Here is a 144179-nt window from a genome sequence, read left to right as displayed (position 1 = left end):
GTCCCTTTTGCTTGGATCGACCACCAGAGGACACAGGCAGCTCAGTAATAAGTAGCACCAAACACCACTACACTACACCCCCCGTCACTTATTAACCCCTTATTAACCCCTGATCACCCCCCTGTCATTGATCACCCCCCTGTAAGGCTCCATTCAGATGTCCGTATGTGTTTTACGGATCCACGGATCCATGGATCCATGGATCGGATCCGCAAAACACATACGGACATCTGAATGGAGCCTTACAGGGGGGTGATCAATGACAGGGTGGTGATCACCACATATAGACTCCCTGATCACCCCCTGTCATTGATCACCCCCCTGTAAGGCTCCATTCAGACGTCCGTATGTGTTTTGTGGATCGATGGATCGGATCCACAAAACACATACGGACGTCTGAATGGAGCCTTACAGGGGGGTGATCAGGGAGTCTATATGTCATTGATCACCCCCCTGTAAGGCTCCATTCAGACATTTTTTTGGCACAAGTTAGCGGTAATTGATTTATTTATTTCTTATAAAGTCTCATATTCCACTAACTTGTGTAAAAAAAAAAAATCTCAAATGAACTCACCATACCCCTCACGGAATCCAAATGCGTAAAATTTTTTAGACATTTATATTCCAGACTTCTTCTAACGCTTTAAGGCCCCTAAAATGCCACGGTAGTATAAATACCCCACATGTGACCCCATTTCGGAAAGAAGACACCCCAAGGTATTCCGTGAGGGGCATATTGAGTTCATGAAAGATTGAAATTTTTGTCCCAAGTTAGCGGAAAGGGAGACTTTGTGAGAAAAAAATAAATAAATAATCAATTTCCACTAACTTGTGCCCAAAAATTTGCTTTTCTATGAACTTGCCATGCCCCTCATTGAATACCTTGGGGTGTCTTCTTTCCAAAATGGGGTCACATGTGGGGTATTTATACTGCCCTGGCATTTTAGGAACCCTAAAGCGTGAGAAGAAGTCTGGGATGCAAATGTCTAAAAATGCCCTCCTAAAAGGAATTTGGGCCCCTTTGCGCATCTAGGCTGCAAAAAAGTGTCACACATGTGGTATTGCCGTACTCAGGAGAAGTTGGGCAATGTGTTTTGGGTGTCATTTTACATATACCCATGCTGGGTGAGATAAATATCTTGGTCAAATGCCAACTTTGTATAAAAAAATGGGAAAAGTTGTCTTTTGCCAAGATATTTCTCTCACCCAGCATGGGTATATGTAAAATGACACCCCAAAACACATTTCCCAACTTCTCCTGAGTACGGTAATACCACATGTGTGACACTTTTTTGCAGCCTAGGTGGGCAAAGGGGCCCACATTCCAAAGAGCACCTTTAGGATTTCACAGGCCATTTTTTACACATTTTGATTTCAAACTACTTTTCATGCATTAGGGCCCCTAAAATGCCAGGGCAGTATAACTACCCCACAAGTGACCCCATTTTGGAAAGAAGACACCCCAAGGTATTCCGTGAGGGGCATGGCGAGTTCCTAGAATTTTTTTTTTGTCACAAGTTAGCGGAAAATGATGATTTTTTTTTTCTTACAAAGTCTCATATTCCACTAACTTGTGACAAAAAAAGATGCAGCCGCATCCTCCTATCATATAGATGCCCCCTCCGCATGTTGATTGATAGGGATTATAAGAAGCCAAAAAAAAAAAAAAGAGTTTAGTGGGGTGACTGAAGCCCTTTAAGGTGAAAATGAGCCTGGTCCCTAAGGGGTTAAAATTCGAGATTCGAATATTGGCGCCCAACACTATTAATTACCACAGCTGCACCTGACAAGAGGTGTGGTCATTACCAAGCAACAACACTGAGAATCAAGAGACTCTCAGTTAACCCTACGTGCAGACATTCTCTAACCTCTGTCACAGGAGGTACAGTGACATCGCCCATCCTTATGAAGGTCTAATCGGGGGGATCATCTGAGCTCATGCTCCACTGCCATGACTGCTGGAGGGGGGTGGAGGGCAGGAGCAGCTCCAGCTCCATCAGTAGAAATTTTTATCTTGAGTCTCTGATGAGCACTTTTCTTCTCCCGCCTACTGGAGAAACCACCCAGCAGCAGGACATAGCACAGAACCTTAACCAGCAGGTGGTGGCATACTTGGACTGTACCCTGTCACCCCAGATCCAAGATCCCCTGGACTACTGGGCAGCCAAACTTGAATTGTGGCTGTAACTGGCCGTGTTCGCCCTTGTCCCGGCTAGTAGTGTGGGATCAGAGCGAGTGTTTAGTACGATAGGTGCTTATCCCAAAGAGAACTCACCTTTCAACACAAAATATATAGAGACTAACCTTTTATAAAGATAAATCATGCCTGGATCAACAAGGATTTCCAGACATCGGTGTTTGATGTAACAGACTAGATCATTCTGGCAGTATTGATTGGACTGTAGAGTGCTGCCACACTGGAACATTATAAGGGTAGCGAGGAAGCACTGAAAATCTATGAGGAAAAAAATAGAATATGTAAAAAACAAAAAAAAGCCACCAAACTGGAGACCATGAGATTAATTGCCAAAGAGAGCAAAACTAACCCTTAAATGTTCTTCAATTATATAAACGGTAACAAGTATAAATCTGAAGGTGTCGGCCCTCTACCTGTCATCTGTCTTACAGTCCACTATACTACAAAAGTCAACTTAGTTGTTTCTGACTCAACATGATAATATAATACCATTGGAATTTGATTTGACTGTGATTTCCCCTTCGTACAATATGGAACAAACAATAAGGCATGAAACAACATTATGGCTCTTATAGTCCTGGCACTTGATTGCAATACGATCAGTTTCTCCTTGCAATTCGACAGCAGTGGCGGCGGTTATCAGGACTTGATGTAGATCTTCAAACCGTAGCTCTAGGACTTTCCACCCGTCTCTTGTTTCACCACTACCTAATCTCCTGATTGTAAAGAATGAATCGCTTCTATACAGTCTGGATTCTAGGAAACAACTAAAACTTGGAAATACACATTAGACAATTCATTTGTGCAACAGACAACATAATTTTGGAAAACTACTATGCTGCATCTGGAACTATTGGGGAAATAGACACCTAATCCAGGAGCATTCCAAAAGAGTACTTCATAAGGACTTAGACATATCTTCCGGTTAGATGTGTACCGGATGGAGAAAAGCCCCAGGTACTCTCACCTCAGTCAGTATCTTTTAGCTGTAGCCTTTGCTACAGGCCAAATCTCCGAATATCCTGGAAAGAGATCAATACAGACACAGACATATTCACACTGTTCCACCTTTGTTCCGAATGTAGTCAATCCGCAGTCTCTGAAATGGGTAAGATGACCTGGGCATATGCCTTCCTGGAACTCCCATAGTTCTCCCATCATTATTACAGCATTCATCTTCAACTAACCTAGTGGCAGCATTGTTGAACCCAGGAGCCATCCACCACAGAACCCAATCACACCTTCTCTCTCTTGATTTGCCCACGTTCTAAATCCATCCTCTTTAGGTAGAGTGCCCTCTGAAGGAAAAGTTTATTGCCAACTCTCCAGAGTCCAATCATCACTTCTACCTTTATCCTTTGATGTTTCCTTTCAGCCTTTGTAAAAAAAAGGCAAACTTTTTGGAAGTCTTCAGACTTCAGGTAATAGCTTAGCCTCTACCTTCTCAGGCAGCATCAGGGCATCAAACATCTTTCATGCACTCAGCATTCATTATTGATGGGCTTACCCATGGATCAAACAAAATCTCTGCTTCACCAGATTAGACCATAATAATGAGGGATATCGAAGGCATACCTGGATGTTAGCAGTCTTACCCTCAGCCATCTTACCAACCTCAGTGAGTGTCTTCAGCTCGGTTTCCTGCACTAACATTGCTGGAGCGAGTGGTTCTTTCTTGACAACATCAGATTAAGTAGGAACAGCATATCCTGTCCGAGATGATCCATCTTCCAAGAACCTGAAATTATCTACCAGAAACTCAAAAATGTGGTTATTAATTGGAGACATTAAATTTGAATTTTTATTTACAGAGGTGGGAAAGTATTTTTATTTACTACTCCCAGAAGGCCCTACTACTACTACTACTACTACTCCCCCCTCCAGATGCAGCAGAATAGTTGGATCTAATTTTGCACACCCTTAAAACGGCAATTCATTGGTGAGAGGAGTAGGAATTGCATTAGTATATGCTCCTACACATGTAATACTACCCTTAGCCATGAGAGATCATGGAACATGTTTGCTATGAGTCAATGGAATTAAATTGTATATTGTATAGAATATTAAATCCAGTATTTGATTCTGGGTTGTTAATTCCCTATGGGCGTTTCATTTGAAGGGGCTGAACATTTGTAGCTCCTCCCATGGGCGAGGAAGTGGGCAAGTACATACAAAGTCTTCCTCCCCCCCTAGTGGGGAGGACTGATAGGCAGCCACACCCGCCTTAGGCCTTTGGTTGATTTAACTTTAACAAAATGGAGGGACAAAATGAACTTCTCTCAAGCCTAGCCAACACTAGACCTTTCTAGATGATTCTTAAAACCATCCACAAAGGCAGCACTTAGGGTTTTCTCATGCATATCTAAAGTAAGCTCAAAAATCCAAATCCACCCAACTTTCCTGGAGTCTAGTGAAAACTTTCTCCACACTCTATGTCCTGTCCTGATGACAATGTGACTGACTAATCACCTAAATGCTTCCTCCCAGACTCAATGATCTTCATTATGCATTAAATTCCCAGCTCTACATTGGACTCAATTTTTCAAATTTCACCAATAACATGAGAAAACTCTCCAATACTAATTTTCTATAAAGCAGCATAAGTAAGTTCTCTGAATTGGGAATTCTATTCATCATGGTAAAACTGATGTTACTGCTGGGTGTGGTAGATGTCATACATCATACAATGATGCAGATATCCCTACACTTTCACTCATATCTGAATAAGTACTAAGAATGGGTGCAACCTTAGATTGATAGGATTGGACACTTCCAATTGGCATCATGGGAATTATCTCTGCAGGCACATTTTAAACCATCGGAACATACAATTTGGAAAGGTTATTTTTGCAAACATCATTGGATCTAATCCAGTGCTGGGAACTATGATAGGAATTGTGTCCTGTCTTTGAGATCCACAAACAACACACTTTACTCATCTCAGCATTTTGGTATCTGCACACACGCTCCCATTCCCCATAAGGAGGGGGTTGGTGTTCTAAGGAAGCAGTTTTGGGGTATGGGGAAGGGATGGAGGGAGCAGAAGACACAGTGAGAGGTGCTGATAAGCACATTCCAGTACATGGTGTAGAGGAGGGGCTGACAGAAGAAGCAATAGTATTGTTTGATGAACCACAAGACCCAGGATTACTCTTTAAAGTTACAACAGATGTGGTGGGGGAAGGGATGCCACATGGCAGACTCTCCTGTTCTTTGTTCCCTACCACACTCAAATCCTCCATCTTACTATACCAATATTGTCCATTCTTCTCAATTTCTTTCAACTTTCTCTCAGTCACTTCCATAGACAATTTCCACCATAACTCAGCTTGCACCAGCCTATTATTATCTCTCAACCAACTTCTCTTTTCCTTCAATACACTTTCCACAGTCCTTTCATTTAATCTACTGGTTTCTGGCATATCAATTGCACACAAGAACGATTTTAACTTCATAACTGAAACTTTAGTTTTGATATGCAGCCTCTAGGGGGAACTCTTACACAATACTACGTATTTCCGGATAATACCGGAAATCTCTGCTACACAGTATGACAATGAATTCATCTTTTTAACTGAAACATTTGCTCTTTTTCTTGCATTTGCTGAGCTGCTGTTAACATCTCCTCACTATATCCTGTAACATTAGAATTTCCCATTATTGTGGTTACACAAAGATCAAACAATTGCTAATTATTATCGAGCCCGCTAACTTAAGCGTAGTTTCACAAAGATCAAACGATATCCGATTACTATAAGTAATTGCTTTCGAACCCACTAACTTAAGCGCAGTTACACGTAGATCAAACGATATATAATAGTATTGAGCCCACAATCTCTCTTGGTGAAGACCCCTAGTCAATTCACCGAGATACAAAATCTTAAAAACTGCCAATTGCCTGACAATTGGTGTTAACCCTTTCCTCAAGATTCTCGTCAGAACTTGGGTGGGATCCAATTCTACGTCACAGGATATCCGACTTAGCTGTCTAACAACTTCCGTTTAGTTCCAGCATGTTCTACCACACAAAGAAGGAATATTTCAACAGGTTCTTACGGACAGATCAGCTATAATTTGAACCCTTCTATCGCGATAACACCAATTCAACTCTTAAGAACCCACAAAAGCAGAAGTTTCAGAGGAGATTCGTAAGAAATAAAGCTTTCTTACCTTGCCGGCATATGATCTCGTCTGATGGTTCCGTTTAAGTCGCTGTCGTGACGTTTGAATCGGAAGTTAGGCAAGCTGTCTGTCCCTGTTCGGGCGCCAATTTGTAAGCGCAATTCATGCGCTTTCCTTCTTCTTTGTGTGGTGCCAAATCAATTAGAAGTATTAAGTATGTGTACACCATACTGCTTTATAATGAGACCAGACACACTAGATGGTTTCATGAAAGCATCTTCTGTCTTCCCTGAGCCATGGTAGAAGAGGCGCGCCCCTTTATTCACATTATATTGACTTAAATAGCAGACATGACATCACAAAAGGGGTGTTCCTTAAGAAGAGACTATTGGCTCCTTAACCTGATAGGAGTGGTTTCAACAACTTCAACTGTGTTCATAGGTATATTTGAAAACTGTAATGTAATCCCCTCTTCCCCCTCCCTTATTTACCTTAAACAAAAGAATGCACACATGGCTCAAACATCTGGCTTGCGGCCATCTTGTGGACAAAAATGTGTACTACAGAATAATGTTTCAAACCAGATACACGTCTCTCACACTGACCAATCCTAGCTCTCCTTCACATATATAAAAGACTCAGCCCCCTTCCCAGATGCCTCAGTGTCAAGGACCTTGTGTCCTGCTAAGGTTCCTGATATCTGCTTGTGTTCCTGGTTCATACTTGTATTCCTGGACTCTGCTAGCTGTTTGATCCCTGGCTGCTTGCCTTGACTCTCCTGTTGCCGATCCGGACTGCCTGACTTGTACCTTTGCTGCCTGCCCTGACCTATTGTCTGTCTGACTTCACTTCTGCCTTATCCTTCGGTCCTGCACTGTTGCGCCTGGTTACGACTTAGCCTGCTGTCAACACCTGTACCTCTGGTACCTTTCTCAGGTATCTCCTGATCCGCCGGACCAGCTGCCTCTTGTATCTATTTTCCTCAAGAGGTAGTGACCTGGTGTTCCTCTTGGAAAGTCTATCCCTACCATCAGGGGTACTGTAAAGATCGATGGGTTCACTTAGACAATGCCCTTAGATGAGGTAGGACACGTGGCACAGTGGGTTCACACCCGCTGGTTCATGACAGTACACTGAGGCCATGGACCCCGCTGATCACCCCAAGCCTGTCGTTCAGGAATTGTTACATGAAGTGAGGCGTCAGAGCGAATGTCAGGATGTCATGATGCAGTTCATGCAAAAAGTTGCTGCTCATCTGGGTGCCATCTCTTCTCCAGCTACTGCAGGGTCGCCAGTCGCTGCTACCCCTGCAATACCCACACCGGTGAATCCGGATTTGTGTGCTGCTGGTGTGCAACTCCCTCTGCCATGTTGCTATGGTGGAGATCCAAAAACCTGCTGTGGATTCCTGAACCAGTGCCTGATCCACTTTGAGTTGCATGGGCAAAGGTTTCCCACTGAGCGGTCCAAGGTTGCCTTCATTTTTGTCTCTGCTGTCTGATGAGGTCCTTGCTTGGGAAAATCCTATTTGGGAACATGGAGGTTCAGAGACCACTAATCTGCAGTCTTTCCTGGCTACCTTCCGGCTGGTCTTTGAAGAGCCCAGCCGCATGTCCTCCGCTTAATCAGCTCTGCTGCATATACTTCAGGATGCCTCATCTGTGGGTCAGTACGCCATCCAGTTTCGTACCCTGGCTGCTGAACTTGCATGGAACAATGAGGCACAAATGGCAGTGTTCTGGGAGGGCCTTTCTGATCGGATTAAGGTTGAATTAGCTGGTCGCGACCGTCCGTCTACTCTGAATGACCTGATCACCTTGGCCACAAGGATAGATATGCGTTTCAGGGAACATTCTAAGGAGGTCGCATGCACCAGAAGACCACCTCGTTTGGCTCCATCCTTCCAGAGGCTCTTCCTCTAGTGTGCACCCCATCTGAAGAGCCCATGCAAATAGAGCACCTTTGATTGTCTGACCAGGAACGTTTACGCTGCAAAGCAGGGAACCTGTGTCTGTATTGTGGAGGCAAGGCCAACTTTGTGTGTAATTGTCCACAGAAGTCGGGAAACGCCAATCTCTAGGATCAGTTGGAGAGGTGGTCCTAGACAAGGAGAAGTCCTCTCTGAAACTTTCAGTTCTGGTCACTCTATCTCACAAGGTAGTCACACTGTCTGTACCTGCATTCTTGGACTATGGGTCAGCTGGTAACTTCATTCAGTAAGCTCTGGTCCATCAGTACCAGCTCCCTACCATCCATCTAGAAATGCCTCTGTCAGTGGCTTCTGTAAACGTACTGCCACTTCCCAAACCTGTGATTTCTGTTACTATGCCCCTAAGTTGCAAATAGGGGTTCTGCATTCAGAGATGATCTCCTTCTATGTGCTGCCAGTGTCCGTGAATCCGGTTATCAATGGTCTTCCCTGGCTGTGTCAGCACACTCCAGTTGTGGAATGGCACTCCAGTCAGATTCTGTGTTGGGGATCATCCTGTCAGTCCAGCTGCTTAATGGAGGTCCGACCTGCTTCCTCGCCTACTGTACCTGTAGACCTGCCTGGACTTCCGCAGCAGTATGCCAGTTTTGCGGATGTCTTCAGTAAAAAAGAGGCCGAGACCCAGCCTCATCATCGTCCATATGATTGTCCAATTGACCTTTTCATGGTCGAGTCTACCCACTCTCACTTCCCGAGACCCAAGCGATGTCTGATTAAATCAAGGAGAATCTCAAGAGGGGGTTTATCTGGAAATCTACTTCACAGCCGGTGCCGGGTTCATCTTTGTGCAGAAAACATATGGATCCTTATGGCCCTGTATCGACTATCAAGGTCTGATGGTGGATGCCTGGTTGCAGATGGATCCTGAAAAAATGAATGCAGTAATGGACTGGCCCCGCCCACAGGGTCTTCGTGTTATACAGCGCTTTCTTGGATTTGCTCATTTCTATCGTTAGTTCATCCAAATTTTTCATCTCTTACATCTCCAATCTCCACTATTACTAAGAAAGGGGGAAATGCCAGAGACTGGACTCCTGAGGCAGAGGCCGCCTTCGTCCAATTAAAGAGGTAATTTGCTTCTGCACCTGTTCTGCGTCATCCCGATGTCTCCCGCCAATTCTTTCTAGACAGCTTAGTATCTGAACCCTCGCCAAGCCAGATGGGCACTCTTCTTCTCCCGTTTTGATTTTGAGCTTCGCTTTCACCCGGCCGAGAAGAACATCAAGGCAGATGCTCTATCTCGGTCATTTTGACTTCTCCGACCAGCAGGAGAAGCCCCAGTACATTGTAGATCCTGTTCGCTTGATCACAGTGGATCCTGTCCTGGCAAAAGACATCCGGGAAGACATTTGTGCCATCTGCCAAGAGAAAACATATTCTAGCTTGGGGGCATAACTCCAAACTGTTGGTCACCCAGGGATCTGCAAGACCTCAGAACTTTTGTCTCACCACTACTGGTGGCCCACACTGTCTAAGGATGTACGTGATTATGTGTCTGCCTGCACCGTCTGTGCTCAGAATAAAGTCTTCAGGACAAAACCACCCGGGCTGTTGTTACCTCTTCCTGTTCCTGATGCTCCATGGCAACACATTTCCATGGACTTTGTTACAGATCTGCTCTCTTCTGCCAGACGTACAGCTATCTGGGTGGTCATGGACCGCTTTTCCAAGATGGTGCACTTCGTTCCTTTAGCTGGACTGCCCTCGGCTGCTGAACTTGCTAAACTGTTCGTGAGACACATATTCTGCTTGCATGGTCTTCTTTGGCATATTGTTTCCGATCGTGGAGTCCAGTTTACCTCTAAACTCTGGAGAGCTCTTTGCCGGCTGCTTGAAATTGAGCTGGACTTCTCTTCCGGTTATCATCCCCAGACCAACGGGCAAGTAGAGCGGGTCAATCAAATATTAGAGAACCATCTCCGGCATTTTGTTTCAGCCCAATTCGACAACTGGGTACAATTGCTACCTTGGGCTAATTTCTCCTATAAAACCACTCTAGTGACTCTACTGGATCATCTCCATTCTTTGTCGTTTATGGACAACACCCTCGTACTCCTCTCCCTATTACTACAGTCATGTGAAAAAATTAGGACACCCTTTGAAAGCATGTGGTTTTTTGTAACATTTTTAATAAAAGGTTATTTCATCTCCGTTTCAACAATACAGAGAGATTAAAGTAATCCAACTAAACAAAGAAAACTGAAGAAAAGTCTTTTCAAGATCTTCTGTAAATGTCATTCTACAAAAATGCCTATTCTAACTGAGGAAAAAGATAGGACACCCTTGCCCCTAATAGCGAGTGTTACCTCCTTTGGCTGAAATAACTGCAGTGAGACGGTTCTTGTAGCCATCTACCAGTCTTCGACATCGGTCTGAGGAAATTTTACCCCACTCCTCAATGCAGAACTTTTTCAGCTGTGAGATGTTTGAGGGGTTTCTTGCACGTACAGCCCTTTTCAAGTCACCCCACAGCATCTCAATGGGATTCAAATCTGGACTTTGACTTGGCCATTCCAGGACTCTCCATTTCTTCTTTTTCAGCCAATCTTTGGTTGATTTACTAGTATGTTTTGGGTCATTGTCATGTTGCATGGTCCAGTTCCGCTTCAGCTTTAATTTTCTAACTGATGGTCTCACATGTTCTTCAAGCACCTTCTGATACACAGTAGAATTCATCGTGGATTCTATGATGGTGAGCTGACCAGGTCCTGCTGCAGCAAAGCAGCCCCAAACCATGACACTTCCACCTCCATGCTTCACAGTTGGTATGAGGTTCTTTTCTTGGAATGCTGTGTTTGGTTTACGCCAAACATGTCCTCTGCTGTTGTGTCCAAATAATTCAATTTTGGACTCATCTGTCCAAAGAACATTATTCCAGAAGTCCTGGTCTTTGTCAACTTTATCTCTGGCAAATGTCAGTCTGGCCTCGATGTTTCTCTTGGAAAGCAAAGGTTTCCTCCTTGCACACCTCCCATGCAAGTTAAACTTGTACAGTCTCTTTCTGATTGTAGAGGCATGTACTTCTACATCAACAGTAGCCAGAGCCTGCTGTAGTTCTCGAGATGACACTTTAGGGTTTTTGGAGACCTCTTTTAGCATCTTGCGGTCTGCTCTTGGGGTGAACTTGCTGGGGCGACCAGTCCTGGGCATGTTGGCAGTTGTTTTGAAAGCCCTCCACTTGTAGACTATCTTCCGGACAGTGGAATGGCTGATTTCAAAATCTTTTGAGATCTTTTTAAATCCCTTCCCAGACTCATAGGCTGCTACAATCTTTTTTCTGAAGTCCTCTGACAGCTCTTTTGCTCTCACCATGGTGCTCACTCTCACTTCAACAGTCAGGAGCACACCAAACTAAATGTCTGAGGTTTAAATAGGGCAAGCCTCATTCAACATGCAGAGTAACGATCTACTAATTATGTGCACCTGGTGTGATATACCTGTGTGAGATCTGAGCCAATTTAAGAGGGAATACATGTGAGGGTGTCCTATCTTTTTCCTCAGTTAGAATAGGCATTTTTGTAGAATGACATTTACAGAAGATCTTGAAAAGACTTTTCTTCAGTTTTCTTTGTTTAGTTGGATTACTTTAATCTCTCTGTATTGTTGAAACGGAGATGAAATAACCTTTTATTAAAAATGTTACAAAAAAACACATGCTTTCAAAGGGTGTCCTAATTTTTTCACATGACTGTACATCTTCTGGGGGTACCAGCTGCGGATTCCTCTTGTTGGGATTTTTTGAAGATTTGGCGTGACACCAAGGACTGCACCAACAAAGCAGTGACAAGCATGAAAGTGAATGCAGAAAAGAGAAGAAAACCGCCTCATTTCTCGTCTGGAGATAAGGTATGGCTTTCTTCTAAAAACATCTGCTTAAGGGTTCCCAGTTTCAAGTTTTCTCCTAGGTTCCTTGGACCCTTTGAAGTATTGAGGAGAATCAACGAAGTGACATATAAGTTATGTCTGCCTCTCTCTGTGTATTCCTAATGCTTTCCACATGTCTTTACTAAAACCAGTAGTCCTTAATCGCTTCTCGATGGCTTCTTCTACTCCAACTCCTGTATCTGAAGATTCTGACGAGATATTTGAGGTCAAAGACATCCTAGACATCAAGAAGCGTGGCAAGAAGACCTACTATCTTGTGGACTGAAAGGGTTTGGTTCCTGAGGAGAGGTCTTAGGAACCAGAAGAGAACATTCATGGTCAGAACTTGATAAAAAGGTTTCTGTCTCATCATGGACTCAAGAAGAGGAGGCTTAAGGGGGATGGGAGAGTACTGTAACAGCGGCTGCTATGAGCCGCTGTTCTCATTCTTACCTCAGTGGTCCTGGGAGCTGTGTTCAGTGGTGATCTGCTGCCAGTGATTCTCATTCAACTCTGAAGTCCTGGGCTCTGTCTGTTTAAGTTCTGTTGTTCTGGGATCCGCTCCACAGTTTCCTCTCAGCCCTGGCCAAAGCATGCTTGCTGCTTGTTACCTTAAGGGTCGGTCATGTAACATCTTCCTCTCAATCCTAGCCCTCCTGCACATACTGTATGTAACATCCCGGAGTGTGTTACAAAACACTTTTGCCCTCCTACAACCTGTTAAGTGTGTTTGCATTGTCATTGTAAGGCAATATGGACTCTTGCCTATTGTGTCCCTGACACAAGACCTTGGTAGTAAGCTTGGATTAAGCCTTGCACTGGTACCAGGAGGGTGAATAAGAATGAACTTTCTTTACATCCAATCATATGTTAGCATTTATTTCAACCTATAGTATGTATACACATGAGCTCTGCATTAACATAATAGATGACTCATAGTAAGAGCATTTGACCAATCAGTTATAGACACATAGGCTACTATGCATTTGAGCCATGATGACCCTATAAGGTAAAACTGTTCAAACTACAAACTTAAGGAATGTATGGGTATCTTGAAACCGCACAGGAAGTTTCTCACATTCCAAAGGGGGTAAGGGAGAAGGGAGATCTTGAAACAGTGTACTGGTCCGATGTAATCATAATGCACGATTGCTTAAAGAAGACAAAATGGAGTTACTTATATCCCATCAGTCATCCTGTGTAATTTACCATTACATGCTCACAAATGTGCATTGAAAGCCTTGTAAATCATACTGTGCTGTAATTTTCATGTTCACCAGCAGGTGGCAGCAATGTGTTTAGAGACAGTTTAGTATTGCTAGACTGGAATAGTTCGTTCCAGTTAGCTCCCCCCTCTTTGAGGAGATGTGGAATGTTCCCACATCCTGCCTCATGGGGAGGAGAAGGAAGTTTAGTTTAGTGTACCAGCTACCCCTGCTAGGGGAAGGCTGTGTTAGTAGGAGCTCCCAGAAACAGGGATCCCAAGACAGGATCGAGCTTCGGCTGAGACCAAGATCACTCTTCCCACCCTGAGCCATCAGCCTCAGCTGGTTGACAAAAAAAGCAGCCACCTCCAGCCTCCAGGAAGAAGCATCCCCTGTGAGCCAAGCTGTGAGTATATATCCAGAGACCAGGAGAAGCCAAATTCCTCCTCAGCTAGTCAGGCCCATTACAAGCAGAAGACAGACAGAGCAGAAGATAGATGCCAGATTCTCCAGGCACATAGTATAGCTGCCGAAGAGATATTGATCCCTGCCATACATTGCCTAAACCTGCTGGGACCTAAAGACTATTGCTGTAACTGGTATGGACTACTGCTGCTATCAAGTAAAGACAAGTTAGATTATATTTCAAGTCTGGATCTCATTTACTGCTACCAAAGTTCCTCAGTTAATCCTATTAACAACACTCAATTTATTGCAAGTGAGCCAGGATCCAGGAGTCCAGCCGTACCAAGGTAGGAGACACCGTTGACACTACCATACCTACTACACAGAGACATTATCCCCCTCTGGCATTCCTCACCTGGTACGTGAGCTATAACCTCTTAAAGAGCCCTGCTACAGTACCTGCGCAAGCTGCAATTGGCGTCACAAACAACTCATAGACTTATATACACATATCCTGACCCACTGCATCATTGGCCATTGGACCAGTGTCCTGCTCACTGCATAAGTGGCGTCACGAGAACAGGATCGGATTGAATTGTGTGCCACCCCTGAGAACTGGGTACGGATTGAATTGTGTGTCTATCCCTGTCCAACAGAACCGGATCCAATTCTGTGCAAAACGGATCAAAGTGCATGTTTTACAGTATTGCAAGAGCTGCAGATTGTGCAAAAATGTTGAAAATGGACTTTATTACTTTTATTGCTGGACCTGAAAACACTGCATTGTGCACGTCAGCACTGCAAGGGTTAATCAGCCATGTTTCCCTCATGGCACAGCATCATGACTTTCAAGAGCGCAAAATTATCGAATACGCCCCCCCAGAAGCGGGAAAATTCAGTAACTCCCCCTCAAGAGCGTGAAGTTGTCGAATACGCCCCCCTAGAAGCAGGAAAGCTAAAGGCTGCCCACCATGAACTTTGTATTGTGAACCAAGGGAGTGCAGACTTCTCCCATTGGGCTCCACCCTCACTTCCTGCATTTCCTGCACTGATCATGACAGAAGAGCCAAGGAAGATGGCGCTCCCTTCACCAAAATTGAACCAAATGGTTATTGGAGGAGAGCCCGTTTATGAAGACCACCCGCCAGAGATTCAAGTCTCTCAACTGGTGAAGAGAAGTGGTCCTTCCGTCTTTGCCGCAATCCCGGAGGCAATGGATCCCTCCGCGGCTGCCGACTCAGCAGACCAGACCGCTGCCAGCGCCGAAGACAAGACGGCCGCCAGCGTTAAGCCTGCTCCTGCGAATACCTCCGCTAGCCAAGCTGCTCAGGCCCGAACATACCTGCATCACTGACGGCATATGCAGCTTCGGAGACAGCCATGATGACGTCGCCTACCATGCAGGCTCCCACGCACCACCAGAAGGCACCGGAACCGGCCGCCCGCGACATCAGGTAGAAGCAGACGCGCTCCCTGAGGCCCAGGCCCGGCCTGAAGTTGCCCCTGTATCATGCCCAAGGGACTCTGATACCCCTGATAGGCCCAAGCCTGCTCCGCCATGCATACATACTGGTGTGGTGGAGGCGGACGGAACTTCCACCCCGCCGCCCAGAACCAACACCTCCAGAGCAGGATGCCTCAATCCTGAGGTCCCCATAGTGAGCCCTGAAATCCCTGTGGATCCAACTCTATAGGTGGGGCAAATAAATAACTCTGTCCTGACTTTCAATCCCAGAGTACAACCCTACATTCTGCCCTGGAAGCTGCCACAGGCACCCTCAGTTTGCCTACCAGAGCCCCTTCAGCCGGAGGTTTTGTCCACCTCTGCACCGGCTAGGGATCCCGGCTTGCAGCATATCACAGTTGCATTCACCAGGCTTACTGCTCAGCCAATTCCAAAAGACACCACAAGAGGGCAGTGGCATACTATTACAGCTGCTGAGAGCACCAGACAGTTTAAGGAAAGACTTTTGCATCCTCAAACATGGGATCCAGGAGGAAGATTTCCAGACTTTCCTGTGAGGAAAACTACCCACTATAAGAATTACCCACTACCTTGTGTGGATTGCAATTAACTTTATTGTTCTATTCGATTACAATTGACTATAATGATAATATCGATTGCATGGATATTTGCATAATGTTTTTGCACTAATTTTACCAGTTTAGCTGCTATGCAACGTTCAAGATAACATGCCCATTGTGTATATTCTCCTTCTAGGTGCCACAATGTGAATTTATGCACTAATTGTAACAATTGCACTTAACCATTGCACTTAACAAAAATGTAGCAACTTACTTAAAGTGTGCCTTTTTACAGCTCTTGTTCTCTCCCCTCTTTATATGGACTGTCTTCATAGGGATGTGAAAACTAATTGCCTACACCCGGTGATATATACCCATAGGTACCCAGGGTAGGACCAAGTGGTAAGTCCAGGCAGATCCAGTAACTACACAGGTACCCCTGCTGCTTCAGGAATCGTTAGAAGCCCTAGGCTGCTCCTTCCCACTTGTTATATGTTCAGGATTGTTCCCATTCTGAGGTGTCTCATTTCCAGGAGCACAACGGGATTAACCGCTTCCCGACCGCCGAACGCACGGATGCGTCCGGAAGGTGGTTGATTCATTCCTCCTGGACGCATCCGTGCGTCATCTCGCGAGACGCGAGATTTCGGTCAGAGCCGGCCCGCGCATGCGCATCGTGGGCCGGCAAAAGTTAAAGGAGTATTTCGTCAGACACCTGTCAGCCAATGATCGTCGCTGGCAGGTTGCTGATTTTTAAAAAATCAAATCAGAAGTCAGCTAACACATCATATTAGTAAATATGATGTGTAAAATGGCTTCCCTGTTCCTCTGCTGGTCCTTTTTGTCGGTTGGTCTCAGCAGAGGAGCAGGCTTCACAGTGAGTACACCAAACACTACACTTTAGCCCCAGATCACCCCCCTGCACCCCAATTAACCCCTTGATCACCCCTTCTTGCCCCTGTCAATCACTAGTGAAAGTGAAAAAAGTGATCAGTGTAAACTGTCACTTTTTTTTTTCACTGGTATTGACTGTTAGGTTTTAGGGATAGTTTATGCCCCTTGGTTAGGTAGTTTAGCGATCGGTTAGAGCCCAGCCCACCGCACCGCAGTCACTTATTCGCTGATTAGCGTATCGCTAATCAGCATTTGTACTTTTATAGTATCTGTAAGTGATCAAAACTGATCACAGTCAATATCTATAATAGTATTATTGGCACCGTAGTTTGCCCTCCACCCAAAACGCAGTGTTTACCCGATCAGGCCTGATCGGTCGCCCACACGTGCGTTCACCCACGCCCGCCCCGCCGCAGTGACAAAATTATTATTATTTTTGATCACTGCACATTCACTTTACAAGCGCTGCGGCGATAAAAAAAATCAGTTTTGATATTTTTTATCAACCGCAGCGGCCTCCGGTACTTCGCTAGCCTCCCATTTGGAAGACAGGCTTGCTTTTTTTCTTGGGTAGTCTCAGGGAATACCCCTAAATTTAGTTGCCCAAATGTCAAACAGGGGGTATTCTTCTGAAGAGGCCTACAGGCTTCTGACCCAGTTGGATGAGGAATGGGAACCCTCATCTGATGAATCTAGCGGGTCAGAATATGAACCTGTAGAAAGCAGTGGCAGTCTGACTCAAAGTTCGGACGAGGAGGTTGAGGTCCCTGATACCACCAGGCGTACCCGGCCCGTGTCGCTAGACAACAGGTTGCGCAGGATCTGCTTCAAGGGAGGCAGAGTGGGGCTGACGCTGTCGGATTACATGGTGAGGCATACACCAGCAGCGCAGCTCATCCTGGACCTAGTACCAGCACTGCCGTATAACATGGTGAAGTGGCGAGCACCAGAAGGGCAGTTGAAGCTGGTACGGTGGCACGTGCATTAGTTACCCCGTCGCAGCCACCGCAAAGACGGGCCCGTAGACCCCCTAGAATCCCTGAGGTGTTGGCAAACCCTGATTGGCAGTCCCCAACTTCAGCAGCACCTGTAGTTCCTCCTTTCACCGCCCAGTCTGGAGTTCGGGTTGAGACAGCTCAGATCGGTTCGGCCCTGGGATTTTTTGAGCTGTTCTTGACTGCGGAGCTCTGGGACTTAGTTGTGGCAGTAACAAATCGGTATGCCATACAATTTATAACCGCCAACCCGGGAAGCTTTTATGCCCAGCCTTTCCGATGGAAACCAGTCCAAGTTTCCGAAATAAATTTTTTTCGGGGCCTTCTCCTCAACATGGTTCTAACTAAAAAGCATGAATTGCGGTCATATTTGTCCACGAACCCGATTCATCACATGCCAATGTTCTCTGCTGCTATGTCCAGGACACGATTTGAGACCATCCTGCGTTTCCTGCGACAATAGCACCTCTCGTCCCAGAGGCCACCCAGCTTTTGACCGGCTCCACAAAATTCGTCCCCTCATAGACCACTTCAACCAGAAATTTGCAGATTTGTATACCCCAGAGCAAAACATCTGCGTAGACGAGTCCCTAATACATTTTACCGGGCGCCTTGGCTTCAAACAATACATCCCAAGCAAGCGCGCCCGGTATGGGGTCAAATTGTATAAGCTCTGTGAAAGGGCCACAGGCTATACCCACAAATTTTGTGTCTATGAGGGAAAAGATCAGACCCTGGAGCCGGTCGGTTGCCCTGACTACCTGGGGAGCAGTGGGAAGACAGTCTGGGACTTGGTGTCACCCTTATTTGGCAAGGGGTACCATCTTTATGTGGACAATTTCTACACATATGTGGCCCTCTTCAGGCATTTGTTTCTAGAACAGATTGGCTGCTGTGGCACCGCGCGAACTAGTCGCGCGGGCTTCCCCCAACGGCTCGTTACCACCCGTCTTGCAAGGGGGGAGAGGGCTGCCTTGTGTGACCAAGAACTGCTTGCGGTGAAATGGAGAGACAAGCGTGACGTTTACATGCTCTCCTCCATTCACGCAGACACGACAATACAAATTGAGCGAGCAACCCGTGTCATTGAAAAGCCCCTCTCAGTCCACGACTATAACCTTCACATGGGAGGGGTGGACTTCAATGACCAGATGTTGTCTCCGTATATAGTTTCCCGACGCACCAGACGATGGTATAAGAAGGTGTCTGTATATTTGATTCAATTGGCTCTGTATAATAGTTTTGTTCTCTACAGTAAGGCTGGGAGAACTGGATCCTTCCTCAAATTTCAGGAAGAGATCATCGAGAACCTCCTGTATCCAGGAGGTTCCATGGCCCCATCCACCAGTGTAGTTAGCCGTCTACACGAGCGACCTTTCCCCAATGTCGTTGCTGGTACCTCGACCCATCCGTCACCCCGAAAAAAATGTCGTGTCTGTAGCAGGAGTGGAATAAGGCGTGACACCCACTATTTCTGTCCTGACTGCCCTGACCACCCTGCCCTATGCTTAGGGGAGTGTTTCCGGAAGTACCACACACAGGTACACCTAGCATAGGGATCACATCTCACCAGGACAGGCACACAGGGCTATTAGGGCCCATTTACACACAGAGCTGCTGCACACCTCTCCTTTCACCTGGGACAAAGTGCATAATGTACTTTGCCACATCTTTGGGCGATTTGCGCTTTGCACATTGTCCTATAAAGGTAAAAAAAAAAAAACTACAAAAAAATCACCAGTAAGCAAAAAGGTTAACGTTCAGTTCAAAAAGTTAAAGTTTATATGTTCTGTTCAAAAGTTATTATAAAGTTAATAAAATTTATTGCATTGCGGCCTGTTTTTTTTTTTTACCTTCCAGGTGGACCAACCGATCGACTAGCTGCAGCACTGATGTGCATTCTGACAGAAGCATTGCGCTGCTGTCACATTACACACAAGTCGGTGTATGCGGCACTGCAAGACGAGATTTCTCCTCTGCAGTAAAACATACGTTTGCCGAGGCATATGAGCTGAGGAGGCGGCGGTGTTCATATGCTTTGGCAAACACTTTGTATATATAAAAAAAAAAATCCCGGCAATGATTTATTCATCCACATTGATTAATGTGAATGGAGAAATCGGGTTTGCCAGGGCATACGAGCTAAGTGGGTATGGATGTTGGGTGGAGCCTTTCCCCTCCTTTTTTTTTTTTTTGGGCAGGGATTTTTTCATCCACATTGATCGATGTGAATGAAGAAATCTGTGCCGTTCATTTTTTTCTTTCAGCCCAGAGGCTGAACGGAAAAAAAAAATCTCATTACCTGTATGCTCAATATAAGGAGAATAGCAGAAACTCCTAATGCTGGCCATACATGTAATGACTGCGGAGACCCTCAAATGCCAGGGCAGTACAAACACCCCACAAATGACCCCATTTTGGAAAGAAGACACCCCAAGGTATTCGCTGAGGGGCATATTGAGTCCATGAAAGATTGAAATTTTTGTACCAAGTTAGCGGAAAGTGAGACTTTGTGAGACAAAACAATAAAAAAATCAATTTCCGCTAACTTATGCCCAAAAACTAAAAATTCTATGAACTCGCCAGGCCCCTCGTTGAATACCTTGGGGTGTCTTCTTTCCAAAATGGGGTCACATGTGGGGCATTTATACTGCCCTGGCTTTTTAGGGGCCCTAAACCGTGAGAAGAAGTCTGGGATCCAAATGTCTAAAAATGCTCTCCTAAAAGGAATTTGGGCACCTTTGCGCATCTAGGCTGCAAAAAAGTGTCACACATCTGGTATCGACGTACTCAGGAGAAGTTGGGGAATGTGTTTTGGGGTGTCATTTTACATATACCCATGCTGGGTGAGAGAAATATCTTGGTCAAATGCCAACTTTGTATAAAAAAATGGGAAAAGTTGTCTTTTGCCGAGATATTTCTCTCACCCAGCATGGGTATATGTAAAAAGACACCCCAAAACACATTGCCCTACTTCTTCTGAGTACGGCGATGCCAGATGTGTGACACTTTTTTGCAGCCTAGGTGGGCAAAGGGGCCCACATTCCAAAGAGCACCTTTTGGATTTCACAGGCCATTTTTTACAGATTTTGATTTCAAACTACTTTGCACGCATTTGGGCCCCTAAAATGCCAGGGCAGTATAACTACCCCACAAGTGACCCCATTTTGGAAAGAAGACACCCCAAGGTATTTCATGATGGGCATAGTGAGTTCATGGAAGTTTTTATTTTTTGTCACAAGTTAGTGGAATATGAGACTTTGTAAGGAAAAAAATAAATAAAAAATAATCATAATTTTCCGCTAACTTGTTACAAAAAATAAAAAGTTCTATGAACTCACTATGCCCATCAGCGAATACCTTAGGGTGTCTACTTTCCTAAATGGGGTCATTTGTGGGGTTTTTCTACTGTCTGGGCATTGTAGAACCTCAGGAAACATGACAGGTGCTCAGAAAGTCAGAGCTGCTTTAAAAAGCGGAAATTCACATTTTTGTACCATAGTTTGTAAATGCTATAACTTTTACCCAAACCATTTTTTTTTACCCAAACATTTTTTTTTTATCAAAGACATGTAGAACAATAAATTTAGTGAAAAATGTATATATGGATGTCGTTTTTTTTTTTAAACATTTTACAACTGAAAGTGAAAAATGTCATTTTTTGGCAAAAATCTAGTTACATTTTGATTAATAACAAAAAAAGTAAAAATGTCAGCAGCAATGAAATACCACCAAATGAAAGCTCTATTAGTGAGAAGAAAAGGAGGTAAAATTCATTTGGGTGGTAAGTTGCATGACCGAGCAATAAACGGTGAAAGTAGAGTAGTGCAGAAATGTAAAAAGTGGCCTGGTCATTAAGGGTGTTTAAGCTAGGGGGGCTGAATTGGTTAAGGGGAGTGCCCTGGGCAACCAGGTGCAATAACTTGAACCAATTAACTCTCCAGGGCTAGCTCTTTCTGAGGCTTGCGCTACCAAGTGGCTTCTTATTAAGTGGAGTTAAAAAACAAGGCGTTCTAGTGCTGAGTGTGATTTTGTGGGAGTGATTGCAGGAGGCTGAGTGTGGATTAAAGCAGAGATCCTTGAAAGTTAAGTGTTTGCATTCTAGTACTGCCATTTAAAACATTTTTTTTTTCTCTGCTTGATTAAGGGGAGTGCCCTGGTCAACCAGATGCTATAACTTGAACCAATTAACTCTCCAGGGCTAGCTCTTCCTGAGGCTCTACTAAGTGTCTTCTTATTAAGTGGAGTTAAAAAAACAAGGAGTTTAAGAAATGGAGTTGGAAACTAAGGTGGGATATAATTTCCTTGTGTGTTGTTGGCTTAATTTTACGTAGTCCTTCAACTACAGCAGACAGGGTCTAATTCTAAATCATATATACTGTTTTACTGTTGTAATTCCCATTTAGTATGTGTTGCACAATTGACAACGCAGTCCAGTGCACATCTTGCATGATGTATGCAGTCCTGGAACTGCCGTTCCACAGTGTATATCTTTGTTCAAGATGTGAGAAAATTACCCGTTTGGAATCGCAAATCGAGTCTCTAAACGGGCAAGTTGCAACACTGAGAGGCATTGATAATTTGCAAAAGAGTTTGCTTCTCACCGAGCAAGCACTCTTTGGGGTAGATGAGGGGGAGGGTGACAGAGAGGAGGCTGAGGAAACTGAGGTAGCTAGCTGGGTAACAGTTAGAAAGCGGGGTAGAGGGAAGAGTGCCAGGGAGGCTAGCCCTGATCTAACACACCCCAACAAGTTTGCACATTTGGCAGATGAGGGCGATGTCAGTCCCGGGACGGCACTGACATCGCAGCCGGACACTTCCTCTGCCAGTAAGGGGAATGTCAGTTCCAGTAAGCAGGGAACCAGGAGAGCAGGGCAGGCCAGACAGGTGCTGGTAGTGGGAGACTTCATTATTAGGGGAACAGATAGGGAAATCTGTCACAAAGACTGTGATCGCCGAACAGTGTGCTGTCTTCCTGGCGCTAGAGTTCGACACATCACGGATCGGGTTGACAGATTACTGGGAGGGGCTGGAGATGATCCAGCGGTCATGGTCCATATCAGAACCAATGACAAAGTTAGAGGTAGGTGGAGAGTCCTTAAAAATGATTTCAGGGATTTAGGTCAAAAGCTGAGGGCAAGGACCTCTAAGGTAGTATTTTCCAAAATACTGCCTGTACCACGAGCCACACAAGAAAGGCAACTGGAGATTAGGGAGATTAACAAGTGGCTCAAGAACTGGTGTAGGAAGGAGGGGTTTGGGTTCCTGGAGAACTGGGCCGATTTTTCTATCGGCTACAGGCTCTATCGTAGGGACGGGCTACACCTCAATGGGGAAGGGGCAGCTGTGCTGGGGAGAAAGATGGCTAGAAGGTTGGAGGAGTGTTTAAACTAGGGACTGGGGGGAGGGAAATTAAACTATAGGCGGGGAAGATAGTGCAGATAGAGACCGAGGGCAAGGTAGTGGGACTGGGGGAGGAATGGAAGGAGGGACTAGAACAGTTCAGAAGGAAAGGTGTAGGGTACAAAATATACATAAACCTCTCAAATGTATGTATACTATGCCAGAAGCCTGACTAATAAAACTGGGGAGCTGGAATTACTGATGTGTGAGGAGAACTATGACATAGTGGGAATAACTGAGACATGGCTGGATGATAGCTACAGTCATGTGAAAAAATTAGGACACCCTTTGAAAGCATGTGTTTTTTTGTAACATTTTTAATAAAAGGTTATTTCATCTCCGTTTCAACAATACAGAGAGATTAAAGTAATCCAACTAAACAAAGAAAACTGAAGAAAAGTCTTTTCAAGATCTTCTGTAAATGTCATTCTACAAAAATGCCTATTCTAACTGAGGAAAAAGATAGGACACCCTCACATGTATTCCCTCTTAAATTGGCTCAGATCTCACACAGGTATATCACACCAGGTGCACATAATTAGTAGATCGTTACTCTGCATGTTGAATGAGGCTTGCCCTATTTAAACCTCAGACATTTAGTTTGGTGTGCTCCTGACTGTTGAAGTGAGAGTGAGCACCATGGTGAGAGCAAAAGAGCTGTCAGAGGACTTCAGAAAAAAGATTGTAGCAGCCTATGAGTCTGGGAAGGGATTTAAAAAGATCTCAAAAGATTTTGAAATCAGCCATTCCACTGTCCGGAAGATAGTCTACAAGTGGAGGGCTTTCAAAACAACTGCCAACATGCCCAGGACTGGTCGCCCCAGCAAGTTCACCCCAAGAGCAGACCGCAAGATGCTAAAAGAGGTCTCCAAAAACCCTAAAGTGTCATCTCGAGAACTACAGCAGGCTCTGGCTACTGTTGATGTAGAAGTACATGCCTCTACAATCAGAAAGAGACTGTACAAGTTTAACTTGCATGGGAGGTGTGCAAGGAGGAAACCTTTGCTTTCCAAGAGAAACATCGAGGCCAGACTGACATTTGCCAGAGATAAAGTTGACAAAGACCAGGACTTCTGGAATAATGTTCTTTGGACAGATGAGTCCAAAATTGAATTATTTGGACACAACAGCAGAGGACATGTTTGGCGTAAACCAAACACAGCATTCCAAGAAAAGAACCTCATACCAACTGTGAAGCATGGAGGTGGAAGTGTCATGGTTTGGGGCTGCTTTGCTGCAGCAGGACCTGGTCAGCTCACCATCATAGAATCCACGATGAATTCTACTGTGTATCAGAAGGTGCTTGAAGAACATGTGAGACCATCAGTTAGAAAATTAAAGCTGAAGCGGAACTGGACCATGCAACATGACAATGACCCAAAACATACTAGTAAATCAACCAAAGATTGGCTGAAAAAGAAGAAATGGAGAGTCCTGGAATGGCCAAGTCAAAGTCCAGATTTGAATCCCATTGAGATGCTGTGGGGTGACTTGAAAAGGGCTGTACGTGCAAGAAACCCCTCAAACATCTCACAGCTGAAAAAGTTCTGCATTGAGGAGTGGGGTAAAATTTCCTCAGACCGATGTCGAAGACTGGTAGATGGCTACAAGAACCGTCTCACTGCAGTTATTTCAGCCAAAGGAGGTAACACTCGCTATTAGGGGCAAGGGTGTCCTATCTTTTTCCTCAGTTAGAATAGGCATTTTTGTAGAATGACATTTACAGAAGATCTTGAAAAGACTTTTCTTCAGTTTTCTTTGTTTAGTTGGATTACTTTAATCTCTCTGTATTGTTGAAACGGAGATGAAATAACCTTTTATTAAAAATGTTACAAAAAACCACATGCTTTCAAAGGGTGTCCTAATTTTTTCACATGACTGTATGACTGGGCAGTTAATGTACAAGGTTACAGTCTGTTTAGAAAGGATCGTCAAAACCGGAGAGGGGGAGGGGTCTGCATTTATGTAAAGTCCGGTCTAAAGCCCACACTCCGTGAAGATATAAGTGAGGGACATGAACATGTGGAGTCACTGTGGGTAGAGATACAAGGCGCTAAAAACAATAATACATTACTAAGAGGAGTTTACCATAAACCACCTAATATACCAGAGTCCACAGAAAATCTACTACTAAATGAGATAGACGAGGCGGCAAATCATAATGAGGTGGTTATTATGGGGGACTTCAACTACCCAGATATAGACTGGGAAACTGAAACTTGTATATCTCATAAGGGAAATAGCTTCTTGGCAAAAACCAAAGACAATTACCTCTCCCAACTGGTTCAGGACCCGACTAGAGGGACGGCCATACTGTACTTAGTATTAACCAATAGGCCTGACAGAACAACAGACGTGCAGGTTGGGGGACACCTGGGAAATAGTGACCATTAAGTAATAACCTTCCAATTATCATTCAAAAGAGCGTTTCTACAGGGAGGAACAAAAATGCCAAACTTCAAAAAAGCTAAATTTAGCCAACTAAGAGAGGCCATAGGCCGAACTAACTGGGACAAAGTCCTCAAAAATAAAAATACAGCCACAAAATGGGATATCTTTAAAAACATCCTAAAATCTCATTGTGAGAAGTACATACCGTATGGGAATAAAAGGTTAAGGAACAAAAAGAAACCAATGTGGATAAATAGAACTGTAAAGAAAGCAATAAATGACAAAAAGAAAGCATATAATTCACTGAAACAGGAGGGTAGCACGGAAGCACTGAAAAACTATAAGGAAAAAAATAGAACATATAAAAAACTAATAAAAGCGGCCAAACTAGAGACCGAGAGATTAATTGCCAAAGAAAGTAAAACTAACCTTAAAATGTTCTTTAATTATATAAATGTTAAAAAGTATAAATCTGAAGGTGTCGGCCCTTTAAAGAGTAATGAGGGGGAAGTCGCAGAGCGCGATGAGGAGAAAGCAAAGCTGTTAAATATTTTTTTCTCCAATGTATTCACTGAGGAAAATAATTTATCAGATGACATGCAGAATGCAAAAATAAATTCCCCATTAAAAGTGTCCTGTCTGACCCAGGAAGAAGTACATCAGCAACTTAAAAATATTAAAATAGACAAATCGCCAGGACCGGATGGCATACACCCCGTATCCTAAAGGAATTAAGTAATGTCATAGCCAGACCCTTATTTCTGATATTTGCAGACTCTATACTGACAGGGAATGTCCCACAGGATTGGCGCATAGCAAATGTGGTGCCAATATTCAAAAAGGGTCCAAAAACAGAGCCTGGAAACTATAGGCCGGTAAGTTTAACATCTGTTGTGGGTAAACAGTTTGAAGGTTTTCTGAGAGATGCTATATTAGAGCATCTCAACGGAAATAAGCAAATAACGCCATATCAGCATGGCTTCGTGAGGGATCGATCATGTCAAACAAATTTAATCAGTTTCAATGAGGAGGTAAGTTCTAGACTTGACAGCGGTGAATCAATGGATGTCGTATATCTGGACTTCTCCAAAGCATTTGACACTGTACCACATAAAAGGTTAGTATATAAAATGAGAATGCTCGGACTGGGAGAAAACGTCTGTATGTGGGTAAGTAACTGGCTCAGTTATAGAAAACAGAGGGTGGTTATTAACGGTACACACTCAGATTGGGTCACTGTCACTAGTGGGGTACCTCAGGGGTCAGTATTGGGCCCTATTCTCTTCAATATATTTATTAATGATCTTGTAGAAGGCTTGCATAGTAAAGTATCAATTTTCGCAGATGACACTAAACTGTGTAAAGTAATTTACACTGATGAGGACAGTATACTACTACAGAGGGATCTGGATAGATTGGAGGCTTGGGCAGATAAGTGGCAGATGAGGTTTAACACTGATAAATGTTATGCACATGGGAAGGAAAAAGGCAAGTCACCCGTACATACTAAATGGTAAAACACTCGGTAACACTGACATGGAAAAGGATCTAGGAATTTTAATAAACAGCAAACTAAGCTGCAAAAACCAATGTCAGGCAGCTGCTGTCAAGGCCAATAGAAACATAGAAACATAGAATGTGTCGGCAGATAAGAACCATTTGGCCCATCTAGTCTGCCCAATATATCTGAATCCTATGAATAGTCCCTGGCCCTATCTTATATGAAGGACAGCCTTATGCCTATCCCATGCATGCTTAAACTCCTTCACTGTATTTGCCGCTACCACTTCTGCAGGAAGGCTATTCCATGCATCCACTACTCTCTCAGTAAAGTAATACTTCCTTATATTACTTTTAAACCTTTGCCCCTCTAATTTAAAACTGTGTCCTCTTGTGGTAGTTTTTCTTCTTTTAAATATGCTCTCCTCCTTTACCGAGTTGATTCCCTTTATGTATTTAAAAGTTTCTATCATATCCCCTCGGTCTCTTCTTTCTTCCAAGCTATACATATTAAGGTCTTTTAACCTTTCCTGGTAAGTTTTATCCTGCAATCCATGGACCAGTTTAGTAGCTCTTCTCTGAATTCTCTCTAGAGTATCTATATCCTTCTGGAGATATGGCCTCCAGTACTGCGCACAATACTCCAAGTGAGGTCTCACCAGTGATCTGTACAGCGGCATAAGCACTTCACTCTTTCTACTGCTTATACCTCTCCCTATACATCCAAGCATTCTGCTGGCATTTCGTGCTGCTTTATTACATTGTCTTCCCACCTTTAAGTCTTCTGAAATAATTACTCCTAAATCCCTTTCCTCAGATACTGAGGTCAGGACTGTGTCAAATATTCTATATTCTGCCCTTGGGTTTTTACGCCCCAGGTGCATTATCTTGCACTTATCCACATTAAATTTCAGTTGCCAGAGTTCTGACCATTCTTCTAGTTTTCCTAAATCCTTTTCCATTTGGCGTTTCCCTCCAGGAACATCAACCCTGTTACATATCTTTGTGTCATCAGCAAAAAGACAAACCTTACCATCGAGGCCTTTTGCAATATCACTTATGAAGATATTAAACAAAATTGGTCCCAGTACAGATCCCTGTGGAATCCCACTGGTAACATGACCTTGTTTTGAATGTTCTCCATTGACTACAACTCTCTGTTGTCTGTCACTCAGCCACTGCCTAATCCACTCAACAATATGGGAGTCCATGCTCAATGACTGCAGTTTATTGATAAGTCTTCTATGTGGGACAGTGTCAAAAGCCTTACTAAAATCTAGATATGCGATGTCTACTGCACCTCCACCGTCTATTATTTTAGTCACCCAGTCAAAAAAACACATAAGATTTGTTTGACATGATCTCCCTGAAGTAAACCCATGCTGTTTTTCATCTTGCAATCCATGGGATTTTAGATGTTCCACAATCCTATCCTTTAATAGGGTTTCCATTAATTTGCCTACTATTGATGTCAGACTCACTGGTCTATAGTTGCTCGATTCCTCCTTACTACCTTTCTTGTGAATGGGCACGACATTTGCCAATTTCCAATCTTCCGGGACGACTCCTGTTACTAATGATTGGTTAAATAAATCTGTTAACGGTTTTGCCAGCTCACCACTAAGCTCTTTTAATAATTTTGGGTGTATCTCATCAGGCCCCTGTGACTTATTTGTCTTCACTTTAGACAGCAAACTTAGAACATCTTCCTCTGTAAAGACACATAAGATAATGGGTTGCATCAGAAGGGGCATAGATGCCCGTGATAAGAACATAGTCCTACCACTTTACAAATCGCTAGTCAGACCACACATGGAGTACTGTGTACAGTTCTGGGCTCCTGTAAACAAGGCAGACATAGCAGAGCTGGAGAAGGTCCAGAGGAGGGCAACTAAAGTAATAACTGGAATGGGGCAACTACAGTACCCTGAAAGATTATTAAAATTAGGGCTATTCACTTTAGAAAAAAGACGACTGAGGGGAGATCTAATTAATATGTATAAATATATCAGGGGTCAGTACAGAGATCTATCCCATCAGCTATTTATCCCCAGGACTGTGACGAGGGGACATCCCCTGCATCTGGAGGAAAGAAGGTTTGTACACAAACATAGAAGAGGATTCTTTACGGTAAGAGCAGTGAGACTATGGAACTCTCTGCCTGAGGTGGTGATGGTGAGTACAATAAAGGAATTCAAGAGGGGCCTGGATGTATTTCTGGAGCGTAATAATATTACAGGATATAGCTACTGGAGAGAGATCGTTGATCCAGGGATTTATTCTGATTGCCTGATTGGAGTCGGGAAGGAATTTTTTATTCCCCTAAAGTGGGGAAAATTGGCTTCTACCTCACAGGTTTTTTTTTTGCCTTCCTCTGCATCAACTTGCAGGATAACAGGCCGAACTGGATGGACAAATGTCTTTTTTCGGCCTTATGTACTATGTTACTATGTATGGTCTTTATAAACCATTTTAACCCTGAGACCTAATTTAAATAGATTTTTCCCTTTCCCTTAAAAAAAAAACAATGTTTTTGGGACCTTGTAATGTTAAATCCTGTTTCTTTGGTAAAATGAATCTGAAGCTGGTTTGGGGCTGGGCAAATTAACATTTCAATGACTGGGTGGGTAGAAATTCTCCTGTACGGTTTCAGGTGAACCCTCCAAGACATTGATTTGTTAATTAAGTCCTATACAGTTGTATGTTTTCCAAAGGTTTTTTTTGTGTTTGAGGGTTGGTTTTGAGTTAACATTTACTTTTTATTGAATCTCAATGTATATAGCAAGACTTCCTGTAACAGAAGTTTTCTACGTTTTCTTTCACTAACCCATTTTTTTTTTTTTAGGTTTTCTTGTTTTAATCAAGTTTTTTCCTTTTTCATATTTTGTCATCTTTTTCGGTTTTATTTTCAGTTATTTTTGTTTAGGTATTTCTTTGATTAATTTATATTTACATTTTTCTGCAGTTCTATATTCAATCTTAACATTAACTTTTTTCCTTCTATTACTCTTTTCCAAGTGACTGTTCTACACACCAGGACTCTTCTCTCTTTAACAACCAGAGGTTAACCCCGTATTTGTTTTTACTTTATCAGCAGGAGATTGACTGGAGCAGCCACATTGAGCTGGAGAAAATTGGGTCTCGTTTATTAGCTAGCCGTTGCTGGCCAAACACAGGCATAGCTCAGCTGTGTGTATAGCTCTTTAGGAGGCATACTGGGATTCCAGCAAAAGGAGCTCTGGCTTAAAGGCCCTGTGGGAGTGGAAATAGCATTGAGAATAGGAATAGGCTACTCTCAGTGCACGAGATTTCTAGCTGTCCGACATAGGCTGTGTAAAAGTCGGGGTCGGACAGACGTACCGTAAGAATGAGTCGGGCGCAGTGGCGTACCTACAATAGAGGCAGACCACGCAGCTGCTATGGGGCCCGCGAAGGGGGGGGCCCGGAGTGGATGGAAGGCCCTGCCTCTAATTACACTAACATAGCTGCTGTGCTCCACTATCACTTCTCCTGTGCTCAGGGCCCCCCTCCCCTTACATATTTTATCAATCTTCCTGCCGGCTCCTGCAGTGACAGACAGTCCCCAGCCAGCCTATGACAGTGCGCTTCTCTCTGTCTGTCTGCCGGGTGTTGAACTGGCCAATCAGCATTTAGCAGCGTTAATAGCCTGCTGCTGATTGGCTAGCCTAGCTCAGTAGAGTAGACAGACACAGGACTGAGCGGGCGGGATGCTGGACTTGTCTTCACCGCACTGCCTGCCCGGCTCAGTGATTTATAACCACCCAGAGACGAACTCCAATCCCCACAGACTGATAATGTCTCCAGAGAGCGTGCCCTGCACAGTTACGGACAAAGTAAGTGCTGTGCAGCTGTGCACTGTCAAAAGTAAAAAAAGAAAAAGTTAATGGGGAAGGGGAAGGGGGCCACACTGCCCTCTACATAATCTTATCATATAGAGAACAGTGTGCCTCAAACAGTCCCCCCATGAACGCTGCTTGCTGTTGATGCTTATATAGACAACGATGCCCCAGCAGCCACCCCCCCAATGAACTCTGTTGCATTAGCATTAAGAAGACTTCATGGAGGGGGGGTGCTGTGCAGAGTGGTCATAAGCAGGAGGAACGATGCTATGTAAGCTCCTGCCCTGCGCTCCTTCAGCTCTGCTCTCATATAAATCACTCTTCCTGCCTGTTCCCACTGTTCCAGGCTTTAGCAGACAGGCAGGAAGAGTGATGTGTGCAGCCCTAGTGAATTCTGTACTTCTGTACACCACTGTCATATCAGCAGTGTACGAAAGTATGGGAGAAAGTAATCTTATGGCGCTTATAATAGGTTCTAATAAACTTTATTTAGTTTATGTGTACTTTAAGTTAGGGATGTCCAACCTGCGTTCCTACAGCTGTTGCATGATGGAAGTTGTAGTTTTGCAGTAGCTGGACGGCTGCAGGTTGGACATCCCTGCTTTAAAGGGTTATTCAGGTTCTTTCAAGTTATCCCCTATCCACGAAAATGGAGGCCCTGTACTCTCTGAAGCCTGAAATGAACTGAGGGGCCAGTTGCACATGTGCACGGCCGTTCTATAAATTTCTATGGGAATTCCGGAGATATTTGAGCAGTGTACACATCCTGTGGATAGGGAATAGTTTGAAACGAGAATACCCCTTTAAGGATTTATATTGTCAGTAGTAGGCTACATACGCATGGAACCATGTCTACTTCAAAATACGTTAATAATTTCCAGAGCAAAACCTTACGGGAAAATATTATTTTAGTTAGTTTTTAAGTTATTTATACCTAACGGTTTAATTAGTAGTGGAATAAGCCACAGGTGGGTAGTGGGTGGGGTTAGGGGGGCCCAATTCAGATTTTTGCTATGGGGCCCAATGATTTCTCTGTACGCCCCTGGTCGGGCGGTACCCTCCGTGTACGGTCAAAAGCGTGTCCCTAGACGCAGGCAACACTGGTAAGGCTTGGTTAGCCAAGGATGGGTTGTGGCAGATCCATTTTTGAGGGGAAAAAATAGTCCCCTTGTGGGGTCAGACGGCTGCTCTGGCCTGAGGGGTAAACTGAGTTTAGGGATCCGATGCAGGAAGCAGTGGAGGCTCTATCTGGGCTGATTTTTCTGAAACAGGCTAGATCCACTAAACCTGGGCCTACTGAAACAACCAGGACCCGAGGTAAGTGAGTCCCTAACTGTCACTTCCACCTCCACTACTGACAAGGTAACTCTCTCTCTCTCTCTCTCTCTCATCCCTCCCTCATCTCTCCATCTAACCTTGAGACGATAAATCATGTTTAATCCAGCTTCTCTTCGTCCTGGTTTTAAGGACGATGTGAAGGGGGGGAAAGTGGTGCAGAAAAAAACGATCTTCAAACTATTTACTAACCATTCTAACCTCTCAAATGTCAATCAATTTTCTAACATAGTAGGGAATTATGTTGAGAACCATCACAACTGCCATTTCTTTGACAGTACTTGGGTCAGATTTTTGCAAAGAAGGTAAAAATCACAGACGATCCATGACCTGAATGTTTCGCTATAACCCTTATTCCATCTGGGATGCCCCTAGGCAGCCCCATGGGTTATCACCCGATGTCCACCACCGGGTTCGGGAGTCTCTCCCGGACCCAGACTCAATAACCAATGTTCATTCTTGTCAACCAGGTGATTGGGTCGTGCTAAAGAAAGTCAAAGAATGAAGAGTATCACTTTTGTTTATTTGTTTAGTTTCATTTTTAGGGAGGGGAACGCACATCAAACTAGCCAGGGCCACAAGGAGACATTTGTTGATAACACTGGTTTTACATTCCTAGAGGTTAATATCAGCTAAAGGTTTAATAATAGCCCTGGCTCCTGCTCCTCGCTTGTTAATCCTGTATGAGTGTCTGGGCAGCTAGGCGACTCATAGATGTGGTAAAGGTCATAAGTTTGTGGGATCCTCCAGTTGTGAGGAAGGTATAACGGTCAACCTTACTAATGAAACCCCCGATCTCTTTAATAACACCAATAGACCAGATTATATCTGCTGGAAAGAAGGGTGTGACCTTCAGACTCAGGGAGCGATCCCTCAGTCTATTCAGTTATCACTGGAAGCCCGTGACCGTCAGAAGTTCTTGTGTGGAGTTGACGGGTCCATACTATTTCCTATGCAGGTTAGCCGCTTAAAAGGTAATTCCCCCTAATGCCAGAGGTTCATGTGTCCTGGTGAAGCTTGTCCCTGTATCTTACGTTGCAGCCGATTGGGAGAAACTGATGGTGTGGAAGGAGGTAAGAAGGGCAGGGAGAGCTGGAAGGGATTTGTTTTCTGGCTGGACGGGATGGGGAGTTGGACTTATGAAGCGATTGAACAATTTCTCGTCCATAGTGAATGAGATGTTCCAAGAAACCGTTGAGGCAGTGAGAGAGATCACAAAGAAACATCAGTAGAGCGTCCAGAGGAGGGTTTCTGTTTCAATGCCTGGCTAGAAGACCATTGACAAGGTTCAGGCCCATATTGACAGGAGCAGGGCAGAGGCGGAGCTATGACTAGTGAGGGTTGGAATCCTTTTTAAAGCTTTGGAAGGTCTTGGGGCTCACTGGTTTTCCATTGGATCCGGGCGAAAGGAAATAGGACATGTACTTATGTTTTTTTGTTTCCATTCCTTCTATACGCTGGAGTGAGATGTTACTGATGTCTAATCGACTGAGTTAACGAAGCCCGAACAGACAAGATGCCCTGAAAACCAAACCATGGACCAGATGCAGAGGATTCTAAGCCAGCCGGCGACCAGCGCGAAACACCACCTCCTGAGTCAGCTCCCGAAGAAAAGAATCTCAGAGTCAAGATTTGTTTTTGAGCTACGTGTCAAGATTGACTTTCTGTTTTCCATCATCATTTTTTTTTTTTTTTATGGATTCAGGACTTTTCGTAGACAAGACAGTTTTTTTTAAACAAGAAGATCGAGATTCGTCGAGGGACACTGGGGAGCATATGACAAAGAGGAGGGACTGTTGTGGAAAATTTATTAGGATGTGTTTCTAATATATTGTGTATTGTCATCATGTCTCTCAGTGTGAGGGTAATATCTTCCTGTGTATGTCCTGTTACAGCTGCTGGGTGCAGAGGTCTCTGTCGGCGAATGGTCCATGTGCTAAGCACTGGGCTGTGGGCCGGGGGAGACTGATGTGTTCAGCAGAGCAGTGTTTTGTTGGCTGATGTATGGATGCCGGCTAGGGCCCCCGCGCAAGACGCGGCTTTATTGGCTTGGCGTGGATGCATTTGTTAAGAGAACAATATGCAAAAGGAACGTGCGTTTGTTGTCTCTAGTGCGCCTGATCAGCCGCTGGAGATAATGATGTTGTCCTGTAAATAAACATGCATGAGGATCATAGTAACTTTATGTGGCATTGATCACTGAGCAAGGCTGAATAAAGTTAACAAGAAGAAAGACACAGTGGCGGCACAGTAACGTATACAGTCCAACTAAAACAATAGAGCATATGTAGTGGGCTGATCGGGATCTTCACACTAGCGGTGGTGCTCAGCTACAGGCAGTGAAGAGGTTGTCAAAATGAGATGAAAGAGAATGAATACGTAGCGGCACTCACCAGTGTGATGAAAGAAAACAGGTACTTTATTCCAGGTAGCAGGGGGCAGACAAATCTTATGTACGCATAGAGAGCGATGGCCGTTTCGCGCTAGCAAGTGCTTCCTCAGGCTATGCGTCGGCGCATGTATTGTGCGTCACCCTTTTAAATAGCGGCACTGGCGGTTATCAGTGCAGTCGACAACACAGCTGTGCCTTCATTAAAAGCAAATACAAAGGTACATACAACAAACAAAAAAACAAATAGCAAGCGGTGCAATGTTGCAATATATACAAAAGTAACTCTGGTGTTGCGTGGCTACAAAAAGGAACTTAAATCGTTCCTATCATTTAGATCCAGCTCACCCAGAGCCTGGGTCCGCAGGATCCACCTAGCTTCCCTCTGCAGGAGGAGTTGGTGTCTATCTCCCCCCTGCAGAGGTGTAGACACAGTTCCCAGTCCCGTGAAGGAGATACAATCAATACTGCCTCCATGTGCATTTCCAATATGTTCTATAAATCTCGAGCAACCTTTTCCCGTTTTAACAGAATTGAAGTGTTCTCTTAGGGCTGTTTCACACGAGCAGATGCCGGGCATGGCATCCGCTCCGTGACTGACAACCAAGACCCGATGCGGACTGCAGAAGCACAGAGCATTAACATGATTGATAATGCTCCGTGCCTCTCTGTGATCTCTTTACTACGAAATCACAGTGACAACTTTACCTCACTGTGATTTCGTAGTAAAGACTAAAGAGATCACAGAGAGGCACGGAGCATTATCAATCATGTTAATGCTCCGTGCTTCTGCAGTCCGCATCGGGTCTTGGCTGTCATTCACGGAGCGGATGTCACGCACGGCATCCGCTCGTGTGAAACAGCCCTTACTCTTTCGAACATACACCTGATTGTTTTCCCAACATAGAATCGCCCGCAGTCGCAGAGTAGTAAATAAACTACATAAGTGCTCCTGCAGTTAATAAAACTATTGATTCTATGTTGGGTACCACCAAACTGCACATACTTCTTTTGGGAGTTATATGAACGCAGAGAGCAGGTACCACATCGAAATTTTCCTAAGCCAATTACTATTTTTGATAGTCTGGAACCTGCTTCTTACAAGCCTGTCCTTAAGGTTCCATTCACACGTCCGTTGTTTCTTTCCTGATCTGTTCCGTTTTTTTCGGAACAGATCAGGACCAGTTCTGGACTCATTCATTTTCAATGGGTCCTGAAAAAAACACAATGTGTGCTGTCCGTTTCCGTTGTTCCGTTCCGCATGTCCGATTAAATATAAAACTTGTCCTATTCTTTTCCGCAAAAATCGGATCCTGGTACAATACAAAGTCAATTGTTCCGCAAAAAACGGATGACATTTGTATGTCCATGCGGAATCCGTTCCTGGAAATTAAATCCTGCCCACAGAAATCACTTATTAACTTTTTTGAAAATTTTTTTTTCAAAGAAATCCAAACAACTTTATTTGCTTTGTGAAATTTATACGAATGACATACGGATGACATACGGAAACATTTTCAGGAACAACGGATCAGCAAAAAACGGACCGAAATTCGGGATATAGAAAAATACTGACGTGTGAATGTAGCCTAATTGTGTGGCTTCTTCTGAAAGATATGATGGGCTTCTGCTCTGTGAGCTCATTCAAGGTTGTATCTCTCCCCAAAATATCCCAATTTTTATGTATAACTGAACGTATACGTTCTGCCATAGGGCTATATTTAAAGGAGAATCCAAACCTTGATTCCCCTCTTGTAGACCCGATCAGTTTTTTTCTTCCTCTTCTCTCTCTACCTCCATTGCTCCTTAATAAATCCTCCTGGGAGAAAGATTGCTCTACTCTCTTCATATCTTTATCGAGCAGGTCCTCTGGATAACCTCTGGCCAGTAGTCGGTGTCTCAAATCTGATGCTTGTTTTTGGTATCCACTATCTCTACTGTTAATTCGCCTGATGAGTCTGATGAACTGGCCGTATGGTACGGCCTTCTAAACATTCCATGGATGGAAGCTGTCGTAGTGGAGCAAGGAGTTGGTCGCCGTGGGCTTACGAAAGCCCTCCGTGATCAACTCATCGCCCTCAGCCACGACAGCCACATCCAGAAATTCTAGACTCTTGCCTCCAAAATTGAGGGTAAATGTCATTCCCATGTCATTTGTGTTGAGATATTTGACAAAATCAGTCGCATTGAGTTTCTGTACCCTCCCACACTATAAAGACATCATCCACAAAGCGTAGATACGCCTTCAACCTAGGTAAAAATGGATTAGTGGTGGAGTATATATACTTATCCTCCAACCTGGCTAGGTACATATTTGCGAACGTACAGGATACGGGGGTCCCCATAGCCGTACCCAGCCTTCGCCTGTACCATTCACCTCTAAACTGAAACGCATTGTTAGTTAAAATAAACTCAAGCGCCTCACCAATGAAATCACAAAAAATCGGAGTCTGGCCATATTTTTGACTGGAACGTAGGCAAAAAGTTCAGAAAACAGAAGAAAAGACCAATCCGTCTTTTCTTCTGAGTTGGTCACGGAGTAATTATTACTGGACTACGGATTCTGACTACAGCGTGTCAGACGAGACCAATCAAGCTATGGTGGGCACCGAAGGAGAGACAAGTGACCCTTTAGGAAAAAGATCAGACGGGGTCGCAGAAAGACCAAGAAGAAAAGGAGTCAGAAAGTCAGAGAGGGAGAAGAAGCAAGTGTCCTGGCGGAAGTAACCACCTGCCCACCGCCTGATGAGAACTTGGTCATTAACCTCACAGACCATGTACTACCTCCTGGGTGCATTAAGGTCCTTAGCAAAGGACTGGGTTATAGTTTAACTGAACAATTTGATGTTGTTCCATTCGAATTAGACCTGTTCAAGGCCACCCGCAAACTCCAGTTACATAAATTGTTTAGGGATACACCCCAAAAAGTTGTGCAAACACAGGGAGAGATCCCCCTAGTTCCCGACCCCCTAGGATTTCATATATCCACCAGATTTGATACAGACGAATTAGCCTGCCTCGAATTCCTCATGGGTAGTGACAATGCTCTAGATTCTACAGGTGATGCCCTCTTGGATCCTTTTAGAGGTGGAGTCAAATCCACCTTTTGCCCCCCTATGCCCGCCGGCAGCAGCATCGACATATATAAGCATCAAGTCATGAGAGATATTAGGGCTGTCATATATTCCTCAGCACAACCTAATATTAGTTCTAAGAAGAACAAAGCTCTTCAGTGGCTGAGCTCTAGAGGTGATGTGGTGGTGAAGCCGGCGGACAAGGGGGGCAATATAGTTCTCATGTCTAGAGATTATTATATAGGGGAAGCCCTAAGACAATTAGGGGATTCTCGAATTTACGAGAGGATGCGGGGGGACCCCATACCCAGTACCCAGCATTGCTTAGGTCCCTCGTCACTAAATACATAGAGGCAGATTTTCTCCCTAAGAACATGTTGGACAAGCTTGTCCCGTCATCTCCAGCTAGACCGTCCTGGCATTTTTTTTACCAAAGGTTCATAAGTCGCTGAGCCACCCCCCGGGACGCCCCATCGTCAAGGGGATTGGCTCAATGACTGAACCTTTATCCAAATATGTTGACTGGCTTTTGAGGCCAGCTTTGATAAGCGCTCCTGTTTACCTTAGAGATACCAATGATTTCTTACTGGCCCTTAAGGAATTACACTGGCAGGAAGGGTACCAGTTGGTATCTCTCGATGTGGAAAGCCTCTTCACCCGCATCCCACATTATGAAGGTGTAGAGGCGGTCCTTGACATCGTTGCCAACCTTGGAAAAAGTCAGATTTTTTGTGATTTCATTGGTGAGGCACTTGAGTTTATTTTAACTAACAATGCATTTCAGTTTGGAGGTGAATGGTACAGGCAAAGGCTGGGTACGGCTATGGGGACCCCCGTATCCTGTACGTTCGCAAATATGTACCTAGTCAGGTTGGAGGATAAGTATATATACTCCACCACTAATTTTTACCTATGTTGAAGGCGTATCTACGCTTTGTGGATGATGTCTTTATAGTGTGGGAGGGTACAGAAACTCAATGCGACGATTTTGTCAAATATCTCAACACAAATGACATGGGAATGACATTTACCCTAAATTTTGGAGGCAAGAGTCTAGAATTCCTGGATGTGGCTCTCGTGGCTGAGAGCGATGAGTTGGTCACGGAGGGCTTTTGTAAGCCCACGGCAACCAACTCCTTGCTCCACTACGACAGCTTCCATCCATGGAATGTTAAAAAGGCCGTACCATACGGCCAGTTCATCAGACTCATCAGGCGAATTAAAAGTAGGGATAGTGGATACCAAAAACAAGCATCAGATTTGAGACAGCGACTACTGGCCAGAGGTTATCCAGAGGATCTGCTCAATAAAGATATGAAGAGAGTAGAGCAATCTTTCTCCCAGGAGGATTTATTAAGGAGCAATGGAGGTAGAGAGAGAAGAGGAAGAAAAAAACTGATCGGGTCTACTAGAGGGGAATCAAGGTTTGCATTCTCCTTTAAATATAGCCCTATGACAGAACGTATACGTTCAGTTATACATAAAAATTGGGATATTTTGAAGAGAGATGCAACCTTGAATCAACTCACAGAGCAGAAGCCCATCATATCTTTCAGAAGAAGCCACACAAATAAGGACAGGCTTGTAAGAAGCAGGTTCCAGACTATCAAAAATAGTAATTAGCTTAGGAATAATATTCCTAAAGGCAATTTTCGATGTGGTACCTGCTCTCTGTGTTCATATAACTCCCAAAAGAAGTATGTGCAGTTTGGTGGTACCCAACATAGAATCAATAGTTTTATTAACTGCAGGAGCACTTATGTAGTTTATTTACTACTCTGCGACTGTGGGTGATTCTTTGTTGGGAAAACAATCAGGTGTATGTTCGAAAGAGTAAGAGAACACTTCAATTCTGTTAAAACAGGAAAAGGTTGCCCGAGATTGATAGAACATATTAGAAATGCACATGGAGGCAGTATTGATTGTATCTCCTTCACGGTGCTGGAAACTGTGTCTACCCCTCTGCAGGGGGGAGATAGACACAGTCTCCTCCTGCAGAGGGAAGCTAGGTGGATCCTACGGACCCAGGCTCTGGGTGAGCTGGATCTAAATGATAGGAACGATTTAAGTTCCTTTTTGTAGCCACGCAACACCAGAGTTACTTTTACTATATATTGCAACATTGCACCGCTTGATATTTGTTGTTTTTTTGTTGTATGTACCTTTGTATTTGCTTTTAATGAAGGCACAGCTGTGTTGTCGACTGCACTGACAACCGCCAGTGCCGCTATTTAAAAGGGTGACGTGCAATACATGCACCGACGCAGAGCCTGAGGAAGCGCTTGCTAGCGCGAAACGGCCGTTTCTCTCTATGCGTACATAAGATTTGTCTGCCCCCTGCTACCTGGAATAAAGTACCCGTTTTCTTTCATCACACTGGTGAGTGCCGCTACTTATTCATTCTCTTTCATCGCATTTTGAATAAAGTTAACTCCAGTGGTTATAGGATACATGTGTTTGTTAGCGGGCTACGTTATTCTAAATGATGGTGTCTTGACTTCCTGTATGCCATCACTTCCTGCATCCTTGTTACATGAAATAAGTGGTCGGGTAATGGGCCAGCCCCTTTTCTATTGTTACTGTGACTAAATAAAAGGTGGGCAGACTGTGGAGGAGGGGGAAATGCTCAGAAGAACTCAAAATGGTAACACCTGTGTCTGACTCTGACTGCGGTTGAGAGATGTGCCTGTACTTACACAAAGTTTGATGAGAGTGGATTTCTACTATTAAACTATCTAGATCACCCCCCAATAATGTGCCAATAACAAGTGCTCCCATAGGTGCCCCAATCATGTGCCAGTAACAAGTGCCCCCATAGATGCCCCCCAATCCTGTGCCAGTAACAAGTGCCCCCATAGATTCCCCCAATCCTGTGCCAGTACCATGTGCCCCCATAGATGCTCCCCAATCCTGTGCCAGTAACAGATGCCCCAATAGCTGCTCCCCAATCCTGTGCCAGTAACAGGTGCCCCAATAGCTGTCCCCCAATTATGTGCCAGTAACAGGTGCCCCCATAGATGCCACCCAATCATGTGCCAGTAGTAGTACCATATAAAAACACTTATACTTACCTTCATCAGGCAGGCGCTAGCAGCAATGAGATGTAGGCCTCTTCTGGCCTGTGTCCCGTGCTGTACGGCTCAGGCCTATCAGAGGAACGGGGAAGGAAGCCGCCCCCTACACTTTCATCTGTATCGCTGTCCTGAAGACAGTGATACAGATGACTATGGAGATGAGTGCTTCCACAATGGAAGCGCTCATCTCCCTGTGCCCTGTCACCAGTGGCCAGCGGGGCTCAAGAGGCAGCTGCCTTGGACCCCCCAGGAGCAACTGGGCCCGGGACAGCTGCCCCTTTTGCCCCGTGTTAGACGGCCCTGCTAACTTGCTAGAACTACAAATTTTTCCTCTCCAGAATTGATCAGGTACCAGAGGAAATAAATTGCAGCTACAGACGTGGACAAAATTGTTGGTACCCTTTGGTCAATGAAAGAAAAAGTCACAATGGTCACAGAAATAACTTTAATCTGACAAAAGTAATAATAAATTAAAATTCTATAAATGTTAACCAATGAAAGTCAGACATTGTTTTTCAACCATGCTTCAACAGAATTATGTAAAAAAATAAACTCATGAAACAGGCATGGACAAAAATGATGGTACCCCTAACTTAATATTTTGTTGCGCAACCTTTTGAGGCAATCACTGCAATCAAACGCTTCCTGTAACTGTCAATGAGACATCTGCACCTCTCAGCAGGTATTTTGGCCCACTCCTCATGAGCAAACTGCTCCAGTTGTGTCCGGTTTGAAGGGTGCCTTTTCCAGACTGCATGTTTCAGCTCCTTCCAAAGATGCTCAATAGGATTGAGGTCAGGGCTCATAGAAGGCCACTTTAGAATAGTCCAATTTTTTCCTCTTAGCCATTCTTGGGTGTTTTTAGCGGTGTGTTTTGGGTCATTGTCCTGTTGCAAGACCCATGACCTGCGACTGAGACCAAGCTTTCTGACACTGGCTAGTACATTTCTCTCTCGAATTCCTTGATAGTCTTGAGATTTCATTGTACCCTGCACAGATTCAAGACACCCTGTGCCAGACGCAGCAAAGCAGCCCCAGAACATAACAGAGCCTCCTCCATGTTTCACAGTAGGGACAGTGTTCTTTTCTTGATATGCTTCATTTTTTCGTCTGTGAACATACAGCTGATGTGCCTTGGCAAAAACTTCGATTTTTGTCTCATCTGTCCACAGGACATTCTCCCAGAAGCTTTGTGGCTTGTCAACATGTAGTTTGGCATATTCCAGTCTTGCTTTTTTATGATTCGTTTTCAACAATGGTGTCCTCCTTGGTCGTCTCCCATGTAGTCCACTTTGGCTCAAACAACGACGGATGGTGCGATCTGACACTGATGTTCCTTGAGCATGAAGTTCACCTTGAATCTCTTTAGAAGTCTTTCTAGGCTCTTTTGTTACCATTCGGATTATCCGTCTCTTAGATTTGTCATCAATTTTCCTCCTGCGGCCACGTCCAGGGAGGTTGGCTACAGTCCCATGGATCTTAAACTTATGAATAATATGTGCAACTGTACTCACAGGAACATCTAGTTGCTTGGAGATGGTCTTATAGCCTTTACCTTTAACATGCTTGTCTATAATTTTCTTTCTGATCTCTTGAGACAGCTCTTTCCTTTGCTTCCTCTGGTCCATGTCGAGTGTGGTACACACCATATCACCAAACAACACAGTGATTACCTGGAGCCATATATATAGGCCCAATGGCTGATTACAAGGTTGTAGACACCTGTGATGCTAATTAGTGGACACACCTTGAATTAACATGTCCCTTTGGTCACATTATGTTCTGTGTTTTCTAGGGGTACCATCATTTTTGTCCATGCCTGTTTCATGAGTTTATTTTTTTACATAATTCTGTTGAAGCATGGTTGAAAAACAATGTCTGACTTTCATTGGTTAACATTTATAGAATTTTAATTTATTATTACTTTTGTCAGATTAAAGTTATTTCTGTGACCATTGTGACTTTTTCTTTCATTGACCAAAGGGTACCAACAATTTTGTCCACGTCTGTATATAGTGGATAAGGCCTATTTCTCTCCTCCATACACTTGCTTTCCTCTCTACAATACACTACACTACACTCTACTACACTGGAATGCCCTGAGCTAGACACACCCCAAGCTATATAAATGAGTGGCGCCAGCACCACCTAGGGGCAAATGGGTGTAATGACATTGCCAGCCTGATAATAGGAAATACCATACATTGCAAGTAAATTAGATAAATAGGCAGATGTTTAAAGCGTCCCTTTTACACACATATGTGGGACACTGCACTATCTCTTTAAAAAAGAAAAAAACACCATTGACTCTGGGAGCCACGACATGGACTGATCCTGCACGGTGAGAGCCTGTTGGCCAGGTTTTCTTGTCGTTTTTATAGGTTGCAATTTACTAGCCTCACTCGTCTATTCATGTGCAGTAAGGACTTTCCCCAGTGGTCATTATCTCCAAGTTGTGCTCAACAGCGCCACCTAGCTTTATTCTCTTTTTCCCCCCTTTTCAGGTTGTTTGGGAGCCTGTTGCTAATGGTTCTCATGACCTGTGCTGCTACACTATTGCCCATGTGGATTACCAATGACTCTACTACCCATGTGGATTACAAATTACTTTGTGCCTTGTGGATTACAAATAACTTTATTACCTCATTTCCCTTGGAATTACAAGAACTTTTATTGCACTTAAAGTGACAGTGTAATGCGCTTTGTCTTCAAGATCAGAAGAGACTCTAATGTGATTATTTGCACTATTCAGTTATTGCACTATTTGCATTATTAAAAAAAAATGTTTTTACATTTTCAGCAATGTTCAAGAAATGTGCCTATTGTATGCATTCTTTTACAGGTGCCACAATATGTTTTATTCTGCACTTATGGTACAACTTATGCATTTATATTATTAGCCATGTGGTCAGCACCTTACTTCATTGCTCGCAATGGACTGCCTCTGAGTGCGGCTGGTACGTTCGAAGCAAGCACGTCCTATCTTTGATTACTCACAATTGTTTGCCTCTGAGTACAACTCAAACTATTGGCCTTAAACAAAATGGTATTGTGCTAAGCAAAGTAAGTACATGTAGAACTAATGGTCTTAAGCCAAGTGGTTATGTTCCAAGCAAACTTAACAACGTTAACCTGCTGCTATTATGTCTGTATGGAGTTGTAGGAGAAAATGTATCTCCTCCTAAATTACAGAATTATTGGAGTGTTTTAGGTTTTTCCAATCCTCTTAGTCCTATAAGGCCTAGTGCACCAGGCTTAGGAAACATTTTTTACTACCTGTTTCAATCATTAAGGTGACAAAGCGTAAAGCATAATTAGACCTTGTTGCCGGAAGTAAATACAGGATAAAGCCACCCTTCTGTTTGCAGGCGTTCTCATTGCATAGTGGTGGGATAACAGAATAAAGGCACCCCTGCGCTTCCTTTAATGTTCATGGCCAGGATACTTCAAAGTTGGTCTGTAATGATCGCTTAATGCACACTAATTTGGCTCTCTGGTTATACTTGAGAGGGAAACTGTTCTCGGACACCCTACTTATTCGGGCAGAGACCCTGTTGGTAGCCGTTGCCATATTGGATGGTAACATATGTCTTATATTGCAGCACTTTATATTTATGCGATACCCTGAGAGTATATACACACACACACAGTCAGGTCCATAAATATTGGGACATCGACACAATTCTAACATTTTTGGCTCTATACACCACCACAATGGATTTGAAATGAAACAAACAAGATGTGCTTTAACTGCCGACTGTCAGCTTTAATTTGAGGGTTTTTACATCCAAATCAGGTGAACGGTGTAGGAATTACAACAGTTTGCATATGTGCCTCCCACTTGTTAAGGAACCAAAAGTAATGGGACAATTGCCTTCTCAGCTGTTCCATTGCCAGGTGTGTGTTATTCCTTCATTATCCCAATTACAATGAGCTGATCAAAGGTCCAGAGTTCATTTCAAGTGTGCTATTTGCATTTGGAATCTTTTGCTGTCAAGTCTCAAGATGAGATCCAAAGAGCTGTCACTAACAGTGAAGCAAGCCATCATTAGGCTTAAAAAACAAAACAAACCCATCAGAGAGATAGAAAAAACATTAGGCACGGCCAAAACAACTATTTGGAACATTCTTAAAAAGAAGGAACGCATTGGTGAGCTCAGCAACGCCAAAAGACCTGGAAGACCACAGAAAACAACTGTGGTGAATGACCGAAGAATTCTTTCCTGGTGAAGAAAACACTCTTCACAACAGTTGGCCAGGTCAAGAACACTCTCCAGGAGGTAGGTGTATGTGTGTCAAAGTCAACAATCAAGAGAAGACTTCACCAGAGTGAATACAGAGGGTTCACCACAAGATGTAAACCATTGGTGAACCTCAAAAACAGGAAGGCCAGATTAGAGTTTGCCAAATGACATCTAAAAAAGCCTTCACAGTTCTGGAACAACATCCTATAGACAGATGAAAAAAAGATCAACTTGTACCAGAGTGATGGGAAGAGAAGAGTATGGAGAAGGAAAGGAACTGCTCATGATCCTAAGCATACCACCTCATCAGTAAAGCATAGTGGTGGTAGTGTCATGGCGTAGGCATGTATGGCTGCCAATGGAACTGGTTCTCTTGTATTTATTGATGATGTGAGTGCTGACAAAAGCAGCAGGATGAATTCTGAAGTGTTTCGGGCAATATTATCTTCTCATATTCAACCAAATGCTTCAGAACTCATTGGACGGCGCTTCACAGTGCAGATGAACAATGACCCAAAGCATACTGCAAAAGCAACCAAAGAGTTTTTTTAAGGGATAGAAGTGGTATGTTATGCAATGGCCAAGTCAATCACCTGACCTGAATTCGATTGAGCATGCCTTTCACTTGCTAAAGACAAAACTGAAGTGAAAATGCCCCAAGCACAAGCAGAAACTGAAGACAGTTGCAGTGGAGGACTGGCAGAGCATCACCAGGGATGAAACCCAGCGTCTTGTGATGTCTATGCGTTCCAGACTTCAGGCTGTAATTGACTGCAAAGGATTTGCAACCAAGTATTAAAAAGTGGAAGTTTGATTTATAATTAATATTCTGTCCCATTACTTTTGGTTCCTTAACAAGCGGGAGGCACATGTGCAAACAGTTGTAATTCCTACATCGTTCACCTGGTTTGGATGTAAATACCCTCAAATTAAAGCTGACAGTCTGCAGTTAAGCACATCTTGTTCATTTCATTTCAAATGCATTGTGATGGTGTATAGAGCCAAAAATGTTAGAATTGTGTCAATGTCCCAATATTTATGGACCTGACTGTATGTTGGTATTTATCTTTTGAATACCCCGAGCACAAGCCAAGGGTTGCTTGCCTGTTAAGTAAAGGGGAATGTAATGTGCTATTACCACTCCTTTTGCCACCTTGCTACTTTCTCCTATGTGCTAATTTATATCACCTAATGTGCTTCATGTCATCTTCTCATAATGTGCATATTTATGTTCATGAAACTGTTATGTTCATTTAATTGCCTGGTCTACCAGCAGATGGCCGCAACATTGGCAAGGTTAGTTTCCCTGGAGAGGAACCTCCTAGTTCCATTCCAGCCCTCTGTAGAGAGGGAGGAGTTTAGTTAGTGAGTAGGTCAGTCTACCCTACCCCCTCGTGGGGAGAGGTTGTGTGAGGAGTTTGTCTGACTTAACCCCAGCTAGGGGAAGGCAGCAGGCCTGGTCCTGTCTGGACGGGTTCTGTTAGTCCTACGCCAGCCTTATCACTGGAGGTTGTGAACACCCAAGCATAAGTGAGCTTGAGGTACTCCAAACAAGAAATTCTTAGGATTAAATAAAGAGACAGACTAAGTTCCAGCAGAAGAGGAAAGTTCCTATTTACTCCAGCTAGCATAGAAGAGCTAAGATTGTTGCAGAGAAGTATTTGCTTGCCAGATTAAGCCAATACCTACTGATGACCAAGATACAGTTTGGAAACTGTTTTGATTACTATTTATGCCAAGTAGAGCTGTGTTAAGCGTTACTATGAGTCTGGACTCCATTTATTCTACTTAGTCATTATCCAAGTTCAACTACCCCTTTTTGCACTGCTTCGGACCACTTCACTGAGATCATCTGGGATCCAACCATATCCAGGTAGGAACAATCATCTGGCAATCCTACCATGGGTACTAACATTACCATCCACAAAGGGGACTCCATGTCCTTTTTGCTTAACTGCAACTGGCGTCATGTTTACTTGCTCCAGAAGAGGGACATATTTAGTAGAAACCTCCCAAGGTGCATACCTTTATCAGGGTATTTAACCACAGAACCTAGGGCAGCATGACCTCTAACTAAGGCCCTGCTGCTGTCATGGATATTCCCGTGGCAGGTACCAGGAGATCAGAGAGACTGGCAACTTGTGGGTTAAATTGACAACTTCACTGTGGATCTTATTGTGTCTGTGTTTTGGTGAATGCCACACCCCTCGTTTCAGGTGTTGCTTGTTGGTAATTAACTTTTCCCATAAGTAGCGGCTTCTCACTCTTGGAGGTGTGGTTTATAGATTTTCTTCCTGCCTTCTAAGTAGCTGGTCGGTTGTACTCTATGGTGCTTCTGGAGTTGCCAGTTTTCTACTTTCAGATAAGTCTTGTCTTTTCTTATTGTTTTGTGTTTGTTACATTCCATGTTTATATCTATGCCTGAGACAGACTTCCATTCATCCATCTGGGGAGGAATGGGTCGTCTCTGGTCCTAACCTCATTCCAGGGCCTTATAGGGATATAAGGGCCTAGGTATCCAGCATATAAATATTCCTATCTTAAAGATCTATTCATATTGATAGGTAGTTAGGGCCCAGATTAGGGTTGTTTAGGAGGTGACATGTTCCTTCCCTAGTTTCCAGGCCCTCCTGTATTTAGTGTGGAGTTTTTCCCCCACACTAATCGTGACAGCTGCCAGGCAAACTCAGTCTAAGCTCCTCACTTCTCACTTCACAGCTTTCCCTATTTCCCAATTATTCTTATTTCTAGCCTTTCCCTTCACTGTCCCTGACACTAGATGAGAAGCTTGATTGCGACTGTCCACTGTCCCCAAAATCGGTTTCTGTCAGATATAGCATAGACCCATCCACACTCATTCACAGCTCAACACAGAATGACAATCTGCTCGTTCTGCTAGGACACCTCCTTGCCTGCTGAAGAACTGATTGGCTCACAGGTTGACAGCCTGGATGAGCCAATCATGGCAAGCCTCCCCACCCCCCCACTACCATTCAGGGTCAAGTGAGCATCTTTCTTGCTCCCTCATGCTTTTTCCAACCAACATGTTCAGTAAAATGGTGCTGCATGCTGTTTTACTGGATTTGTCCGAAGCGAACCTGAAAATCTTCAGGTTCGTCTGGCGGATGACATTTTGGAAAGATTATAATGAACCTGGTTTGTCAGACTGATTTGCTCATCTCTAGTCCTAATCATAAAAATTGGTTCTTTAAATTAATGGCAAAAATTAAAAGGCACGTGAAATGGAGATTTGCTTTATTATGTAGTGTGATTACACATCAGTATGTAGCGAAACAAGAGGCAAGTAACAATTATATATTTGATTATGACAAAACAGAAATGCTACATAATCAGAAACACCAGACTAGTGGAAATGAACCACACTGGATTCCATGACATGGAGAGGAATGATTCAGTGGTATGGCAGGGTAGGTGTATTCTGCAGTGTACATTCTGTAATCATCTTATGTGATTATATGGTATAATACTAGAGTTGAGCGGACACCTGGATGTTTGGATTCGAAGGGTTCGGCCGAACTTTGGAAAAAAGTTTGAGTTCGGGACCCGAACTTGACCCCGAACCCCATTGAAGTTAATAGGGTTCCGAACTTTTGAGCGCTGCAAATGGCGTCAAAATGTGGTTAACAGCATGGCAAGTGCTCTGCAAATAAATGTGGATAGGGAAGTGACGTTAAATAACATAAAATTCGTAAAAAAATTAATAAATTATCTTGATCTAGGAGGACCAGGTCCATATGGAGTAGGAGGTTGAGGAGGCGGTGGATGTGGCGGTGTAGGTGGAAGTGGCGGTGGAGGTAGCATACACTGCTTTTTGGTTTAAAAATTATTTTTTATTTTTTAAAATTATGGTACACCCCAAAACATTGGGAAATATAACCCCTCCAGTCGTGCTAAACACACGTTCAGACAATACACCGGCTGCAGGGCAGGCCAGAACCTCCAAGGCGTAAAGGGCAAGCTCAGGCCATGTGCCCAATTTGGAGACCCAGAAGTTGAAGGGAGCAGAACCGTCATTCAGTAAGTGTAGGCGTGTGCATACATACTGCTCCACCATGTTGGTGAAATGCTGCCTCCTGCTAAGACGTTCCATATCAGCTAGTGGTGCTGGTTGTTGTGGCGTGCTGACAAAGCTTTTCCACATTTCATGCTAACCCTGCCTTCTGAGGTGCTGGCGGTGCCCCAGCTGCGTTGGCGACCTCTTCCTCATCCTCTGCCTCCGCCTTGTACTTCCACTGTGCCCCCGCTGTCAGGTGGGAATGCCACCAGCAGCGCGTCTACCAGCGTGCGCTTGTACTCGCACATCTTACAATCACGCTCCAGTGATGGAATTAAGGACGGTACGTTGTCCTTGTAACGAGGATCCAGCAGCGTGGCCACCCAGTAATCAGCACAAGTTAGAATGTGGGCAACTCGGCGGTCGTTGCGGAGACACTGCAGCATGTAATCGCTCATGTGTGCCAGGCTGCCCAGAGGCAGCGAAAAGCTGTCCTCTGTGGGAGGTGTATCGTCTGTGTCCTCTGTATCCCCCCATCCACGCACCAGTGATGGCCATGAGCTGGTCTGGGTGCCACCCTGCTGTCAACATGGTTCCTCCTCCTCCTCCTCCATCTCCTCCTCCTCATCCTTCACCTCGTCATCCTCCAGAACTGTGCCCTGGCTGGACAATTGTGTACATTGGGTGTGTGGGTGCAGGAACCCACCCTTGGAGCCACTTGGGAATGACTGGCTGGAAACCATATGAAATGATCCCTCTTCCTCCTCCTCCTCCTCCTGTGCCACATCCTCTTCCATCATCGCCAGGCACGTTTTTTCAAGGAGGCATAGAAGTGGGATAGTAACACTGAGAACAGCGTTATCAGCACTGGCCATGTTGGTGGAGTACTGGAAACAGTGCAACAAGGAACACAGGTCTCGCATGGAGGCCCAGTCATTGGTGGTGAAGTGGTGCTGTTCCGCCAAGCGATTCACCCGTGCGTGCTGCAGCTGAAACTCCACTATCGCCTGCTGCTGCTCGCACAGTCTGGCCAGCATGTGCAAAGTTGAGTTCCACCTTGTGGGCACGTCGCATATGAGGCGGTGAGCGGGAAGGCCTAAGTTACGCTGCAGCACTGACAGGTGAGCAGCAGCAGGGTGAGAACGCCGAAAGCGCGCACAGACTGCCCGCACTTTATGCAGCAGCTCTGATATATCGGGGTAATTTTTAAGGAATCTCTGCACCACCAAATTCAGCACATGCACCAGGCAAGGCATGTGCATCAAACCGGCTAGTCCCAGAGCTGCTACGAGATTTTGCTCATTATCGCACACCACCAGGCCGGGCTTGAGGCTGACTGGCACAAACCACTCATTGGTCTTTTGTTCAAGGCCTGTCCAAAGCTCCTGCACGGTGTGGGGTTTGTCACCCAAAGAGATAAGTTTTAAAACTGCCTGCTGCCTCAGGCCCAGCTACCACTGCATTTACCCAGTGTGCTGTTATGGAGATATAACCATGCTTACTGGTCCACATATCCGTAGTCAGGTGCACCTTGCCATAGATGGCGTTGCGCAGTGCACACCAGATTTTTTCCCCTACTTGGTTGTGAAGGGAAGGGATGGCTCGCCTTGAAAAGTAGCGGCAGCTGGGCACGACGTACTGTGGGACAGCCACCGCCATAAGGCCTTTAAAACTATCCATCTCCATCAGACGGAATGACAGCATTACAAAGGCAAGTAATTTAGAAATGCTGGCATTCAGGGTTAGGGATCGCGGGTGGGTAGGGGGGTACTTCCTCTTTCTCTCCAGTGTTTGTGATATGGAGAGCTGAACGCTTCCGCGGGACATTGTGGAGATGCTTGGTGACCCAGGTGTTGGTGTTGCTGGCAGATCCTCTGTTTGCAGGGTGCTAGTTGGCACTGTCACTCCAGAGGTGGATGAAGAGGCCGCAACTGCAGCAGAAGAAGAAGCAGGAGGAGCCAGAGACCTTTCTTGGTTTTTGAGGTGTCTACTCCAATGCAGCTCGTGCTTTGCACTTAAATGCCTGGTCATGCAGGTTGTGCTCAGGTTGAGAACGTTTATGCCTCGCTTCAGGCTCTCATTGTACAGCGTGCAAACCACTTGTGTCTTGTCGTCAGCACATTGTCTGAAGAACTGCCACGCCAGGGAACTCCTTGGAGCTGGCTTTGGTGTGTTCAGTCCCTCGCTGCAGTAGGCAGTAAAAGGCGTACTGTCTAGAGGACGGCCGCTCTGCTTTTGCACCCTGCTCCCTCTTCTGCTGTGCTGGTGGCTCTGTACGACCACCGCCTCTTCCTCCGAACTACATAGGTCACTCGCATGACCTTGATTCCATGTGGGGTCGAGGACCTCATCGTCCTCCACATCATCTTCCACCCAGTCTTCACGCCTGCCTTCCTTGTCGGTCTGCACACTTTCAAAAGCCCCAGCAGTTGGCACCTGTGTTTCGTCATCATCCGAGACATGCTGCGATGGTCCTCCCATGTACTCATCTTGAAAGATAAGTGGTTGGGCATCGGTGCACTAAATCTCTTCCACTTCTGGGGCAGGGCTAGGTGGATGGCCCTGGGAAACCCTGCTAACAGAGTCATCAAAAAGCAGAAGAGACTGCTGCATGGCTCAGGCTGCTTGTCTATTTTGCAAGGGGGTTAGGTGAAAGACTGATAGACATCGGCTGCAGGTGCCAACTGTGGTGGGAGACAATGTGAAGGAACTGGATCCACTGTCAGCAACCCAATCTACTATCGCCTGTACTTGTTCAGGCCTCACCATTCGTAACGCAGCATTAGGCCCGACCAAATACCGCTGCAGGTTTTGTCGCCTACTCGCACCTGAGGAAGGGGTTTCACTTGTGCGTGTAGCTGGCACAGATCGACCACAACCTCTCCCTGCAACAGGAGCTCCACCAGCAGCACCACGACCTGGGCCAGGTCCCTTATTTGACGCTCTCCTCATATTTTTAAAATTTAGGATCTTGCCCTAAATGGGTGTTTAATTAATAGTAGAATAGAATGACAGTATGTAAAGGAAGTATCTCACATGGTCTGAACCACTGTGGGCCTGAAGTAAATATATCTTTGCACAAAATGGCTGTATTTCAAATGGCTGTATTTCAAATCCCTGAATGTAGAAGGAGTATCTCACATGGTCTGAACCACTGTAGGCCTGAAGTAAATATATCTTTGCCCAAAATGGCTGTATTTAAAATGGCTGTATTTCAAATCCCTGATTCAAACCCTTGTATGTAGAGGGGGTATCTCACAGGGCCTAAACCAGTGTAGGCCTGAAGTAAATATTTATTTGCACAAAATGGCTGCATTTCAAATGGCTGTATTTTAAATGCCTGATTCAAACCCCTGTATGTAGAGGGAGTATATCACAGGGCCTGAACCACTGTAGGCCTAAAGTAAATATATCTTTGCACAAAATGGCTGTATTTCAAATGGCTGTATTTCAAATGGCTGTATTTCAAATGCCTAATTCAAACCCCTGTATGTAGAGGGGGTATCTCACAGGGCCTGAACCAGTGTAGGCCTGAATTCAATATTGGTGCACCAAATGGCGGCATTTAAAATCTCTGAATGTAACCCAAATGTATTATGGGTGTATCTCACAATGACATCTGCATCAAAGGCTGCCAACTAAATTTTTTGTGCCCAAACGAGTGTTTGTTTAACAGCTGAATTTGACAGCAGTATATAAGCCTGTAATTTCACACGCGCTGATGCTGCAAGGCCTAAAATAGTGTTTTTTCTTAAAAAAAAAGTGCGTTTTTCAAACCCCAGAAAATGATAGGTGTATTTCTAGCTTAAATTGCACACTGACTAATCAAGATGTTGTAGATCATGGATGTCAAACTCATGGCCCTCCAGATGTTGCAAAACTACAACTCCCATCATTCCCTGATAGCTGTAGTATGCCCAGGCATGATGGGAGTTGTAGTTTTGCAACAGCTGGAGGGCCACGAGTTTGACATCCCTGTTGTAGATTACCAAAATTGTGTTTTTTTGCTAACAGAAATATGTATATATTACACTTGAATTTAACACATGCAGAACAGGAAAATACTGTTTTTTGAAACAAAATTGTGTGTTTTTAAAACCCCAGAAAATGATGGGTGTATTTCTACTTTAAATTGCACACTGACTAATCCAGATGTTTGCCCCCCAAAAATGGTGATTTGCAATGTCCCAAAAGCTCAGATGCAGTCCTGGTGCACTGAGCTTGCATAAAATGGCCACCGCCGCTGCCACCCACCTAACTAACAGAATTATAAAAGTTGTTTTTTTTTGGGTCAATGGCCTAAGGGCAGGGTAAAACGATTGTGTCCTGCACCCACACAACTATTTGTAGGTAGATCGCTGAGTTAGATTCTCTCCTATTCTCTCCCTGAAAGACCAGCAGCATCCTCTCCCTATACTTGTAACAGCAGTGAGAGTGACATGCATCGCTACGTGACTCAAGCTTATATAGAGCCTGGCCAATCACAGCCATGCCATTAGTAGGCATGGCTGTAATGGCCTCTTTGGGCAAGTAGTATGACGCTTTCAAAAGGCGCCAAGAAAGCGCCAAACACCGAACCTGAACCCGAACTTTTACAGAAATGTTCGGGTTCAGGTCTGGGGTCCAAAAATCCAAAAGTTCGGTACGAACCCGAACTTTACAGTTCGGGTTCGCTCAACCCTGTATAATACTAAACACAATGCTAAGGTTGGCACCAACATGCATATATCCCAGCCTTTAAAAAGAAAATTATAATCCAACTGCTTTCCCCTTACATTATATGATTTTACAACTATCCCTTAGATCAGTGGATTTTACCACTCTTTAGGCAATGATGATATCATCAGAAGGATTTGGTTTTATCAGAGCATCCTCGTTCTCATCAGTTTTCTGTAAAAGATAACACATGTATGAAACATTATTAACAGTATATCTAATGCATCAAAGAACAGTACAGAGATAAAGCTAATGACGTTTTTATACCTAGGCCTGTAATCATGACAAAACTGAGGGTCCTAATGCAAGAACAATTGGAGACATTTACAAACATTTTTACATTATTTTGTTGGCGTAAAAATGTTGCATGATCCCTTTTGTGACTATTTGAACACCAGTTTGACAATATTTTGTCAAGGGTATAGTGGGGGGCCTGCTGGGGGCCAGAACATTGGCCCTGACAAATTTGCCAACATTTACGCCTGGAAACAGGTGTAAATGTTGGAAAAAGACTACTCCAGCCAGGGCCTGGTCTAGGTTTTCTACCAGGCGCACAGACTGCTGAAGGCATGTGCCTTATCATAAATTGGGCACATCTTCCGCCAGCAAAGCCAACACAAAAGGGGAGTAAAAGATCTGAGTAAAAAGCTGGTCTTTGTAAAAGACCCCCACTCTCTCAGTGTAAAGGCCTCTTTACACTGCTAGATAGAGCAGATGATTGTTGGTTCCTTCCTGGCAAACACCTGCTTGCCAATGAAGTAGACTTTTTTATTTACATGCAGAGCTCTCCTCCACAGTATGGGAGGAACAATCGCTAATGATATCACTCATCCACATACAGAATCATTGAAGGCCGTGGCACTACTTGTTCTCAAACAGCTGATCAGATGCTGATGATCTATCCAAAGGATAGATCATCAGTAATCAAAAGGTATAGAACCACTTAAACTGTGCTGCAGGCACAACTTAATCAGGCAATCTGTGATGGCAGGCCTGGGAGCCTTCACAAAGTCAAGGCTGCTATAGCAACCAATCAGATCTCCACAATTTCACTGCAGGGGCTCCGATCAAAAGACAGAGGGAGCCCCCTCCCTCTAACACCTCAGAAGCTGTGGTCACAATTGATTGTGGCATCTGAGGGGTCAAATGACTGGGATTGGAGTAATCCTTGATCCCAGTCATTGCTGGCAGGTGTCTGTTGTATTATATAGTTATGGAGTGCGCTCAGCTTGTGAGTCATCTCCATACATCCCTTGCATTAAAATGGGTAAAGGAGTTGTCCAACCTTTTTTAACAATTTGCCACCTGCCATATGACTATATACTGTACGTTGTGGCGGCAGGTTAACTGTAACCAGATGTATTAAAACATCCATCCACTTCAATGGGGCTGATCTGAGCCTAAGGCCGTGTGACTGATGAACATAAAGACCAAGACCACCTAGACCGAACTAGGTGTCCTAGTACTGTATCACTATGATCACAATGCTGCCATACTGTGAAGATGACATGTAATATGTATATCATAAAGCTGCTCATAAAGGATTGATATTTGCATAACCCATTACTGAATCATCACCAGTAAGTTCTGTATTAATATGACATTCTGTCACTTACTTCTAATTTGCAAGAACAGCAAAATGACTTCACTCTCATGCCCACGCTTAGGATTGCCATGCAGAGACCCCAGATCATTATCACCAAGGTCATATATGTCAAGCATTTTATTAGAAACTGAAAATGAGAAAATATATATTCTTTTGAGACACATAAAAGGGGAAATGAACAATAGGATTTTACAGAAATATACATATAACAAAAAAAAAATGAAGTGTACTTTGTTCGTCATACATTGTCACTAGTGATGAGGGAAGGGAGCTTTGGATGTTACATCAATACTGTATGGAGATCCGTTTCCGTACCAGTCAGAACCAAAGCCAAGTTTGGTTTCAAGTCTTAAAGTGGTTTTCCACTTTAAAGGGTTTCTGTCACCAGAAATACCTAAATTAAACTGGCTGACATTAGCCTATTCCTAGTTTTATCCATGCCCCTGTTACTCCATAAATGTAACTTTTATAAATATGCAAATTGACCTCTATGAGCAAGGGGGGGGGGGGGGGAGCAATTGCCTCAGCTCCTATAGGCTCCGTTCTCCCACCTCTGTCACCTCCCTCCAAGTCTTGATTGACAGGGCCAGGCAGCGTTCGCATCCTCCTGCCGGCCCTAAATGCATGTTAAATCTCGCGCCTGCACCGTTCAGTATTCAGCACAGGGATAGTGAAGTAAGGAAACTTAGTAAGTGGCTGCTGACTTCCTTACTGTGCTGAATACTGAACGGCATGGCGCAGGCGCAAGATTTACCATGCGCTCAGGGCCGGCAGGAGGATGCGAACGCTGCCTGGCCCTGGCAATTAAAACTTGGAGGGAGGTGACAGAGGTGGGAGAACAGAGCCTATAGAAGCAGGAGCAATGCCCCCCCCCCCCCCGCTTCTAGAGGCTAATTTGCATATTATAAAAGTTACATTTATGGAGTAATGGGGGCATGGATAAAACTAGGAATAGGCTAGTTAGGTGCAGCTGACATCACATCGCTAATGTCAGCCAGTGTAATTTAGGTATTTTTGGTGACAGAAACCCTTTAAAAAAGAATTACCAAAGTTATTCAACAAAGTCACGTGCAACTTCACAAATAACTTACTTCAACCTGTAAGAAGGAACAAGGAGCCGTCATTGACGGAAGATACGTGTCACCGAGGTTCCTGGCCTCGGTGAGGTAAGAACCAGATTTTTTCCTGAAGTGTCAGTTCTGTAGTGCAGTCTGACACTTCGGGACGGTTTTTATTGGGAGCAGCCAAAGAGCAGGGTAGGTGGCTGTTCCCCACGGTTCCAGGCCGGGTTTTGGCTGGGATATAAAAACCCAGCCAGCATGTTCAGCTTTGTGGATTATCCTCCATCTGCTAGTGGAGTGCTGGCAGTCTGGGTGTTGCAGCTTGAGCATTTGGGCCTGGACTAGGCCTGCCACATTGTTTGTGGACAAAATCACATGGACTACTGCTTCCTTCAAGGACTTATGTGCTATAGCCTGGTGTGAACAAACACCAGACTCAAGGTGACTGTTTTTCTTGAAACTGTTATTTTGTCACTTTACGTCTGTGTGAATAAAACACTGCACTATTTAAGTTAAAGACGTTGTCATTGCCTCTGTACTGCGTCCGTGTAACGGTCAGCAGAGGAAGAGACCGTAGAGCAGGACTCAAGTACAGTGCAGCAGACAAGGAGGCTGAAGTAGAAACCGGCTTTATTAAAGGAGAACTCTAACTGCCGGGGAAGCAGATTTACAATATGAACAGCTTGAGAATGCACAACAAAGATAATGGAAATTTGCATAAAGAAAACAAATGAATCACAAACACAAGTACAGACAATAGCAGGCTACTCTCTTCTAGGTAGTCCTATCTGTCCCCGCTACCCGGGGTGCACCTCTACGGTGCACTAAACTAAATCCTATTCCACTATGTCCTAGCTCCGGTTAGCATCAGTGCACTCACAGTTCGGTGTCCGGCACATGCAGGCAGGTACAGTCTGGGTCCCGATCTGGTTGCTTGCTTGCTTCAGCGTGGCTCAGCTCTGGCCTCTCTTTGTAGTCTCTGTAACTCTGGTTAGAGATAATCAGCAGCTCTGGACGTGTAATCAGGCAGGGCCTGGAATTCACTCACAGTTCCTCTGGTAAGTGCCTCACACTACAGCAGTCTCTCTTCTGCACCAGGAAACATCAGCTCAGTCAGGGAGCAAACACACTCCAATGTCTCAGATACTGTGTCACAGCAGGTTGGCAGGGAGAAATCACTCTAATCTTCCCTGTGGATCTCCCTCTCAGTGCACAGCGTCCTTCTTCCTGTGTACTCAGACACCTGCACCCCAGGCTCTCTGCTCAGCCCGGGAAAAACACTTAACTCCTTGTCCTCTGGAAACAACTCCTCACACTGTCCTACTCAGCCACAGTGGCCTCTGGTGGCTGGAGGGAAACATGACAGTCTGCTATATATATATGTGTTGGAAATGTTGCTGGATGATCAGGGCTGCCTCTTACATGCCTCCCCACTTAAAGGTGGCCGTCCTCGGCCTTGCTATATAGTCCATAGAAATAATGGTTAATGTAACTTTTTATACAGCAGTACAACATTGTCCACAATACATACAGGTGGACCAAATTAACTCATCAGCAGCGTACCTGTTTGGTGGAACCCCTGCAGTAAGCCTACTGGATCTCCGGAGGTCCTGGCTATCTGTTACGACCTGACTCTCTCCACTAGGAACTGCCAGTCTGGATTCATCCACCACAATAGGAGGTTCGGGTGTGTCCGAGGGCCCCTCTCCATTACGGGCCGGCAATGGTTCTGTGACAGTGCCTTCATCACCTGTAACCTGGGAGGCTCCTTCAGTGTTGGGAGCAGTCCACCAATCTTCACCATAATCTCCATCAGAGATAACAAGTTCTGAGTATGGGGCAGGAGGAGGTGTCCTCTGAACAGGTGCGGGATCATATTCCTATGTAGAGTCCGTGAAGCAAATTCCTCATTCTCAACCTGCACTTCGTAGACCGGACCATTAGGGTACACTCTCTTGATCACTTTATACGGCTGTACTTCCCAACGCTCACTCAACTTGCCTCTGGGACGTTTCTCTCGTACCAGTACCCGATCCCCAGGCTGCAATGGAACCTCCTGAACTGGAGGACGGTCTGTATGAGCTCTCTCCTGTAACCGCTGACCTGCCAACCGGCGAATGGTCTGGAGACGCCGACGGTGTTCTTTCACCCATGAGGTGGTTGATCGCTCTATTAGGTCTTCTGGCTGTTCTAGGTTTAATTCCACGATCTCTCGACCAGCCCTACCGAACAGTAACATGTATGGGGTGTAACCGGTGGTGGTGTGGACACGATTATTGTAAGCCCAGACTAATTCTGGCAGGTAGTCAGGCCAGTGTGCCCTCTTGTCTTCCTCTAGTGTCCTCAGCATTTGCAGCAATGTGCGGTTAAAGCGCTCACAGGCTCCGTTTCCTTGGGGATGATAAGGAGTTGTCCTGGATTTTTCAATGCCGTACAGTCGATGTAGCTCTTCCATCACTTTTCCTTGAAAGCACGCCCCTTGATCTGAATGGATCCGCTTTGGACACCCATAGACCCGAATGAAGTCTTGACAAATGGCTCGTGCCGCGGACTCGGCCGTCTGGTCCCGAGTTGGGGTGACTACTGCAAACTTGGAGAAGTGGTCGATCATGACCAGGCAATACTGTGGACCTCTTGACGATTGTCCCACAAGAAGATAGTCTATCATCAACACTTCCAGCGGTTCTGTGGTCTGGATGGACTGTAGGGGTGCTCTCTGTTCTGTACTCTTCGTGAGTTCACACACTCGACACTGTCGGCAAACTTCTTCAACTGTGGCCTCCAGTCGCGGACAATACACATAACGCTGCAGCCACTGGTATGTCTTGACTGGCCCGAAGTGAGCTCCAAACTCATGAGCCTCTTTGGCTATCTCCCGTGCCATTCTTCTGGGTATCACTACCTGCCACCTCGCCTCTAGGTCGGCAGGCTGTTGCCACTTGCGGAACAAAACAGCTCCATGCACTTCCAGTCTGTCCCATTGATGTAGAACGGACTTCATCTCGGCATCCAGATCAGTCCTTTCTTCTTTGTTGGGTTTCCTGCACTGGGTTACCCAGCTTTTCATTTGCTGCAGTCCAATGTCTTCATCTTGCAATCTGCCCCATTCTTCATTAGTTCTCCCCAATGCTTTGGGTAGCTTACGGGCCTCCCCACTTGTCTGGGCCGCGACTGTTGGGGGAGCGAACTTGCGGAAGTCAGGAGTTTCATCTTCTTCCTTTTGTTCATCCATATCCCCTACTGGAGTTTCAAAAGTAACCCTTGAGAGACCATCAGCATTAGTGTTCTCTGTAGCGGAGCGGTAGCGAATTGAGAAGTCATACTTTGCGAGGCGAGCCGCCCAGCGTTGCTCCAGGGCTCCCAACTTGGCAGTACCCAGATGGGCCAGGGGATTGTTATCCGTCCGTACGAAGATCTTAGCTCCTGTCAGATATCCTGCAAATTTCTCCGTCATAGCCCACACCAGGGCAAGGAGTTCCAGCCGGAAGGAACTGTAGTTATGGGGGTTTCGCTCCGTATCTCGCAAGGATCTACTGGCATAAGCGATCACTCTCTCATGTCCATCTTGTACCTGCGACAGGACTGCCCCAAGTCCGTAGAGGCTGCCATCAGTAGCTAAGATGAATGGTTTATCAAAATCGGCATAAGCCAAGATGGGGGCCGATGTCAGGGCTTCTTTCAGGGCCTGGAAGGCCTCTTCCTGTTTCTGTCCCCAGGGAATACTTTGGCCCTTGGGTTGCCCAGCCGTTCCTCTCAACAACTCATTCAGAGGGCCCGCTATTTTTGCGTAGTCTTTGATGAACCGCCGGTAGTACCCAGTCAGTCCCAGGAAGGCCTTCAACTCACGCAGTGTTCTCGGCACTATCCATTGTCGTATTGCAGCCACTTTGTCTTGGGACGGTAGCACTCCATCTTGGGACACCCTATGGCCCAGGTACTCGATCTCCCTCTTGAAGAGATGACACTTCTTTGGCTTTACCTTCAGGCCATGGGATCGCAGTCGCTCGAGTACCTGCCCTAGCCGATTCAAGTGTTCTTGAAAAGTAGCAGAGTATACGATGATATCGTCTAGGTATATCAGAGTGGCTTCAAAATTCAGGTCTCCCAGGCATCTCTCCATCAGCCGCTGGAAGGTTCCAGGGGCATTAGTCAGTCCGAATGGCATCCTGTTGAATTCAAATAACCCCATGGGGAGTATGAATGCTGTCTTTGCCTTGTCCTGCTCAGCCACTGGTACTTGCCAGTACCCACTTGCTAGATCCAGGGTGGAGAAGTATTTGGCTCGTCCTAGAGCCGTCAGAGACTCCTCGATGCGTGGCAGAGGATATGAGTCTCGCGCAGTGCAAGCATTCAACCGCCGGTAATCCACACAAAATCGAATAGTGCCGTCCTTCTTCTTGACAAGCACCACTGGGGCTGCCCAAGGGCTCTGGCTTCCCCGCACCACTCCGGAATCTATCATCTGTTTCAATAGCGTCTTCACTTCCTGGTACAACTTGGGCGGAATCTGTCGATATCTCTCCCGAATTGGTGGAGTGTCCCCCGTCGGTATATCATGTGTGATAGCATTCGTGCAGCCAAAGTCATCGGCGTGGCGGGCAAACGCAGCCTGATTCTCCCACAGCATGGTTTCAACTGCTCGCTGTTGGTCTAAACTGAGAGCCTTAACATCTATCTCCATTTGATCCAAGATGGTTCCCCCATTCCATTCTGGGGTCGGCGCCTCTTCTGCACTGGCAGTAACTGCCAGAGTCCAACCAGCATCCCCTACCGGAGCTAGAGTCACTTCTCTCTGACTCAGGATTTCTCCCTGATGTAGGTACACACGAGCCAGTTCCACCCCTGGCGTCAAGGGAACTTCTAGATATCCCACATTCACAGCTCTTATGGGTACTCGTCCATTCTGGACCACTCCCAGTGTCCGGGCCACCAGGACGTCCTGACCCAGCTCTCCTAGGCCTGTTGGTTCAACGAACACCTCCATGCCTTCAAGATTACGGAAAGTTCCCACGGGTAACGTCAGCACGGTCTCCCGACCAGGGGGAAGGGTGAAGGTAGCCTTTCCTGGCGCTCGGATCGTTCCCACCGCCTGGTGTGCTGGTACACTTTTCTGTGTTCCACAAAAACGGATTAGCCGTTGAAATGCTTTCTGGGTAGGTTTGTGCGGGGTGGCTTGTTTCCAGTAACCCGGCCCCCGTTTGGTGAACATGATCTGATCCAATTCTCGCAGGATATTCATGCCCATTATCACCGGCACATCTTCTTTGAACGTTTCGGGGACCAACAAGATACCTTTCCGCCCCACTTTCTGTCCACATAGCCGTACATTCATCCACACGACCCCTGTGACAGGAATCTGTTGTTGGTTAGCCGCTGTAACCCGGACCAGTGTCTCTCGTTCTGGCTTGGCCAGCGCTTGAAAGTAACGGTAGAAGAATGACTCGGGCATAGTTGTCACTTGAGACCCAGTATCCACTAAGCAGTCGACAGGAACACCTTCGAACTCAGCTCGTATAGTGGGGCACCCTGCGACCAGGTGTTCGGAGCTTTGCTGGGTAACTTGGCTCTCCACCTCCCCTGCAGTACGCCCCACTACTGCAGGGGTCGGTAGTTTAACGGCGGCTCTTGGCGTCCAGCTGGATTATTCCGACACTCTCTGGCGAAATGTCCTAGATCTCCACACCGCCAACACTGTGCCCCTTGACGGCCCACTTTTTGCCTGCGAGTGGGAGGTGCCCTCAGAGCTTGGCTGGATGGCCCCACTGAAGGGTAATGAGGGGCTTGATGGTATGGTAAACTAGCATAAGGGCATTCGGGTGTAGGAACCCACGGAGTCGCCTGATAGGTTTGTTGTCGGGCTGGATAGGCAGCCTCAGTAGTATGGCGCGACTCTATCCGTTTCTCCAGGTGTGTCAACTTTTCGTGCATGGCACTCAGGGAGCTCTGCAAGTCTTGTACCACTCTGACCAGGGCTTCCTCATTTCTTGTAACCCCGGGGGGTGTAACGGTCTGGGTCCGTATTACTCCAGAAGCATAGCCGTCTTCTTTGTTTCGCGTCACGGCCTCTGCCAAAATTTGTCGAAAGGTTAGGGTAGGGTCTACTCTGACTCGTTCCCGCAGAGCCTGTTTCAGGGGATTGCTGTAGAGCCCCAGAATAAATTGTTCCCGCAGTATCCGGTCTATGGGTCCCATGCCAGTAACCCCATCTGCCTCTTTTTTTTGTACCTCGGCCAACACTTCCTGTAGGGCTGTAGCGTACTGAGAGACACCTTCGTCTTCCCGTTGAATCCGGTAAAAAAACTTCGCCCGGAGGTGCCCTGCACTGGCTGTTTCCCCATATATTTCTTCCAGGAATCTCACCATCTCTTGCAATGTATTGCGCGTGGCTTCTGGTTGTAGGAGAACATTTCTTCGGGCCTCACCCTGCTCGCAGCGCCACTTGTAACGGTCAGCAGAGGAAGAGACCGTAGAGCAGGACTCAAGTACAGTGCAGCAGACAAGGAGGCTGAAGTAGAAACCGGCTTTATTAAAGGAGAACTCTAACTGCCGGGGAAGCAGATTTACAATATGAACAGCTTGAGAATTCACAACAAAGATAATGGAAATTTGCATAAAGAAAACAAATGAATCACAAACACAAGTACAGACAATAGCAGGCTACTCTCTTCTAGGTAGTCCTATCTGTCCCCGCTACCCGGGGTGCACCTCTACGGTGCACTAAACTAAATCCTATTCCACTATGTCCTAGCTCCGGTTAGCATCAGTGCACTCACAGTTCGGTGTCCGGCACATGCAGGCAGGTACAGTCTGGGTCCCGATCTGGTTGCTTGCTTGCTTCAGCGTGGCTCAGCTCTGGCCTCTCTTTGTAGTCTCTGTAACTCTGGTTAGAGATAATCAGCAGCTCTGGACGTGTAATCAGGCAGGGCCTGGAATTCACTCACAGTTCCTCTGGTAAGTGCCTCACACTACAGCAGTCTCTCTTCTGCACCAGGAAACATCAGCTCAGTCAGGGAGCAAACACACTCCAATGTCTCAGATACTGTGTCACAGCAGGTTGGCAGGGAGAAATCACTCTAATCTTCCCTGTGGATCTCCCTCTCAGTGCACAGCGTCCTTCTTCCTGTGTACTCAGACACCTGCACCCCAGGCTCTCTGCTCAGCCCGGGAAAAACACTTAACTCCTTGTCCTCTGGAAACAACTCCTCACACTGTCCTACTCAGCCACAGTGGCCTCTGGTGGCTGGAGGGAAACATGACAGTCTGCTATATATATATGTGTTGGAAATGTTGCTGGATGATCAGGGCTGCCTCTTACATGCGCAAGCCTGTCTACCAGAGCAAATCCCCACAAGCCCCATGTACAAAAGACCTCAAATTTGACCTAGTCTATGCTTTAGGTAGAGAAATTAGACTGGGGCTGACGTGAACGGTCAATCTTTGTACAGCAAGGTAAGATATGTTGCGGCTATACAAGCAATAGGAAATACCGGTATATACAGGTCCTTCTAAAAAAGATTAGATTTATTACACACAACTGAAGTAGTTCAAGCCTTTTATTGTTTTAATATTGATGATTTTGGCATACAGCTCATGAAAACCCCAAATTCCTATCTAAAAAAATTAGCATATTTCATCCGACCAATAAAAGAAAAGTGTTTTTAATACAAAAAAAGTCAACCTTCAAATAATTATGTTCAGTTATGCACTCAATACTTGGTCGGGAATCCTTTTGCAGAAATGACTGCTTCAATGCGGCGTGGCATGGAGGCAATCGGCCTGTGGCACTGCTGAGGTGTTATGGAGGCCCAGGATGCTTCGATAGCGGCCTTAAGCTCATCCAGAGTGTTGGGTCTTGCGTCTCTCAACTTTCTCTTCCCAATATCCCACAGATTCTCTATGGGGTTCAGGTCAGGAGAGTTGGCAGGCCAATTGAGCACAGTAATACCATGGTCAGTAAACCATTTACCAGTGGTTTTGGCACTGTGAGGAGGTGCCAGGTCGTGCTGAAAAATGAAATCTTCATCTCCATAAAGCTTTTCAGCAGATGGAAGCATGAAGTGCTCCAAAATCTCCTAAAAGCTAGCTGCATTGACCCTGCCCTTGATAAAACACAGTGGACCAACACCAGCAGCTGACATGGCACCCCAGACCATCACTGACTGTGGGTACTTGACACTGGACTTCAGGCATTTTGGCATTTCCCTCTCCCCAGTCTTCCTCCAGACTCTGGCACCTTGATTTCCGAATGACATGCAAAATTTGCTTTCATCCGAAAAAAGTACTTTGGACCACTGAGCAACAGTCCAGTGCTGCTTCTCTGTAGCGCAGGTCAGGCGCTTCTGCCACTGTTTCTGGTTCAAAAGTAGCTTGACCTGGGGAATGCGGCACCTGTAGCCCATTTCCTGCACACGCCTGTACACGGTGGCTCTGGATGTTTCTACTCCAGACTCAGTCCACTGCTTCCGCAGGTCCCCCAAGGTCTGGAATCGGTCCTTCTCCACAATCTTCCTCAGGGTCCGGTCACCTCTTCTCGTTGTGCAGCGTTTTCTGCCACACTTTTTCCTTCCCACAGACTTCCCATTGAGGTGCCTTGATACAGCACTCTGGGAACAGCCTATTCGTTCAGAAATTTCTTTCTGTGTCTTACCCTCTTGCTTGAGGGTGTCAATGATGGCCTTCTGGACAGCAGTCAGGTCGGCAGTCTTACCCATGATTGCGGTTTTGAGTAATGAACCAGGCTGGGAGTTTTTAAAAGCCTCAGTAATCTTTTGCAGGTGTTTAGAGTTAATTAGTTGATTCAGATGATTAGGTTAATAGCTCGTTTAGAGAACCTTTTCATGATATGCTAATTTTTTTAGATAGGAATTTTGGGTTTTCATGAGCTGTATGCCAAAATCATCAATATTAAAACAATAAAAGGCTTGAACTACTTCAGTTGGTGTGTAATGAATCTAAAATATATGAAAGTCTAATGTTTATCAGTAGAGTTGAGCGAACACCTGGATGTTCGGGTTCGAGAAGTTCGGCCGAACATCCCGGAAATGTTCGGGTTCGGGATCCGAACCCGATCCGAACTTCGTCCCGAACCCGAACCCCATTGAAGTCAATGGGGACCCGAACTTTTCGGCACTAAAAAGGCTGTAAAACAGCCCAGGAAAGAGCTAGAGGGCTGCAAAAGGCAGCAACATGTAGGTAAATCCCCTGCAAACAAATGTGGATAGGGAAATGAATTAAAATAAAAATTAAATAAATAAAAATTAACCAAAATCAATTGGAGAGAGGTTCCATAGCAGAGAATCTGGCTTCCCGTCACCCACCACTGGAACAGTCCATTCTCAGATATTTAGGCCCCGGCACCCAGGCAGAGGAGAGAGGTCCCGTAACAGAGAATCTGTCTTCATGTCAGCAGAGAATTAGTCTGCATGTCATAGCAGAGAATGAGGCTTCACGTCAGCCACCACTGCAACAGTCCATTGGCATATATTTAGGCCCAGCACCCAGGCAGAGGAGGGAGGTCCCGTAACAGAGAATCTGGCTTCATGTCAGCAGAGAATTAGTCTGCATGTCATAGCAGAGAATGAGGCTTCACGTCAGCCACCACTGCAACAGTCCATTGGCATATATTTAGGCCCAGCACACACACAGGCAGAGGAGAGAGGTCCCGTAACAGAGAATCTGGCTTCATGTCAGCAGAGAATCAGTCTGCATGTCATAGCAGAGAATGAGGCTTCACGTCAGCCACCACTGCAACAGTCCATTGGCATATATTTAGGCCCAGCACACACACAGGCAGAGGAGAGAGGTCCCGTAACAGAGAATCTGGCTTCATGTCAGCAGAGAATCAGTCTGCATGTCATAGCAGAGAATGAGGCTTCACGTCACCCACCACTGCAACAGTCCATTGGCATATATTTAGGCCTAGCACACAGGCAGAGCAGAGAGGTCCCGTAACAGACAATCTGGCTTCATGACAGCAGAGAATCAGTCTGCATGTCATAGCAGAGAATGAGGCTTCACGTCACCCACCACTGCAACAGTCCATTGGCATATATTTAGGCCTAGCACACAGGCAGAGGAGAGAGGTCCCGTAACAGAGAATCTGTCTTCATGTCAGCAGAGAATTAGTCTGCATGTCATAGCAGAGAATGAGGCTTCACGTCAGCCACCACTGCAACAGTCCATTGGCATATATTTAGGCCCAGCACCCAGGCAGAGGAGGGAGGTCCCGTAACAGAGAATCTGTCTTCATGTCAGCAGAGAATTAGTCTGCATGTCATAGCAGAGAATGAGGCTTCACGTCAGCCACCACTGCAACAGTCCATTGGCATATATTTAGGCCCAGCACACACACAGGCAGAGGAGAGAGGTCCCGTAACAGACAATCTGGCTTCATGTCAGCAGAGAATTAGTCTGCATGTCATAGCAGAGAATGAGGCTTCACGTCAGCCACCACTGCAACAGTCCATTGGCATATATTTAGGCCTAGCACACAGGCAGAGGAGAGAGGTCCCGTAACAGACAATCTGGCTTCATGTCAGCAGAGAATTAGTCTGCATGTCATAGCAGAGAATGAGGCTTCACGTCAGCCACCACTGCAACAGTCCATTGGCATATATTTAGGCCTAGCACACAGGCAGAGGAGAGAGGTCCCGTAACAGACAATCTGGCTTCATGTCAGCAGAGAATCAGTCTGCATGTCATAGCAGAGAATGAGGCTTCACGTCAGCCACCACTGCAACAGTCCATTGGCATATATTTAGGCCTAGCACACACACAGGCAGAGGAGAGAGGTCCCGTAACAGAGAATCTGTCTTCATGTCAGCAGAGAATTAGTCTGCATGTCATAGCAGAGAATGAGGCTTCACGTCACCCACCACTGCAACAGTCCATTGGCATATATTTAGGCCTAGCACACAGGCAGAGCAGAGAGGTCCCGTAACAGACAATCTGGCTTCATGTCAGCAGAGAATTAGTCTGCATGTCATAGCAGAGAATGAGGCTTCACGTCAGCCACCACTGCAACAGTCCATTGGCATATATTTAGGCCTAGCACACAGGCAGAGGAGAGAGGTCCCGTAACAGACAATCTGGCTTCATGTCAGCAGAGAATTAGTCTGCATGTCATAGCAGAGAATGAGGCTTCACGTCAGCCACCACTGCAACAGTCCATTGGCATATATTTAGGCCTAGCACACAGGCAGAGGAGAGAGGTCCCATAACAGACAATCTGGCTTCATGTCAGCAGAGAATCAGTCTGCATGTCATAGCAGAGAATGAGGCTTCACGTCAGCCACCACTGCAACAGTCCATTGGCATATATTTAGGCCTAGCACACACACAGGCAGAGGAGAGAGGTCCCGTAACAGAGAATCTGTCTTCATGTCAGCAGAGAATTAGTCTGCATGTCATAGCAGAGAATGAGGCTTCACGTCACCCACCACTGCAACAGTCCATTGGCATATATTTAGGCCTAGCACACAGGCAGAGCAGAGAGGTCCCGTAACAGACAATCTGGCTTCATGTCAGCAGAGAATCAGTCTGCATGTCATAGCAGAGAATGAGGCTTCACGTCACCCACCACTGCAACAGTCCATTGGCATATATTTAGGCCTAGCACACAGGCAGAGCAGAGAGGTCCCGTAACAGAGAATCTGTCTTCATGTCAGCAGAGAATCAGTCTGCATGTCATAGCAGAGAATGAGGCTTCACGTCAGCCACCACTGCAACAGTCCATTGGCATATATTTAGGCCCAGCACACAGGCAGAGGAGAGAGGTCCCGTAACAGAGAATCTGTCTTCATGTCAGCAGAGAATTAGTCTGCATGTCATAGCAAAGAATGAGGCTTCACGTCAGCCACCACTGCAACAGTCCATTGGCATATATTTAGGCCCAGCACCCAGGCAGAGGAGAGAGGTCCCGTAACAGACAATCTGGCTTCATGTCAGCAGAGAATCATTCTGCATGTCATAGCAGAGAATCAGGCTTCACGTCACCCAACATTGGAACAGTCCATTGGCATATATTTAGGCCCCGGCACCCAGACACAGGATAGGTTCATTCAACTTTGGGTAGCCTCGCAATATAATGGTAAAATGAAAATAAAAATAGGATTGAATGAGGAAGTGCCCTGGAGTCCAATAATATAATGGTTAAGGGGAGATAGTTAATGTCTAATCTGGACAAGGGACGGACAGATCCTGTGGGATCCATGCCTGGTTCATTTTTATGAACGTCAGCTTGTCCACATTGGCTGTAGACAGGCGGCTGCGTTTGTCTGTAATGACGCCCCCTGCCGTGCTGAATACACGTTCAGACAAAACGCTGGCCGCCGGGCAGGCCAGCACCTCCAAGGCATAAAAGGCTAGCTCTGGCCACGTGGACAATTTAGAGACCCAGAAGTTGAATGGGGCCGAACCATCAGTCAGTACGTGGAGGGGTGTGCACACGTACTGTTCCACCATGTTAGTGAAATGTTGCCTCCTGCTAACACGTTGCGTATCAGGTGGTGGTGCAGTTAGCTGTGGCGTGTTGACAAAAGTTTTCCACATCTCTGCCATGCTAACCCTGCCCTCAGAGGAGCTGGCCGTGACACAGCTGCCTTGGCGACCTCTTGCTCCTCCTCTGCCTTGGCCTTGGGCTTCCACTTGTTCCCCTGTGACATTTGGGAATGCTCTCAGTAGCGCGTCTACCAACGTGCGCTTGTACTCGCGCATCTTCCTATCACGCTCCAGTGCAGGAAGTAAGGTGGGCACATTGTCTTTGTAGCGTGGATCCAGCAGGGTGGCAACCCAGTAGTCCGCACAGGTTAAAATGTGGGCAACTCTGCTGTCGTTGCGCAGGCACTGCAGCATGTAGTCGCTCATGTGTGCCAGGCTGCCCAGGGGTAAGGACAAGCTGTCCTCTGTGGGAGGCGTATCGTCATCGTCCTGCCTTTCCCCCCAGCCACGCACCAGTGATGGACCCGAGCTGCGTTGGGTGCCACCCCGCTGTGACCATGCTTCATCCTCATCCTCCTCCACCTCCTCCTCATCCTCGTCCTCCTCGTCCTCCAGTAGTGGGCCCTGGCTGGCCACATTTGTACCTGGCCTCTGCTGTTGCCAAAAACCTCCCTCTGAGTCACTTCGAAGAGACTGGCCTGAAAGTGCTAAAAATGACCCCTCTTCCTCCTCCTCCTCCTCCTCCTCCTGGGCCACCTCCTCTTCCATCATCGCCCTAAGTGTTTTCTCAAGGAGACATAGAAGTGGTATTGTAACGCTGATAACGGTGTCATCGCCACTGGCCATGTTGGTGGAGTACTCGAAACAGCGCAACAGGGCACACAGGTCTCGCATGGAGGCCCAGTCATTGGTGGTGAAGTGGTGCTGTTCTGTAGTGCGACTGACCCGTGCGTGCTGCAGCTGAAACTCCACTATGGCCTGCTGCTGCTCGCACAGTCTGTCCAGCATGTGCAAGGTGGAGTTCCACCTGGTGGGCACGTCGCATATGAGGCGGTGAGCGGGAAGGCCGAAGTTACGCTGTAGCGCAGACAGGCGAGCAGCAGCAGGATGTGAACGCCGGAAGCGCGAACAGACGGCCCGCACTTTATGCAGCAGCTCTGACATGTCGGGGTAGTTGTGAATGAACTTCTGCACCACCAAATTCAGCACATGCGCCAAGCAAGGGATGTGCGTCAAATTGGCTAGTCCCAGAGCTGCAACGAGATTTCGCCCATTATCGCACACCACCAGGCCGGGCTTGAGGCTCACCGGCAGTAACCACTCGTCGGTCTGTTGTTCAATACCCCGCCACAACTCCTGTGCGGTGTGGGGCCTGTCCCCCAAACATATGAGTTTCAGAATGGCCTGCTGACGTTTACCCCGGGCTGTGCTGAAGTTGGTGGTGAAGGTGTGTGGCTGACTGGATGAGCAGGTGGAAGAAGAGGAGGAGGAAGCCGAGAAGGAGGAGGTGGCAACAGGAGGCAAAGAATGTTGCCCTGCGATCCTTGGCGGCGGAAGGACGTGCGCCAAACAGCTCTCCGCCTGGGGCCCAGCTGCCACTACATTTACCCAGTGTGCAGTTAGGGAGATATAGCGTCCCTGGCCGTGCTTACTGGTCCACGTATCTGTGGTTAGGTGGACCTTGCCACAGATGGCGTTGCGCAGTGCACACTTGATTTTATCGGATACTTGGTTGTGCAGGGAAGGCACGGCTCTCTTGGAGAAGTAGTGGCGGCTGGGAACAACATACTGTGGGACAGCAAGCGACATGAGCTGTTTGAAGCTGTCTGTGTCCACCAGCCTAAATGACAGCATTTCATAGGCCAGTAGTTTAGAAATGCTGGCATTCAGGGCCAGGGATCGAGGGTGGCTAGGTGGGAATTTACGCTTTCTATCAAATGTTTGTGAGATGGAGAGCTGAACACTGGCGTGTGACATGGTTGAGACGCTTGGTGACGGAGGTGGTGGTGGTGGTGTTGGTGGTACATCCCCTGTTTGCTGGGCGGCAGGTGCCAACGTTCCTCCAGAGGCGGAGGAAGAGGCCGAGGCGGCAGCAGCAGAATAGGCCGAGGCGGCAGCAGCAGAAGAGGTAGCAGGGGGAGCCTGAGTGACTTCCTTGGTTTTAAGGTGTTTACTCCACTGCAGTTCATGCTTTGCATGCAGGTGCCTGGTCATGCAGGTTGTGCTCAGGTTCAGAACGTTAATGCCTCGCTTCAGGCTCTGATGGCACAGCGTGCAAACCACTCGGGTCTTGTCGTCAGCACATTGTTTGAAGAAGTGCCATGCCAGGGAACTCCTTGAAGCTGCCTTTGGGGTGCTCGGTCCCAGATGGCGGCGGTCAGTAGCAGGCGGAGTCTCTTGGCGGCGGGTGTTCTGCTTTTGCCCACTGCTCCCTCTTTTGCTACGCTGTTGGCTTGGTCTCACCACTGCCTCTTCCTCCGAACTGTGAAAGTCAGTGGCACGACCTTCATTCCATGTGGGGTCTAGGACCTCATCGTCCCCTGCATCGTCTTCCACCCAGTCTTGATCCCTGACCTCCTGTTCAGTCTGCACACTGCAGAAAGACGCAGCAGTTGGCACCTGTGTTTCGTCATCATCAGAGACATGCTGAGGTGGTATTCCCATGTCCTCATCATCAGGAAACATAAGTGGTTGTGCGTCAGGGCATTCTATGTCTTTCACCGCTGGGGAAGGGCTAGGTGGATGCCCTTGGGAAACCCTGCCAGCGGAGTCTTCAAACAGCATAAGAGACTGCTGCATAACTTGAGGCTGAGACAGTTTCCCTGGTATGCATGGGGGTGATGTGACAGACTGATGGGGTTGGTTTTCAGGCGCCATCTGTGCGCTTTCTGCAGAAGACTGGGTGGGAGATAATGTGAACGTGCTGGATCCACTGTCGGCCACCCAATTGACTAATGCCTGTACCTGCTCAGGCCTTACCATCCTTAGAACGGCATTGGGCCCCACCATATATCGCTGTAAATTCTGGCGGCTACTGGGACCTGAGGTAGTTGGTACACTAGGACGTGTGGATGTGGCAGAACGGCCACGTCCTCTCCCAGCACCAGAGGGTCCACTAACACCACCACGACCATGTCCACGTCCGCGTCCCTTACTAGATGTTTTTCTCATTGTTATGGTTCACCACAACAACAAATATATTATTTGGCCCAATGTATTGTATTCAAATTCAGCGGGATATAAATTTGAGGCCTAGTATTTAGGCGCTGGGTGACAGGTATGGGTTTAGTGACAGAATTAGACTTGGAAATACACAGTAGCGGGTGTGTGTGAAGTTATTCTGAATGACCCAATGTGCACCTTGAATATTATATACCCTTTTAGGGATAGATTTCAAATAGCTCTGATATAGCAGAAACCACTAAATTATGAAATTGCTAAATTGGGAATTGTATTTCAACCCAGAACAAGAAATGTGCTTGAACGGACACTAAATAACTCGCCCAGCTACAGCACTAACGAGAGATTTAGCAGGATATAAATTTGAGGCCTAGTATTTAGGCGCTGGGTGACAGGTATGGGTTTAGTGACAGAATTAGACTTAGAAATACACAGTAGCGGGTGTGTGTGAAGTTATTCTGAATGACCCAATGTGCACCTTGAATATTATATACCCTTTTAGGGATAGATTTCAAATAGCACTGATATAGCAGAAACCACTAAATTATGAAATTGCTAAATTGGGAATTGTATTTCAACCCAGAACAAAAAATGTGCTTGAACGGACACTAAATAACTCGCCCAGCTACAGCACTAACGAGAGATTTAGCAGGATATAAATTTGAGGCCTAGTATTTAGGCACTGGGTGACAGGTATGGGTTTAGTGACAGAATTAGACTTGGAAATACACCGTAGCGGGTGTGTGTGAAGTTATTCTGAATGACCCAATGTGCACCTTGAATATTATATACCCTTTTAGGGATAGATTTCAAATAGCTCTGATATAGCAGAAACCACTAAATTATGAAATTGCTAAATTGGGAATTGTATTTCAACCCAGAACAAAAAATGTGCTTTGACGGACACTAAATAACTTTCCCAGCCACAACAGGACAGCGTTAACGAGAGATTTAGCAGGATATAAATTTGAGGCCTAGTATTTAGGCGCTGGGTGACAGGTATGGGTTTAGTGACAGAATTAGACTTGGAAATACACAGTAGCGGGTGTGTGTGAAGTTATTCTGAATGACCCAATGTGCACCTTGAATATTATATACCCTTTTAGGGATAGATTTCAAATAGCTCTGATATAGCAGAAACCACTAAATTATGAAATTGCTAAATTGGGAATTGTATTTCAACCCAGAACAAGAAATGTGCTTGAACGGACACTAAATAACTCGCCCAGCTACAGCACTAACGAGAGATTTAGCAGGATATAAATTTGAGGCCTAGTATTTAGGCGCTGGGTGACAGGTATGGGTTTAGTGACAGAATTAGACTTAGAAATACACAGTAGCGGGTGTGTGTGAAGTTATTCTGAATGACCCAATGTGCACCTTGAATATTATATACCCTTTTAGGGATAGATTTCAAATAGCTCTGATATAGCAGAAACCACTAAATTATGAAATTGCTAAATTGGGAATTGTATTTCAACCCAGAACAAAAAATGTGCTTGAACGGACACTAAATAACTCGCCCAGCTACAGCACTAACGAGAGATTTAGCAGGATATAAATTTGAGGCCTAGTATTTAGGCACTGGGTGACAGGTATGGGTTTAGTGACCGAATTAGACTTGCAAATACACCGTAGCGGGTGTGTGTGAAGTTATTCTGAATGACCCAATGTGCACCTTGAATATTATATACCCTTTTAGGGATAGATTTCAAATAGCTCTGATATAGCAGAAACCACTAAATTATGAAATTGCTAAATTGGGAATTGTATTTCAACCCAGAACAAAAAATGTGCTTGAACGGACACTAAATAACTCGCCCAGCTACAGCACTAACGAGAGATTTAGCAGGATATAAATTTGAGGCCTAGTATTTAGGCACTGGGTGACAGGTATGGGTTTAGTGACAGAATTAGACTTAGAAATACACAGTAGCGGGTGTGTGTGAAGTTATTCTGAATGACCCAATGTGCACCTTGAATATTATATACCCTTTTAGGGATAGATTTCAAATAGCTCTGATATAGCAGAAACCACTAAATTATGAAATTGCTAAATTGGGAATTGTATTTCAACCCAGAACAAAAAATGTGCTTTGACGGGCACTAAATAACTTTCCCAGCCACAACAGGACAGCGGTAACGAGAGATTTAGCGGGATATAAATTTGAGGCCTAGTATTTAGGCGCTGGGTGACCGGTATGGATTTAGTGACAGAATTAGACTGGGATATGGCCAAAAAATAACCACACTATTGCTGGTTAAATGCACTTGGTGATGGGCGCAGCTTGCCCCTGATGTAGTATATGGCCAAAAAATGAACAGACTATTGCTGGTTAAATGCACTTGGTGTCACAGCTTGACCAACCACACTACTGAGGGTTAAATGCACTTGGTGACGGGCGCAGCTTGCCCCTGATTTAGTATATGGCCAAAAAATGAACAGACTATTGCTGGTTAAATGCACTTGGTGTGATAGCTTGACCAACCACACTACTGAGGGTTAAATGCACTTGGTGTGACAGCTTCACCCTGATGTAGGCTTTAGCCAAAAAACAACCACACCATTGAGGGTTAAATGCACTTGGTCGCAGCTTGTGCTGGCGCACCACAAGACACAAAATGGCCGCCGATCACCCCAGAAAAATGTGACTGACAAACGGTCTGGGCAGCCTAAAAACAGTGAGCAATTGAGGATCAGCAGCTCAATGATCCACAGCTGCAGATCGATCAGTTAATCAAGTCCTTTGGAGGAGTTAATCTGCCTAATCTCGCCCTACTGTCGCAGCCGCAACCTCTCCCTACGCTAATCAGAGCAGAGTGACGGGCGGCGCTATGTGACTCCAGCCCAGCTTAAATAGAGGCTGGGTCACATGGTGCTCTGGCCAATCACAGCCATGCCAATAGTAGGCATGGCTGTGATGGCCTCTTGGGGCAAGTAGTATGACGCTTGTTGATTGGCTGCTTTGCAGCCTTTCAAAAAGCGCCAAGAAAGCGTCACAAAAGCGCGAAGAAAGCGACGAACACCGAACCCGAACCCGGACTTTTACGAAAATGTCCGGGTTCGGGTCCGTGTCACGGACACCCCAAAATTCGGTACGAACCCGAACTATACAGTTCGAGTTCGCTCATCCCTATTTATCAGTACATTACAGAAAATAATGAACTTTATCACAATATGCAAATTTTTTTAGAAGGACCTGTAGATAATATTCACTCCTTTTAATTTTTTTTACCTTTGGGTCTGAAATTCATCGTATGAAAAGATATATGTAGCAAACCAATATCAATTTACATTTCTAAGAAGGAATATTACAGGATATTATAACAATGAAAGTAGAAGTGGTAACCTTGTATTTGCGGATTCCATCTAGGCATCTCTGCACCTCATAATCATTGTAGCCGCTTGTTGCTCTGTAATATCCACGTCCATTAACAAGATTATAACAGGCTTGTTCTCTAGGTTCCATCCAGTAGTAAAGTTGAGTATCATCAACTGTAAATACCAGTCCCCCAATAGACACACCAAAGTTGACTAAAAGGGAAATGAAGGCAAGTGTCCTCTATGTGGGTAAATTAGAAAAGAGAAAGAAGTAAGTATTACAGAACACACAATAAGGTACCGATAACCTTACTAATACAATATACAGGCCTCAACTAAACCCCCTAATTATAAGCTCCTTTGGGGTTATTTATCAAACTGGTGTAAAGTAGAACTAGCTTAGTTGCCCATAGCAACCAATCAGATTCCACCTTTCATTTTCTAAAGGAGCTGTCCAAAATGAAAAGTGGAATCTGATTGGTTGCTATGGGCAACTAAACCAGTTCTACTTTACGCCAGTTTGATAAATGACCCCCTTTATCTCTATTTCCTCACATTTGTGTTCTTAAGCAGTAATGCAGCACTAACTCTGGATACCTACTTTGTAAAGAAAGGCCAACACTTACCCACCATATGTTTGGGAACCTGTAAGCTACAAGATTCAGTAGTCCAGACACAAGGAACTATGAAGAAATAAGCCATAAATAAAATAATGAGGTTTTCAGTAACATGACAGTAGGAGAAAAAAAAGCTGGTGAATGAATTCTGTCTCATGTGTACGGTGCTGTGTTAATGGTTTATCCATCCAGCAATAAGTACAATGACCACATCCTGGTCGCCAGGGTATGTCCTATAACACTGATGTCCATGTTATATACTATATATATATATATATATATATATATACATACATACCACCCTCATAATTTCACCCAGGCAGTCCCCCTGATGTTAGCAGCCTCCGGCTGACAGCCCTAAGGAGAGCTCGGTTCGTCACCGGAACTCCAGAAAATGCCTTTGTCCTGCGCGATACAGCTCAGGGCAAAGGAGAGCATCAGAGCATGAACTGCTTCAATGCTCAAGTCAGGGGGGCGGCCTGGGTGAAAATGGGGATATGTCCGGAATCAGCTCTGAACCTGGACAACCCCTTTAAGTGCAATGCATTGTTCACTGAGGGCATATAATTGGCATAGTAAAGATAAAATCAGTAGGTTATGACATTTTTGGACCCAGAAGGTGGTCCCTTAAAGGGACTGTAACCTAAAGACAATCCTTGTCTATGTTTACTAATATGGCCGTCATAGAGAAGGGTCCATTAGAGCAGGTCCTGCACCAGGAGACTTGTCTATACAGTAGTTGTGAAGTCTTTCCTAGTCATCTAAAATTAAGAACAGAGGAACATAGAACTCTACCAAGTTATAACAGATAATCTGCAAAGTTCTGTGTAACCTGGAGGGTCAGTGTAAGGAAGTTGGGCTACAAAAACAACGTTAGCAACCCTAATTAGGTAACTGACCGAGAGATACAGGGATAGAGGAACATAGTTTAGCGATACTTACCGGAAAGCCTACCCAGAAGTGGACCCCTGAATAGAAGATTCTCAAGTCCGGCTGTGTAATGCTGAAAATAATGGCCAACATGACAGACACCAAACCCAGGGAAATATAGGCAACCTAGATAAAAGGGAGCACATATAATTATGTAAAGTATGCACTATGAAAATTAGTCTCCTGATGACTTGAGCTGGGTTCACTTTAGTCCCCAAAAGAACTAACCCTTCAGCAAATAAGGCAACTACAATTCTACAGAGCTACAAGTTAAGTTCAGGCCCCTCACACATTGGGCCATCTAAGGCTACTTTCACATCAGCGGTTTTTTTATTCAGGTTATGAGATCCTACACAGGATCTCAAAACCTGAATAAAACACATCAGTTTCATTTAATACATCCAGATGCATCCGTTTTGTCCTGATCCAGTTGTATTAAATAGAAAGGGAACAAACCGGATCCGGCATGAAAATCAATAAGTCAGATCGGACAGCTTGCAGTGGTTTTGTGTCCGGTCAAAACACTGAAAAAAAAAACGGAACGGAATGCATCCTGATCTGGTTTGTTCTGTTTTGACCCATTGACAATGAATGGGGACAAAACAGTGTTTGTCCAGATTTGAGATCCTCTGCCGGAAACGCATAAGTGAAAGTAGCCTCGACTGGTTATATATTCTGTGTTTTAAAGGGAACATTTCATCAGAAAATGACCTACTGTTTAAATCATGTTTTTATGCTTAACATATTTTAAAGAATTTTGGTTTTATTTTTAATTTTCCATGTCAATGTCTATTTAAAAATAAAAATAAATTCCTGCAGTTTCCACATTGTCCACTAAGCTTAATAATGGGCGCCACTTCTTAGTCTGCTCACTTTACTCTACACCAGGGGTAGGCAACCTCCAGCACTCCGGCTGTTGCGAAACTACAACTCCCACTTGCTCTGTTCTTCTAAGAACTATCATAGAAATGAATGGAGCATGCTGGGTATTGTAGTTTCACAACAGCTGGAGTGCCGAAGGTTTATGATCCCTGCTCTACACTTTGACTACTTTCACACTGGCGTTCGGTGCGGATCTGTCTTGGCTTACATTAAAAGTCAATGTGGGACGGATACGTTTTCAATTGCACCATATTGTGTCAGTGAAAACGGATCCGTCCCCATTGACTTACATTGTAAGTCAGGACGGATCATTTTGGCTCCTCATCATCAGGCGCATCATCAATAGAGTAACAGAGACCAAACTCAGCCAAACTGATGCATTCTGAACAGATCCTTATCCATTCAGAATGCATTGGGGCTGAACTGATCCGTTTTGAGCCGCTTGTGAGAGCCCTGAACGGATCTCACAAGTGGACGCAGAAACGGCAGTGTGAAAGTAGCCTAATATAGATTTAGATAACACTGCTCCAACATTAACAATAATTGATATCACAACTTATCTTCTCCCTCCTGAACGCTGCACAGGTCAAAGAGCATGCTGAGAAAACTCTCCCACAGAAGTCAATGAGTCAGCTGTCCATTAGTTGGGGGCCGCACCAAATGGTATCGAGGGCCACATTTGGCCCCTGGGCTGCAGTTTATGCACCCCTGCTGTAGAGGTTAGCTCCCAAACCTGAGCCAAGGAACTGACTAGATTTTTTTCTTGCCTCCACTTGTAATCTTTTTAGGCACTGATGAGCAGTTCGCCTAGTATGGCCTATTATCATGAAGCTTCTTTATTACTGGCCATTTAGTACATAATATTGATGGAAAGAAATAGTATAATGAACTTGTTAGACCAAGAACTCTGAAGGACCTCATGAGTTCTGCAGAACTTACAAGATACTTCTACTTGGTCTCTGCATTTACAAAAATTTTCTGAATATAAAAGATAATTGGTCACTGATAGTAAAAAGTGGGGAAAAAAACCTTACCCCAAACCCTAAGTGGGCTGCAGAACTAGACATACGGGAGGGTTTGGTCTTTTGCCCACTTTTCTTCATGTCCCGGAAGAAACGGAAGGTATCCAACAAACAATCCAAGGCAGAACGCTGGTTAATAGTAACGTTTACCACAGTTCCCTCTGGAGTCTCACAGGAGACTTTGCCATTTTCAGTCATTATGGAGCTGAGATCCATTGTGTCAAGCTTAAAGAGAGATGAAGATGAGAAAAGGAATGTATCAAAGAGGCTGACAAGGATTTTGACATTAACACCCCATGCACACGGCCGTTGTTCACGGCCGTGTGCGGGCCGTGGAACCGCGGCCTGGATCCCTCCTGAGAGCAGGAGCGCACGGCGTCACTGGTTGCTATGACGCCGTGCGCTCCCTGCTGCCGGCACAGTACAGTAATACACTGGTATGATCTATACCAGTGTGTTACTGTATTGCGGCGGCAGCAGGGAGCGCACAGCGTCATAGCAACCAGTGACGCCGTGCGCTCCTGCTCTCAGGAGGGATCCAGGCCGCGGTTCCACGGCCCGCACACGGCCGTGAACAACGGCCGTGTGCATGGGGCCTAAAGGAGTTATCCCATAATTCATGTAAAAAATGAAAATCAGACATCATACAGTACATGACATGGCAATCATACAGCATATATGTCCCATACACACCACACATTCAAAATATATACATTAGTATAAATAAAACATAAGACAAGAGAGTGGAGATAAACCAATGGTCAAGGCCTGTTTATTAACTCACGGGATCCAGGTTTCACGGGATGGTGCGGACAAAAGGCAAGCCAGCCCGCAGAGCCAGGACAATTATAGCCCCACTTCTGAACCACACCACCAATCAGGCACCTGTTGCCAGGGTCCGGGTATCTCTATCCGAAACCCTGCAACAAGACAGGCCCTCAACATCAGCCAATTGCGGCCATCACTGGGCAGAATAACCACTCTGCCCAGTGACCACCACAAAAACGGTGGGAAATTTTCCCTCCAAAACCCACTCTAAAAATAGTATCACAATCACTGGGCAGAAATCAACCTCTGCCCAGTGAATAAAATAACCTTAGCATGGGACAATGCTGATATAGCCATGTGGAACCCTCCTTTATGTCCAGGATCCGGCAAATCTCCAACAAAGCTAGAACCATCCCTGTACCTCACATGTTACCAGAGATCTCCACATTTATTGCCCTAGTTGTTCTGCTAGATTCCCCTTAGGCTGGCAGATCAGTGGGTGTGTTCTATCTGCTGCAGCTCTTTCCTTGGACTGCCGAGAAAACTGAACCTACCCCCCAACCCATCTTATTGCAGCTGACATAAAAAAACACGCAACACCTTCTTTGTTGGGTGAGAGTCGGTCACAGCTTTTATTTGACTATTGATTTCTTCCAACACCAACTTTTTTCAATTCAAACTTATACCAAACTCTGAGTCATAAGAAGCAGTATGCCCCACGGAATCCCTCCGTGGGCAAGTCCGCCTTCTTCTCCATCTCCATTAATTTCACCGACCTCAGCTATGACTTCTGTTATGAATGATCTGCAACGATATGACATTGAAAAAATAAAAAACAACAACAGGGAGGGGGGGGGGGGGGGGGGGGGAGGTGGGAAGCTGCACAGGTGCCAGGAGAAAGAGGCAGGGTGGACTCCTGCCGCCCATTACGTAACCTCAGGCAGAACCACCACAAAAGCCAATCAGATAACGGGGGGCGGATAATAGGGTGAATACAGCTCCTATAACCTTTTATTTTAACCTAGATGCCATACACCCCTTGCGGGTTATACCACTCTCTTTAGCTGCTCCATACATTATCCCCTGCTCCTCTTGCTTCTCTGCAGTCCAAGATGCCGTCGATTATCCTCGGCGTTGGCTATAACGGCCACAGCTTCTAACAGAAGATATGGCTGGTGACAGCTGAAGCATTAAACTGAGCGCGTTCGACCAGCTCAGTGATGTGGACAAGAAAGAAGGAAAATAACAAACAGCAGGTGGCGCTATACAGATAGATTTTATTGAATAGCTCCTGGCTATGCAAATGTTTAATTATTTGCAATTACAAAAATATTTATATCCAGGAACTTGTTTGAAAAATGTAGAAACCCTTTAATGTGAAAAACACCAATTACCTGGTAATAATCCCATATGTAATAATCTGCATCCGCATGCATAACAAAAGATATACAATCTATAGAGAAACCAACATGCTGGACAAAATTCCATGCAGACATTTATTTTTAGGCCTCATGCACAGAACATTATCCATTTTGTGGTCTGCAAAGGCCCCTTTCACACAAATGACACAGATTGTGTCAGGACGCGTTCAGGATGGGTTAAATGAAACTCGCACCATTTTACAAGCAAGCTCAGTTTTGTCTGCAATTGCGTTTACAAACAACATCTCCTAGCAACCATCAGTGAAAAATGCATTACATCTGGATGGAATGCATTTTTCACTGAAGCCCTATTCACTTCTATGGGGCCAGTATCCTGTATCTGGATATGAATACAGATCCATTGAAATGAATGGGTCAAGATTCAGTGCAGGTGCTATGCGTTCACCTCACACATCACACCTGCACGGAAAACTCGCTCTTGTGAAAGGGGCCTTAGGGACTGTATTATGTACTAATTATGATTTATTGTATTATAAACTGCAATATTAGGCTATTATTAGACATCCTATTACATCCTGCCACAGGCAACATGACAGACATGGGGGCCTTCAGAAAGCCTCTCAGCTGCCTTGACAACTACTTGGCAGCCCACATTTGGATTAACAGGGTGCTGATTGCGCCAGCGAGAGCAGGATGCCAGCTGAATAATAATAGGCAGTGCAGCTGATGGCACGGTCTAAGCTCCTACGTCTGCACCATCACAGCATGGTACTATTATGGCGCTGAATTTTTACCTAGTTCTTACAGTGACCTAATAGTACGGTGCTAAACGGGAAAGGGTAATTAATACATATACAGAACCATTTATATAAAAAACAGAAACTCATAGGAGTCCACTCAGAAGATGAAAAAGACAAATGGGACACCTAGTGGGCAAAAACAGTTACTCCCATACACTGCTGACAGAACCCTAATCCAGCAATCATCCTTTCCTTACGGTCAGCTACTAATGGAAAATATATGAATCTGTGTTCCTGAGGCTCAGGCAAGAAAGGGATGCAAATGAGCTCTTAACAAGCTCTGCCTCTAATGCCACCAGATGTAAGGCAGTTGTCCTACAAGTCAGTGTTCAATCCTTTAAATAGGCTTTGAGACATGACTTGGATAATAAAGAAGCCAGCACCTCATCTGCAGACAGCTGTTTCAGGGTGTCTCTCATTAGTGCAGAGCAGAGAGTACTGGCTTAACTGCGTGAGAGGCCTAAATCCGGATTTGGGGGTTACTATCTCTCCTTGGGGCGGGAGCGCCTTAATTGGCATGAGGAGGCTTATACGCCATATATGCGCCTCTGGAATTCTAGGTAGAAAGGGATGCAAATTAGCTCTGGTGGCATTAGAGTCAATAAATATGTGTGCTGTTCGTGGAGATGTGAGAAAGAGGCCTTCATATGATCAAAATTAGCACTGTAGAGGGCAGAAAAACTCTTAGGGCTCATGCACCACATCACGGATGTGGACCCATTCACTTGAATGGGTCCGCAATCCTGAAGGTCCAGTGTGGAACAGAGGCACGGAAGCACTACGGTGTGCTTCATGGGCTTTCTCTCCATGCTTCCGCACCGCAAAGAAATAGAACATGTTCTATTATATTTGCAATGCGGAAAGATCATGGACCCATTCAAATTGAATTGATCTGGATCCGTCTGTGGAATCCGCAAATTGCGGTCCCCAATGCATGTAACGGCCGAGCAACGGAGACCTTAGGGCTCATGCACACGGCCGTTGTTATCTGATGCCAGTATTGCGGTCTGCAAACAGCGGGTCCGCAATATACGGGCACCAGCCATGTGCACACCATATCATAGATGTGGACCCATTCACTATGGAGTGCTTCCGGAGTGCATGCACTATGTTTTTGCAGTGCAGACCACATCCGCAAATGGTGGCCACATGGTCGATGACTGTGGAAATCTCCTGAGCCCTAATGTAAAATACATTGGTCATTTACTCAGAGCCTCTCGCCTAAACCTCTAGTTTTCCCCAACCCCAGCCTTCCAAATAAACACTGTTTGGATTAAAATCGGCCACAGCAGCCGTTTTTATTAATAAAAATAAATACATAACATAAATGAAACAACATTAACCCTGACAAGGGAGATCGTAGAAGCCCCAAAATGTAATATCCATAAAAACCCAACATGGCAATTCTTGCCTCCAGTCATAGAACACCAGCACGGAGACACCAACTGATGGATGCCTCTCCGAACCAACCAAGTGCCTCAACTATGAGAGTCCAGCCCCACCATTGAGGCCCTCCCCGTTTCCAATTCTGTACTATACCACCAGCAGGATCTTCCACCGCCAACAACACACAGCTTGACCCCTACCTCCCTCAAGCCTGCACGTTCCTCCACAACCGTAACGCCCTTTCAATACCTCCTTGCAAATCCAAAGACCAAAAATCAGTACCCACCGCGTTCAAGTGGACACCATCCGCCCTCCAAAATCCTCCACTCTCCTACTCCAAATCAGGATGCATGAGCTTCAAGAGGTAGTCACCTGAAATGGTCTTCCAACAGTCTTGAAGGAGTTCCCAGAGATGCTTAGCACTTGTTGGCCCTTTTGCCTTCACTCTGCGGTCCAGCTCACCCCAAACCATCTCAAATGGGTTCAGGTCCGGTGACTGTGGAGGCCAGGTCATCTGGCGCAGCACCCCATCACTCTCCTTCATGGTCAAATAGCCCTTACACAGCCTGGAGGTGTGTTTGGGGTCATTGTCCTGTTTAACCACTTCAGCCCCGCTAGGTGAAACCCCCTTCATGACCAGAGCACTTTTTACACTTCGGCACTACACTCCTTTCACCGTTTATCGCTCGGTCATGCAACTTACCACCCAAATGAATTTTACCTCCTTTTCTTCTCACTAATGGAGCTTTCATTTGGTGGTATTTTATTGCTGCTGACATTTTTACTTTTTTTGTTATTAATCAAAATGTAACGATTTTTTTGCAAAAAAATGACATTTTTCACTTTCAGCTGTAAAATTTTGCAAAAAAAACGACATCCATATATAAATTTTTCACCAAATTTATTGTTCTACATGTCTTTGATAAAAAAAAAATGTTTGGGCAAAAAAAAAATGGTTTGGGTAAAAGTTATAGCATTTACAAACTATGGTACAAAAATGTGAATTTCCGCTTTTTGAAACAGCTCTGACTTTCTGAGCACCTGTCATGATTCCTGAGGTTCTACAATGCCCAAACAGTAGAAAACCCCCACAAATGACCCCATTTCGGAAAGTAGACACCCTAAGGTATTCGCTGATGGGCATAGTGAGTTCATAGAACTTTTTATTTTTTGTCACAAGTTAGCGGAAAATGATGATGATTTTTATTTTTTTTATTTTTCTTACAAAGTCTCATATTCCACTAACTTGCGACAAAAAATAAAAAATTCTAGGAACTCGCCATGCCCCTCACGGAATACCTTGGGGTGTCTTCTTTCCAAAATGGGGTCACTTGTGGCGTAGTTATACTGCCCTGGCAATTTAGGGGCCCAAATGTGTGAGAAGAACTTTGCAATCAAAATGTGTAAAAAATGACCGGTGAAATCCAAAAGGTGCACTTTGGAATATGTGCCCCTTTGCCCACCTTGGCAGCAAAAAAGTGTCACACATCTGGTATCGCCGTACTCAGGAGAAGTTGGGGAATGTGTTTTGGGGTGTCATTTTACATATACCCATGCTGGGTGAGAAAAATATCTTGGTCAAATGCCAACTTTGTATAAAAAAATGGGAAAAGTTGTCTTTTGCCAAGATATTTCTCTCATCCAGCATGGGTATATGTAAAATGACACCCCAAAACACATTCCCCAACTTCTCCTGAGTACGGCGATACCAGATGTGTCACACTTTTTTGCTGCCAAGGTGGGCAAAGGGGCACATATTCCAAAGTGCACCTTTCAGATTTTGCAGGCCATTTTTTACACATTTTGATTGCAAGGTACTTCTCACACATTTGGGCCCCTAAATTGCCAGGGCAGTATAACTACGCCACAAGTGACCCCATTTTGGAAAGAAGACACCCCAAGGTATTCCGTGAGGGGCATGGCGAGTTCCTAGAATTTTTTATTTTTTGTCACAAGTTAGCGGAAAATGATGATTTTTTTTTTTTCTCTTTTTTTCTTACAAAGTCTCATATTTCACTAACTTGCGACAAAAAATAAAAAATTCTAGGAACTCGCCATGCCCCTCACGGAATACCTTGGGGTGTCTTCTTTCCAAAATGGGGTCACTTGTGGCGTAGTTATACTGCCCTGGCAATTTAGGGGCCCAAATGTGTGAGAAGAACTTTGCAATCAAAATCTGTAAAAAATGGCCTGCAAAATCTGAAAGGTGCACTTTGGAATATGTGCCCCTTTGCCCACCTTGGCAGCAAAAAAGTGTGACACATCTGGTATCGCCGTACTCAGGAGAAGTTGGGGAATGTGTTTTGGGGTGTCATTTTACATATACCCATGCTGGATGAGAGAAATATCTTGGCAAAAGACAACTTTTCCCATTTTTTTTATACAAAGTTGGCATTTGACCAAGATATTTTTCTCACCCAGCATGGGTATATGTAAAATGACACACCAAAACACATTCCCCAACTTCTCCTGAGTACGGCGATACCAGATGTGTGACACTTTTTTGCTGCCAAGGTGGGCAAAGGGGCACATATTCCAAAGTGCACCTTTCGGATTTCACCGGTCATTTTTTACACATTTTGATTGCAAAGTTCTTCTCACACATTTGGGCCCCTAAATTGCCAGGGCAGTATAACTACGCCACAAGTGACCCCATTTTGGAAAGAAGACACCCCAAGGTATTCCGTGAGGGGCATGGCGAGTTCCTAGAATTTTTTTTTTTTTGTCGCAAGTTAGTGGAATATGAGACTTTGTAAGGAAAAAAGAAAAAAAAAAGAAAAATCATCATTTTCCGCTAACTTGTGACAAAAAATAAAAAATTCTAGGAACTCGCCATGCCCCTCACGGAATACCTTGGGGTGTCTTCTTTCCAAAATGGGGTCACTTGTGGCGTAGTTATACTGCCCTGGCAATTTAGGGGCCCAAATGTGTAAAAAGTACCTTGCAATCAAAATCTGTAAAAAATGGCCTGTGAAATCCGAAAGGTGCACTTTGGAATGTGTGCCCCTTTGCCCACCTTGGCTGCAAAAAAGTGTCACACATCTGGTATCGCCGTACTCAGGAGAAGTTGGGCAATGTGTTTTGGGGTGTCATTTTACATATAACCATGCTGGGTGAGAGAAATATCTTGGCAAAAGACAACTTTTCCTATTTTTTTATACAAAGTTGGCATTTGACCAAGATATTTCTCTCACCCAGCATGGGTATATGTAAAATGACACCCCAAAACACATTCCCCAACTTCTCCTGAGTACGGCGATACCAGATGTGTGACACTTGTTTGCAGCCTAGATGCGCAAAGGGGCCCAAATTCCTTTTAGGAGGGCATTTTTAGACATTTGGATCCCAGACTTCTTCTCACACTTTCGGGCCCCTAAAAAGCCAGGGCAGTATAAATACCCCACATGTGACCCCACTTTGGAAAGAAGACACCCCAAGGTATTCAATGAGGGGCCTGGCGAGTTCCTAGAAATTTTTTATTTTTTGCATAAGTTAGCGGAAATGGATTTTTTTTGTTTTTTTCTCACAAAGTCTCACTTTCCGCTAACTTAGGACAAAAATTTCAATCTTTCATGGACTCAATATGCCCCTCAGCGAATACCTTGGGGTGTCTTCTTTCCGAAATGGGGTCACATGTGGGGTATTTATACTGCCCTGGCTTTTTAGGGGCCCTAAAGCGTGAGAAGAAGTCTGGAATATAAATGTCTAAAAATGTTTACGCATTTGGATTCCGTGAGGGGTATGGTGAGTTCATGGGAGATTTTATTTTTTGACACAAGTTAGTAGAATATGAGACTTTGTAAGAAAGAAAAAAAACAAAAAAAAAATTTCCGCTAACTTGTGCCAAAAAAAATGTCTGAATGGAGCCTTACAGGGGGGGTGATCAATGACAGGGGGGGTGATCAATGACAGGGGGGTGATCAATGACAGGGGGGTAATCACCCATATAGACTCCCGGATCACCCCCCTGTCATTGATCACCCCCCCTGTAAGGCTCCATTCAGACATCCGCATGATTTTTTACGGATCCATGGATACATGGATCGGATCCACAAAAAACATGCGGACGTCTGAATGGAGCCTTACAGGGGGGTTATCAATGACAGGGGGTGATCAGGGTGATCACCCCCCTGTCACTGATCACCCCCCCTGTAAGGCTCCATTCAGACATCCGCATGATTTTTTACGGATCCATGGATACATGGATCGGATCCACAAAAAACATGCGGACGTCTGAATGGAGCCTTACAGGGGGGTTATCAATGACAGGGGGTGATCATGGTGATCACCCCCCCTATAAGGCTCCATTCAGACATCCGCATGATTTTTTACGGATCCATGGATACATGGATCGGATCCACAAAAAACATGCGGACGTCTGAATGGAGCCTTACAGGGGGGTTATCAATGACAGGGGGTGATCAGGGTGATCACCCCCCTGTCACTGATCACCCCCCCTGTAAGGCTCCATTCAGACATCCGCATGATTTTTTACGGATCCATGGATACATGGATCGGATCCACAAAAAACATGCGGACGTCTGAATGGAGCCTTACAGGGGGGTTATCAATGACAGGGGGTGATCAGGGTGATCACCCCCCTGTCACTGATCACCCCCCCTGTAAGGCTCCATTCAGACATCCGCATGATTTTTTACGGATCCATGGATACATGGATCGGATCCACAAAAAACATGCGGACGTCTGAATGGAGCCTTACAGGGGGGTTATCAATGACAGGGGGTGATCAGGGTGATCACCCCCCTGTCACTGATCACCCCCCCTGTAAGGCTCCATTCAGACATCCGCATGATTTTTTACGGATCCATGGATACATGGATCGGATCCACAAAAAACATGCGGACGTCTGAATGGAGCCTTACAGGGGGGTTATCAATGACAGGGGGTGATCGGGGTGATCAGGGTGATCACCCCCCTGTCACTGATCACCCCCCCTGTAAGGCTCCATTCAGACATCCGCATGATTTTTTATGGATCCATGGATACATGGATCGGATCCACAAAAAACATGCGGACGTCTGAATGGAGCCTTACAGGGGGGTTATCAATGACAGGGGGTGATCAGGGTGATCACCCCCCTGTCACTGATCACCCCCCCTGTAAGGCTCCATTCAGACATCCGCATGATTTTTTACGGATACATGGATACATGGATCGGATCCACAAAAAACATGCGGACGTCTGAATGGAGCCTTACAGGGGGGTTATCAATGACAGGGGGTGATCAGGGTGAACAGCCCCCTGTCACTGATCACCCCCCCTGTAAGGCTCCATTCAGACATCCGCATGATTTTTTACGGATCCATGGATACATGGATCGGATCCACAAAAAACATGCGGACGTCTGAATGGAGCCTTACAGGGGTGTGATCAATGACAGGGGGGTGATCAGGGAGTGTATATGGGTGATCACCCCCCTGTAAGGCTCCATTCAGACGTCCGCATGTGTTTTGCGGATCCGATCCATGTATCCATGGATCCGTAAAAATCATGCGGACGTCTGAATTGAGCCTTACAGGGGGGTGATCAATGACAGGGGGGTGATCAATGACAGGGGGTGATCAGGGAGTGTATATGGGTGATCACCCGCCTGTCATTGGTCACCCCCCTGTAAGGCTCCATTCAGACGTCCGTATGCGTTTTGCGGATCCGATCCATGTATCCGTGGATCCGTAAAAATCATACGGACGTCTGACCGGAGCCTGACAGGGGGGTGATCAATGACAGGGCGGTGATCAATGACAGGGGGGTGATCAGGGAGTTTATATGGGGTGATCATGGGTGATCAGGGGTTTATAAGGGGTTAATAAGTGACGGGGGGGGGGGGGGGTGTAGTGTAGTGTGGTGTTTAGTGTGACTGTACTGACCTACCTGAGTCCTCTGGTGGTCGATCCTAACAAAAGGGACCACCAGAGGACCAGGTAGGAGGTATATTAGACGCTGTTATGAAAACAGCGTCTAATATACCTGTTAGGGGTTAAAAAATTCGGATCTCCAGCCTGCCAGCGAACGATCGCCGCTGGCATGCTGGAGATCCACTCGCTTACCTTCCGTTCCTGTGAGCGCGCGCGCCTGTGTGCGCGCGTTCACAGGAAATCTCGCGTATCGCGAGATGACGCGTATATGCGTGACTGTGCGCCAGCCTGCCACCTCCGGAACGCACATGTGCGTTAGGCGGTCCGGAGGTGGTTAAAAATAAATTATGGTCCAACTAAACGCAAACCGGATGGAATAGCATGCCGCTGCAAGATGCTGTGGTAGCCATGCTGGTTCAGTATGCCTTCAATTTTGAATAAATCCCCAACAGTGTCACCAGCAAAGCACCCCCACACCATCACACCTCCTCCTCCATGCTTCACAGTGGGAACCAGGCATGTAGAGTCCATCCGTTCACCTTTTCTGTGTTGCACAAAGACACAGTGGTTGGAACCAAAGATCTCAAATTTGGACTCATCAGACCAAAGCACAGATTTCCACTGGTCTAATGTCCATTCCTTGTGTTCTTTAGCCCAAACAAGTCTCTTCTGCTTGTTGCCTGTCCTTAGCAGTGGTTTCCTAGCAGAAATTCTACCACGAAGGCCTGATTCACACAGTCTCCTCTTAACAGTTGTTCTAGAGATGTGTCTGCTGCTAGAACTCTGTGTGGCATTGACCTGGTCTCTAATCTGAGCTGCTGTTAACCTGCGATTTCTGAGGCTGGTGACTTGGATGAACTTATCCTCCGCAGCAGAGGTGACTCTTGGTCTTCCTTTCCTGGGGCAGTCCGCATGTGAGACAGTTTCTTTGTAGCGCTTGATGGTTTTTGTGACTGCACTTGGGGACACTTTCAAAGTTTTCCCAATTTTTCGGACTGACTGACCATAATTTCTTAAAGTAATGATGGCCACTCGTTTTTCTTTACCTAGCTGCTTTTTTCTTGCCATAATACAAATTCTAGCAGTCTATTCAGTAGGACTATCAGCTGTGTATCCACCTGACTTCTCCACAACACAACTGATAGTCCCAACCCCATTTATAAGGCAAGAAATCCCACTTATTAAACCTGACAGGGCACACCTGTGAAGTGAAAACCATTTCAGGCGACTACCTCTTGAAGCTCATCAAGAGAATGCCAAGAGTGTGCAAAGCAGTAATCAAAGCAAAAGGTGGCTACTTTGAAGAACCTAGAATATCACATATTTTCAGTTGTTTCACACTTTTTTGTTATGTATATAATTCCACATGTGTTAATTCATAGTTTTGATGCCTTCAGTGTGAATCTACAATTTTCATAGTCATGAAAATAAAGAAAACTCTTTGAAAGAGAAGGTGTGTCCAAACTTTTGGTCTGTACTGTACCTCTGCACCCGAACCACCGTATTACTGCGACATCCCTACCGAAACCTAACTGCCGCCCGTTCGGTCGCAGGTCCGCACGCAGGCCCCCCCCCCCAAAAAAAAAGGAGTGCCCGAGAATCCAAACCAAATCCGCAGTACCTGCTACAAAAAAAAAAAAAATGGAAAAAAAAAAACAACACCAAATTAATAATAGCGCCAACAGTCAATGCCTATATTCAAAGTCCCTTTTAGAGACCCTCGGGATATTATTTGCAAATACTGAAATGGTCTGTAGGACCAAGAATCCCTTTAGGGGTCCCTAACTGATATTTAAAATCATATCTTTATTAATTAATTTCAAGACAAACACACGAAAAAGGGGAAACAAGTAAAATTATCAGTACTCAGTGAAGTATGAGGTAATTCTTGTTACTACTAGTTGCTGCCGGCAACCTACTTTTTACTCCTAGATGTCTTTGGGATGCATAGAGAAGAGTGTTTTCCAATTGGAATTGTAGTGGTCTGTTCACATTTGTTCTGTGAGGGCCTCTAGTTGGTTTATGTCGTCCAACTTAATTAATTGGGATAATAATCACTCTATTTGCTATGATGTTAATGGTGCATACAGGTATTCTCTTATTCAGGGCTCCTCCACCTGTGTAATAGTTGTGTCAAACTAAGAGAGCCTCCCCTATCTGACCCCTGTACAGAGGGTTTAAATTGGCTTCGTCAGGGGATGTGGGGTATACGCGCGCTCGCCGAGACCTCCCTTTATGCATTGCGAGGTACCACCCTCCTATCGCTCACGGCCAATCACAGACCACTTCCTCCATTCAGTGTATGATAATCGCAAACAGGATGCGTCCTCTGACGTATATCCTGTGCGCTCCCTTGCTCCGACCTCGTCGCAAGTGCTGACAGGTAATCGAATGCTGATTCACATGCGTAATACTCGTATCAATATGTCAATAGTGAGTGTGGTTCAAAATAGTGCCCGCCCCCTCTGGATGACGTTCAACTTCTTTCATCACCGATTATTAACCCGTTCACGCCGGTCAGCCGGGATGCCCTGTATATACCCTCAGGGGGTTGCCATACAGGTTTAGTATCAATGGTCATATTCTGTCCTTTGATATTAGTCCAGGTTAGATTACTAACGTGTGTAGACATAGGGGTGAATTTAATAAGTCTATTCCAATTTAGTATAGTTGTCCTGTTATATACATGTCACTACTGTTCCGATTCAGTGATATCATTCAGACAATGTATATTATAGTCAGTCAAATGACATGTATAACCTCCCAATCTTCAGCTGTCACTTGGGGTGGCCGGGCTTCCTATTGTCCATTTCACCTGTAAACTATCTATATAGCCATTTGGACTCCAAAATGACTAAAATGTATTTCAATAAAGCAACTAATTTAACCAAATTCACTACTCACAAATTGTCAGTGACATGTTATTTTGGTTCATAGAGGTTGTGCTGTGAATTGTCAGATCCATTTTCTATTCAGGTAGTTATCTACCTTTTATTTGATGGGTTATACTACCTCGCATATATACTGGGGTCTACTAACGTGTTTTTCTCTTTTTTGTCTGCTTTTCTGCCACATTTTTCTGTTTATGCATTCTGTTGTTTTTCTATGTTAAACAAAGGCCGTATAGGAAAAACCTTCATTGAGGCCTCTTGGACTCAGGGTCTGCAGTTTATGTATCCATCTGGCCTCTTCCTGCAGAACTTTCAGATCTAAATTGCCACTTTTTGGTCCCAGAGTCTTCTTCGTCAATCCCCAAAATTTTAGGACTTCGAGATTGCCCCCATGGGCATATGTAATGTGCCTATAGAGTGACGTGTCTTTGCCTGTATTTATAGCACTGATATGTCCAGATATACTCTGCCTCAGCTCCTGTGTGGTTTTACCCACATACAACTTAGGACAATTGCAAGAGGCGATGTAGATAATGCCACTACTGCGACTATAGGATTTTTGAATTTTTTAACTCTGGGTAGATATTTGCAAAAGGTGCAATTACCGCAGGGAAAAGAGCCAATGATGCTAGATTTTAACCAATTTGTATTTATTGTCTCTTTTTTAGGAAGGAAGCTATGAACAAGCTTGTCCTTCAGGTTTTGTCCCCTCCTATATGTAACACTGGGATACGGTGGTTACACGGTCCTCAATTCTTCGTCACTGATGAGTACCTTCCAATGTTTTTGAGAATTTTCATTACCTGTTGGTTATTGCAATCGTAGGTACCTATGCATCTAATCCTTTTTTCCTCCTTTCTCTGATCTTTGCAATAGTTTTGAGATATTAGATCTTTTTGAGATATTAGAACAAATGTGAACAGGCCACTACAATTCCAATCGGAATACACTCCTCTCTATGCATCCCAAAGACATCTAGGAGTAAAAAGTAGGTTGCCGGCAGAAACCAGTAGTAACAAGAAATACCTCTTACTTCATTGAGTACTGATAATTTTAATTGTTTCCCCTTTTTCGTGTGTTCGTCTTCAAATTAATTAATAAAGATATGATTTTAAATATCAGTTAGGGACCCCTAAAGGTATTCGTTGTCCTACAGACCATTTCAGTATTTACCAGTCAATGCCCACCCAACCAAACATAGGACTTAAAACATGAAGATTCCCACCTCCCAATTCTCTTAATCACCTCCACGCTCATGCCCAACCTGGCTGCCTCCGTTGCCACACCAATCCAGAAGGAATGATCTGTAAAATCCCTAGAGTCCATTCCCAACGCTATTAAGCATTTCCTAAAAACTGCCACAAACTGGAAACTCGAAAGGAACGACCCGTCCTCGTACCTCAAAAGGGGTCCAGCCCCCCAAAAGTCACGTACGACCTGTATTCTCTCAAACAGCGGACCGGACATAAAAACCAGCGAACCTCAAACAATGTCACACTACAACCCAAACATAAAAAATCATGGAGATAATGGATAAGGAAAGAACATCCCGACATCCTCCACCACCCATTCCAGGAAGGAACTAGACGTTTTGAAGTATGCACAGGACACCGAGCACCCCATCGGTAAACACCTATCAACAAAATATCCACCATCCCAGAAACAACCCAACAAATGCAAACTGTCTGGGTGAACGGGCAAAAGACGAAACGCTGTCTTAATGTCAGTTTTCGCCAATAAGGTCCCCGGGCCCAATTTTTTTATTCAATCCACAGCTGCATCAAAGGAGGTATAGACCACCGAACTAAGCTCAGGATCAATACCCTCATTGACCGACGCCCCTTTTGGAAACTATAAATGATGAATAAGCCGAAACTTGTTCGGCTCCTTCTTCAGCACCACACCCACTGGGGAAACCCTCAAAATAACTAACAGTAACTCCATAAAGGGCCCATACATCCTACCCAACGCAACCTCCTTGGCAAATTTGACCAACACCACCTCCGGGTGTTCTAACGTCGAACACAGATTTTTTGTAACCGCAATTCCTGACTCCCCCGGGCGAGATGGAATACCAAAACCCTCTGTAAAACCCCTCCTTAAAAAATTCTGCCGCACCACGGTCTGGGTATCTATCTAGATACCACGCCATCCCATTCACCTGCATCGGCGTCCAACCCGTCTGCAGCAGCTGGCTTCTCCTCTATGTGGTCCTGGTATCTTTTCTCTGCTTCAGACAATTGCTGGTTTGATGCACCGGCCCATAAGACTAGGTTTTAGAGGAGGATAATATGAATTTTATTTTTTCCATTGCACCTCAGGTTAGACCAGCAATCAGACGCCCAGTGTTAATCAGACCTCAGATCAGACCCCCAGTGCCTCAGATCAGACCGCCATGTCAGCCATCAGCCCCCATGTCAGCCATCAGCCCCCCCATGTCAGCCATCATGCCCCTATCCATCAGCCATCGAGCCCCCCCCCAGTGTCAGCCATCAGCGCATATAAAATAAAATAACTTACCTCTCCTGCTCCTGGACGCCGCCGCTCCTCACCACCAGTACTCTCGTTCTTCTTCCTGGTTCTCGGCTGTCAGCTGTGAAGGCTGTTCACAGTGAGGTCACATGGTGCACAGCCCTTTACAGCAGACAGCCGAGCGGAGGACCAGGAAGTGGGGAGTATAGATCCTGCACTGCTTCCCGTTCCTCTGGTACTAATGAAGCGCTTCCAAAATGGAAGCACTTCATTAGTATTCGCCCCATAAGGCCCAGGGGCAAAAAATGCAGGGTATTAAAAAAAGAAATCAAGTTTCATTTTTCCGCCCCCACCCCCGTCTCTGCACCCTAAGGCAGCCGCTTAGTCTGCAGGCCCTGTCATTATGGTCCCACCACATGCTAGGGCGGACCGCCTTCCTCTGACAAAACTGTCCGTCATACCTAAGCCACCCAGAACCCCCATAAACTCTATACACCTCCCCAATAGTATCTAAATAACAAAAAATTCTTCACAGTCCCTTTAGGGAACCTCGGGATATAGATACAAAATACTTCCTTAGTCACTGAGACCAAAACAAATCCCTTTAGGGGTCCCTATTAACAGTTAAAATATAATTTTTATTGACAATAGTATGGACTCACAACATAAATTGAAGAAAGAACAAAAAATTTTTATTTTAAAACTCTCAGTTGTAATGAGGTATGAGGTACGGTTGGATAAACCAGGTTGCCTATTTATTGCAACCTTTTGTTGCTATGTCTTTATTATGTAGCAAAATAATACCTATTTAGTCATATTTAGTCATAGCGTAGAGGCTGCTTATGTACAGCAGACAGGCCTTAAGATGTATTTGGAATTTGTTTTATCACTTATGCTGTGGGCTTGTTTGTATTATTTATTTATTATTTAAGATGCCCTGCAGGGAGCCTTTGTTTCAGGCCTCCCTGACATAGTTGTTGTTGAACTCTAAGTATTCCAGTACAAAACCTGTTTGCCTAGTTGGTGACAATGCTTCTACTAAGCGGATAGGCTACAATGTTGCCCCTATTTATGTCATAAGGGTCAATGTAGCCGTATTCCTGCATTCATTCGATTTTTTAGCGTTCCTCTCCCTGCTAAGCAGGATATCTACCACTAGAGGTTGCTTATCACATGTGTCGCTACCTTCCTAGACCTCGCTATGGTTCCCTAACAACTCGGTATCGCTACATTAAATGTCCTCTCAATACAGACTGCCTAAAACAGGATCGCATTCTCTACACCCCTCCCGACATGTTTCGCCGCTGTTGCGGCTTCGTCAGGGGATGCGGGGTATGTACGCGCGCGCTTCTTATGACCTCCCTTTATGCATTCCATATACCCGCCCCTCTAGGTACGTCAACCAATGGGATTAGTGCACGTGACTTCTGGCCCGATGTCAGTTTGGTGACGTCTATACCCAGCGTTAGGCCTTCACAGTCTCATGTTGATGACGTCTATTACAGGCGCGTCCTTCACAGTCTCAAATTAATGACGTCCGGTCTCGCCTCACTGACGTCAAGCGATGTTTACATAGTAACAGTCAGCATAATAAGAGTGAGGATTTGACACTTACCTCACTCAGCCATAACGATGTAAGTTTCTTCTATGCAGACAGGATCTAAAAAGTTCCACTGTGTATGCTGGTGAAGGTGCAGACGGTAATTGATTATTCTAGTTAGTGATTATAGATCGGATGATTATAACCCCCATGATCCATCTAATTATTTTGAGGTAAAGCAAAATATCAGTAATCGATTTTTATATGTTCATTATTTCACTACATACAGTCTCTCTTTTATGAGTATAATGTCATTCTCTCTTATTCTAATTACATTAATTTTGTTTAATGTTTTAAATAGTTATTGGTATTCCTTATCTGTTTACACTCATATAGATGGATTAGGTAGATATGACATCCAACCACTAATGGGAATAAAAATAGATATGGAATGGGCCAAAATATCCATTGGTGGGGGTGGGTTGATTATTCTGGAGATCTCAGGAGGGGGGGGTCATTATTTCTTTGTTTCTTCTTCTATTTCATTATTAATTTTTGTTTAGAAATCATTATTTTTATTACTTAAAGTGCTAATCGCATCAGATGAAGGCTGTATAAGAAAAGCCTTCATTCAGGCCTCCTGGACTCAGGGTCTGTAATCTTTGAATCCACCTGGCTTCTTCTTGTAAAAGTTTAATGTCCAGGTTTCCGCTCCTGGGTCCCAGGGTCTTTTTTGTCAGTCCCCAAAATTTGAGCACTTCAGTGTTTCCCCCATGGGCGTATATAATATGCCTATATAAGGACGTGTCCTTTCCTGTATTTATTGCACTCATGTGTCCGGATATTCTTCGCCTAAATTCCTGTGTGGTTTTGCCAACATACAGTTTAGGGCAATTACACGATGCAATATAGATGATTCCACTACTACGGCAATTAAAATGTTCTCTAATTGTATATTCACGTCCGTCTGAGGGGTTTCTGAATTTTTTTACTCTTGGTAAATACTTACAAAATGTACAATTCCCACATGGGAAGGAGCCAACAATATTGGATTTTAACCAGGTTTTATTTGTTATTTCATTTGCAGGTAGGAAGCTATGAACCAATTTATCCTTTAGATTTGGTCCCCTTCTGTACGTAATACTGGGATATGATGATAACACTGGTCTTAATTCATCATCGCTGGTAAGTATCCTCCAGTGTTTTTTCAAAATTTTCATTATTTGTTGATTATTGCAGTCATATGTACCAATACATCTTATCTTCTTCTCCTCATTTTCCTTCTTATGAACCTGGACAAGAAGGTCTTCCCTCTTGATATTCTTTACACGATTAAAGGCCCTTTTCAGGCATTTCCCAGGATAGCCCCTACTTCTAAATCGGTTATAGAGTTCATTGGCCTCCTTATTGAAGGATTCCTCAGTTGTGCAGTTTCTTTTAGCTCTTAAATATTGCCCTACCGGTATTCCTCTCTTTAAGGCTGGTGGATGCCAACTCGTCCAATGGAGGAGGCTATTAGTCGAAGTAGGTTTTCTAAAAATATCAGTCAGGATTTGGCCTTCCAGGTTTTTTTGGATTTTTAAGTCCAGGAAACATATTTGACTCGGATGTATCTCAAAGGTAAAATGCATACCTATTTTATTATGGTTCAAGATCCCAACAAAAGTGTGAAATAATTCTTCTTCTCCCTCCCAGAATAACAGAACATCATCGATGAATCTCCCCCAAAATAAAATGTGATCAGTGAATTTTTCCATTTTGTCTGTGAATACTATAGTGTCCTCCCACCATCCCAAAAACAAATTAGCGAAAGTCGGTGCACACGGTGTCCCCATAGCGGTACCCTTCATCTGCTGATAAAAGGTACCACTACAGAGAAAATAATTGTGACTTAGAGTGAATTTAAGCAGGTCCAATATAAATTCATTGTGTTCAAGAAAATTAATACTTTTTGTGTCTAGGAAGTATTTTATAGCCTCTAGGCCCAAAGTGTGGTCAATATTACTGTAGAGAGCTTCTACATCCAAGCTTGCCAAGTATGTGGACGAAGATAGAGAGATACCCCTAATTTTTGCTAGGACATCAGTCGTATCTTTTATGTATGACGGTAAAGATGATACAAATGGTCTCAATATTTCGTCCACATACTCGCTAGCCGGTTGGCTAAGAGAGTCATTGCCGGACACTATAGGGCGCCCTGGTATTGGATTTTTTCCTTTGTGCACCTTGGGTAGTGCATAAAAGGTCGGAATTGTGGGATTTTTGTTATAAAGAAAGTCAAATTCATCTTTTGATATGAGACCATTATCTTTAGCTGATTTCAAAATCTCTTTAAGGTCTTCCAAATATTTCCTAGTAGGATTTTCATGTAGGACTTGATAAGTGTCCTTATCTCCTAACAACCTATCTACCATTTCTTCATATTCCTTTCTATTCTGGATTACTATATTTCCTCCCTTATCACTAGGTTTAATAACTAGATCTTTATTAGTTCTCAGTTCGTTCAATGCAATGATTTCCTCCTCTGATAAATTATCAGGATTTGCATCTTTGTTTATTTTTAACCTATTTATATCCTGTGATACTAGATGTACAAAAGTATCAATTTTTTGGAATTGCGAGAAGGGAGGTGTCCATTTTGATCTTGGTTTCAGGTCTGTTAATGGAAGAGTGATATCAACATTATAACCCTCACTTTCCAGATGTAAACTCTCCAATATTTCTAAGGCTTGTTGTTCCTTTTGAATGAGTTTTCCAGTTGCATTATTTATATTAGAAAACTGCTTGTGCAGTGCCATTTTTCGTGCAAAAAGGTTTATATCTTTAATCCAATTGAATTTATTAAATTCAGGTACTGGTGTGAATGTCAGACCTTTTTTAAGTAAAGTGACTTGTGCTACTGTCAGAGACTGTGTAGAGAGATTCACGATTTGAGTGGAGTTATCATTTTCCTTCCAAATTACTTGTTGCTGAATCCCCACTTTTCCCTGTCCCTCGGTTGGGCACTGCTGTGTCCTAAAAAAAGGGGGGCTATCGGTGGAGCAGCAAAAATATTGGATTGTGTTGTCGCAATTTGGCTCTGATTTTGCTGTATTCCAGGATTTATACCACTTGTAGTCATTTGTCCAGATATTGTGGATGCTGTATCCTGCGGGATCAAGGTGTCCAAAGATGTTTTGGGCCTTACTGAAGTTCCCATAGTCATCTTGTTCTGACTTCCCATGTTCATATTTGAGAAGGCAAAGCCACCCAAAAAGGATGATGCTCCATTTGATTGTAGTTGCGGACATTCTGATGTTTTTTCTTTGGGATTACCAGTTTTTTTCTGATCTCTAAACCTATTGTATCTCACCTTTCTTTTTGTACCGCCCCTGTTTCTTGGGTCCAGGTTATTTACACTTTCGGTACCAGATGTATCAGATTCAGAGAAATCTGTGTATCTCGTATTTCTCAACTGGTAATTCTGTTTAATTTTCCAATTATATATGCGATTATTATCGAAATCCAACTTATCACGGATATATTTTCTATGTTTTCTTTCTTTTATTTCCTCTTTTAGGATTTCAAGGCTCTTCTGTAGTCTGGATTCCTGATTTTTAAAGTCTGGATGTTGTTCAAAGGTAAGTATCTCTCTCACTTCCTGATTGAGTTGTTCCACTGTCCGTTCAAAACTACGCTTCTCATATTCAACCATATATCTCATGAGTCTCAAAGAGCTCTCAGTCTGTATCTCATCCCAACCCTTGACATATTCCAAATCTTCGGTATGGATGTTTGGTCTCAGGGTGTTTCTCAGACCCCTATATACAATTTTTTGGGATAGATATGTTTCAAGACTAGCTATTTCCCACCAGGATCGGTAATACTGTTTGTATGTTTTACTGAGGTTTTTGAAACCCGTCGAAATGTCCGTACTATTTAGGGGAATCGCCTGCTGCGAAAAAACCTGATTAGCTTCCAGATTAAATGTATCTTTACTTATGCCCTGTGCCAGAAAGCCTGCCATAGCACATATAATATATATGTGGAATATAATTTTCCACGTAGGGCTCACACATTGGGGGGTAACCCCTCTCGTCTAAATAATTCTTCACAGTCCCTTTAGGGAACCTCGGGATATAGATACAAAATACTTCCTTAGTCACTGAGACCAAAACAAATCCCTTTAGGGGTCCCTATTAACAGTTAAAATATAATTTTTATTGACAATAGTATGGACTCACAACATAAATTGAAGAAAGAACAAAAAATTTTTATTTTAAAACTCTCAGTTGTAATGAGGTATGAGGTACGGTTGGATAAACCAGGTTGCCTATTTGTTGCAACCTTTTGTTGCTATGTCTTTATTATGTAGCAAAATAATACCTATTTAGTCATATTTAGTCATAGCGTAGAGGCTGCTTATGTACAGCAGACAGGCCTTAAGATGTATTTGGAATTTGTTTTATCACTTATGCTGTGGGCTTGTTTGTATTATTTATTTATTATTTAAGATGCCCTGCAGGGAGCCTTTGTTTCAGGCCTCCCTGACATAGTTGTTGTTGAACTCTAAGTATTCCAGTACAAAACCTGTTTGCCTAGTTGGTGACAATGCTTCTACTAAGCGGATAGGCTACAATGTTGCCCCTATTTATGTCATAAGGGTCAATGTAGCCGTATTCCTGCATTCATTCGATTTTTTAGCGTTCCTCTCCCTGCTAAGCAGGATATCTACCACTAGAGGTTGCTTATCACATGTGTCGCTACCTTCCTAGACCTCGCTATGGTTCCCTAACAACTCGGTATCGCTACATTAAATGTCCTCTCAATACAGACTGCCTAAAACAGGATCGCATTCTCTACACCCCTCCCGACATGTTTCGCCGCTGTTGCGGCTTCGTCAGGGGATGCGGGGTATGTACGCGCGCGCTTCTTATGACCTCCCTTTATGCATTCCATATACCCGCCCCTCTAGGTACGTCAACCAATGGGATTAGTGCACGTGACTTCTGGCCCGATGTCAGTTTGGTGACGTCTATACCCAGCGTTAGGCCTTCACAGTCTCATGTTGATGACGTCTATTACAGGCGCGTCCTTCACAGTCTCAAATTAATGACGTCCGGTCTCGCCTCACTGACGTCAAGCGATGTTTACATAGTAACAGTCAGCATAATAAGAGTGAGGATTTGACACTTACCTCACTCAGCCATAACGATGTAAGTTTCTTCTATGCAGACAGGATCTAAAAAGTTCCACTGTGTATGCTGGTGAAGGTGCAGACGGTAATTGATTATTCTAGTTAGTGATTATAGATCGGATGATTATAACCCCCATGATCCATCTAATTATTTTGAGGTAAAGCAAAATATCAGTAATCGATTTTTATATGTTCATTATTTCACTACATACACACTTTTGTTGGGATCTTGAACCATAATAAAATAGGTATGCATTTTACCTTTGAGATACATCCGAGTCAAATATGTTTCCTGGACTTAAAAATCCAAAAAAACCTGGAAGGCCAAATCCTGACTGATATTTTTAGAAAACCTACTTCGACTAATAGCCTCCTCCATTGGACGAGTTGGCATCCACCAGCCTTAAAGAGAGGAATACCGGTAGGGCAATATTTAAGAGCTAAAAGAAACTGCACAACTGAGGAATCCTTCAATAAGGAGGCCAATGAACTCTATAACCGATTTAGAAGTAGGGGCTATCCTGGGAAATGCCTGAAAAGGGCCTTTAATCGTGTAAAGAATATCAAGAGGGAAGACCTTCTTGTCCAGGTTCATAAGAAGGAAAATGAGGAGAAGAAGATAAGATGTATTGGTACATATGACTGCAATAATCAACAAATAATGAAAATTTTGAAAAAACACTGGAGGATACTTACCAGCGATGATGAATTAAGACCAGTGTTATCATCATATCCCAGTATTACGTACAGAAGGGGACCAAATCTAAAGGATAAATTGGTTCATAGCTTCCTACCTGCAAATGAAATAACAAATAAAACCTGGTTAAAATCCAATATTGTTGGCTCCTTCCCATGTGGGAATTGTACATTTTGTAAGTATTTACCAAGAGTAAAAAAATTCAGAAACCCCTCAGACGGACGTGAATATACAATTAGAGAACATTTTAATTGCCGTAGTAGTGGAATCATCTATATTGCATCGTGTAATTGCCCTAAACTGTATGTTGGCAAAACCACACAGGAATTTAGGCGAAGAATATCCGGACACATGAGTGCAATAAATACAGGAAAGGACACGTCCTTATATAGGCATATTATATACGCCCATGGGGGAAACACTGAAGTGCTCAAATTTTGGGGACTGACAAAAAAGACCCTGGGACCCAGGAGCGGAAACCTGGACATTAAACTTTTACAAGAAGAAGCCAGGTGGATTCAAAGACTACAGACCCTGAGCCCAGGAGGCCTGAATGAAGGCTTTTCTTATACAGCCTTCATCTGATGCGATTAGCACTTTAAGTAATAAAAATAATGATTTCTAAACAAAAATTAATAATGAAATAGAAGAAGAAACAAAGAAATAATGACCCCCCCCCTCCTGAGATCTCCAGAATAATCAACCCACCCCCACCAATGGATATTTTGGCCCATTCCATATCTATTTTTATTCCCATTAGTGGTTGGATGTCATATCTACCTAATCCATCTATATGAGTGTAAACAGATAAGGAATACCAATAACTATTTAAAACATTAAACAAAATTAATGTAATTAGAATAAGAGAGAATGACATTATACTCATAAAAGAGAGACTGTATGTAGTGAAATAATGAACATATAAAAATCGATTACTGATATTTTGCTTTACCTCAAAATAATTAGATGGATCATGGGGGTTATAATCATCCGATCTATAATCACTAACTAGAATAATCAATTACCGTCTGCACCTTCACCAGCATACACAGTGGAACTTTTTAGATCCTGTCTGCATAGAAGAAACTTACATCGTTATGGCTGAGTGAGGTAAGTGTCAAATCCTCACTCTTATTATGCTGACTGTTACTATGTAAACATCGCTTGACGTCAGTGAGGCGAGACCGGACGTCATTAATTTGAGACTGTGAAGGACGCGCCTGTAATAGACGTCATCAACATGAGACTGTGAAGGCCTAACGCTGGGTATAGACGTCACCAAACTGACATCGGGCCAGAAGTCACGTGCACTAATCCCATTGGTTGACGTACCTAGAGGGGCGGGTATATGGAATGCATAAAGGGAGGTCATAAGAAGCGCGCGCGTACATACCCCGCATCCCCTGACGAAGCCGCAACAGCGGCGAAACATGTCGGGAGGGGTGTAGAGAATGCGATCCTGTTTTAGGCAGTCTGTATTGAGAGGACATTTAATGTAGCGATACCGAGTTGTTAGGGAACCATAGCGAGGTCTAGGAAGGTAGCGACACATGTGATAAGCAACCTCTAGTGGTAGATATCCTGCTTAGCAGGGAGAGGAACGCTAAAAAATCGAATGAATGCAGGAATACGGCTACATTGACCCTTATGACATAAATAGGGGCAACATTGTAGCCTATCCGCTTAGTAGAAGCATTGTCACCAACTAGGCAAACAGGTTTTGTACTGGAATACTTAGAGTTCAACAACAACTATGTCAGGGAGGCCTGAAACAAAGGCTCCCTGCAGGGCATCTTAAATAATAAATAAATAATACAAACAAGCCCACAGCATAAGTGATAAAACAAATTCCAAATACATCTTAAGGCCTGTCTGCTGTACATAAGCAGCCTCTACGCTATGACTAAATATGACTAAATAGGTATTATTTTGCTACATAATAAAGACATAGCAACAAAAGGTTGCAATAAATAGGCAACCTGGTTTATCCAACCGTACCTCATACCTCATTACAACTGAGAGTTTTAAAATAAAAATTTTTTGTTCTTTCTTCAATTTATGTTGTGAGTCCATACTATTGTCAATAAAAATTATATTTTAACTGTTAATAGGGACCCCTAAAGGGATTTGTTTTGGTCTCAGTGACTAAGGAAGTATTTTGTAAATAACAAAAAAGAACAACTGTCCGGCGCTCTCACCCCAGTCACACTCGCTAGAATGACGAACGCCTGAAGCCAATTTGCAAAAGTGCAAGGTATCAGACGATACCAACGCTTTTTCTCTTCCTCTTTCTGAACCCCATCCCTCTTACCAGTAAAGTCCAATTTAAAACGCTCCAAGGGGAGAAGGGAAAAAATTTCGACGTACTCCCCCTTACCATATCCTCTTTCTCACCTCCTGCTTCAAGTGTGCCCCAAGGGGGCCCTCAAAGCACACATACACCTCCCCAAAGCACACATACTGGTCCCCCCGCCCTGCACTGGATCTTGCCAACATGCCGGATTCCTCCCACTCCAGGAGGACCTCGAAGGAGCTGAAACGCTGGCCTCCTGGTGCGGAGGGTCCCTTGAGGGGCTCCAAACTCTGCGCCGGATCCTGGGGGTGTCCTCCGGGCTCAGGCGCACCAGTGGCCGTTCCCGCAGCGGCCGTCTAGCGCTCTGCAGAGGGCTTGCTGTACCCACCGCCTCCCCCTGCAACAAGCTGGCTACCTGTTCCTGCAGCCAGTTCGGGCCCCTTGCCTCCGTTGCCATGCTCAATTGCTGCAACACTTCCTCGACCGAGTGGGACATCTCGCCGGTAAGTGTTCTCAGTTCCTCTCTCTAACCAAAATGGCGCCTGCTCCTACACATCCCCTACCTTTTTAACCCTAAAACCCACCTCCTTTCCTAACCCCTCTCCTCCTAACAGCTTAAGGACCGAGCTCATTTTCACCTTCAGGACCAGGCCATTTTTTGCAAATCTGACCAGTGTCACTTTATGTGGTGACACTGTTTTTTTTTTCCCATCACATATTGTACTTCATGACACTGGTAAAATGGAGTCAAAAAAAATCTTTTTTATTTATAAAAAAAATACCAAATTTGCCCAATCAATTTCTCTACTTCTATAATACATATTAATACCTACAAAAATAGTTATTACTTTACATTTCCCATATATCTACTTCATGTTAGGATCTTTTTGGGAATGATATTTTATTTTTAGGGGACGTTACAAGTAAATCTTGAAATTTCTCAGAAATTTTCAAAAAACAACCTTTTAAGGACCAGTTCAGGTCTGAAGTCACTTTGTGACTCAAAAATGATCCCATTCTAGAAACTACACCCCTTAACGTATTCAAAACTGATTTTACAAACGTCATTAACCCATTAGGTGTTCCACAAGAATTAATGGAATATAGAGATACAATTTCAAAATTTCACTTTTTTGGCAGATTTTCCATTTTAATATTTTTTTTCCAGTTACAAAGCAAGGGTTAACAGCCAAACAAAACTCAATATTTATGGCCCTGATTCTGTAGTTTTTTTTTTCCCCATTCATAGTATACTTTATTCTTTTCTTTTCATTTAAAACATATAATCTTTCATCACATCAATGACATAATATAAACTGTTCCACTATTCCATATTACTACAATAATAAATATTATTAATTATCCCCCTGACACCCACCCACCACCCCTGGGGAAAAAAGGGAAAGGAGAGGAACGGGACCAAAAAATAAAAAAATAAAAAAAATAAACTCAACCTAATATGGCCATTTATTCCAAATCTCATTGAATCCCACTGAATTTTTGGTGTAGCACCCAGAAAACCGTTGGATTTTAATAAGGTTAACTATTGCTTCCCGCCACTGTCCCACTGTGGGCGGATCTTCTTTTATCCAGTTTCTAAGTATAAGGAGTCTAGCTTGTAATAATATTTTACCCAAAACCAGCCATACTTCCTTCTTTAATTTCAAATGTTCAGTTGCTCTCAGTATACAGACTACTGGATCTTCAAACACCTGAACTTCCAAAAATACCAATACAATCTCTGCTATCTCCTTCCAATATCTGAAAAGTCTGGGACACCTCCAAAAACAGTGAATAAAATCTGCCTCCTTTTCCCTACATTTTGGGCAATTATCCGACGTTCTAACCCCCATTTTCTTTAAGATCTTAGAGATCGATGTAACCTATGTACTATAAAGAACTGTGATATTTTATGTGATCCCCTGTCTGACACTATTGGATAACTTCTAAGAGCATCTTTCCATTTCTTATCAGAAAAGAATGTCTGAAGTTCTTTTTCCCATTTTTTTTAACTAGTATTGTAATCCGTTCTTTGTTTCCTTCCATCAGTATCCCATATCTTTTTTTGTTGTACCTCTTTTCTCCCCTCCATCGGTGAATTTATATATTAGATCTGATTGTTCCTTTCTATATTTGTCTAGTTTTACCCCTAACCTCAAAGCATTCCTAACTTGGCAGTATTTATAGATATCCTTTTGGGGGATCCCAAACTCCCTAGTAAGTGTATTAAAATCCTTCAATTTATCATCTTCAAATAGTTGGGCTAAATATTTTATCCCCTTTTTTTCCCAGTCAATATATCTCCTGATTGTTTGGAGTTCCTTCAAGTTTAAGTTTTTCCAAATGGGTGTATATTGTAAAAAACCTTTTATCCCCAATTTTTTTTTAATCTGCCCCCAAATGTGATCCATTGCATACATAATTCTATTTGCAGTATTATTTTTATGAAGTGAACCCAATTCCATTATCTCTAAGTGATTAAGCTATCTCTTATCTGACTATATTGTGTTATCAAGTAATACATAAACCAGTTAGGAACCGCCAAACCACCCTCTTTTACTGGGAGCTGCAACACTTCTTTTTTTATCCTAGGGATAGAACCTTTCCATATGAATTCCCCCATTATGCGATCTAATAATCTAAATGTCTTCTGCGGAAGTCTTATTGGGGCGTTTTGTAACACATAGAGTACCTGAAAAATCATTTTTATTAGATTTACCCTACCTTGAATAGAAAGTGGTAATCTTTTCCATATATGTATTTTAGTTCTAAGTTCTTTTATTACAGGAAGTACATTTAATTTTTCGTAGTCTTTCATATTACCGGAAATTTGTATGCCAAGATATTTAAAGCTCTCGTGTTTCTCAAGTACATGGACCCTTAAATCCCTCCCTAGCTGCCCATCACCCAATACCATCATATGGGACTTCGCGTTAATATTTAATCCAGAAAAAAAACCGAACGTATCTATTTTCTCTAATACTCTACTAAACTGCTCCCCTGTATTGTGCATAAATAACAAGATATCATCGGCATACATTAATAATTTTTCATCTCCTTCCGAAAATTGAAAACCTTTTATCTCCCTATCGTTTCGTATTATATTTGCGAGAGGCTCAATTGCTATAGCAAATAATAGGGGAGAGAGAGGGCATCCCTGCCTGGTGCCCCTCTGAAGGGCAAGAGGCAGGGGCAAGCTCCCATCCACCATCACTCTAGCCCTTGGGTTGGAATATATAAGCTGAATCCATTTTACGAACGCCTCGCCTATACCAACCCTTTTTAAGACTGCCCATAAATACTCCCATTCAATACAAATCGAATGCTTTTTTAGCATCCAATGAAAGTATTGCTTTATCACCTGATTCTGTTCTATTAGCCTCAATATTAAGGTACAACCTTCTTATATTTGAGTATATATTTCTACCGGGTATAAAACCGGTCTGATCTTCTTGAACTATACCTTTAATCACTTTGGAGAGCCTCCCTGCCAAGACCTTTGCCAGGATCTTAACATCCGTGTTCAACAAAGATATTGGTCTATAAGATCCAGGGGCTAGTTGTTCTTTACCTTTTTTTGGAATTAATGTAATAATTGCCTCTTTCATAGAGTCTGGTAGATCCCCTATCCTTTGCGCCTCCTTCAATGTTGTTACTAATTCGGGTATCAAGACCCGGGCAAAGGTCCTATATATCTCAAAGGGCAGGCCGTCACACCCTGGTGTTTTTGCGGGTTTTACTTTACCCAAAACTTCATTAATTTCATCAACTGATATTTCTCTATCCAAATATTCTTTTTGGGCCTGAGATATCTTTCTCCAAGCGACTTAATCTAGATATACATCCAACTCCAATCCTGAATATCGTACCCTAGTTTTATAAAGTTCCTGGAAGTAATCCCTGAAAACCTTCCTAACTCCTTCCGGTGAACTAATTGTTTTATCCTTGTTATCTCTAATTACCCCCAACCACAATTTACCTCTTAGATTTTTTACAATACCTGCCAAAATTTGTCCAACTTTTTCTCCCTCTGAAGCCAGTCGGAATCCTTGGAAGAGCAATTCTTTCCTACTTTTCTCGAGCTGATGTAATTTTAGTTTTTCCTGTTCTTCCTCCCATTCCTTCCTGTTTTGTTCAGTAGGATTAATCATACATCCCTGCTTACTTCTTGTAATTTCCTTTCCAATAGATTATCACTTTCCTTATTACTTTTTTTCCAATAGTTTACTTTTTTGAACAAAAGTCCTCTCAAAACTGCCTTGGCTGTATCCCAGACTATCAGTCTATTGGCAGAGTTGTTGTTCTCCTGGAAAAAAAAAATTATTTCCTCGATTATACTGTCTATATCTGAGATGAATGACAACTTAAACAGTGGTAAATTGTTCTTCCTATTCAGCTCTAGTTCCATTACCACTGCACTATGGTCCGAAAGGACTATACGTGCATACTTTATCCTAATCCTACTTTGAACCATTAAATTTCTGTTCCCCAGCACCATATCGATTCTTGACCAGGTTTGATGGGTTTTAGAGTAGCAGGAATACATCGTTTCCTCCGGATTCTGATAGCGCCACACATCTATCCAGCTAAATTCCACCTCCCCCTCCCTTAAATAGCCCCCCCAACCGCTCTGCAGCAGTTGAGGCGACTCCATTACTTTGCATAATACTCCTTATCCCCCCTCCCAACCTACCCTCAAAGACCCAGCCCGTCCGCCCATTCACTAGCCTCCAATGGCGACTGAAAAAATTCCAACTTTCCTTTATACTCGACCCTTAATTTTGCCGGAAAAAATAAACTATACTTCAGGCCTGCCTCCCTTAGTCTCTTTTTAACATTTATATATTCTTTTCGACGGGCATTCGTATCGGCTGAGTAATCCGGAAAGAGTCTTATCTTTTCACCATGTATCTGGTATTTTTCGGAATTTCGAGCGTCCGCCAAAATTCTGTCCCGGTCCTTGGCCAATAAACATTTGAACAACATATGTCTAGGGTGTCCCCCTGGTGGCCCTTTTTTAGAGGGAACCCGATGTGCTCTTTCAATAGCAAAAAAAGGGGAGAGAATACCCTCTCTAGAGTTATCCTTTATCCATCTCTCTATAAATTCAATACAATTATCACCTTCTACCTGTTCTGGGATCCCAACACATCTTATATTCATTCTCCTTGCTCTATCTTCTTGATTTATAAGTTTTTGTTCCATCTTACTATTCGTTTGTTTTAGTTGGATTTAAGAGGGGCATACAACCTAGTCAGGGTCAGGGAAGGGGACAAATGGAAGACGGCTTTCAATACCCCTGAGGGTCATTTCGAGAATTTGGTTATGCCTTTTGGTTTGATGAATGCTCTGGCCGTCTTCCAACATTTTGTGAACAGCATTTTTCATCATTTAATGGGGAAATTTGTACTGGTGTATCTGGATGATATTTAGATTTTTTTGTCCTGATTTCAAGACTTATCGAGACCACCTACGTCAGGTCTTGCTGATTCTGTGGGATAATAAATTGTACGCTAAACTGGAAAAATGTGTGTTCGCGGTTCCGGAGATTCAATTTCTTGGTTTTCTTCTCTCCGCTTGGACCCTGAGAAGGTCCGTGCTGTGCTTGATTGGGAGCTTCCTGAGAATCAGAAGGCGCTGATGCGGTTTTTGGGTTTTGCCAATTATTACAGAAAGTTAATTTTTAATTATTCCTCTGTTGTTAAGCCACTCACTGATATGACTAAAAAGGGGGTAGATTTTTCTTCGTGGTCGGTAGATGCTCTTAAAGTCTTTTCTAGTATCAAAGAGAGTTTTGCTTCTGCTCCCATTTTAGTACAACCTTATGTCTCTCTACCTTTTATTGTTGAGGTGGACGCTTCTGAGGTGGGTGTGGGTGCGGTCTTATCTCAGGGTCCCTCTCCTGCCAAATGGCGACCGTGTGCCTTTTTCTCAAGGAAACTCTCCTCTGCAGAGAGAAATTATGATGTGGGAGATAGGGAGTTGTTGGCCATCATAGGAATGGCGCCATTGGTTAGAGGGAGCCAGACACCCTATTACCGTGTTTACCGACCATAAGAATCTGGGATACTTGGAATCGGCCAAGCGTCTGAACCCAAGACAGGCCAGATGGTCTTTGTTCTTTTCTAGGTTTAATTTTGTTGTTACGTTCCGCCCTGGGGTTAAAAATGTGAAGGCGGATGCCCTGTCACGTTGTTTTCCGGGAGGGGGGAACTTTGAAGACCCGGGTCCCATTTTGGCTGAAGGGGTGGTCGTCTCTGCTCTTTATCCCGAATTGGAGGCAGAAGTTCAGGCAGCCCAGGCAGAGGCTCCTGATCTTTGTACCCCTGGGGGGTTGCTTGTGCCTCTCTCTTTACGACACAAGGTTTTTAAGGAGCACCACGATACTGTCCTTGCTGGGCACCCAGGGAGCAAAGCCACAATGGATCTCATTGCTCGGAGATTCTGGTGGCCGGCTCTTCGTAAGACGGTTGAGGGTTTTGTGGTAGCCTGCGAGACCTGCGCTCGTGCCAAGGTCCCTCATTCACGGCATCGGGTTCTCTCCTCCCGTTACCCATTCCTTCCCGTCCTTGGACGCATCTGTCCATGGACTTCATTACGGACCTGCCTCGTTCCTCGGGGAAGACTGTGATTCTAGTAGTAGTGGACTGTTTTAGCAAAATGGTGCATTTTATTCCCTTTCCTGGGTAACCCAATGCTAAGACACTGGCACAAGCGTTAGTTGATCACATTGTTAAATTGCATGGCATTCCTTCAGACATCGTTTCTGATAGGGGCACGCAATTTGTTTCCAGATTCTGGAAGGCCTTCTGTTCTCGCTTGGGGGTTTGGTTGTCGTTCTCTTCTGCTTTTCACCCGCAGTCGAATGGTCAGACCGAACGCGTCAATCAGAATCTGGAGACATATCTGCGCTGTTTTGTGGCAGAGAATCAGGAGGATTGGTGTTCTTTTTTGTCCCTTGCTGAGTTTGCTTTGAATAACCGTCGCCAGGAGTCCTCTGATAAGTCACAATTTTTTGCTGCATATGGGTTTCATCCGCAGTTTGGGACATTCTCTGGAGAGGGGTCTTCTGGTTTACCTGATGAAGAGAGATTTTCCTCATCTTTGTCATTTATTTGGCAAAAGATTCAGGGTAATCTGAAGAGGATGAGTGAGAGATATAAGCGTGTGGCGGATAAGAGACGTGTGCCTGGTCCGGACCTGAATGTGATCTGGTGTGGTTGTCTACAAAGAATATCAAACTGAAGGTTCCCTCCTGGAAGTTGGGTCCTAAGTTTATTGGGCCTTACAAGATCTTGTCCGTCATCAATCCCATTGCCTTCCGTCTTGATCTTCCTTAGACTTGGAAGAGCCATAATGTTTTTCACAGGTCCCTATTAAAACCTTATGTCCAACCCACTGTACCCTCCTCTTTGCCTCCTCCTTCAATTGTTGTTGATGGTAATCTTGAATTTCATGTCTCTAGGATTGTGGATTCTTGCATTATCCGCTGTTCTCTCCAGTACCTCGTTCATTGGGAGGGTTATGGTCCTGAGGAGAGGATGTGGGTCCCAGTGGCGGACAGTAAGGCCACTCGTCTTATCAGGGTTTTCCATAGGTCTCATCCTGAGAAAATGGGCTCTGAGTGTCAGGAGTCCACCCGTAGAGGGAGGGGTACTGTCACCGCCTCTTCTGTGAGAAGGTCTGTTAGATGTTCTTCTCTACTTGCATGACGTTCTTTGTTTTGGTTTCACTTTGTCATCTCCTTTTCTTCTCCCAGCTGTCACCTATTTACACTAATTGTCTCCCTTTATATTCCCTCCCATACTGCCTCACTTTGCAGTTTATACTTCTTCCTGGATTGTGTTCACTGCTGGAGGCTGCTTCTGCTAATTCCTCAGATAAGTCTGTTTCCTTTATTTGTGTTTCCTTGCTGGCTTGATTCTAGGTGACCCTGACTCGGTCCGTATTAAGTCCAGGGAGCCGGTGGTCGTGTCCCCTCACTATTATAGGGTTTTCAGGTGTCACATAGTATTAGGTACGTGGACATGCAATCGTCTACCATAAAGACCTTTGCATGGGCATAGCAATCAGGGAGAGCTCTAGGGTTTTATAATGGTCACCTATATGCTCCTTTGTTTGGGATCAAGCCAGTCGGATATTTATTCATAAGTTCCAGCTTTCTGCAACACCATCCGTGATATACATCTATCTAACCGTGCTGCCAAAGACATAGTATTCTCCAATGTATCCGGGTACTCATGAAAAGCAAGGGCATCTTTCAATCTCTCAGATAACCCCTGACAAAACTGACTATGTAACGCGGGGTCATTCCACTCTGACTCAGTGGCCCATCTCCTAAACTCAATGCAGTAAGCCTCTGCAGTATGTTCACCTTGTAATAAATTACGCAATTTAGATTCTGCCATCAAGACCCGATCTGGATCATCATATTTTAATCCAAAGGCTTTAAAAAATTCTTCCACCGACCGGAGGGCCAGAGAACCGGATGGCAGAGAAAAGGCCCAGGATTGCACGTCCCCTTTAAGCAGGGATATGATTATCCCTACCCTCTGACTCTCATCACCAGACAAAGATGGACGCAGCCGAAAATACAGCTTGCATGACTCTTTAAAGTGGATAAAGTCATCCACACCCCCTGCAAATCTATCAGGGAGAGCGACTTTAGGCTCCCCATAAATTTGACTTCCTACTATTGCACCTGATGCCAGAGCATTCTGACACCGTGTGACCGAATTACGCAGATCAGCAACCTCTAGGGATAATCCCTGCATGCGATCAACAAGCGCATCAATTGACTCCATCTCAAAAACAGCTAAGAAACGGCAGTCCAAGTATTGGCGCGTTATAATGTCACGCTGGACAGGAGACAAGATACACAGAATACGACCAAACAAGTGTCTAGGCGAGAAGATGGGGATGAAGGTCACCTCCTGACAAATCCCTACCAGCTCTCCCTAGACTTCTATGCCCACGTTCAGACCTTGAAGGTGGGAATGAACGTGTCCCTGTGCCTAGGCTGAAGATTCCCTAAAATCTCTAAGATGGTGAAAGGGGGAAAGAGGCAGCCTGCTTCCTCAGACCTGGAGGGGGCAGGCGTCTCTCTAACAGCCTAGACAGACAATAATAAGAAAAACAAAAAACAACTTATCTTGTACTGAGCAGGAACAGAAAATCCTTCCTTCCTCTGAGCAAAACAGAAGCTATAACCCGCACAGGACACTGGGAGTGGGCGTAATTTAAACTCATACCAACGACCCCACCCAATGCACCTGAAGGGAGGCAGATACAGCTTAACTCCAAAACAATAACAAAAGGCTACACATGTGCTGCTATCCTGGCAGACCTCCGCACATAACCTGAGCAGGGCATGACAGTAAGTTTTACACAATGATTTCATTTATGAAACAAACAAAATCATGTTTTAGTGTTTTCATAGTCTAAGAGCCATAGTTTTTTCAGTTTTTGGGCGATTATCTTGGGTAGGGTATGATTTTTGCGGGATGAGACGATGGTTTGATTGGCACTATTTTGGGGTGCATATGACTTTTTGATCGCTTGCTATTACACTTTTTGTGATGTAAGGTGACAAAAAATTGTTTATTTAGCACATATTTTTTTTTTTTTTACGGTGTTCATCTGAGGGGTTAGGTCATGTTATATTTTTACAGAGTCGGTCGATACGGACGGGGCGATACCTAATATGTATACTTTTTTTTATTTAAGTAAGTTTTACACAATAACAGCTTTTTTAAAACAAAAAAAATTATTATGTTTTAGTGTCTCCATATTCTGAGCCATATTTTTTTTATTTTTTGGAATATTGTCTCAGGTAGTGGCTCGTTTTTTGCGGGATGAAGTGACGGTTAGACTGGTACTATTTTGGTGGGCGTACGCCTTTTTGATCACTTGCTGTTGTACTTTTTGTGACGTAAGGTGACAATTTTTTTTATTTAGCACAGTTTATTTTTATTTTTATGGTGTTCATCTGAGGGATTAGGTCATGTGATATGTTTATAGAGCTGGTCGATACGGACGTGACGATACCTAATATGTCTATATGTCATTTACCTATTTTTTACAATTCTTTTTTACTTTATTTTTGGAAAAGGACACTTTTTTTTTACTTGAAACTTTACATTTTTTTTGTAAAACTTTAATTTTATTTAAAAAAAAATTTCACTTTATTATTTGTCCCACTCTGGGGCTTCAACATTACAGGGTCTGATCCCTGTTTCAATGCAGCACGATACATCTTTATTGTTCTGTATTGAACTGTTAGTGTCTTACACTGTAAGATGCTAACAGTTGCCTAGGAGACCCAGCCTGGGTGCTGGGCCTCTTAGGCCTCTGTACATGCTTGGCTTGGGGCTGCCATGGCAACCATCGAGTTCCCGCCACAGCAGCGCGGGGACAGATGGATGAGGTGAGGGAACGCAAACCTCCCATATGCCGCGGTCAGCGCTGACCGCGGCAGATGAGGGGTTAATCCACCGGCATCTGCGTTATCGCCGATGTTGGTGGATGCAGCAGGGATCCGGCTGTCAACAACAGCCGGATCTTTGCCGCTGATCGCGGCACCGCATGCGGGGGGGAGGAACGACTGCAGAGCGAGAATGCTCGTCCTCTAGCGCTAGCCGGGGTTGTGTAGATTGTATTATTTTCCCTTATAACATGTTCTGTCCCCACATGAAGGCGAATGAAGGTGCAACTAATAATGACTTTGTGACTGTCCTACCTTCGTATCCAAGCAGTGGAGCAGACCGGACCGGCAGATGCTTGGTTAGATGGATCCAGACGTAGACATGAGGATGCAATCAAACGTGGGTTTATTTGATCCAGAACAGTGACATACGGTTATGCAATACAGTGATGCAGTAGATGCTGTGATGTGGATGTCTTTCCTGAGGCTAACTGCTGAGGCAACTGCTGGTCAAAAACTGATGCCTTCACAAGCCAAGGTGTGAGTCTCCAGTCACAAAGGAGTGCAGCACTGAAAATGGCTACAGGAAGTGACAAGGACCAAGGCTGCTAAAACCACGCCCAGCAGAGAAAAACTTTATAGACACGGAACAAGGCGTGCAGCATACGAATTCTGGCCAGCAGATGGCAGCAGAGAACAATACATTGGTAACAACATAGTGAAAGAAGATATAGTAATACAGTGCATGAATTAATTTTGAAAAAAAAAAAGCACACTTCCCGTCTGAAATTCACTTTGGGGATTTCACTATGACAAATGTCCATAAAATATAAAACAACCTGTAAAAATAACATGTTAGAATGCAAAACATAGATTAGTCCTGTTTTCCAACTTGGAATGGAGAAGATCTGCGAAGCTAGATACAGTCCTGTTCACCCAGCAGGGACGTTCTCGATGGGTAATATTAAGATGAGTTTGTTGATTGGTCTTGAGAAAGTTTTAAGCTCGCCTTTCCTGAAGATCTTCAACTCCACTTTCCGGACCTTGCCATCCTTGCTAGGGAAAACCCTTGAAATTAGTCCGATAGGCCAGTCAATCCTTTCGGCTTGTTGCTCTTTCATCAATACAAGGTCTCCTTCCTTTAAGTTTGGTTTGTGGTGTTGCCATTTTCTTCTTCCTTGAAGAACACTGAGGTACTCCTTTCGCCACCTATTCCAGAAGTAATCTGCTAAGTATTGTACGCGTTTCCAGTGTTTTTAATAGATGTTAGCATGAGTGAATTCTCCACTAGGAATAAGCGTACTCTCAGTTTTTTGGGTAAGTAGAATAGCCAGAGTCAGTATGGCTGGTGTCTCAGGATCCATAGACACTGGCACAAGGGGTCTTGAATTGATAATGGCCGTAACTTCGGCGAGAAGGGTGACTAGAGTCTCATGTGTGAGTCTTGACGAGTTTACATCCATCAACATAGAATTTAAGAGGTTGCGTGAGATGCCGATCATTCTCTCCCAGGAGCCCCCCATGTGGGAACTATGAGGAGGGTTGAAAATCCAGGTGCAACCTTTTTCCGCCAACTGATCTTGAATGGACTTGGTGTCGATGTTAAGTTCTCTACAGGCTCCGATGAAGTTGCTTCCCTGGTCAGACCTCAATTGTTTTACTCGTCCTCTGATTGCTAAGAACCGTCTTAAGGCATTAATAAGGCTGGATGTGTCCATAGATTCTATCACCTCTATGTGAACTGCTCGCACACTCATGCAAGTAAATAGTACGGCCCAACGCTTACTGTTTGCGAGACCGCCGCGGGTCCTGCGTGCGGACACCATCCATGGCCCAAAGACATCTAGGCCAACATAGGTGAAAGGTGGCTCTGTACATAGTCTATCCGCAGGCAAGTTGGCCATTTGTTGGTGTAGTTGTTTTCCTCTTGCTTTACGACAGTGCACACACTGATGCAGTACTTGGGCCACACGTTTTTTCATACCTATAATCCAAAGGCCTGCAGACCGTAAATTGCCCTCAGTAATTTGCCTGCCTTGGTGTTCGGCCCTTTAGTGGTAATGTCGGATTAGCAAGACGGTGATATGGTGTTTGCTGGGAATGATGAGAGGATTTTGTTCTGCAATTCCCAGGTGGGCTTGATTCAAACGACCACCAACTCTCAGCAGCCAAAACTGTCAATAACTGGATTTAAGTTGGCGAGAGGACTTTTTAAAGGAATCTGCTGTTTGTTGTACAAACACCTCCATTCTATGTTGAATTTTTCCTGCTGGACATGACGTATTATGAGGTACTCACTATGAGAGATGTTCTCAGTAGAGAAGGGTTTATGGCAGGCATGCCAACCATGACAATCTTTATCTTGGTGAGTATTATGATAACATCTTGCAATGTGCACTAACCTTGCAATAGTTCTGATGAGTCTCATCCAACTGGAGAAACGCTCAAAGCACTGACAACCGAAGCTGGGGGTTTGCTTTGTTCCAGTGACTAATGCACTAACTTCAGCGCGGATTTCTGGATCATTATCCGGATCCTGGATGCTGAAAGCTTCCTGTACACATTCGTCTGCCTCTCCAAGCAGAAACTCTGGACCTGTAAGCCAAGTAGAGTTAGTAAAGGAACCTATAGACATAGGCCTAGTGGCGTGATCTGCTGGATTAAGTTCGGATGGTACATAGTGCCATTCTTCAGGTTTGGAGGATCTCCTGATTCTCTCTATGCGGTTACTAACGTACACATAAAATCGCTTGGTCCGATTGTGGATGTAACCCAAAACGTCCTTACTGTCGGTTGTATGAAATCCGCAATCTCCACTGCCAACACAGTCCCACAAAGTTCCAGTCTGGGAATAGTATGATTGGGCTTAGGGGCTAACTTAGCCTTACCAAAGACGAATCCAACGTGATTTTGGTTGTTGGGTTCTGTCACCTTCAGATAGGCAACCGCTGCGATGGCCTCCGTGGAGGCGTCCGAGAACACGTGGAGTTCTTTCTTTATGCTAGAGGAAAGTGAGGTTTTAACATAGCATCTCGGGATGTGGATCTCATCCAAGGCACACAAGGATCGCTTCCAGGCTTCCCATTTTTGCTCTTTCTCTGAGGGAAGTGGGGTATCCCAATCCTTGACTGTTTCAGAGAACTGTCTCAGTAGAAATTTACCTTGTATGGTGATGGGCGCTTCAAGTCCCAGCGGATCAAATAGGCTGTTTACCACTGATAGGACGCCTCATTTTGTAAATGGCTTGTCTGCGCAACTTATCTGAAAACCGAAGGAGTCAGCCGAGAGATCCCATCTGAGGCCCAAGCTCCTCTGCACAGGTGGACTGTCCAGTCCCAAGTTAATGTCCTTGAATCCTGGTGCATGATCGCCTGATTCGAAGGCCCTCATAATGGCCAGGCTGTTCGAAGCAATTTTGTGTAGTCTAAGTTTAGCTTGGTACAACATACTTTGAGTCCTTTTGAGCAGATCAATAGATTCTTCAGTCGGTAGTGATTTAAGTCCATCGTCTACGTAGAAGTCCTTTTCTACAAAGTCTCTGGCGTCTTTACCATACTCGGATTCTCCCTCTAATGCAGTGCGCCGAAGGCCGTAAGTTGCCACGGCAGGTGAAGGGCTGTTTCCAAATACGTGTACCCTCATTCGATATTCTGCCATCTCTGCGTTGGTGTCATTATTCTTGTACCACAGAAACCTGAGGAAATTCCGATGGTCCTCTCTGACTACGAAACAGTGGAACATCTGTTCAATGTCGGCGGTGATGGCAACAAGCTCTTTTCTGAACCTCATCAGCACTCCAACTAGGTTATTTGTCAGATTTGGACCTGTGAGAAGGACATCATTAAGAGATACACCTTGATGTTTGGCGCTTGAGTCGAAAACAACCCTAATTTGATTAGGTTTTCGTGGGTGATACACTCCAAATGAAGGCAAGTACCAGCACTCGTCGTTCTTCCCTAAGGATGGAGCTGGTTCTGCATGGTTGTTGCGGAATATTTTGTCGATAAAGGCAACGATGTGTTCTCTCATCTCAGGCTTACTGTTCATGGTACGCTGAAGAGAGTTAAATCTAGACAGAGCTTGTTCCCTATTGTTCGGGAGTCTCACCCTGGTAGCTCGGAAGGGTAATGGAGAAACCCAGTGATTGGTTTCGTCTTTAAGGAACTCATTGTCTATTATCTTGATAAATTCTCTGTCTTCTACTGACAAAGCTACTTTATCATCGTCCTTGCTTGTGTGAAAGACTAATCTTCCCAAGTTGTCGGCAAAGAAGGGAGGAATGTCGTCAGGTGGTTGCATGAGGTCTGGAGGCTTCTCATTCACCTCGTAGTGATAAGGGCAAGGCTTAATGCAAGTTTTGCGTCCATCTCCACGCACGTACTTTTTAAAAGAGCGGATTCTTGAAAGAGCGGTTGCTTTGGTTGTCAATGATGGCATACATTTCTACTGCCTTTTCTGGTAGCCCCTCCGGGTAGACCTTGATTAGACATATGCGGGCACAACATTTCTCACTCTGGCCCTCCCCACAAACGTCCAAGCATGAGCAGGAAACAGCAGTGGCTGTGTTAGCGTTATTTTGGGGCTCCCCACCATGACTTAGAGCGGGACTGGTGGTGACAGCAGCCGGTGAATCCCTTGTGAGTGGAGTTGGGTGCATAGCTGAGGCGTGTCTTTCACTATGACAATCCTCACACTTGATAATGGATTTACAGTCCTTAGCCATGTGCTCCAATGAAGCGCACCCCAAGCTCGGTGAGGACTTTCTTGCGCTCCTGTATGGTTTTGGATCTAAATCCTCTGCATTTGTTCAGTGAGTGTGGTTTTTTACGATTGAAGGCCTTGTCTCCTGATGAGGTAGTGTACTGTTTACCAGTGGGTACTGCAGATGATGGTAGGTTAGTCTTCCTAACATTCACGCTGCTCTTAAAGTCTCTGTGTTTATGCACAATACTTTCATACCTTGATGATGGTGTCACTAAAGCTGTAGTATTGAACTCCAGGAAGTCGAGGCTGGGGTCATTCCTCATCTGGGACTGTTCGTCGATGAACCTACAGAAATGAATAAATGGGGGAAAAGTGACGTCATGCACTCTTTTGTACCTTGAGACTGATGCCGCCCACTTCTCTTGCAGGCTGTATGGTAGCTTCACGACAATTGGGTTGACCCCATGGGCAGTATCCAGGTAGCACAGCCCGGACAGACGAGGATCTCTTTTGGCGAGCTCCAGTTCCATGAACAAATCACTTAAATCCCTAAGCTTGTGGACATCCTTGAGACTGATCTTGGGAACGTTCTGCAGTCTCCTAAATAGTGCCTTCTCTATTGCTTCTGCGCTGCCAAAGGTGCATTCGAGTCTCTGCCAGGCTGCAGCGAGACCTGCTTCTGCTTGTCCCACATAGACACTTCTAAGGCTCTTGATGCGATTTGTGGAGCCTGGGCCCAGCCAGTTGATCAAGAGGTCGAGCTCCTGCTCTGCGGTTAGGTTGAGGTTGGCGATGGCGGCTTTGAAGGTTGCCTTCCAGGCTCTGTAGCTCTCCGCATGGTCATCAAATTTTTAGAGACTGGTGTTAATTAGCTCTCTGCTCACCATAAATCTGGCAAACTCAGACATATCTGATCTCTCACTGCTTGTTGCCATGACAACTTGTGATGCCCCTGGGGCGTATAGGCTGCGTGGCGTGAAATGGTGAGATGCTTCCAGGTAGAATGATGTTGCTGCAGGGTTGAGCTGTGGTCTAGCCTCTGTAGATTCTGATGACTGCTGCTTGAGCTGTGGAGGTAGGCCAGGAAACACCTGGTAGCCATCTTGCTGTAATAGCTGTCCTTGAGAGGGCGCATCTGGGCGACTGTTAGTGGATTGCTCGGGTGCATTGGGTGTCACTGGCACTGTGGGTAGAGCTGGCTTAAAGGTTTCAGTGTTATTGGCTTGGACAGTACTGCACACTGGGGGTGGTGCAGATAACTGTTTCAGTACATAGTCGCTGGTGCGATCAACTGGATCGTCTATCTCCTCTGGTGGTAAGCAGACTGAATCAAAGCCTTGGCTCAATGCTTGCTCAAGTAGTCTTACCTTTGCTAATGCAATTTCCTCTTCCCTCTCTGATTCAAAGATCTTTATTCGAGCCTCTGCTTCTGCCCTCTTGGCTTCTGCCTCCGCTTCTGCCCTATTGGCTTCTGCCCTCTTGGCTTCTGCCTCTGCCTCTGCCCTCTTGGTTCTCTGCCTCCGCTTCTGCCCTCTTGGCTCTTGCCTCCGCTTCTGCCCTCTTGGCCGCCGCCGTCTGTGTTTCTGTTCTCGCAAGGACTTCTTTTTCGGTGAAGGAACGCCTCACTTTGGATAGCTCTGCATTTATGCGGGCCTCTAGTAATCTGTCGCTCAGGGCGGAGCTTCTAGAGCATGATGATCTGTAGGACCGGGAGAAATGTTTGGATGAATGCGATCTGTGTGATCTAGTTTCTTGCAAATGAGAGATGCGGAGTTCCACTTTATCTTTAGCGTCCAGCACCATGGCGTCTTTGTCTGTCTATTGATTCTGCCTTGCACAATTCTGACGGGGCTTCTTCAATATTAGAGTCTTTTAGAAAGGTTATATACCTTGTGGACAGTCTCTTGTATCTTTCATGGGCTCCGTTCAGCCGCCCGACGGCAACTTGTAAACTGGTGGCATCGCCTGAGGAGGACTTAATTCCTGATATGAGGGAGGAAACTAGCTCTTCCAGGTTGTCACATAGCTCATCTTTCCTGGTGTGATAATTTTCCGTGATCTTTATAGTTGGTTTGAGAGAGCGCCTTGGTCGCGTGACTTGGTCTGCTGGAAGTGTGAGTTCTACCTCCAGCTCTTCATAATGAACAGTATCAGGTTGCATTTGCTTTGTTTCATCACTGGGGAACTGTACGAGGTCCTTTTCGGCCATTTTGATTTAAGGTGCGCTGTCTCTTTAAGAAAATGAACTTTCGAATTGGGGGCTGAAAATTGCAGTGCGGCTCAGATGAGGCACCCCGATGAGGTTCCTAAAGTGTTTTGAGTGAATTGTGGGGTTTAGGTTTGAGGGAGGCCCCGCGTGCGTGAACAGTTCTTATATCATGCGAGCAAAGGTTAATATAGGATGTAGAAAGTGGTTTGGCGAGTAGTGGAGGACTTCCAAAGGAGAGTATATCTACTGCGGACACGCCGTGCTTCCCCTTAGGCTTACGGGATGTGCACTGTTGCCGGGCAGATTTGCTGCGAGTGGGCCTGTTGCAGGGGAGGTTCCTGAGTGTGGCGCTGGGCTCTGAGGGAATCTGTAGCCGGGCATTGGACGTTGAGACGGGTATTTACTGGGGTATAAGGCTTTAAGGCAGTTTTTGACTGTTCTGTCCCCACATGAAGGCGAATGAAGGTGCAACTGATAATGACTTTGTGACTGTCCTACCTTCGTATCCAAGCAGTGGAGCAGACCGGACCGGCAGATACCCACGTTTGATTGCATCCTCATGTCTACGTCTGGATCCATCTAACCAGAGCATCTGCCGTTCCGGTCTGCTCCACTGCTTGGATACGAAGGTAGGACAGTCACAAAGTCATTATCAGTTGCACCTTCATTCGCCTTCATGTGGGGACAGAACATAACATGGTTATAAGGGAAAATAATAGCATTCTTAATATAGAATGCATAGTACAGTAGGGCTGGAGGGGTTAAAAATTTAACTCACCTTAATCCACTAGCTCACGCAGCAGCCCGGGTTCTCGTCTGTCTTCTTCTTTGCTGTGTACAGGAAAAGGACCTGTGGTGATGTCACTCCGGTCATCACATGATCTTTTTACCATGGTGATGGATCATGTGATGGACCATGTGATAACCGGAGTGACGTCACCACAGGTCCTTTCCCTGTACACAGCAAAGAGGAAGACAGAAGAGAAGCCGGGCTACGCGAGCAAGTGGAGTTAAATTATATATATTTTTTTTAACCCCTCCAGCGCTATTGTACTATGCATTCTGTATTAACAATGCTATTATTTTCCCTTATAACCATGTTATAAGGGAAAATAATAATGATCGGGTCTCCATCCCGATCGTCTCCTAGCAACCGTGCGTGAAAATCGCACCGCATCCGCACTTACTTGCGGATGCTTGCGATTTTCACGCAGCCCCATTTACTACATGATAAACGCACAATATAGAGCATGTGCGATTTTTACGCAACGCATAAGCGATGCGTGAAAATCACCGCTCATGTGCACAGCCCCATAGAAATGAATGGGTCCGAAATCAGTGCGGGTGCAACACACATTGCACCTGCACGGAAAACTCGCCCGTGTGAAAGGGGCCTTAGAGATCTGTACACCAGACATCACTGTGCTGGCTATGCCCCTTTGCACTGCCAGCTGCTGCTTATTGCTCTCTCCCAGGATTCTTAACCCCTTCAGCTGTACAGATTCATGGCTGAAGTGTTTACTGTGTAGCTGCAGGCAGTGATGAGACAAATGCTGGGCACAGGAGCTGAAAGAGAAGTTCTGAAGAGTGTCATTATACAGCTAGGACTTGTACTTCTATACATACAACATGCTGCAGAGTCCCCCAGCAGGCAGACATGTCACTCAGGGCAGCATTTGCTTTCACTCCCTTAGCAGTGTCATTATACAGCTTGGACTTGTAGTCCTACACATACAACATGCTGCAGAGTCCCCCAGCAGGCAGACATGTCACTCAGGGCAGCATTTGCTTTCACTCCCTTAGCAGTGTCATTATACAGCTTGGACTTGTAGTTCTACACATACAACATGCTGCAGAGTCTCCCAGCAGGCAGACATGTCACTCAGGGCAGCATTTGCTTTCACTCCCTTAGCAGTGTCATTATACAGCTTGGACTTGTAGTTCTACACATATAACATACTGCTGAGTCTCCCAGCAAGCAGACATGTCACTCGGGGCAGCTCTTGTAGCCACTCCCTTAGCAGTGTTATTATACAGCTGGGACTTGTAGTTCTACACATACAACATGCTGCAGAGTCACCCAACAAGCAGACATGTCACTCAGGGCAGTACTTGTATTCACTCCTTAGCAGTGTTATTATACAGCTGGGACTTGTAGTTTTACACATGCAACATGCTGCAGAGTCTCCCAGCAAGCAGACATGTTACTCAGGGCAATACTTGTATTCACTCCTTAGCAGTGTCATTATACAGCTGGGACTTGTAGTTCTACACATACAACATGCTGCAGAGTCTCCCAGCAGGCAGACATGTCACTCAGGGCAGCACTTGTATTCACTCCTTAGCAGTGTCATTATACAGCTGGGACTTGTAGTTCTACACATACAACATGCTGCAGAGTCTCCCAGCAGGCAGACATGTCACTCAGGGCAGCACTTGTATTCACTCATTTAGCAGTGTCATTATACAGCTGGGACTTGTTCTACACATACAACATGCTGCAGAGTCTCCCAGCAGGCAGACATGTCACTCAGGGCAGCTCTTGCATCCACTCCCTTAGCAGTGTCATTATACAGCTGGGACTTGTAGTTCTACACATACAACATGCTGCAGAGTCTCCCAGCAGGCAGACATGTCACTCAGGGCAGTACTTGTATTCACTCCCTTAGCAGTGTTATTATACAGCTGGGACTTGTAGTTCTACACATACAACATGCTGCAGAGTCTCCCAGCAAGCAGACATGTCACTCAGGGCAGTACTTGTATTCACTCCTTAACAGTGTTATTATACAGCTGGGACTTGTAGTTCTACACATACAACATGCTGCAGAGTCTCCCAGCAAGCAGACATGTTACTCAGGGCAGTACTTGTATTCACTCCTTAGCAGTGTCATTATACAGCTGGGACTTGTAGTTCTACACATACAACATGCTGCTGAGTCTCCCAGCAGGCAGACATGTCACTCAGGGCAGCACTTGTATTCACTCCCTTAGCAGTGTCAATATACAGCTGGGACTTGTAGTTCTACATATACAACATGCTGCTGAGTCTCCCAGCAGGCAGACATGTCACTCAGGGCAGCACTTGTATTCACTCCCTTAGCAGTGTCATTATACAGCTGGGACTTGTAGTTCTACACATACAACATTCTGCAGAGTCTCCCAGCAGGCAGACATGTCACTCAGGGCAGCACTTGTATTCACTCCCTTAGCAGTGTCATTATACAGCTGGGACTTGTAGTTCTACACATACAACATGCTGCAGAGTCTCCCAGCAGGCAGACATGTCACTCAGGGCAGCTCTTGTATCCACTCCCTTAGCAGTGTCATTATACAGCTGGGACTTGTAGTTCTATACATACAACATGCTGCAGAGTCTCCCAGCAGGCAGACATGTCACTCAGGGCAGCACTTGTATTCACTCCCTTAGCAGTGTCATTATACAGCTGGGACTTGTAGTTCTACACATACAACATGCTGCAGAGTCTCCCAGCAGGCAGACATGCCACTCAGGGCAGCACTTGTATTCACTCCCTTAGCAGTGTCATTATACAGCTGGGACTTGTAGTTCTACACATACAACATGCAGCTGAGTCTCCCAGCGAGCAGACATGTCACTCAGGGCAGCACTTGTATTCACTCCCTTAGCAGTGTCATTATACAGCTGGGACTTGTAGTCCTACACATACAACATGCTGCAGAGTCTCCCAGCAGGCAGACATGTCACTCAGGGCAGCTCTTGTATCCACTCCCTTAGCAGTGTCATTATACAGCTGGGACTTGTAGTTCTACATATACAACATGCTGCAGAGTCTCCCAGCAGGCAGACATGTCACTCAGGACATCACTTGTATTAGCTCCCTTAGCAGTGTTATTATACAGCTGGGACTTGTAGTTCTACACATACAACATGCTGCAGAGTCTCCCAGCAAGCAGACATGTCACTCAGGGCAGTACTTGTATTCACTCCTTAACAGTGTTATTATACAGCTGGGACTTGTAGTTCTACACATACAACATGCTGCAGAGTCTCCCAGCAGGCAGACATGTCACTCAGGGCAGCACTTGTATTCACTCCTTTAGCAGTGTCATTATACAGCTGGGACTTGTAGTTCTACATATACAACATGCTGCTGAGTCTCCCAGCAGGCAGACATGTCACTCAGGGCAGCACTTGTATTCACTCCCTTAGCAGTGTCATTATACAGCTGGGACTTGTAGTCCTACACATACAACATGCTGCAGAGTCTCCCAGCAGGCAGACATGTCACTCAGGGCAGCACTTGTATTCACTCCCTTAGCAGTGTCATTATACAGCTGGGACTTGTAGTTCTACACATACAACATGCTGCAGAGTCTCCCAGCAGGCAGACATGTCACTCAGGGCAGCACTTGTAGCTACTCCCTTAGCAGTGTCATTATACAGCTGGGACTTGTAGTTCTACATATACAACATGCAGCTGAGTCTCCCAGCAGGCAGACATGTCACTCAGGGCAGCACTTGTATTCACTCCCTTAGCAGTGTCATTATACAGCTGGGACTTGTAGTCCTACACATACAACATGCTGCAGAGTCTCCCAGCAGGCAGACATGTCACTCAGGGCAGCACTTGTATTCACTCCCTTAGCAGTGCCATTATACAGCTGGGACTTGTAGTTCTACACATGCAACTATGCTGAAGAGTCTCCTAGCAGGCAGACATGCCACTCAGGGCAGTACTTGTATTCACTCCCTTAGCAGTGTCATTATACAGCTGGGACTTGTAGTTCTACACATGCAACATGCTGCAGAGTCTCCTAGCACTCAGGGCAGTACTTGTATTCACTCCTTAGCAGTGTCATTATACAGCTGGGACTTGTAGTTCTACACATGCAACATGCTGCAGAGTCTCCCAGCACTCAGGGCAGTACTTGTATTCACTCCTTAGCAGTGTCATTATACAGCTGGGACTTGTAGTTCTACACATACAACATGCTGCTGAGTCTCCCAGCAGGCAGACATGTCACTCAGGGCAGCACTTGTATTCACTCCCTTAGCAGTGTCATTATACAGCTGGGACTTCTAGTTCTACATATACAACATGCTGCTGAGTCTCCCAGCAGGCAGACATGTCACTCAGGGCAGCACTTGTATTCACTCCCTTAGCAGTGTCATTATACAGCTGGGACTTGTAGTTCTACATATACAACATGCTGCAGAGTCTCCCAGCAGGCAGACATGTCACTCAGGGCAGCACTTGTAGCCACTCCCTTAGCAGTGTCATTATACAGCTGGGACTTGTAGTTCTACATATACAACATGCTGCAGAGTCTCCCAGCAGGCAGACATGTCACTCAGGGCAGCACTTGTAGCCACTCCCTTAGCAGTGTCATTATACAGCTGGGACTTGTAGTTCTACATATACAACATGCTGCTGAGTCTCCCAGCAGGCAGACATGTCACTCAGGGCAGCTCTTGTATTCACTCCCTTAGCAGTGCCATTATACAGCTGGGACTTGTAGTTCTACACATGCAACATGCTGCAGAGTCTCCCAGCACTCAGGGCTGTACTTGTATTCACTCCTTAGCAGTGTCATTATACAGCTGGGACTTGTAGTTCTACACATACAACATGCTGCAGAGTCTCCTAGCACTCAGGGCAGTACTTGTATTCACTCCTTAGCAGTGTCATTATACAGCTGGGACTTGTAGTTCTACACATGCAACATGCTGCAGAGTATCCCAACACTCAGGGCAGTACTTGTATTCACTCCTTAGCAGTGTCATTATACAGCTGGGACTTGTAGTTCTACACATGCAACATGCTCCAGAGTCTCCCAGCACTCAGGGCAGTACTTGTATTCACTCCTTAGCAGTGTCATTATACAGCTGGGACTTGTAGTTCTACACATGCAACATGCTGCAGAGTCTCCCAGCACTCAGGGCAGTACTTGTATTCACTCCTTAGCAGTGTCATTATACAGCTGGGACTTGTAGTTCTACACATACAACATGCTGCTGAGTCTCCCAGCAGGCAGACATGTCACTCAGGGCAGCACTTGTATTCACTCTCTTAGCAGTGTCATTATACAGCTGGGACTTGTAGTTCTACACATACAACATGCTGCTGAGTCTCCCAGCGAGCAGACATGTCACTCAGGGCAGTACTTGTATTCACTCCTTAGCAGTGTCATTATACAGCTGGGACTTGTAGTTCTACACATACAACATGCTGCTGAGTCTCCCAGCAGGCAGACATGTCACTCAGGGCAGCACTTGTATTCACTCCCTTAGCAGTGTCATTATACAGCTGGGACTTGTAGTTCTACACATACAACATTCTGCAGAGTCTCCCAGCAGGCAGACATGTCACTCAGGGCAGCACTTGTATTCACTCCCTTAGCAGTGTCATTATACAGCTGGGACTTGTAGTTCTACATATACAACATGCTGCAGAGTCTCCCAGCAGGCAGACATGTCACTCAGGGCAGCACTTGTAGCCACTCCCTTAGCAGTGTCATTATACAGCTGGGACTTGTAGTTCTACATATACAACATGCTGCTGAGTCTCCCAGCAGGCAGACATGTCACTCAGGGCAGCTCTTGTATTCACTCCCTTAGCAGTGCCATTATACAGCTGGGACTTGTAGTTCTACACATGCAACATGTTGCAGAGTCTCCCAGCACTCAGGGCTGTACTTGTATTCACTCCTTAGCAGTGTCATTATACAGCTGGGACTTGTAGTTCTACACATGCAACATGCTGCAGAGTCTCCCAACACTCAGGGCAGTACTTGTATTCACTCCTTAGCAGTGTCATTATACAGCTGGGACTTGTAGTTCTACACATGCAACATGCTCCAGAGTCTCCCAGCACTCAAGGCAGTACTTGTATTCACTCCTTAGCAGTGTCATTATACAGCTGGGACTTGTAGTTCTACACATGCAACATGCTGCAGAGTCTCCCAGCACTCAGGGCAGTACTTGTATTCACTCCTTAGCAGTGTCATTATACAGCTGGGACTTGTAGTTCTACACATACAACATGCTGTAGAGTCTCCCAGCAGGCAGACATGTCACTCAGGGCAGCACTTGTATTCACTCCTTAGCAGTGTCATTATACAGCTGGGACTTGTAGTTCTACACATACAACATGCTGTAGAGTCTCCCAGCAGGCAGACATGTCACTCAGGGCAGTACTTGTATTCACTCCTTAGCAGTGTTATTATACAGCTGGGACTTGTAGTTCTACACATACAACATGCTGTAGAGTCTCCCAGCAGGCAGACATGTCACTCAGGGCAGCACTTGTATTCACTCCTTAGCAGAGCAGGCAGAGGGGCACAGATAGTTTTTATTGCAAGTAAACAAAGGGCCAGAAGAAAACCAGGGAAATGAGGAAATAGATTTTTTTTTTTTGCCTAAAACCTGCTTAGCTTAGTTATATGTCGCTGACCGTCAGATTTATAGTGCTATATCTTTTTTTTCCATAACTTAGACAACCCATTTAACTCCCTCCAGCCCGGCCCTTCCTACCAAAACCTATCATGTCGGCCCCCCCCTAACTCCCGTCCTAGTCCAGCCTCACTTAACATGCCCTGGGGCCATTACAGCCTCTGCACCCCTGTAGCTACACCCCTGATAATATCCTTCATCTATGTGAATGAAGCTTGGACACAGGGTGGCTTTCAGGGCCAGTGACTAGGGAGAGACCTGCTTGGTTATATGAGCCATGTACTTTAAACTTCAGGATACACAATGTATATAACATTCTATATACTGGGACATTAGTACGAGTTTCCTCTGATCTTTATATATAATCACATAATTATTTCCAGCGGCTGTCCGCGTACTTACCTCCTCTCTCAGCTCGCACGCAGCCAGAAATTCTAAGCCTCAGGAAGACAGAGCAGCTCTGCCAGGAAAACACACTGTAAACTCCACAGACGAGAGGGAGGTGTGCCAGGAGAGGACGTCTGCCCTGCCTACAGTGGGCAGCCACATTTCCTAGTGGGCTAAACAACCTCATGATGTCATGCCCACGTCACCAGACTTACTTTCTGTGAGAGGAGCAACACTATGGAGTTTGTTAGAAAGCATGTTTTCCTAAGCTTCTGGTCAGTGCCAGCAGACACCCACACTGTATACTGCAATATCAACAGGAGAACCACATCCACAGCAGCAACGCTCTGCAGGGACTGGGAACTCTAGGGTGCACTGAGATGCAATGCTCTGCAGGGACTAGGAGCTCCAGGTGCACTTGCAAAACTGCAGGGACTGGGAACTCTGGGTGCACTTGGATGCAATGCTCTGCAGGGAGTGGGAATCCTGGGTGCACTGAGATGCAGTGCTCTGCAGGGCCTGGAAACTTTAGGTACACTGGGATGCAATTGTAACGCCCCAGAGGTGGATTACCACTTTTGCACTCCGCTACTATCTCCTATGGTTAACCTAATGTCATTCTATGTATTAATTTCCAATTTCCAGGTCCTGCAAAATGTGTATTCATATTTCTTATTTATGTAACTGTTAACATGTAATTTTCCTGGTTCACCAGCAGATGGCGGCAAACACAGCAGGGCTATCTTAGAGAGAATGGAGCTTTCTATTACATTCTAACATCCCTCTCTGTGGTGTGGTGGGCGTGTCCCACTTGTTACAGGGAGGGTGTTCTAGTTAGAGGTCAGAGTGAGAATACCCACTGCTAGGGGAAGGCAGAAGGAGCCTTTCCCTGTTGGACAAGCCCTTGCCAAACCAGCTGGAGCACCTTCAGCTCAGCTGGATATGGAGGCAGAAGCTTGAAGTCTTTGAAACCAGGATTAAAGTGTTCCCTGGACAAAGCTAGAGACAGACCAGATTACAAAGTTAAAGGGATTCTGTCACCAGGTTTCACCCCTGTCAGCTAAACATATGCTGATGTTCAGGGCCTCATCAGGATTCCTAATGTGGGTTTCTAAATGTGACTTCTGCACCTCCTCCTAATCCTCTGTGCTGCCTCTCGCTCTCCCCCCCCCTCCTCCCTCCTCCTCCTGCTGTAAGATCTCGCGCGTGCGCACAGGGCTCTAAGAGGCTGGCGCCAGAGTGCAGGTCATACCTGTGTTGAGCGAAATGCCGGCGCATGCGCACTTCGCTTTAAGAAGCCAAATCGAGAAGTCTGCACGAGCGCATCAGGCAGAGCCCTTTGCGCACGCGCGAGATCTTACAGCAGGAGGAGGGCGGAGGGAGGGAGAGCGAGAGGCGGCACAGAGGATTAGGAGGCGGTGCAGAAGTCTGGAAAGGCGACGCTGGGCACGAACGGCGGTGGGTGCGGCCGGTACCTTGCATCCCTTGACATCCCCTTGGGCACCTTATTTCTTTGAGTGACAAGTTAGTAAAACCTGTTTTTTTTAGCAAAATAAGGCTACGGATCACATTTAGAAGCCCACATTAGGAATCCTGATGAGGCCCTGAACATCAGCATATGTTTAGCTGACAGGCGTGAAACCTGGTGACAGAATCCCTTTAAGTACAGCATAAAGAAGAAGCTGAGTTCTATAGCCAGCCAGTCAGCACAGCAGAGCCACAGAGAAACTGATGTAGCAGTGAGAAGTTTGCCTGCCACAGTTAATGCTAACGCCTGCTGGAACCAAGACAAAGCCTGAAACTGTTTGGAGAAACGTTTATGCAAATTAAACTTCATCACAAGGTCTGGACTCCTTTTTTTTCATCCCCTTCATCAGCTGTAGAGCCACCGCCTGGGGTTCAGCGTATCCAAGTAGGAGCACCGTGACACGTGCACCAACACAGGGACAGTAGAGGGCCCCTGTGCAAGGAATGTACCTGCCCCCCCTCTCAAACCACAAATGCAAATATACACATGCAAATAAAAAACATCTTGTAAATATGGATCAATATGTTTACAGTATGTATATATTTTTTTTTCATACTAGGTCGCGCCTCTAACTCTGCCCAAAGCATAACTATGCATAACCAGTCCCCTTAAATGTCCCCACATAGATTAAATTCATTAAATTCCCACACTGTGCCCCCTTCACAGTAGCTATGCCCCCTTCACAGTAGTTATGCCCAGATGTGCCCACTTCACAGCACTTATGCCCAGATATGCGCCCTTTCATAGCAGTTATGCCCAGATCTGTGCCCATTTCACAGTAGTTATGTGCCCCCTGCACAGTAGCTATGCCAGATATGTGCCCTCTCCCAAATAGTTATGTCCAGATATGTGCCCCTTCACAGTAGTTATGTCCAGATATGTGCCCCTTCACAGTAGTTATGTCCAGATATGTGCCCCTTCACAGTAGTTATGTCCAGATATGTGCCTGCATTGCTGAGAAAAATGTTTTCTTATATGCAAACGGGGGCTTTACGATTACTCCTAGAGGCTCCGCGCTCTCTGTAACTGTTGCGCCCTCTGCACTTTGACATTGCCAGTTGTGATGACTAGAGTTGAGCGGACACCTGGAAGTTCGGGTTCGGCTGAACTTCGCAAAAAAGTTTGAGTTTGGGACCCAAACTTGACCCCGAACCCAAACCTCATTGAAGTGAATGGGGGTCCGATATTTGGAGCACTAAAATGGCTCTAAAAAAGTCATGGAAAGGGCTAGAGCAGGCATCCTCAAACTGTGGCCCTCCAGCTGTTGTAAAACTACAATTTGCATAATGCCCTGCTGTAGGGTGATACCTGTAGGCTGTTCGGGCATGCTGGGAGTTGTAGTTTTGCAATAGCTGGATAGCCGCAGTTTGAGGATGCCTGGGCTAGAGGAATGCAAAATGCAGCAAAATGTGGTTAAGAGCATGGCAAGTGCTCGGCAAACAAATGTGGATAGGGAAATGACTTCAAATAACATAGACGGAAGACCACAGAAAACAACTGTGGTGAATGACCGAAGAATTCTTTCCCTGGTGAAGAAAACACTCTTCACAACAGTTGGCCAGATCAAGAACACTCTCCAGGAGGTAGGTGTATGTGTGTCAACAATCAAGAGAAGACTTCACCAGAGTGAATACAGAGGGTTCACCATGTTGACTGGTGCGGACGACGCAGAGAATAATCAGACATATATGGATGGCTGTAGTTTACTAGGATTCAATCATATTGAAGAAAATTACAGCAGAGAGCATGGATGCTCACATTAGCACAGGAGACATAAAGAGAACAACATCCATAGAGAGCAGGAAAAATGCTATAACAGATAGTCAACACATAGAACACTATGATAGAGTATTTGTGTATAGTGACATCTACTGGTCAAACTCAATACTTCAAATACATAGGCATACAGTGAAATAAACCAAGCAATATATAACACAGTATGAAACAATGTTCAGTCTCCAACACACCACAAGATGTAAACCATTGGTGAGACTCAAAAACATGAAGGCCAGATTAGAGTTTGCCAAATGACATCTAAAAAAGCCTTCACAGTTCTGGAACAACATGGACAGATATGGACAGATGAAAAAAAGATCAACTTGTACCAGAGTGATGGGAAGAAAAGAGTATGTAGAAGGAAAGGAACTGCTCATGATCCTAAGCATACCACCTCATCAGTGAAGCATGGTGGTGGTAGTGTCATTGCGTGGGCATGTATGGCTGCCAATGGAACTGGTTCTCTTGTATTTATTGATGATGTGAGTGCTGACAAAAGCAGCAAGATGACTTCTGAAGTGTTTCGGGCAATATTATCTGCTCATATTCAGCCAAATGCTTCAGAACTCATTGGACGGCGCTTCACAGTGCAGATGGACAATGACCCAAAGCATACTGCAAAAGCAACCAAAGAGTTTTTTTAAGGGAAAGAAGTGGAATGTTATGCAATGGCCAAGTCAATCACCTGACCTGAATCCGATAGAGCAGGCATTTCACTTGCTAAAGACAAAACGGAAGTGAAAATTAGAGATGTCGCGAACGGGTGAACCGCCATTGACTTCAATAGGCAGGCAAATTTTAAAACCACAGTAGTGATGGAAAAGTTGTTTCAAGGGGACTAACACCTGGACAGTGGCATGCCGGAGGTGGATCCATGGCAAAACTCCCATGGAAAATTACATAGTTGATGCAGAGTTGGATTTTAATCCATAAAGGGCATAAATCAACTAACAATCCTAAAATATATTGAACAACGTGGTTTAAAACATCCAATGTGTGTATACGATCAGGTATGATGTTGTATCGATCAGGTAGTGTAAGGGTTATGCCCGCTTCACAGACATTGACAGAACAAACTCCCCTTTTAATGCACCTCAAACAACCGCAAACAGTCCATTTGCCCAACCGCAAACTCCCCATTTGCACAAGGTTGGATACCAAGCTAGCCATGTCCCATTGATGTCTTTGAAGGTTTCTTCCTCCACCCAGCCACGTACAACACAAGGGTCCCCGAAAGGTGAATTGAATTGATTTTTCGAACGGGGAGATGGTTAAAAAAACGCTGGCTCCCTCCCCTTTGTTTGAATCCACGGTCACTGCGTCTGCGCTGTGCAATTTACTGTCACACCCGATATGAGTGGTATTTTCTGTAGTTCTCTTCTCATCAGTTTAATCCCTGTTACGTCCCATATCGGGGATTGCCTTTTGTGAAAAAAATTTTTGGCCGGGTACCTTCGACTGCCTTCACAGTGACAGACCAAACTCTGATACACCAAACTGAATTGATTTTAGGAACCGGGAGATGGAAAAAGCAGCTTGGTCGGTCCTTTCACTAAAGGAGCAATGTGCCATGACACCCTATATGAGTGGTGTCTTAACTAGTGCTATTCCTATCAGTTTAATCCCTGTTACATCCCCTATCCGGGGACATGTGTTGAATTGATTAACCATTGTCGAATTAACGAACCATTACGACATCCTGCAATAATTTAGTTCTGAGCTTTGTACTTGATTTGTATTGGAATTGATGGGGATTTTTTAAATTGTCTGCATTATTTCTAATAAACTATTAAGAGACTTTATTATGATTTTTTTAACTTAAAAAATAAAATAAAAAAATAATGTTTTTTCTATGAAAAATTATCCAGCCGATCGCTTTTGGTCTGATCATAATGAAGCAACGGCCTTATCATCTGGGGTGTGGCAACATTGCCAACACACTCAGAGGTGATGATCGCTTCATTGTGATACGCAAGCCCCTTCACCACAACAAGGTAACTATCACGAAGGGGAATTGACACTTGTATGTGCCTTTTTTTGTTTGTTTTGGTTTTTGCAGCCACAGTGCAGCACCAGAGGCCAGAAAAAATTAGGCATGTACACATGCCTGAAAAATAATGTTATTGTTGCAGCCGCTGTTGTAGCAGCAGCCGGAAAAATTTATGTTTTCAAGGCAGAAAGGTGACTAAAACATTGCGGCTTGAACCCTAGTTGGTGGCGGAGAATTCACGAAAGTCATCCGGTATGCAGACATTAAATACAGCAGCGTGGGGACTATTTTGAGGCCAAGGCATGTCATCAAGCCTTTTGTTAGTCAAACATATCTACCACTGTCAGTCCCTTCGGGATCCATGCCTCATTCATCTTAATGAAGGTGAGGTAATCTAGACTTTTTGACCAAGGCGACTTCTTTTGTCAGTGACAATGCCTCCTGCTCCACTGAAGGTCCTTTCTGACAGGACACTTAGAACTTCTGGCCTGCCTCGCTTCATCGCAAACTGGGATAGCTCAGGTCACAGGTCAAGCCTGCACACCCAGTAGTCAAGGGGTTCATCGCTCCTCAGAGTGTCGATATCTGCAGTTAAGGCGAGGTAGTCTGCTACCTGTCGGTCGAGTCGTTCTCTGGACCCCGAAGGGCTGTGGCGATGCGTAGGACTTAAAAAGCTCTGCATGTCCTCTATCAACAACACATCTGTAAAGCGTCCTGTCCTTGCCGCCGTGGTCATGGTAGGAGGAGGATTACATTCACCTCTTCCCCAGTTAGATTCCCGTTGTGCTGTGACATCCCCCTTATAAGCTGTGTAAAGCATATTTTTTAGTTTGGTTTTGAACTGCTGCATCCTTTCTGACTGTCAGTAATTTGGTAACATTTCCGTGACTTTCTGTTTATACTGGGGGTCTAGTAGCGTGGCCACCCAGTACAGGTTGTTTTTCCTTCATCCTTTTTATACGAGGGTCCCTCAACAGACATGACAGCATTAAAGACCACATTTGCACAAGGTTGGATGCCGAGCTACTCATTTCCCGTTCCTCGTCCTCACTGATGTCATTGAAGGTCTGTTCTTCCGCCCAGTCACGTACAACACCACGGGTACCAGATAGGGGACAACAACGAGCACCCTGGGATGCCTGCTGTGGTTGGTCTTTGTCCTCCTCAAAGCCACATTCCTCCTCTGACTCCTCTTCCTCATACTCCTCTTGCAGCGTTGCCGCAGGTCCGGCAAGCGATGATGACAAGGCTGTTTCTGGGGGTGATGGTGATCACAACTCTTCCCCTTCCTCTTCACGCTCATCTACAGCCCGATCCAGCACTCTTCGCAGGGCACGTTCCAGGAAGAAAACAAATGGGATGAGGTCGCTGAGGTGCCTTCGGTGCGACTGACTAGGTTTATCACCTCCTCAAAAGGACCCATGAGCCTACAGGCATTGCGCATGAGCATCCAGTAACATGGCAAAAAAAATTCCCAGCTCTGCAGAGGCTGTCCTAGCACCCCGGTCATACAAATACGGCTTTTTCTTGTTGGAGCAGGCGGTCGAACATTAGGAGTGTTGAATTCCAACGTGTCGGGCTGTCGCAAATCAAGCGCCTCACTGGCATGTTGTTTTGGCGCTAAATGTCTGAACAGTGCGCCATGGCCGTGTAGGAACGCCTGAAATGGCCACACACCTTCCTGGCCTGCTTGAGAACGTCCTGTAAGCCTGGGTACTTAGACACAAAGAGTTGTACGATGACATTCAACACATGTGCCATGCACGGCACATGTGACAACTTGCCCAAATTCAATGCCGAAAAACAAATTGCTTCCATTGTCACACACCACTTTGCCGATCTCCAGTTGGTGCGGGGTCAGCCACTGATCCACCTGTGCATTCAGGGCGGACAGGAGTGCTGGTCCGGTGTGGCTCTCTGCTTTCAGGCAAGTCAACCCCAAGACAGCGTGACACTGTCGTATACGGGATGTGGAATAGCCCCTGGGGAGCTGGGGGAATTCAGTTGATGTGCAGCCAGATGCCATAGCAGAAGAAGACTCAGCCGAGGAGGTTATCGAAGAGGATGGAGTAGGAGTAGTAGAGGAGGTGGCAGTAGGCCTGCCTGCAAGTTGTGGCAGTGTCACCAACTCTGCTGCAGAGCCACGCATTCCATGCTTGGCAACCGTCAGCAGGTTGACCCAATGCGCAGTGTAGGTGATATACCTGCCCTGACCGTGCTTTGCAGACCAGGTATCAGTGGTCAGATGGACCCTTGCCCCCAACACTGTATGCCAGAGATGCCATGACTTCCTTTTCAATCACTGAGTAGAGGTTTGGGATTGCCTTTTTTGAAAAAAAAAAATGTCTGGGTACCTTCCACTGTGGTGTCCCAATAGCGACAAATGTTTTGAATGGGATCAATGGGATCAACACATGAGTACAAGCAGCACACAAACTCAAAGCCACCATCCTCCTCAGCCACGTCAGCCACTGCTGTCCTCCTTGCCCCCTCTCAACCACCCGCCACTCCACCAGCTGGTATGGTAAAAGCTGGAGGGCTAAGAGTTCCGTCAAACCAGCTGTAAGATGCCGGGCAAGAGGGTGACTCTGTGACATTGGCTTCTTACGCTCAAACATTTCCTTTACAGACACCTGACGGTGGGCAGATGAGATGGAACTGCTGAAGGTGAGAGGCAGAGTGGCGGGTGGTTGAGAGGGGGCAAGGAGGACAGCAGTGGCTGACGTGGCTGAAGATGCTGGACCAGGAGGAGGATGGTGGCTTTGATTTTGTGTGCTGCTTGTACTCATGTGTTAATCCCATTGGCGTTTGTAATGTGAGATCATGTGCCTTCGCAAAGCAGTTGTACCGAGGTGGGTGTTGGACTTTTCACGACTCAGTTTCTTTTGGCACAGGTTGCAAATGGCATTGCTGTTAGCAGAGGTTTGCAATGACGGCATTCTGGTGGTGGCAACAGCATGTGTTGATTGGCGTGCTGTCTGGCTGACCCCAGGTGCCAATACATGCTGTCTGACTGTGCCACTAGCTCCTTGCGATGACCTCCCCCTGCTTCCAACTCATCTCCTCCTTCTCTCTGTCTCCCCTTCTGAACTTTCCCCCTCTTCTTCTCTTCGAGCAGGCACCCACGGACACATCGTCATCATCAACCACTTCACTTCTATCTGACACCTCAGCAAAGGAAGCAGCAGCGGGTATAACATCATCATCATCATCATCACACTGTACGTCCATGTGTGTAATGCTGCCTGACTCAGACATATCCCTGTTATCTACATCCTCTGGCAATAATGGTTGCGCATCACTAATTTCATCTAAATGATGTGTAAATAACTCCTCTGAGGGATCAAGTGAAGCGGCTGTGGTGGTAGTGGTGGTGGTGGCGGCAGGCGGGAGAGTGGTAACTTGAGTGAAGGTGACTAAAGCTGAGCTGGAGGAGGATGGTGCGTCAAGGTTCTTAGCGGAAGCTGTTGAAGATTGGGTGTCCTGTGTAAGCCAGTCAACTATTTTCTCCAAATGTTTTGGGTTCAGGGTACGTGGCCTCTGAACACTGGGCATTATTCCAGGGCCAGTGGAAATCACAGCACCACGGCCACGACGGCTCCTGCGGGGTGGCCTGCCTCTGCCTGTCATTTTTTTTTAGATAAGTGGTACTATGCGTGCAAGGTACTGTGCCACCCTATATAAGTGGTGGGCAGTGGGCACAGTACAGTCTGTGTGGGCCAGACACACACTGGCTTGCAACTGCGATTATATCACAGAAAAATAATAAATATAATTTTTTTCATCTGCAAGGTATTGGTGAGTGACACCCTGTAACAGTATCAGTGGTGGCCCAGCAGCAAGTAGCCACAGTACAGTCTGTGGGCCAGACACACACTGGCTTGCAACTGGGATTATATCACAGAAAAGTAATAAATATAAAAAAAAATTCTCTACAAGGTATTTGTGAGTGACACCCTGTAACGGTATCAGTGGTGGAGCCTGCAGCCTCTCACACGCGGGCAGCCAGGCAACTGCAATATATATATTGTAGGAAGGTGCAAGGGTCCGTCATTGACGGAAGGTACGTGTCACCGAGGTTCCTGGCCTCGGTGAGATAAGAACCGGTTATTTTATGTGTCAGCCGCAGCCAGTGGTCGCTGACACTGTTTATTCTTAGTGTGGCTGAAAAGCCGATCCGGGCCGGTTCTTATTGGGAGCAGCCAAAGAGCAGGGTGGGTGGCTGTTCCCCACGTCCAGGCCAGGTTTTGGGCTGGGGTTTAAAAACCCAGCCAGCAGCTCAGCTGGGTGTGGTATGTTCCTCCAAGTAAAAGTGGTGCTGTGAAGGCTCTGTGTCTTGGGGAGCTGCATGAGAGCCACCAGCTGGAAGCCAGGCACCCTAAAAGCCTGCTGTGGATATTCAGGTGACGTGTTCGTTTTGAGTTCTGTGGACTTTGGCCATGTGGAATAACATGGGGAATTTCTGTGGTGTGAATTAACACCAGGACTCTGCCAAGTGTTTGTGTTATTTTTTTCCCTTGTTGTGTGAATAAACACTGACTTTTGCTTTACTACCGTGTTCTTGCCTCTGTACTGCGTCCGCTTACCCTGCCTACCAGAGCGAATCCCCACAATTGGTGGCTTGGAGCGGGCAAGCGCAGTGAGGCTGGCGTGAACGCCGATTTTTTTTTTCTCTCTCACGGTTGTATGTCATTTATCAAACCAGCTAGATTTAAACCGGTGTCAAGAGACAAAATGGAGGGTGTTATGAAGGCCCTCGTGGAAGCTAACCTGCAGCAATGCGAGGCTAATAAGCAGCAGCAGGAGACCAACCAGTTGCTGCTACAACATGTAATGGCATTACAGTCAGCAGGAGCAACCCCAAGCTTACATGATGCCCAGAAAGCAGTACGTGCAGCGATCCCTAAAATGACCCCTGCAGACGACGTCGAGACCTACCTGGCGATGTATGAAAAAGTGGCCACCAGGGAAAAGCTGCCCCAAGACCAGTGGGCTGAGATCGTCGCTCCGTTTCTGACGTCAGAGTCCCAGCGGGTGTTTTTTGACTTGCCTGACGATCAAGCAGCCGACTACCCAAAGGTAAAGGGGGAGATCTTGGCAAGACTGGGGGTGAATGTACTGGTCCGGGCCCAGCGGGTGCATCAGTGGGGGTTCAACCCGGCGGAGCCCGTGAGACCCCAGTATTATGACTTGCTTAACCTGTTACAAAAGTGGCTACAACCTGACGTGTTGAGCCCCACTGCTATGTTGGACCGGTTATTAGCAGACAGGTTCTGGAGGGCTCTGCCACCCCCTCTCCAGCAATGGATTGGCCAGGTCTCCCCAGGGAATGCGCTGGAGATGGTCGACCTGGTGGAGCGCTATGAGGCCACCCGGAACTTACAGGGGGGTTCTGTTGGGAGGGGGGCAGTCAGGTCCCGTAACTCTCCACCCCGGACCCAACAACCGGTGCCCATCAAACCTGCCCGGGATATAACCCCTGTGGACCCCGCTCCAATAATCTGCTGGCGGTGTCGGGAGCCAGGTCATGTTCGAGCGGACTGTCCACGTCAGGGGGAACCCATGGACACGAACTGTGGCTTCCGTCATTCATTATATGCCGGGAAACTGTGTGCAGTGGGTGCTTCAGAGTCTCTGAACCACCTGTGCCAGGTTGAGGTGGGAGACACTCCAGCGGAGGCTCTGTTGGACTCAGGAAGTCTGGTGACCCTGGTAAGGGCTTCCCTGGTACGCTCCGCTGAGTACACCGGCCGTAAAGTTGGAGTCATGTGTATCCATGGGGACTTAAAAGACTATCCTACTGCTATAGTGACTCTGTCTACTGTTTCCGGCAGATGGATCCACGAGGTGGCTGTTGCAACTCATCTCCACTATGAACTTATACTAGGGAGAGACTTCCCGGGTTTCACGGCACTGTGGCCGGTTCCGAGAGTGACTGATATGCATGATACAGGTGTAACCCTAGCAGAATGGCCCGGCTCAGGGGGCAGACCAGAACCCTGGGAACCTGAGTCTAAAGGTCCCGCGGTAGGGGTGACCGCCACCTCGGTGGAAGAGGAGGAGACAACCCCACTGAGTGTAATGGTGGGAGACATGGAGGACTTGCCGCCGGGGCCTGAGCTGGCAGACCTCAATGTCTCTGGGGATAATTTTGGTACCGCGCAACACCGGGATCCAACCTTATCCCGGGCCTGGGAAAATGTGCTAATAATAGATGGTGAACCACAACAACCAGGGGCAGAGTCGGTTTTCCCCCATTTTGTGGTCCAGCAGGATATGTTGTATCGGGTAAATCAGCTGCGAGGTGAGTCCATTGAACAGTTGGTGGTGCCTCAGGCTTATCGCAAACTCATGTTAGAGTTAGCACACCAGCATGTTCTTGGGGGTCATCTGGGAATGCAGAAAACACAGGACCGGTTACTACAACGGTTTTACTGGCCCAGTGTGTTTAAAGAGGTGGATGAGTTCTGTAAGTCTTGCCCGACCTGCCAGGCAACTAGCCCCCAGCACCTTTTTCGCAGTCCCTTGGTACCCCTCCCGATCATTGAGGTACCGTTTGAGCGAATCGCTATGGACCTAGTAGGTCCTGTACCAAAGTCCGCCAGGGGACACCAACACATCTTGGTTGTCCTTGATTACGCTACTCGGTACCCGGAGGCAGTGCCACTGCGACATACTTCTGCAAAACTTATAGCCAAAGAGCTAATGGAGATGTTCTCCCGAGTGGGGCTACCTAAAGAGGTCCTGACTGACCAGGGGACCCCTTTTATGTCCAAGGTCATGAGGGAACTCTGCAAGTTGCTGCGTATAAAACAGTTACGGACGTCTGTGTACCATCCACAAACGGATGGACTAGTGGAAAGGTTTAATAAAACTCTAAAAACCATGTTAAAAAGGGTGGTGACCAAAGATGGAAAGGATTGGGACCTTCTTCTGCCTTATCTCATGTTCGCAGTGCGAGAGGTGCCCCAGGCCTCTACTGGGTTCTCGCCCTTCGAATTGCTATATGGCAGACATCCTCGTGGCTTGTTGGATGTAGCCAAAGAGGCATGGGAAGAAGAACCCACTCCGCATAAAAGCGTCCTGGAATATGTTACCAAGATGCAACAGCGGATAGAGACTGTTTTGCCTCTTGTCAGGGAACATATGGAGGCCGCTCAGCGAGCCCAGAGTCGGATCTATAATCGGCAGGCTCGGGTCCGGAACTTTAACCCGGGTGATCGGGTTTTGGTTCTCGTGCCGACAGTGGACAGTAAGTTCCTAGCCAGGTGGCAGGGGCCCTACGAGGTACGTGAAAAAATAGGAGAGGTAAATTACAAAGTACACCAGCCGGGGAGGCGAAAGCCGGAGCAGGTTTACCATGTTAATTTGCTAAAACCTTGGAAGGATAGGGAAACCTGTACGGAAGACAGCCCGCGACCAGGCTTTCTTGGACAAATGGTTCCGGCTCCTAAGTCTGATGCAAGGGAAGCGGTTGCCACAATAAAAATTGCTGACAGCCTCTCCTCTAAACAGGCTCAGGAAACCAGGGAGTTTGTTAGTCGGAACACGGATGTGTTCTCAGACCTCCCTGGACGCACTTCCGTAATCCAACATGACATTGTCACCGAGCCTCAGGCAAAAGTCCGGTTAAAAGCATACCGAGTACCTGAGGCTCGGTGAAAAGCCATCTCGGAGGAAGTGCAACTTATGTTGCGGCTGGATGTCATCGAGGAGTCTAAAAGTGAGTGGGCCAGTCCGATAGTATTAATACCCAAGCCAGATGGGACGTTGAGGTTCTGTAATGACTTCCGCAAACTTAATGAGGTGTCCAAATTTGACGCGTATCCCATGCCCCGAGTGGATGAGCTTATTGAAAAGTTGGGCCAAGCCCGGTATTTTTCTGTGTTAGACCTCACCAAAGGGTACTGGCAGGTACCCTTGACAGAGGCTGCCAAAGAAAAAACGGCTTTTGTCACGCCAGAGGGGCTTTATCAGTACAAGGTACTACCCTTTGGTCTACATGGCGCTCCCGCCACGTTTCAAAGGCTAATGAATATTATACTCCGCCCACATCGTCGATACGCTTCGGCGTACCTGGACGATATCGTTGTCCATAGCACTGACTGGGAAAGTCACCTACCTAAAGTACAGGCTGTAGTGGACTCCCTTAGAAAGGCGGGACTAACAGCTAACCCAAAGAAATGTGCAATAGGGTTAGAGGCAGACTAAATACCTTGGGTATGTCATTGGACGTGGAGTCATTAAACCCCAAGTGAGCAAAATAGAGGCGATACGGAATTGGCCCCGACCTACCACCTCTAGACAAGTAAGGTCATTCCTGGGAATGGTGGGCTATTACATGAGGTTCGTTCCCCATTTTGCCACTTTAGCGGCTCCATTGACAGGGCTTTTAAAGGGACGGAAGTCCGTGATAGTCCGCTGGAATGACCAGGCGGAAGAGGCTTTCTCCGCTTTGAAGTCGGCCCTGTGTGGGTCCCCAGTTTTGGTGACGCCCGACTTCAAGAGGGAATTTGTGGTCCAGACTGATGCCTCCGAAGTAGGCCTCGGTGCGGTACTGTCTCAGGAAGTCAACGGGGAGGAGCATCCCGTTGTCTTCCTCAGCCGTAAGCTCACTCCAGCGGAGACCCGATACAGTATAGTGGAGAGAGAGTGCCTGGCCATCAAGTGGGCACTCGAGTCTCTCCGCTATTATCTGTTGGGGAGGAAATTCTGTCTGGTGACCGATCACTCCCCTCTCAAGTGGATGAGCCAGGCCAAGGAGCGGAATGCTCGGGTCACCAGGTGGTTCTTATCGCTGCAAAACTTTATATTCACAGTAGAACACAGGTCAGGCCGGTTACAGGGAAACGCGGATGCCCTGTCCCGAGTACACTGTCTGGCGTGTGTTCATCCCCTCAGGGTTGAACAAAGGGGGGAGGTATGTAGGAAGGTGCAAGGGTCCGTCATTGATGGAAGGTACGTGTCACCGAGGTTCCTGGCCTCGGTGAGATAAGAACCGGTTATTTTATGTGTCAGCCGCAGCCAGTGGTCGCTGACACTGTTTATTCTTAGTGTGGCTGAAAAGCCGATCCGGGCCGGTTCTTATTGGGAGCAGCCAAAGAGCAGGGTGGGTGGCTGTTCCCCACGTCCAGGCCAGGTTTTAGGCTGGGGTTTAAAAACCCAGCCAGCAGCTCAGCTGGGTGTGGTATGTTCCTCCAAGTAAAAGTGGTGCTGTGAAGGCTCTGTGTCTTGGGGAGCTGCATGAGAGCCACCAGCTGGAAGCCAGGCACCCTAAAAGCCTGCTGTGGATATTCAGGTGACGTGTTCGTTTTGAGTTCTGTGGACTTTGGCCATGTGGAATAACATGGGGAATTTCTGTGGTGTGAATTAACACCAGGACTCTGCCATGTGTTATTTTTTTCCCTTGTTGTGTGAATAAACACTGACTTTTGCTTTACTACCGTGTTCTTGCCTCTGTACTGCGTCCGCTTACCCTGCCTACCAGAGCGAATCCCCACAATATATATTTAAAAAAAAAGCGGACTGATGTACTAGCCCTAAAAAGGGCTTTTTGGGGTGCTGTCAGGACGCTGTCCTTACAGTAGATGAGTCTGTGGACACAGAACACTGCCCTAGCTAACGCTTTCCCTATTAGATCAGCAGCAGCTACACTCTCCCTCCTCTCACTGTGAATGCAGCTTCCGAATG

At 45.3% G+C, this 144179-nt stretch overlaps 1 protein-coding gene across 4 annotated transcripts; it reads right to left on the bottom strand.

The window, feature by feature from the left end:
* Nucleotides 1-53271: 53271 nt before the first annotated feature.
* Nucleotides 53272-129353, bottom strand: LOC122939829. Of its 4 annotated transcripts, none has more exons than XM_044296008.1 (8): nucleotides 129211-129260; nucleotides 108038-108343; nucleotides 78769-78981; nucleotides 76865-76978; nucleotides 75932-75988; nucleotides 75334-75546; nucleotides 55315-55431; nucleotides 53272-53872 (listed from the first exon to the last, which is right to left on the bottom strand). In XM_044296008.1, exons 3-8 carry the CDS (start codon nucleotides 78970-78972, stop codon nucleotides 53807-53809), a joined length of 771 nt encoding a protein of 256 aa, XP_044151943.1. In that variant the 5' UTR covers nucleotides 78973-78981; nucleotides 108038-108343; nucleotides 129211-129260; the 3' UTR covers nucleotides 53272-53806. The 4 variants fall into 4 exon arrangements, with proteins under 4 accessions (XP_044151943.1, XP_044151942.1, XP_044151944.1 ...); XM_044296007.1 differs by lacking the exon at nucleotides 108038-108343 and adding an exon at nucleotides 101744-101841 and having other exon boundaries at nucleotides 129211-129238; XM_044296009.1 differs by lacking the exon at nucleotides 108038-108343 and having other exon boundaries at nucleotides 55311-55431; nucleotides 129211-129353.
* Between the last annotated feature and the right edge of the window lie 14826 nt (nucleotides 129354-144179).

The sequence above is a fragment of the Bufo gargarizans genome, chromosome 6 (assembly GCF_014858855.1).
Source record: "Bufo gargarizans isolate SCDJY-AF-19 chromosome 6, ASM1485885v1, whole genome shotgun sequence".
NCBI classification, from domain to species: Eukaryota; Metazoa; Chordata; class Amphibia; order Anura; family Bufonidae; genus Bufo; species Bufo gargarizans.
Note: the sequence above shows the minus strand (reverse complement) of the source record. Positions and strands in the feature narration are given on the sequence as shown.

Coding starts and splice junctions, on each gene's coding strand:
- LOC122939829 (XM_044296006.1), bottom strand. CDS start 78,972: ATGGATCTCAGCTCCATAATGACTGAAAATGGCAAAGTCTCCTGTGAG. Junction 76,979..78,768: donor CAGCCCACTTAGGGTTTGGG/GTAAGGTTTTTT, acceptor CCTTTTATCTAG/GTTGCCTATATTTCCCTGGG. Junction 55,432..75,333: donor ATGGAATCCGCAAATACAAG/GTTACCACTTCT, acceptor TCTCATTTTCAG/TTTCTAATAAAATGCTTGAC.